This window comes from Myotis yumanensis, unplaced genomic scaffold (assembly GCF_028538775.1).
Source record: "Myotis yumanensis isolate MYYU_CA2020_CCGP unplaced genomic scaffold, mMyoYum1.0.hap1 SCAF_2, whole genome shotgun sequence".
Classification (NCBI taxonomy): Eukaryota; Metazoa; Chordata; class Mammalia; order Chiroptera; family Vespertilionidae; genus Myotis; species Myotis yumanensis.
This window is the reverse complement of record NW_027223753.1, coordinates 64,817,855-64,962,033: the sequence shown is the minus strand read 5'-3', so window position 1 is coordinate 64,962,033 and position 144,179 is coordinate 64,817,855. Positions and strand designations below refer to the sequence as shown.

The following is a 144,179-nucleotide window of genomic DNA, read 5'->3' as shown; positions in this document are numbered from 1 at the left end:
TGTAGGAGACAAAAGGAGCTCTATCATGCAACTGCTGTAAGAATTTGAGTCCTCATGAGCAACTTGCGTATAATGGAACTACTGTATATTAAATAGCATTCCATACCCGCTTCTGTAGAACGCTGCCTCAGGGGCCAGTGGTGACCTTCCCATCTTAACCAATGTACAGCCTGCTAAACCCTGCTTTACTGGCAGTGGCCACGGAAAGTTTGTAAGGCAACTGGGATAGGAGTGTGAGATGGTGAGGAGGCCAAAACTGTGCTGGAATGAGACAGGAGGGTGGCCCTTGAGTCCCATCAGGAGGTAGGAAGGAGGAGGATTGGTTTGTGGACATAAGTATCCTGGAGATGGGTAGTAATCTCTAGGGAAGGGGAATCCTCCACTTCCTTATGCTCTGACAGGTGAGGTCTCGGAGTCATTGTATTTCAGGGTGTTAGAGTGAGGCATTTTTTGCTCATCTGTACTCCCAGGTTGATGAAAACTGCAATACAGCAGTTGCGTAACAATGAACCCTGAATCAGGGCAAGAGCTCTGGTCTGGTAAGTTAGCTCTGTTTTGGTGCTTGACATTGTCTTCAGTGTCTGCCCTAGTGAGTGGCCTTCTGCTGTTTGCAGGTTGATCATGCTTTGCTTCCTTCCTTACTTTGGCTGCTAGAGTCTGAGTCAGATTTGTCATTCATGCATGACAATTGAGCAAGATATATTGTGCATTTTTGACTATTTTTTTTCATTTTTCATTTGCATATTTACTTTCCCCTGTTATATGGTATATATTTTCTTAACCACCTACTTTTGTGTGTATGTGTGTTGAAACACAGTATACCTCCCCCCCCCCCCACCCCCCCCCAACACACATACACTGAGTGGCCAGATTATTATGACCGGCCTGATTATTATGACCACCCCATCAGTACTTTGTTGGGCCACCTTTTGCCTTCAATACTGAGGCGATTCTTCTTGGCATTGACTCCACGAGATGTTGAAAGGTGATGCGAGGAATCTGACACCATGCCTGATGAATAGCACTGTCTAGTTCTGTGAGATTTGATGGTTGTGGAACCAGCTGCATGATGGCTCTTTTAACTTCATCCCACAAATGCTCAATTAGATTGAGATCTGGTGATTGTGGGGGCCACCTAAGCAAGGTAAAGTCTCCCTCATGTTCTTGAAACCACTCCTGCACAATACGAGCACCGTGGCATGGCGCATTATCTTGTTGGAAGAAGCCATATCCATTGGGATACACCATCAATATGATAGGATGAACTTGATCAGCAACGATACTTAGGTATGTTGTGCTATTCAGATGTTTATAATGATCTGGCCCTCTAGCAACTTCAGCAGGAAATTACAGCTACTTTGCCTACAAACGTCAGGTGGTCATAATAATCTGGCCACTCAGTATGTATATTTGTGTGTGTTGAAACAGTGGTTTTAAATATAAGTGATTGTCTAAAGTCTTACATATGTCTCCTTTTTCCCCAATTGACCACCCCCCCAAGCCAGTCCCACCCCAGGCAAGCCCCCACCACCCCAGTGTGTGTGTCCATTGGTTATGCTAATATGCATGCATACAAGTCCTTTGGTTGCTCTCTAACCCCTGCCTCCCCCACCATTTGTCTCTAGTTCGATCTATTCTTGTTCATCAAACTATGTTGATCATTATATCCCACTTATGGGTGAATTCATGTGATATTTATCTTTCACCGACTGGCTTATTTCGCTTAGCATAATGTTCTCCAGTTCCATCTATGTTGTTGCAAATGTTAAAGGTTTCTTCTTTTCTATAGCGGCGTAGTATTCCATTGTATAGATGTACCACAGTTTTTTAATCCACTCATCTGCTGATGGGCACTTAGGCTGTTTCTAAATCTTAGCTATTGTAAATTGTGCTGCTGTGAACATAGGGGTGCATATATCCTTCCTGATTGGTGTTTCTGGTTTCTTGGGATATAGACCTAGGAATGGGATTACTGGGGCAAATGCGAGTTCCATTTTTAACTTTTTGAGGAAACTCCATACTGTCTTCCACAGTGGCTGTAGAAGATTGTGTTCCTACCATTTCAGCAAAATTGCATGCAAAAGGCAAGCAGGCATCAAGGTAGGTGGATGTTGGGGACTACCTACTACAGCTCAAGTTTCATTAGAACATGGGGGTAGGTAGAAACGTGCCCTAAACCGTAGTCATCACACTTCCAGAAAAGTTGCTTGTATAATAGCCATCTTCTTTTACCTCATAGTCAGCCACTTAATTTTGTTTTAGTCTCATAGACCTGAAGCCTTCCTTGTTTTCACCCCTTTGAAGTTCTCTTACTAACTCACTTTTTATTGGCTGAGTAGTTCAAGTTATAATCAACAAACCAGTGCTAATATAAAGTTACAGGCATTCATCGCAATGTGAAAATGGGTTGATACTTGGGGCTTTTGTCTGCTATGATTACTTAGCTGTTAACCTTTTAGAAGTTTTGCTGAGCAAATTTTAGAGTTCAGATACTTCTCTAAACAAACTTCTTTCATAATGGACTAATCCTTTCTGTTCTCCTGTTCTGGAGATGCCACTGGGACTTGGCTAATTACCATCACCTTGATTGAGCTGAGCCGTGTGTCAGGTTCTCACAGGTGGAGGACAAGCCCTCCAAAGCACAAAGAGCAGCTGTGGGCTAAGGTGGGGCAGTCTCAATGAAAAGGCATGGCTGCCATGCGAGCTCACCATTTTAGAATGATTATCACTTTGATACACCACTATAAAAGCACAGGAGTTGAAATTTTCCATTAGACACCTTGTTGGGGAGTTTTATCTGGTTAGGTTACTTGAATACTGGAGTGTGGAAAAATCTTTAAGAACTAGATTTTGTAGGTACAGGATGTATGAGGCAATGTCCACTTACTGTGACAGCTTTTAAGGCAGTCATTTTTTTGGCAATGGCAGTGGTGTTTACCCCACAGAGGCTGGTAGTAGCAACGGATCTAACATACTCAGCTGGAAACCCTAATAAATTATTATCTACTAAGTGCTAGGCACTTTGTCTATAATATGGCAACTCCTTTCAACCTTACAGAGGCTTATATTTCTAGAGATAAGCAAACAAGCTCAAAGAGGTTGACTGACACAAAGCCAGGAAACCAAGTGGGAGAGCCAGTGTCTGTCTGCCCTTCAAAGTTTCGCCTTTCTCTATTATGGCCATGCTCCCCCAAACCAACAGTAAGTCTGCATCAAATTTACAAGATTCCAGTCTACTTAAGATTGTGCTCCTACCATTTCAGCAAAAGTCAGAAAGGGGATAGTGGTTCCAGAAGATCGAATAAAAGTAAGAGGCAAGCTAATACTACAAACATTCCCAAAGAATGACAAAATACATAATAGAAGGTAGACTAGTAAACTATGTAATGTTAGAATAATTTAAGATTGATCTTGGTTTCAATTTTGCAGCGTCCTTATTTTTTTTTAAATTCACTGGAGGATATTTTTTCCATTGCTTTTCAGAGACAGAGTAGGGTGGGGGTTGGGGGGAGAAACATTGATGTGAGAGAGACACATCGACTGGTTGCCTCCTACAGGCGCCCTGACTTGAGACCAGGTCAAACCTGCAACTGAGGTATGTGCCCATGACTGGGAATCAAACCTGCCAGCCTATGGTGTGTGGGCTCATGCTCTAACCACTGAACACACAGGCTATGGCTGCAGAGTCCTTTTATCGTCCTCTTACCCTTTATTTTTAAACAGAAGGCTATAAGAACATTCAGTTGGAAGCCCTCCAAAAAGAAACAATTCCATACACTGCTAATAAAAATGTATAAATTGATTAAGTTTTCTAGGGGTCAAAGTGGCAGTAACAAAAGCTTTTAAAAATTGGCATCTTCTTTCCACTAGCAATTCCACTTCCATGTACTCATCTTAAGGAATATTAAGAACACATAAAAGATTAGTAACACGATGTTCTTTAAAGCAGTTTATTAGTGAAAAATTAGAAACAACTTAGAAATTGACAGTCGTTTAGTAAAATGTGGCACATATGATGGAATACCATGCAGCTATTAAAAAAGATGCAGCAATACATTTGACACAGCAGGATGGTCATGGTGTTGTCAAGTGAAAAAGTTACAAAACAGTATGTACAAGTTGATCCCACTTAAAAATATCTACAAAAGCACGGAAGAGTCTGGAAGGCTATACACTTAAGTAACAGTTCTCCCTGGATGGTGGTATTATAGGTTATTTTTATCTTTTAAGCTATATTTTCACATTTTTTTCCTTTACCACCACATCTGACTTTTATTAAGAAAGCATTAACAATTCTTAAACAAACCTCCTTTGAAGTGGGAATGAGAGCAGAGCTTAGCAACCTGAGTCAGAGATGTACGTTAGTCTGATACCACTATAATGGTTTGTTGGGGTGCTCTGATGTCAAACTGCCACTGCACTGAGTGGAAATAGGGGTTGTTGGGCTTACCTTTCTCAGACTATCCCACGAACTCCCACAGCAACCAAGTACTGGCATTCTATACTCTACCTTCACATCCACTTTATAATATAGCCCAACAAGATTCCTCTACCCTGAAGACAGCACTGTTGTTGGCACAGGTGCAGAAGGCAGGAATTTCTCAAGTGATTTCAGATAATAGGCCTGAAGATGACAGGGAAGTTTTCCTTGTTCTACTGAAGTGGTTCTCTACCTTAACAGAACAATCACAATGTGGTTTGTAAAAACAGATTGCTAGGTCCTACCTCAGAGTTTGATTCAGTAGATCTTGGATATGGCTTAGAAATAGTTTTTTTCCCCCCACACACAACAAATATTTATTGAGTACACACTATGTGCTAGCCTTAAGCTAACAACTGTGATCAAAAGAATTATGGTCTGCATCTCAGAAAGCCTGCATTCTTAAGTGATCAATATATATTAAACAAATAAATTATAAAAGTAACTATAATTTTGATTAATGCTAGAAGACAATTTTTGTCTTAAAATGTTACATGAAGAACTAAGACTGGTTCTACAGCTCATTGAAGAAAAAAATCAGTACAACTTAATGTAGGAAGTACTTGGAAATATGAATTAGCATTTTTGACAGTTCCTAGGTATGCTGTTATTGTCCATCTTGGGGTCTCACACTGAGAACCACTGCCCTACTGAGTAGGCTTCCTAATTAGGACAATGTGGGGAAAGGGGCTGGTGTGCTCTTAAATACCCTTCCTCCCCTTTTGAGTCTCAAGAAGTGGAGAAGGGGTTGAGACCAAGCTGGCTGTAGGTCAAACTGCAAAGCCATCTATTTATTATGGCTCCTCACCAGGCTTGAAGTGCTACACACTACGACAACATATTTCAAAAGTTCAGGCATTTGGGAGGTACAGTAGAGATTTTTGAGGACTCCTATCAACAGAGCTGAGCCTAAATAAACAATGCTGTAGCTTCTTGTCCAGCATTCCATCACCCTCCCCCCAATTTATCTCAGAAAATGTCCTCCCAACACCAGCTCCTACATTCACATTCTGTTCGCTTGTGCTGGTGGAAGGTAACAGCATCCTAGGAGGATGGACTCTAACCCACCGGATTCAGGTTTATTTTTCACGTTACCCAGAGTGAGGCACATTCCTATTTCCCTAATCTTCTATAATATGAATTCTTCTAATTAGCACCATAAAAAAACAGATTTAACACCATGGACTTTTAGGTTAGATTACTTTGAGGACAAATGTAGAGACAACCCAACCACTTATTTTTATTTGTAAAAGAGCCTATCGTTATCTCCAAGTTTATGTTTTATTCATGTGTATCCTTCACATGTTACTATACCTAAGCTCTGGGGCACAAAGTTTATTTAAATAATTCTGAATTGCACCGTGAATTAATAGGCTTCCCAAGCTTTTCTTCTATGCCTAGAGAACCTTTATGGGCCTTTACCTGAGTAAAAATTAAATCTATGACTTTACAAAATAAGCCAAAACCAAAATAAAACTAACTCCCATCCCCAACAAGCACACAAAAATCCATTAAAATAAAAAGCAATAAACAGAAGAATAAGCCCACATGTTGTGGTAGATTTGTGGTAAACAAAGGCACAAGAAGCCTTAGAACCATAATATTATTGAAGGCTAATGTACATCACTGGGTTACTATAGTCAATACTCATTTAGTGGAAGGCAGAAGGGTCTAATAAAATTTTACACTGACTGTGGTGAGGTTAAACCTAGATTTGAGTCTGATTTAAAGAGGGTGGAGGATAGGACAAGAGTAGAACAGATCATATCATATTATATATATAAAAGAGGTATCTCTGGTTCAGTCATAAACGAGGCCTACAGTCTTGGTACGTCAGGAAGCTACAAGGGCTAAAAAGTGAAAACTGGTAGAGAATTTCCTATGTGTCAAAACTTTCCCTAAAAATTGCCTAACATACAAGATAATAATAACCTTAAGGTGGCATAATTATCCCCATTTTACTAATAAGGAAACAGCAGTTCATGCATTATCTCTGTTGAAGTTCAAAGAGCACAGTATTCGAGGAAGACTGGATTTGAATCCAGGGACCATTCCATTCCAGTGGTCATACTCTCCCCTTCATTACTCTACTTCCTATAAACTGGATTTATAGTTGCTGTTTTAAAAGTTGACCTGAATTTTTTTTTTTAATGATCTTTAAAGCCTAAATCTTGACTTTATAAAACATAATAGGTAGTACTCTACACTGTCTGTAGAACTTCTTTTCTAGGGGGGTGAGGGGGGAGCTTTGCTCACTTGGTTCTATAGCTAACCAGCCTGAGCAGCTTTTGGCTTGAGTATGACAATTCACAGTGTGAATCAAAGTGTCTTGTACAACTATAAAATCTCAGAGTAATTTGTCTCATAGCACCGAAATAAAAGGGTAACAACTACTGTTAAAAGTTTAGACTGAGCTAAATTATCAACATGTTTACCAAGTTATTAGGAACTCTTAAACACCATTTTGAAATATCCTTTTGTGGTAAGTATTTATCATTTTTTAAAGTACCAAAAAAAATAATAATAATTTTGATACACTAACATCCCCTGAAGTGAGCGACATCTCTGCAATTCTCGTGTAAGTTAGCCTGAATGACTTTCTGTTGTCAGAATGTGCTATACTCTTTTGGCTCCAGGCCTGGCACATCTTTTCCTCTTTGAAGCACTTCCTCTTCAAACCACCTCCCACTCACCAAATCTCAACCAGGTGACGCCCAAAGCACCGAAACACAGTACCTTATCCTATCATGACAGTGACACTTATTCTGCATCTTGTTGTCATCAACACAGTACCTGGACCTCAACAAATGCTTAATAAATGATAGAATAAGAATGACAGAAGTTCTAACATGGACACAATCTGTTGATTCACAGCAATGGTCCAAATAACTATTTTCTGACTCAAAGTGTGTCACTAATAATTTCAGTAAGTGTGTGTTTCATTACTACAGATCCTGATCAAGATAAACTAAGTTTATCAATATTTTATAAGTTAATAAGTTTTCAAAATTTTATTAGTAAGCTCAGAGTAACCAAAAGTGGATTGTTTGTATACACTTTATGATGAATGTAGTTTCACTAGTTTGTATATTTATAAAGATTTGTTGTTCAGTAAGAATTCTCTGTATTGTATTGCAGTATGTTCTTAATGAGTCTAATTCTGATCATGCTTAAACTGTGCCAACTGAACAATCTTAAAACTTCTTCAATTGCTTAGTGAACGGAACTTGCCTCAGATGTTTTAGAACCTTTACTGCAAAAATACCAGAGAAATATGGTAGTGCTTTTCAAAGACTAGTTGTTCTTAAATTTAAATCATTCAGTAGTGTTTAATAAAATAAACAACCCCCCCCTCAAAATAACCCATTAAAATACGGTATTGAAATCATTCAACTTCTGTTGGAAAACAAGGTAAACATGGTATAATTGCATTTCTGTTCAAGGAAACATTCAGAAACATATTCTTCACAAAAGAGGTTTATATCCTAGGTCTCTTCTGAAACCAAAAGTTAAAAACAAATTTTAATTTTATTCTTTGGCTATACCTAATAAATGAGTCACTGATATCAATTCACAATAAATTTATTTTACAGAAAAGAAAAAGCTTGCCATTAATGAAAAATTCAGTAGAAAACAGTTCTTCTGTTTTAAGTTGGGGCTCAAAAGTAGAAGCTGCTTATTAGTGAAACCTCAGTAGAAAGAGAATTTTGTAAGAAAACATTCTTGGTATGAAAGCTCTAACATAAATTCTGTAATGAAATAGTTACCAAGCAATTTTATTGGCAGAAAGCCCGTTTCTGACGGCTGGTATTTTCTTTTCAGTCTCTTTAAGACATTAACATAGAAGATACTAAACCTGCTTTATTTAGAGTTAGTTGTATATAAATAGGGTGTCATGATGGATAATCTTTCCATAGTCCACCTATTTAATTGAGCAGTTCTAAGTAGGTAATTGGCACCCTACCCTTCTGATTTCCCCTTTCCCCCATTAGCCAGTCTGAATCCATTCCAACGACACTGAACACAGTGATCACCTACAAAATAAAAATATTTCCAGTTACTATGTTAAAAAATAAACACATAGGAAACTAATCAGATTTGTATTTAACTATTCACTATCAAGGGACTTTAAACATTATTGCCAATTTTTCTAAAAGTTAAAGGATATTTTTAGAGGAAGTTTTAGAAATCTTCCAGTTATTTAGCAGTTAAAAGCTTTAAATATTTATGTGATGTTATATTTTGTTAAAGAATAGTAGTTAAAATTCTATAAAATTGAAATCTATGAAAGCATTCATGATAAACTATTTCCAAATAAGTAATGAGGAATTTGCATTTTGTTATACTAGAAGATATGTCAATCTACAATAGTTTTCTTCTTATACCCACATTACTCACCTCATCTGCAAGAAGTGATAATTCACTACTGTTTGCAGCATCATAATCGTATAGAACCCTGGCCTTTCTGCTGCCACTGCCCTCCTTAAGGTCAATAAGGTTGGAAGGAGAGGTCATTACTAGGCCACTTGAAGTCATGGCAGAAGAACCAATCACATTTGATGAAGCAGATGGTACAGGTACCACGGAAGTCTGATTGTTGTTAGAATGATAACTGGATGGAAAACTGTTGAAAAGAAAATGGCTAATTAACTATTTTCAAGCAACCAAAGCTCCTGAATACCACCACTTGATGGCAGTGTTTACTTTCTACCAACTTTCACTGTGAATAGAGATTTATGGATGTTGATATTTTAATGACAAAGTGTGCTGACCAGTTTATTATGCCTCTTGCAGTATCTTGACTCCTCTAAGCCTCATGCACATGAAGTCTGTCAACAAATTCTACTGCCTCTACTTTTAAAATTCACAACCAGAGTTTGACCACTTCCCCCACATCTACCACAATGACCCTGACCCAAGCCACCATCATCTCCTGAGTGACTAAATCATTCCAACAGGTTCCAAACAGGTCTGTCAACTTCCATCCCATGCCCTCTAACAACTATCCTCAACAGAGCAGCAAGAATGATTCTCTAAAAGGCTAAAATCAAATCATGTCACTCAATCATGTCACTCTTCAGATCAAAATCTCTAAAGGGTCCTCATATCTGAATAAAGGCCTAAGTCCAAACAGTGGCTTCCAGAGCCCTGTGTGTTCCAGCTCCGTCTCCTCAATTCATCTCCAACCAAGCCCTCCTTGCTGTTGCTTGAATGTAACAGCCATGTCCCTGCTTCAGGGCTTTTTGTTCCTGCTATACCCTTCTTGGAGCATCGTCTTTCAGAAGCTGCATATTTTGCTTCCTTACGTCTTCTAAGTCTCTGTCTCCCCTGACAAACAGCTACCCTAACCAAGGTACTAGCTTGCTGTATTTTTCTCTATAGCATTTATCACCTTCTAATATATGATGTAATTCACATATACACTGATTTTTCTACTTCCCTCTACCCCCAAATAGAATGTAGGTTCCATTTCTAATTCAAGTTTCCCTCTAAAGATAAGAATACATTTCCTAGCATTCCTTCCTGAGTGAACTCAAGTCCTCAGCAGTGATTAAATATACACATTTCTGAAGATAGAAATAAAGCCCTCTCTCTCTACCTATGAGGTTTTAAAAGTCTCTAACCATGGAATTTTACTTTCAAATTTACTAGTATGTTTGGCCTGTTTAGCCACTAAGGTCTACCTATGTCAATTTTGGGGAATTTATGGAAAAAACAAAACAAAACACTAACCAACCAAAAAACCTGAAAGGCCCTTTTCACCTTTTAAGAACTTTAATGACACACTAAAAAAAATTAGACTTCCTGATGTAACCTGATATGTTAAAACCTCCCAGTTATTTAAGAATACATTTACTAATCTTGTGAGAAGTGCTTCTGTTTTCTTGTCTATAAAATGTGGATGTATTAATACCCACTTCGCTGGTGTGAGGATTATAACATTATTACATATGAGGTGTCTAAAAGAGTGTCTGGGGACACTGGAGCCCTTCCTAAGTGATTGCTGCTTTTCAGTTACTATTACTAACAACACTGCTATTTTAGCCATTAGCATTACAACCTGGTTTTACTATTCAGAAATAGCTCTTGAATTTGTTACTGTGGATTTGGATGACTTTCAAGTTCTACATTTAAAGACCTACAAGTTTTCCCACTCTCAATCACTGGTCATTACCAGTAATATAATTCATCGAGGGCAGAGAGACAGGCTAGACATTCTTTCTCCGAATTATAGCACTATCTTCACTTTGTAATGTTTGAGGTTATCCTAAAGTGTAGCAAGGAAACTAGATTTTGTTTGAATGGCTGAATTCCAAGCATTTGTGTGGTTTTAAGCAGAAAGCAAGTATGAATGGTAACAATAGCAACCCCTCTGCAGCAATCCCAGAGTATTAGGACAAAGTGAATAGGAAGTACTAAAGCTTCTTGGTCTTAAAATAGTTATAGTGATGTGGGGAAGAAAATGGTATTCGGCTTTCAGATATTAATACCACTAACAAAACTTTAAATATAAAAGAAGTGTAAATCTTTCTATAAATCCTATTAGAATAACTAATGGTATTAGGCTACAATTCATTTTTAAGATCTAAAATTGTTTTGTAAATGTGCTTAATTTTGTTCTAAGTCTAGTTTTGAAAGATTAATATGCAGAAAGGAACATCAAAGTGTTGAGGACATTTTTTGCCTTATTCCTTGAAAAGTAAACTTCAAACACTCTTGAAGCTATTTTTATATAGTGCTAAAAAGGTATTCACTTAAATTATCTTCTCATCCCTGTTAACATTCTTCTGTGTTAGAAGAGCTCAAAATGTTTTCTATAACCTTAGAGGTCTGATAATAGGTTTCTTTTTTTAAAAAACTGATTTTGCCCTAGCCATGTTGGCTCAGTGGATAGAGTGTCGGCCTGTGGACCCAAGAGTCCTGGGTTCAATTCTGGTCAAGGGCATGTACATTGGTTGCAGGCTCCTTCCAGGTCCGGGTCCTGGTTGAGGCTCATGCAGGAGGCAACTAATCGAGGTGCTTCTCTCACACCGATACTTCTGTTTTTCCCTCTCTCTAAAAATCAATAGAAAAATATCCTTGGGTGAAGATTAAAAAAATAAAAAAAATAAAAAACCTGACTTAAAGCAAGCTAATAAAAGCCTTTAATTTTTCTAATCTTCACCTCTAATACTACTTTATAAGCCAAGGCCTGAATTTCTTTTCTTATCAGGAATTTCATGAGAAAAGAAAATTACCACCTTCCCAGTTGTTTCTGAAGGTCTAACATGTACTGGTAACATTGTGCATAGTAAGTCATCTGGGCTTCTACAAAGTCATTCAGACAGCGGAGGTGATGGGCCTGTGAAGGAAAGTTACAGTCACTTCTTAGCTCTATAATCTATCATAAGGGGAAACAGAATACAACACTGTACTCAGGGAGAATCACTAGTATCTAGCACTTTACTACAAGGCTTATTAAGACTGACCATGGCCAACTGTGTAATAACAAACTGTTTAGCCAACAAAAACCAACAAATGGTTGATTATGGTGGGAGAAGTAGGTGATAGGGTGTAAATAAAAATTTAAAATATTTCTTCATATGTCTTAAAAAGTGTCACAGTTTAAATTTCCCTGATAAATAACTAAAAAGGAAGTTCAGGTTTTCTTCCGCAAATTGCCTGAGGACTATCAAAGTCCTTTGTTCCAAACCAATTTCCAATAAATGAATACTCACGTGTGTACTGCTAATTCCTTCTAGCAGAAGTCTGGTAATCTCTGCCTGACGATCGAATTCACTTTGAGTTATTCTTAATTCCTGTTCAGACTTAAATTGGAACACAGTTTTAGAACCTCATTGAGAGGACTTAGTCCATTTTACATACATTTATGTAGACTGTCAAAGAAAATCCCCAAACAAATCCTAAATGATAATCTGGCAATTCTCTGATTCTGCTTTTGTATCTAAACTGGTCCCTGGTTTCTAGACATTAGTTTTTCTATATTACTCAATCTAGACAGAACTGATTCCTTACAAGTACTTGACTCAAAAGAATTGATTAATGCCAAAGCTTAATGGCATACACATAAAAATCTAGAAAACTACTGGGACAACCAATATATTTCCAAGTATCAACTTTGCCATTTTACAAAATCTTAAAATCACTAGTTTACATGTATAAAATATTTCAAAAAATCCTCAACTACTACTATAGTTACTTTACTTTGAACTTATAGATAGTCTTTAATATTAAATGAACAACTTCAGAACAAAACCACAGGATTTTAACCATTCAGGTGTTACCAAACATATACTTGTTTCTAGAACATAGTGTTTAGGTTTCTTCTAAGGATTCTTTATCCTACATAAATGTCTTTAAGTTTTCTTTCCAAACTTTGCATGAAATAATGTTTTAAGCAGAAATATTACCCAAAAGATATGCTAGGGTTTTTCTGCAAGTAATGGGTGCCCTTTAATCAGTGGTGTGCTGGGGTAAACTGATTTTCTATGAAATACAAAAGCACTAATGTATTTATTTTCATGGTGTAAATACGCCTACACAGTTGATTTCAAGCTACCAAGCTCAAGTCCCTGAACTTGGAGTTTGAAAGAGGTGTGTGTATAATAGTATACTACTCTTAGCTTCAATCATTGATATAGGTTTAGTGCTGGGACAAAACAGTTCACTAAAAAATCAACATAATATAAAAACAGTAAATACTGGCAAAACCATCTTCTCAAACTTTTAGCAAGAGTTGGTTGGTAGTAAGTGAGTAGGTCACTCAAAATAGCTCTCTCACTGGGGATCATCATTATTAATGACATTATAATGATATTTTCCACCTCTCCAGAACAAATAGCTTCCCACCCCCAGCCAAATAATTGCAATATTTCCAGGACTATGTAAAACTATTTTAAGTATAAAAAGTCTGAACTTTTTCCTTTCATACCCCATCTCCCTCTCTTTCATCCCTGGTGGCAACAGTTAGCCTATTGAACCAATCAACCAGGAAGTGGCAGCAAAATAGATAATCAGTTGCTTAAGTATTCTAATTTCACTGGCGACAGGCCTGGCAGAGGGAACTAAGAACTGACCAGTAGATTGGATTTATAGAAGTAAGCTTACATTACTCAATAAATCGTGTTAAAATTAAATTTACTTGACTAAAACCACCATGAAGACATGCTGCTTTGATACAGGGCTGAAGTAACCTTCATCTGGAAGCTAGTAAGAAGTGGAAAAAAGTCCCAGGAGAAGAATCAATGTTCTTCTTAAGGAAAATGTTAAGGAAAACCAATCACTTCAGTGTTACATTTGCACTATTTACTATTCTGCTTGCTTGAATGCAAAAAGTTTGATTAATAGAAATAACCATAACAAACCAAAAATAAATAAATGAGGCTAGTTCCATGTACAACTTGAATTAATAACCTTAGTAGGCTTTAATGGCAGAAAAGCCTATTAAGTGACAATATTTTTGTACAAGGTATAAACAAGTATGCTAAGTAGATTAAAAGTGACATGGAAGTTTGAGTCTGAAGTAGAAATAATGTTTTGTTTTGTTTTTCTTTCAAATCATTTTAATAACCTGGCAGTGAGTCAAAATAAGAAAAGAGGGTTCAAATTTATTTCCTTTAAGAGGGATGCTACCATGATTGCCTTACACAAGCATAACCAAAGTTAATGATGACAATGGATTCCAAAGAGTGAGGATGTTAAGAAGGCTTCAAGGCTTCAAGGTGATTTGGTGTGGAGATGTGGAACTAGTATTTTAAAGCTAAGACACTGAATAAAAAAATAAAATAATCTCAAGGACAAGGGATCAGACTTCCAGGTTTGAGCAACCTAGACTTTATATTTAGAAAAGGTAAATGATAGGAAGAAAAAAAAAATCTCATTAAAAAACAAACAAACAAGTTTCAGTATGTACTGGGGTAGTTGCAAGCGATGGAAGTCCCAAATAATTTCTACTTCTACACATATAATTGAATCTGAGAGGCAGAGGTTAACTGAAATTAGGTTCAGCATAATCAATTTACTTAGGAAGAAAATGATCCATACTAGACAGGTAAAAAGGGTTTAAAGAAAGACAATAAATTTAAAGAGTTTTTATTCTGTCCTCCAGAAGATCTCATTCCCTGACTTAATTTTACAATTAAAAGGTAGAGTTCTAGAGAAAAGAATTACTGCTTAGATTACTGTTACTGGGCTAACTGATCTAGAGCAGTGGTCCCCAACCTTTTTTTGGCCATGCCCCACCTAAGCATCTCTAAAATCCCAATGTCCCTTCTGTGACCTATAATTCTTATTCAAAAAGTGAAGTCCTATTCACGTGGAGGAAGCCTAAGAGGCCATTAACTTGGTCTAAACAAGCTTCCAAAGAATATAGCATCTATGAAAGAGAAAAATAAAAGAACAAAAGGACAGCTGAAATACTGAGGAAGAAATAACTAAGAAATTATTTAAAATATAGTAATATGAAGTGATATGAAAAAATAGCAAATAAAGTTTCAAAACACATATAGAGAACTGAAATGCATAAATATAACACAAAATATATTTATATACTATATATGAGGCCCCTAGAACCATAAGAAATGCAAAAAATTCACTGTTAATAACTCATTCTCGAATTGCCTTCCTTAAAAATCAAATTGCCTCCCTGTGGGGCATGTGCTCCACGTTGGGAACCACTGATCTAGAGTATATGATAGCATAACTTGGATCAGAAAAGCAAGAAAAGTTCTTTTAAGATGTAACTTGGGAAAAGGGCAAGAATTTGTTGGTCTGTGATATCAGCTAGAAATTTAAATCATGTATTTTCTGTGACAAACTTTGTCAGTGTTACTTACTTTATCCTATAGGCTTAAATCTTTAAAATAGTCCAGAAACATAAATTAAACATTTTTAAATTATGACAAAAGTGAGATTTACAGAAGAATTTTTGATATATTTTTTAAGTTCCTCTCATATATACATAATATAAATATTTGTTTCATGAATTGTTTCCCATTATATCAAATATTTCCCAAGTTGTAGAGATTGAATCAAATAAATTTTTTAACTATACTTGCATGCTAACCAAAGTGGAAGAGAAGACCCTGGTTTTCTTGCGTAATCTATATTCTCTTCTATATTACTCTGCCATCTTTTCATGCTAGAAGTTCTAAAAGACATCAGAGGCCAGGGTGAAACTACAGCTAAATTGATGAATCGATTCCACAAAGGGGGATGAGAATATAAGTTAAGAATTTCACATTGGATTGCCAAGTCATAGAATCAACAGCTCCATAACCTACGCACAGAACAGACCGTACAGTCAGCAATCCTACTGTCAAAAAATAAATAAATGAAAAACGCTTCTGAAGATTTCCAATAGCATTTAAAACAAATCTGCACTAAAGTCATGATTTTATTTATTAAATTCTTGCTTAGTTATTTGATTTCTCAGCCCAGAAAGATTAGAAATGTTAACAACAGGCTAGTCGCAGACACATGGACAACTTCTAAAAGTGACAGTTTGACAAGAAGACAACACACTTCAAAAACAAAAGATCTAATTGTTACACAGTATAATAATGAATATTCATAATAAAGACCCTAACTTTAAGTAAAATTCTGTATATGTTTTCCTGTTTAATGCAGCATCAAAATACTTTTTTTTTTACAAATGTTTTTAACTAAAGTGACAGAAAAACAAGCTTTGGTGCTGGAGAGAACAAGCTTCAGTTACCTAGAAAATTTACTTGTGTGACACGAACACAGAGAATATGATGTTAACTATATTTTATATAATTGCCATATGAATAAACCAAGTATTTAAACTATCTCTGGCAAGGCACTATAAAGATTACCACTTAATCTATCAGGTATCAATAGTGTGTGCAAACAATATCTCTGCAGCACTGTTCTATTGCTCTGTGGACCTGAGTGTTCCATAATCATTTTCACATTTTATAAGATACAGTAACGAAGACTGTGACTAGCCCCACGGTTATCGTCCAATATTCTCTGAGTGAATGACAATTAAATTTGTTTCATAATTCTGTAGTTTAATAATTTACTTACTTTTGTCACTTCCTCTGCCCAAATCTAGCCAGCATTAAAAATTAGAGAAAAATATACAGCATGAAAGTTGGAATTTAACATTTTCTACAACTTAGTATAGAGAAATGTAAATATTTTAGTTCAAATGGCATACTCCTTTTCTCAGGATCACATTATCAGGTGAAATATAGTAGTAACTAAATTAGTACAGCTTAATATACTGTGAAAGTATGCCTTCATATGTATAAATACTATTGATTTTTGAATCTTATACTGATTCTATAAATTAATAAGAATAACATTTTCCTAAAATTGAATATTTAACCCCTCTTAGTTCTAGTTTTCTTATTTATAAAAGTTTGGACCAAATGATTTCTAACTCCTCATTAGGCCTAAACTCTACAACTTTAGGAAATTAAAATAAAGCAAAGGTAAATGTACACTGAACACGGATGTAGTCACTAGGATGGGGGGGGGGGGGGAGACAATAAACTAGAGATACTAGTATAATGAATTTAAAATTACCAGAGTTAAATACATCTTATTATAAGTAGATGATATCAGTAGTAAGACAAGTGCCTAATAAATGAAACAGTCTTGCTAATTGGTTAGGATATTTTTACAAAAGAAAACCTACAATTTATATACTAACTTACCAATGACAGAAAGAAATAGTCTCACACTTTTCATTTTCCTACAGATAGGACAATGGAAATAAATAAATGCATTCTCTTGCTATCTCAGGAAAACCCTCATTTAGTCAGTGATTCATGGATTGCTCCCCCCGCCCCTTTTAGTTCAATGCTAATATTGGGAATAAAAGCAGCTAACTTAACTGCCAATTTATTATCAACTTTACTACAATTTCCATGTCACTTCTGTGGAAGTACTTTATGTAGGAGTATAATATACCAAATACTCATAAATCTTTACTAGCTAACACTTTTAAGATTTGGGCAGTGTTCAGATTTTTCATATTTCTATCATGTTAAAAAATCAAAAATTCCCAGCCGGCCAGGTGTGGCTCAGCAGTTGACCAAGGAACCAAGAGGTCACCAGTTCGATTCCCAGTCAAGGTATATGCCTGGGTTGCCCCCAGTAGGGCTAGTGCAGAAGGCAGCCAATCAATGATTCTCACTCATCATTGATGTTTCTCTCTCTCTTTCCCTCTCCCTTCCTCTCTGAAATCAATACAAATATATTTTTAAAAAATTCGTAGCATCTCCTAAATTTCCTCCAATCAAGCTCAATATATACTTTGGATACTATATATAACAATTCTCACTTTCAATTCTTGTCCACTATTGTCTCTATTCTGCAATTTTCTTAAGTGAATTAGCATATGGAGGAATGGCCTTCCCACTACATAAATACCAAAACTATTGAGGTTTGTTTTGGCCTGGAATTGCAAAAGAAATTCATTCTATGTTGAGTTTGGGTGAAAATTAAGGGGACGTTGAAGATACTGAGAAACAAAGTAAATATGTATACCTTATCCCTTTCTCTAAGTTAAGTAAGTTTTGTTAATTTTCTTTGCCAAAAGTGAACATATAAAGTGCCAGCTAAATTAACATCTTTTATAGGGCATAAAAGGCACAATAAATTTATGTGTAACTTCAGACTGTAAAATCTGAATTTGGCATAGCTAATATATTTGGCAATTAGAACACATTCTTTCTTTTTAGTTCCAATATTATTTAAGCTATTATTCCACATATATTTTGTTAAACTAATGAATGCATGTCTTTGAATATTTTAGACCATTAAATGCAGATGATAGCAGGAGAAGGCACTTTATTCAAGATGTAGAAAACACAGTAGGCCAACAAACCTTTAGCCATTTTACATGCAGGAAGTTGAGCATGTAAGAGAAATTTACCATAATGTTATCTCCTTCAAGGTGAGCTGAGTTTAGTTGCTTAAATACATAGGTAAGAGACAAAGAACACATTATACCAATGAACAAAGTGAAATACGTTTTCTCTGCACAATAAAAAACACACAAACAGGTATTATTACTTTTAAAAACCCCTCTATTTGTTCTATGGAATTTCATGGTGGTACCTATTTTATTTTTCCAAAAGATTCAAATTTTCAAAGACAAAAAATATGGTTGATGCCTGATTTAAAATTAAAATCATTTAGGGAAAATGCATCACTTTAAAAACTGCTGCCATTATCTATAATTTTTATTAAAATTTTCACTATGAAAGCCCTTTTGCCTACCTACAGCTTTCCCATTCAAAGGAATAAACTAGTCATAAAACAATCCATGGAAATTTATAAATAAGCAAAATCAAAGAAAGTTCGAGGTTACAGTAACCTCTTCAGCTGCCACTTAAAACTAGGAAATGTGTCAAAGAAGAAAAGAATAAAGCAAACCCAAACTTCTGGTGGTTTCTATTTTTCTGTATTCTCTAAGTAAACGGAAGTAAATGCAAAAAGCCTATTTAAGGAAGTTAGGCTGTTCCTGAAGATGATATCAGGATAATTCTGAGGTAAAATTGACAGTGAGTTTGGAATTACTGTCCTGTCAAAGATAGCACGTTTCCTGCAGTAACTAATACAGAATCTCCAAAAGAGAAACAGTATAGAAGAAAATAATTTATTTTGCACATACAAGGTACTGGGGTAATCTCATAAGACATCACTGTCCAATACCAAGTTATCAGTTTTAAATTTCATTCAAAATCAAGTCTTAGTCTTTTCTTTCCCAAAATGACAGGCACAAGAGACTTTTACCAATACTGTGGTAACATGCTCCTTAAGGCAATGATTTTTGATGGTGGTAGTGGTAGTGAATTGTGAACAGAAGGCAGGGGGAATGTAATAAGGCTTTTAACAAAACATATCTCTTAGCTCAAATTAAGAATTAACTTATTAGCGTCCTCTGATAAATCCAGACTTGTTTATATTTGTACTATCACAAAGTTGTTCCAATTCAAATCTGATTCATCTCTTCAAACTTTGGAATAAAGATTTAAACAATATAAATGTTAGATTAAATAAGAAGCTTATAAATAAAACCTTTACACAAAGTTTTATATACATATCATTGAATTACTACATTTAATATATACCCACTCAGTTTTATCTGAGATTGTTTTTATGGAAAGTATACAAGTTGTTTATCCAAATAGGTTTCCTTCCCTGCAAAGCAGTCACCTGTCAGTCCCTGTTGCCACTGTTTGAATGTTTTTGGAGCTATTCTTGGTGACAACTCCTTTAGTCAGTTTGAGTCACATGTGGAACGAGTTACATCTACCTTTTAAGCCACACACAAGCATTCTCTAGTGTGATTCATTCTCATCTGAATTACTATTTGTTTTTCTATTTCAAATATAATAAAGCTATCTCCAAAAAATCTATTTGCAATCACTGGTGACTGAGGATATTTAAACAACATGACACAGCTTGAGGAGCTCATAATTCTCATAATTTTTGTTTTTTAGCAACAGGGGTATCACTGAAATAAGAATATTGCCTGCTGATATAACTACTTTGCACTGATTTGGATGTATTAAGTTCTGATAACAAAAACAACACTCTAAAGTCATATTCTAGTCTTATTGACAAATTGTAGCTTGCACTGTATATGAGTAAAATATTTTACAAGTCTGAAAATTATTAACCTAAAATGTTTTTTAAATTAAAGAACACTACTTACTGAAGCTCTAGTTTCTGCAGCTTTTGCCTTTTTTAGTCTGGTTTTTGCAGCATCCAAATCCAGTCTCTTATTTTGTAGTAGCTTTCTTTCTTTCTATAAGAAAAATATAAAGGCTAATAATATTAAAATCCAGTAAGAGCATACTTTTAAAATATTATTTTACATTAGTATTTAAAGTATTATTTTCCATAAAATATAAGAATCATCTAATAAACTGAGATCTATAATTACAAAACTGGCTATACAGTATTTGACTCCTTTTTCCTACTGTTCTCAATTTTAAAACAATAGAGACATTCTGGATATCTGGGTAAGATGGTAGGTGACAGTGAAAACAGAAATATTATTTTTAATACTTTGCGATTTTGCTCCCCAGGAAACATTTGGCAATATCTTCTTGGTTATCATAACTGGGGGAGGAATATTACTAGCATCTAATGGTAGAAGCCAAGAATGCTGCTAAACATCCCACAATGCAGTATAGCTCCCACAACAAAGAATTATTCAGCCTAAAATGTCAGTAGTGCCCAGGATGAAAAACTTAAAAAAAATTTAAGTATTTTTACTGATTTCAGAGAGAAGAGAGAAACATCGATTGGCTGCCTCCTGCACACCCCACACTGTGGATCAAGCCTGCAACCCGGGCATGTGCCTTGACCGGGTATCGAACCACAACCTCTTGGTACATGGGTCGATGCTTAACCACTGAGTCACACCGGCCAGACTGGAATGAAAAACTTTTACAGCATTACAGTTTATCTAGAAAGTGCCTATGATGAAGGAAGTATAGGCCTGGTGTAAAGCTGCTTGATACGCTATGTGATCACATGTACCATAGCATAGAGAGCAACTCTACTACTCCAACTTACAGAATAGATAATGAATAATTATCAAATTTCTCATGGGAACTTCAAGCTTCTATAAAATAGTCACTGTTTTTGTTTTATTAATTTTTAGACAGATTTCATATATCAAATTTCATCCCATTGACAATCTAATATCTTTTAAATTGTATTTCAACTTGCTGATTTTTCCTTTGTCTCAGCCAAATACTTTTACCTAGAGATAAATTCATTGTAAATATGTTTTCTGTAATATTTTATAACACGAAACCTGCAATATTTAAAATAGAGCAGTCTTGCAATAATCTTAGAAAAAATAGCCACCTAAATCTCCATCCTCCATCACTTAATAATAGACTAATAGATTGGGTTTGGGAAAGTGATATTTCTTACACATCAGCAAATAACACAGCTATGTGAAAAGAAAACAGACTTCTAGGGATGCAAAAAGACAGGAAGTCTAATAGCCAGAAATATAGCTTCTAATAATTAAGTTTCTGGCTCCCAGTTTAATGGCTATACTATGGTGATATTTTGTGCCATATTTTAATAATCATTACAGGAACCTCTCTCTATAGATTTTAATGCTGGTAATAAGTAAGAATGATGTAAGAGTATCTCAATAACAGGGACACAAAAAAGGAGTCCGATTCATCAATAGTCCTTTATTTTAATTAGCTTTGTGTTCTGTTAAATGCATACCTAGCTAGGTTATTTAAAATTTCTAATCTGTGACATCTACATAGTTAAGATGGCAAATTATTCACTAAAAACTGTAAATATATATCTAAATATTTTAATAAAAATTAAAGCACTTTCAACTCACAGCAATTGTTTTATAATCTCCTTCTATAAAGTTTCTTAAAGGAGTGAGAAAATTTAAAGCTGCTGTTTGAATCAGCTCTCTGTCTGCAGTTCCAATTCGCTTTTGTGTTTCTCCACACTTAATAAGAGCATTACCTGAAAAGGAAAAAAAAAGTTTTTTTTTAAACCATTGTCTGATAATGTTGGAAAACAGAATCATGTCAACATAAATCAGCAATTTGATCTGCTTCATAGTTGTCACTTGTTTACTTAAGTAAAAATCAAATAGAAATAACTTTTATTTTAAATAAAATAACTGTAAAATAAGGCAGTTTTATTTTAAAAGTTATTAGGATTATAAACATCTAAATAAAAATGACAAAGATAAACTCATGTCAGAGTTAATTGTACTAATTGTATCAATGGGACAAAAGAGGATGGATACAATGAAAAGTATGTACCATCACAGCTCAAATAGTGTAGATTTGTTCATAAAAGTATAGTGCTTAAAATATTTTACTAAGTAGATCAAGTCAAAATTTGACTTCTGTTTCTATATTTATGTACTTATCTCAAATATCTATAAATAACAGTATGCCCTATATTTGTATTTTAAGTTAAAGAAAAAATCCATGTTTTGAAAGAAAAGTACTGTGGAAAATAGTGAAAGAAAAGGGAACCACAGGATTAAGATTATACTCCCAGTTCTATCTCTAATAAGTTTTAGTTCTGTGGAACTTAATTCCTTCACGTTAGAATGAGATTAGATCTGATTGGTAAGGAAGTAATAATATAACATAGCAGTTAAGAGCTCAATTTCTGGATACAGATCTACATTTGAATTACTAGGTATACAATCATGGATGAATTATGTAACCTTTCTTAGACTCAGTTTCCTTTTTTTAAAATGGAGATAGAATTTATAAGTAGGATATAAAGTGGGGATTTATTGAAATAATACTTATATACAGTATTCCAATGCTTGGAATACTCAATTGTTAGCTATTATCAATTAATAATATATATTCTCAAAGCCCAATTCCAATAATCAGGGTATATTCAATGGAATTATTAGAGATAAAAACAGATTAAGTAAATTATAAAAGAAAAAAATTTAGAAGCCTTTCAAATGATCATGTTCCACCAGGCCTTCATTTTGGTGAAGGAAAGACCTGGGTCTCCTTAAACTTTTATAACTCCGTAAAACTGTGCCTGGCATAAGCAGATAATAAAAAAATCTGCTTAATGTATATAGTTTTTCTAAAATTAATAGTTAAACTTTAGAAATAAAACTGTAAAGATTTAAAGTATCTCCCTACTTCTGAAAAAAATTATATTTTGAAGAACACAATGTAAAAATTTTAAAGTTGTACATCTAAATGGGTTAAATGGCACTGATTAGTATTTAGGTTATTTCCTCTGACATAAAGAAGAGATCTACTAAAGTTTAAGTTCCAGAATTTATGAACTATTTTATAAATCAGGACTATATATAAAAAATCATTTATTTTACCTATCATTTCATATCCATTTTTAGAACCAATTTCTTGCAGAAGTCTTAAAAAGACAAACAATAGGAAAAAAGCTATAGAAATCCAAAATTGCTGTATATTCTGAGAAAATTAGATTTGAAGGATAATAGTATATAACTTTGAACTCCAGAGTTATACATTAAAAGAGTCAGTATAACAACTAACAAAGCTGGAGAAACTGTAAAACATGATCATAAAAAAATGAAACTATATGAAGAAAATAGAAATGAAATGTAATCCAAACATCCACAGATAACCATTGTTAACATTTTTATATTAATGACATTATGTGTAATGAAAGTAACAGTGATTCCCACTTATAAAATAAGCCCTCAAGAAGCTTGAAAAAAAGAGACATATGTAAACAAAAACTACAATGTATCTTAAGTACCACAACAGAGATATTGCAAGAGTACAAGTGAAGAATCCATTTAACATTTTAAACCTAAAAAGATCATATGAAATCTCAGAACAACATATGCTTAAATAAATTAAATTAAATTGAAATGAACATACTTATTTGTTACTGATAATTCTCACTTCATTGAAAATTTTAACATAAAAATTTTGAAGTTAAAAGTGATTCCACTGATATTAGGTAAATGTTAATGATGTCTTTAAGTAGAAAAAATCTACAAGATATTTGTTAATAGACCTTTTGCCTCTCACTTACCATAAGCTGTTCCAGGGCCAAACTCAGTCCCTGCATCAATCATATATTGTCCCAAAAGTTCTGGGTTGTTTACACGACTTGGAGCTTTTCTATCCAGTTTCTCATAAACAAATTCTTCTATTCTGGCATCTACAAGAACAGTTTAAAATTACCAATTTCAAAATAGCAAAACTATTTAAAAGACTCTTTTGTTCCACTACCAGACATTTATCACCCTGGAAAATTAATATGAAATTAGCATGCTTTCAAGTACTTATATTAATATACTGGAGGCCCAGCATACAACGTTCGTGTACTCTAGGGGTAGGGGGGGTCCCTCACCCTTTTGCAGTCCGGGAGCCCTCAGGGGATGTCTGACTCACAGCTTAGGCCCGCTCCCCACGGGGAGCGGGCCTAAGCTGCAGTGGGACATTGGAGAGCGGGCCTAAGCTGCAGTGGGACATCCTTAGCGCTGCTGCGGAGGCGGGAGAGGTTCCCGTCACCACCACTGTGCTTGCCAGGCATCAATCCAGCTTGTGGCTGAGTGGCACTCCCCCTGTGGTAGAGCACTGACCACCACGGGGCAGCTTCTGCATTGAGTGTCTGCCCCCTGGTGGTCAGTGCACATCACAGCCACTGGTTATTCCGTTGTTCGGTCGATTTGCATATTACCCTTTTATTATATAGGATAATTTTTTAATTTATATATTGAGTATTATATAGCTCTAAGAAACTTACTATTTTAGAAATATGAAAAATATTTTGGAACAAAATATTTTAAAGTAAAGTAAAACCATTATATGAGTATTTTATGGGATTTTAAGTTCCAAAAAAGGGCTGGTATTCACTTTATATCTAGTAAAATTGCATTTGCCCCATTCATATAATGTCTAACTTTTATCTCTGAATATATGTTTTCAATTTCAAAAGCAGGATTTTTCAACTATGAAAATATGGATATAAGGTACCTTTAAGAACCAAAGAGTCATATACTTCTGACATCTTTTTTGGGCTTTTGCTTGCTCAAAGCTGTCTCTCCCTCCTAGAGTCTAAATATAGGCATAGGGGTTTAAGAATAGAGTAATCCAGGCTTGGAATAGTCTTCAGAAAGAAATCAGCAATATGATGCCTTGGCTTAATTGTATTTAATTATATTTAAAGTATATAGATACATAGATACCTCTGAGCATGTAGTCACTCAAGATTTCACCATTACAAATAAGATTAAATTACAAGACAAAAGGTTAAAAGCAATTATAGAACATTAGTATAAATGGAAAGGAAAAATATGAATAAACATTTTAGTGTAATAGTCAAGAAACTCACATTCACATTGCTGCCTAATAGTTAGGTATTTCAGAGACAAATGAGAAAAAGTCCAAATTTCCAGAAACAATGATTAAATATAAATTAAAATTATAATCCAAAAAGAAGTTAAATATGTTCCTTTTAATTATCTCACATAATTCCTCCACAAGTTTAAGTTTTACATAGTGCACTGAAATTTCAAAAATAAGCTAAACCAATACAGAAACACTTCAGGAATTGGCAAAAGTGTTCATTATAAAAACATATCTGAAGAGTTTTTAAGCAGGAATTTAAAAGCCATTAAATTAGTTAAAACCAAAATGAGTCAGTTTAAAATGAATCATTTAGATGATGTTACCTAAGTTTCAGAATCTCATTTTCTGACCACCACAGTACTTCTTAGCTTTGCTGCTTTCTACCTATTTGGTCAAAAGTATAAATCCCATGTTGATTTCATTCAGTTAATAAAACATTTGGTATATTTTAAATAAATGTTTCATTTCACTAAGTCTTAAAAAACATTTATGCAACTCTGCTATAATTCAATATATATTTCTGAAAAACCCTAGGTTCTAAAAAATCATACACTAAAAATAACAGGGCTTACAGAAAAAGAGCTGGGTTTAGCCACACAAAACCTAAGTAACTCTATAACCAGAGCACAAACAAAAAAATAAAAAGAATTCTGTTACTACTTTTGAATTAAAACACTAATATAAAATAATATTTATGAGCCATTATAACTTCTTTATAAGAACACCATTCCTGTTTACCAGTCATGCATAACTTTGCCATTCTGGAAAACATCTTTTAGAACAGACTATGTGTGCTAGGAATTCTGGATAGAGGAAGGAATAAGAGGAAAACCTTCTACTTTTTTTTTTTAGGTGCCATGGTATATAATTTAAGTAGCCTTAAGTGAATAACAAATACCACATAGTATCCAAAGACTAGGCCTCAAAGTGTAAAAGGCTTAGTTTAAAAAGTCACTGCAATTTAAATAAAACTGCACAGAATTACTAATAGTTTGTACAGTGCTTGAGTTTTTATGCAATAGCAACAAAGTTGGAATTTTAAGTACTTAAAAATAAGTTTATGGCACTCACAACATGGTCACAATAACATTGGGGGAAAGGAGGAAGGAAAGCATGCATTGTTGCCTTTGTCCTTCAATTTTGATATATAAGCTCCCAGTGAAGAATATCAATGTGCTTGGTTCTAGTTCAAGTTCCCCTTCTAATTAGCTATACTAAATTAGACAAAAATGCTAACTTGTGAGTTTCAATTAATAAACAATTATGGTGCATCTTATTTGCAAGGTTATTTGGTTATTTAGTGATCTGCTTAGGGTTGTCAGAAAATCAAATGGAGTAATTTCTGTAAAAACATAAAACTTAACATAAACAAGTGGTAACGAATTAACTTTCCCCTTAATTATTTAGGAATAATTCTTCCTTGGATGAAGCAGGAAGAGTAATTTATTTTCATAGACCTTTATATCTCTTAAACTTCAAAGTCATTGCCTGAAATTGAATTTTCAAGAGGATTTTACAAAAGCCTGAAAAATGTTGTCAGTTTGTTAAGTGATGCACAAAGAAATGTTTATCACCCTCTTCTTAACTAAGGCACACAAAAAATAACCATAATCTCAAAGCTATAAACAAAAAATTCTGTTTTCCAATAGAAATTAAAACTTTTTTTAATATTAAAAATCCTACTAACAGAACTTTTTAATAGGAATAGTCAATAAGGTAGGCAAAAGGTAAAAAGTTTCTTACTTGGATTTGGTTGCAATAACACTTCAGTTTGTTTCATTATTTTTTCTGTCCATATTTTGGTACATTCAGCTTTGCTAAGAAGGTTCTCTAAGTGAGCATCCAATTCTGTCTTCTCTGCCTGGCCAAGCTTTTCTTCTGTGAACTGTTAGTGATTATTTTAAAAACAATATTAAATATATTGCAAATACATTTTAGCAACCTATATTAATAATTAAAAACAAAACTCAAATCCAAAGAATCCCAAACATACAACTATTTGTAAACCACTGCATGTAAATGTTACTGTTTTTGCTTCTACGATAATTTTACCCTTATCTATACCTCTTTTGTAGCATTCATTATGATCCTATCTTATAGTTAACACATATCCTCAGTTCTGCTAAAATGTATGATGTGAATTCTACAGAAAATTGAACACACTGTCTGGTATATAAATATTTCTGGTATATAAATATTATAAAGGTAGCACAGTGGTAAGGAGTAAGAGCTTTGAGTCAGCTGGATATGATTTCATACCCTGACTGCAATGCTGTGTGATCTGAGCAAGCTTTTGAATATTTTTTCCTTAGGTATCCTCTATCATAAAGAAGAGTCAATATATATCTTACAGTACTTTGAAAGTTAATTAAGAGTATGAATGTAAATCACATTGTTCAGTATCTGGTCATTGTTATTGAATTTAAAAAGGGCTGTTTATGTTTAATGTGGTATTATATTATTGGCACTTTAATCACACCTAGTTAGATAGGGTTTTATGAGATGTTCTGAAAAACTATCATTCAAGTTGTTTCTTCAGGATATGTTCCAGCAATCGATGTATAGACTAATTTTTGGAATATATCCTATCCATACTATGGAGGCATCTTTTAAAGATCACAAAATGTAGTTAAATATACTCAATGTACATTATCTTGTGTTGGTTTTCCAGGAAAAGCAGCACTGCACACACAGTAACAAAGAAGCAAAAATATTTCCTTCCTTTTAGATTTTATGAAGACTTCTGGATATTTTTCATTAAATACTAGAAGTGATGACTCAGCCTGCTTATCATGCATATTTTTTTTTTCTAGAATATGTGGCTTTTCCCATCATAACACAGGCATACTACTAGCATTAATTCTATGCTCATTAATCATGACTCATTTCTGGGTTACAAAATATAATGTTCACCTTGCTTTTTCTGCCCCCTCTCATTTCTTAAAATATCTTCTGCTCCACTTGTCTGAGTTTTATTATGTTTCTTCCAGCATCTTTGTTTTTGGTCTAATACTTTCAGTTGATTATAATTTAGCACTTTTAGCTGAAAGGTCCTCTAGAATGTTTAGACTTTATAACCCCCACCAAGGTCTTATTCAGGTGCTAGAAATAACAGCTTTAATAGTTTTTGTAAAGTCTTAGGCCTTAGCCAAGCCCTGACCCAATGGGTGGGACTGAGAAAAGCAGTTCCAAAGGTATTGCCGCCCTAAGCCCATAAACTTGAGTGTTTTGTAACTGAGGATAGGAGAGGCATTAGGCAAAAATCAAAACCCTTCTCCCAAGGTCAGCTGGGTAACTATGCAATCTCGATCTTAAGAGAGAACTCTAGTCTTCTTTCAGGTCCCTAAGATTCTAAGCAACAGACCTACTGTAGAGATATAGATTAGAATTTTACATGTTAATACACACAGGTTAACATTATCTACAAAGGATAATCTACCAGTAGATCATCTAGACGATAAACAAGTAATACTCTGATAAGGATACAAAGATAAAAAGGTGGACAGAGGACCAACATAGGTGGTCCTATTATTTCTTGAGTTACTAAATGAATAACTGCTTGGATTAATGAATTCAAGTGTAGAGAACTGAAGAATTCATTCTGCAGGGAGAAGGAGGGCAGGAGAATCAGGTTTAAAAGGCAGAGGGATATGCAAGCTGGGCCTGGAAGAGGGAGCAGGAGTTTGAGGATTGCCAGATGTGAATGGTAAGAAAAATAGCCTCTCTGAACTGGTAACAACTGAGATGGGATGATAAAAAATGAGCTCTGTAAAGACACAAGGGAAGAGTATAGAGTCCTCTGATGATTTATCTTCCAGTTGCATTTCTGGAGGATCATTAGTGGCTCTAAATATTATTATTATTTTTTGGTAGAAGCCTTAATTTATACTTAAAAACCAAGACTAGATTAATACAACAATCAACAGATCCATAATTAAGAACCAGTATTTATTAAGTCAGTCTTTTGCAAAGCACTCTGCTAAGAACTATTATAAGAGAGCTAAATGAAAAATATTACCCAAACATTATAAACCTGCAGGCCTATTTTTTTCAGTACATAAAATCATGGTGAACTTTATTGAGTTTTTTTTTTTAATATGCATCCAAGGATATTTTCCTATTGATTTTTAGAGAGAGTGGAAGAGAGAGGAAAAGACACGAGAGAAATATTGATGTGAGAGAAACACATCTATTGGTTCCCTCACACACGCTGGGACGGGGAGGAGCCTGCCACCAAGCAAGGTATGTGCCCTTGACCAGAACCGAATTCGGGACCCTTCTGTCCGCAGGCTAATGCTCTATCCACGGAACCAAACCAGCTAGGGCCATGTTGATGTTTTTTACAAACACAATGAAATTAAACAAATGGGCTAGACATTACTAAAAAATGTTTATAAATAGTGATTTAAGAAAGTCATTTAGTTTACCTGATACAGGTTAGGTTTCAGGGCAAGTTTTCCCCAATATTTCAGACAACCAGCACTTAAAAAGTTAATTATTTGAAAAACAAACATTTCAATCTTCAGGTCAAAAGGCTTGTTTGCTTAATTATTTAATATTTTCTTTGGGATTCTCATAACACTACCTTACAGGTATCTCTAATTAAATATACTTTTTTTTTTTTAAGTGTGAAAGTGTACTAGAGCAAAGATGAGTATTTGCAACAAATCATGTATTTGTATGAATATGAAACCTTGGGCAAACTATTAAATAGTCTGATCCTCAACTTCTTCATTACTGAAATTATGATACTTACCTATATAATGATTTTTGGACAGTTTGATATAAAATGTACAGCTTAGTAAATGGCATTTTCTAACATATATCAAAACCCTGACACTGTTAAAAATACAGAAGTATAAAAAGGGTCTAGTAAAGGATTTTATTGAGAAATAAAATCAACTGTAGTTTCTAATTACAACTATTATTAAAATTCTACAAAGTTAATAATTTTGGGTTGAAAGATATTGAAAACTAAAATTCTTAAGGGTAAAATTCAAATTTTTAGGTAATTAGGAAAGGAATCTTTTTTTTTTTTTAAATGGTTTTTTTTTGTCCTTATGAAAAAGGTACGTTATAATTTTATGTTTACCTTTAGGCAATGCTGTTAAGATCATGAAAGCCTTGAGGGCAAGAACCATGTATTATGTTGATTATACATCTCACATAGAGAAGAAAATATATACTATATTCTACATACATATTTTCATTAATAATCTAAACCTCTTTAATTTATTTGATATAACTCATTTTCTGCAGTAGATGCATTCTTAAAAATGTTTTAGACAAAAATGTATCTATTAAATATTGTACTATTTTGTTATTTTAATATGTCATACCTTCTGATTAACAATGGGAAAAATCCTTATGCCCCCATGATAAAATCATGGGAATGATCAAGCCTTCTATAATTGCACATTTAAGTAATAATAATTTAAATTTATAATTTCAACTTAAATATGTAACATTAGCAATATGGTTATGTCTCCACTCTCTTTTTGTTTGTTCTATGTAGGATTAAGGTTACCTTTAATTTGATTATTGACTATCATGTAGGGAGCAGAGGGAGACTGTAGGATAGGAGTGCTGTGAACAAAGACACAGGGACAAGGAACCACAGAATATGTTTGGATAATGGTAATAGAAAGTATTAATTTAAAGTATTAATTTTTTTGACAGCAAGTATTTACTGTAAAGGATTGTCTTTGAGTCAGTCATATTTTGCCAGGCCCTGTAATCCTCCCTTCACTACGGGACAGGAATGTAGCCTACAGTATGACATAAAGAACCTGGATTCCCTACTCTGCTTTATTAGAAAGAAAAAAGAACCACAAGTAAAAAGGCTGTGTGATCCAAGACATCTATTCATATAAAGTCTAACCATCAATTCTCTGGGTAAAGTAATATTTTAAAAGTAACAAAGTTCTTGAGGGGGGGAATGTATAACATTCTGAATATAATGTATTAGTAAACTATAAAGGAGATTCTTCTCAACTGGTACTCAATTTTGGCTGCTCTTTGGAATTACTTGGGGGAATTTTCAAAAGCACTGATGCTGAATCAAACCCCAAAGATTCTAATTGAATATGGACTAGGGTGTGGCTTGTAAAGATCCCTCAGTTAATTTTAAGTGCAGCTAAGACTGAGAACCACTGTTCTAAACTCATACATAATTATTTTAACATTAGGTTAAGAAACCATCTTCTACTTAGTAGTCTGTTAATGCCAATAGTACCAAAGGATGTGAACACAGTTTCGGGTGGCACTAAATACACAGTTTTTATATAATGAGTAAATGTATGGACTTTGAATGTCACATGTATTATATATTAGAATTTGAGAGACATGGTGAAGTTATTTGCAGTTTAAATTCTATGAAGGAAATGGAATTTCAGAAGGGCTTGAAAGTATTTGGCCAAGATGGAATTCCATCCAAATAACACCTGATAGGAGCTAGTTGAGGGCTGCATCATACTCATCTTTTTATCACCAGCTTAGACCCACCATTAATGCTTGGTAAATTAAGTGGGAGAATATCTGGCAGTCATGAAGTTCATAATGTAACTTCAGTAGTCAGTTCAAAGGAAATTAATATAAACCCCCTTCCTATGTAATTTAGTTTGAGAAAATTTTTTAGAAAGTATACACTCTCCTTTTAAAGGTGAGCACAGTTTTGCTTCAATATCAATTCTGGATTTAAAATATGCACACTTGAAATAATTATTAAACCAAGTAAGAGAACAGTAATTCATAAAATAGATATTTACTAAAAAGAGTAAAATATTTAATTATGACAAATTAGGACTAGGCTATGAAGTCCTTTGAGGGCAGCAACTTGGTCTTATTCAGCTTTGAATTCTTCAATGCCAAACATACTAAGAGGTACTCAATAAATATAAGGTGAGTTGAAATTTAATATTTTAGAATTAATCAACTTCAAGGTCAGCAGATATAATATTAGAAAAATACTAATGAAAATAACAAAATTATTTAACGTGCTAAATGATTCAAAGAGTAAACTTTATTTATGGTTACTGCCTTGCTTGGAGAAAATGATATAAAAAATTAAAAACCATGTTGGATGTTGTGAGAAGGGAATAAGAAAGAAAGAATTCTTTGAGACATACAATCTTATTAAAGGAGAGCTGGCCTTTAATAAGATTGAAGGCCACCATCCCCCCCTTGTGAAGGGCACCCAGCCCAGGGTCCGGCTGATCAGATTTAGGGAGTTAATTGGAAGCAGGAGTGCCAGACACATCTCTGTCAAATGGTAGTTTTCCCCCTTACCATATTGACCTTCATAAAGGTCACTGGTTGGATCCCAGCAGAATAACAGAATTTTAGAGCTCCAAGGGACCTTACATAACAGTGCATTAGGAGAAAATTGCCACATACAGAATTGATAAATGACACAGGATTTCATACTAAGTACCTGTGGTCTGAGATGGACTTGAAGTTGTATCTTGAGAGCAAGAAAGATTACAAAGAGGCAAAGAGAGCATTCAAGAATTAGAAAAGTACAAGATATTTTTGAAATTAGAAAATAATTTGATAGGAATAATGTTTATATATGAGTAAGAGGAAATATAAAGCTGGGAGGGAGTATTTAATGCTCAACAAAGGAGTTTGGACTGAAGAGAGATTCCATGAATTAATAAATGGTTTTTAAGACACTAATAAAGTAACAACTGATGGAAGATAAATAACTTGATGCTCTTGTATTCTATTGTTTTGAGGCCATTCTCTGGTTAGCAACTGCCATACATATTTTATGCACTTTGGCACTATACTGATGTCAATTCAATTTAAAGTAGGAACTCAGTTACTGACTAAATACTGATAAGCAGTGTTTTGTTGAAAATTACCAGACAGCATCCCAAATTTCACAACAAATCCACCCAAATGGACTATTAAGGAATGGATATTCCTATTCATTTATACACCGAGTGGCCAGATTATTATGACTGGCCAGATTATTATAACCACCCCATCAGTACAATGAAGTGAATTAATTATGCAAATAATAATAATAAAACCTTGAGAGTATTTGCTTAGGAAGTTTTCAATATTCAGCATTTTTCAAAGTGTCAATGAAGTACTGATGGGGTGATCATAATAACCTAGCCGCTCAGTGTATATTTTACCTTAACATACTTTTTTTAAAGTACTAAGGCACATACATTTTAGAAGGGTGAGAATGGAGTGATGAGACCCATTTATATGCTTTAATAGTTTGATTTTACTTTTAAAAAAATAGGGGCCAATTCTATTTTTAATTAAAATTTTTTTTAAGTAAAATGAAAATATGTATGGCAGTTGCTAACCAGAGAATGGCCTATTCCTTAAGGTATAAATGTGAACTTGAATTCCATTCCTATTGTTCTTATTACTTATAACGAGTAATTGGCATACATAACTCTTACTCTATTCTTAGCATGAAACTTGGCACTTTGGCACTATACTGATGTCAATTCAATTTAAAGTAGGAACTCAGTTACTGACTAAATACTGATAAGCAGTGTTTTGTTGAAAATTACCAGACAGCATCCCAAATTTCACGTTACATTTTGGAACCATCTTTTTTCCCTTATATATTTTATTTTTAAAAAGTATTATAGAAATGTCAAACATATACAAAAGCATAATAGTATAATGAAACCTCATGAACCCACAACCCAGCTTCAAACTATCAACATTCTGCCAATGTTGTTTTAACTGTTCCCATTTTTTCTTCTGAAATATTTTAAAGTAATTCTCAGACATGGTACAATTTATACAAATTTCAGAATATACCTCTAAAAGATACAGACTCAACATAAGGAGCCTGCTCCTCCTGAAATATTTCCTTTCTTAGTAAATGGTTCAAGTGTCAATGAGTCATCCTTGACTCATTTTTCTCTCATAGCACAAAGCCAATCTAACAAGCAATACTGGATAGATTGTGAACTTCCCTGCTATCACTCTTATGTCACATCACCTTTTACTTTTTGCCTGCCCTATGTCCATAGCTCCCTAACTGGTCTCCCTAGTACCCCCTGAAACTTCAGTCTTTATACTTGTTCCCTATGACTGAAATGTTTTTCATTCAAAAAACTGAACTGTCACTTCTTGAGGCCTCTTTGAATTTGATCCTATTAGAAAGGCTTGCTTTAACCACCATGTCTACACAACAGGGCAACAACCATCACTTCTACCATTAACCTATCCCCACCGGCCTATTTCTCCATCACCACCTGATGTATTTATTTACTAGTTTGTCCTCTTCTGCTAGATTGTAAGCTCCAGGAGGGCAGAGAGTTTCTTCATTTTATTCATTACTGTATCACCAGTGTTGAAAATAGTAGCGAGAGGCAGTCACGGAGTACGCAGTTAAGTATTAAGTACTGAAAATTATTTGATAGCTAACAGAGTAGAACAGAATTGGAAAATTCTTTCCTAAAGAATTTGAAACAACCAGTAATTTAAAATTCATTTGGAAAATAATACATCTTTTGAAGGCTTTGACAGATTTTTAAAATCTAGTCTATTGACAATTTATGTATCCTATATTTAAGCAGTGTGGATTATGTACCTGAAATATATCTAACTGTATTTAAAAGAGTGGCATTATATGGTGTCATAGCTGCATCCAGCATCTTCATAGGGAATCAGCACTGAAACAATACCAAAGTCTCGGCCTCTTTTGCCGTCAACATGAAGTCTTATGAATCAAAATTCAATTCAGACCTTCACTCACTACATTCTTCTTGCACCTAGTCTTTGAACTATGAGTACTAGGCTAATTTAAATTTAAAAAATTACTTTAACTATAAGGTTCAGTGTCTTTTCAATATGCCTTATATTTTAGCGGAGGAAGGCGAGAAAGAGGGCTAAGGCAGCTTGCACCTTACCGAGCATGCAGAGTCTGTAGCTTGGGAATCAAGACCTAGAAGGCATTTCCCGTCTCTTAAGTGTGACTTGCCTAAGCGTTATTGAAATGCTCAGCGTGTACGAGCTGATGTGTGAGCCCTTTCTGGGCGGTAACACTCTGTGTGTCCTAAACCTGCAATGCGCATCCAAGAAGAGAGAGGAGGCAGCTTGCAGTAAGCAGCAGGTCAGACAGCACTTGCTATTTACTAGCCCTGCCAGTTAAGCAAGTCACCTCTCTGAGGCCGCTTCCTCAGATATAAAGGGGGTTCATCACACCTACCTGGCAGAGTTACAGAAAGGACTGGAGACAATCTGTCAAATGTCAAATGAAATGTCTGACATTGTTGTTGTTGTTTTCTTTCACAATATAAGGCAGCTATTACCTCTAGTTCTACCATTCTTTTGCCAAGCACGGTGCAACGTAAGAGCGACTGTGCCCGTAGAACTGGGATCCAGCAGCAAAGACAGACCAACCGCTTTACCTCTCGGTATCAATGCGGCATGCGCCCCGGAGAGCTGTTTCTGTGTCCTCTTCCCAAAAGAGCACTGTTGTTACCGTGACGATGGCATCAGCTTAAACACCAGACTGTTGACAACCCGTGTTGTGGTACAATCTACATCTGTTCGCAGACGGAACCGCGTGGCCATCGTGTGGGTGACGCCGGCGGAAAGCCGCCCAAGTTCCCGAGGACCGACCCTCCCCTGGCTGCGGAGGACCCGACGCTGGTCGCCTTTCCCCCCCGAAAGTGGCTGCAGGCCCCACGGGAGCCTCCCCCCTCCCGCCACGCCCCGGGCCCGAGGCGGTGCGGGAACCCCCGGGCTCCATCCAGCCTCCCCGGGGCCTCGGCCAAGTCCGGACGCCAACTGGCGACCTCCATTTCTCAGCCCAGGGCCGTCCTTCCCGGGAGGGAGAGGCGCTGCGGGGAACCGTGCCGGCGGCTCTCCGGGCAGAGGGGCAGGAAAAGGACACTTCCTTCTCCGACTCGGCGGGGAGGGTGCGAGGAAGGGACAGAAAGGGCGGCGGTGGCGTCAGCTGAGTCCGTCTCTCGGCTCACCCCGCGGGACTCGCCAGGCCTCCGCCCGGGGCCCCAGGAGCGAGGTCACACAGCACCCGCGTCGTGGGGGCCAGCCAGGCGGGCGGTGCTGTCGGGGCCGCCTCGGCTCGGGGCCGAACTCAAGGTGTCCTCCAGGGGGCCCGTCTCCACCCGCCTCCCTTCCCCCCGGGGGCGGCGGCTGGGCAGGAGGGGGGCACGGGAGACGACGGCCAGGCCCGCAGGGGCGCCAGGCCGCGCCCATCTCCGGGCCTCGGGCCGCCGCCGGCAGGCCCTGTGGTCGGCGAGGCCGGGAGCGAGGGCCCCGGCGACCGGGCTGGACTCTCCCGCATCCCCCTCACCGGGTCCTCCGGGAGACGCCACCCCTTCCCCCACCGCCTACCTGCACCGCACGGCTGAGGAAAGTGCCCGCGTCGGCCGCGAACTTCTTGACGTTGAAGTCCATCATGTTCATCCTGCGCCGCAGCCGGGCGGAGCTGCCGGCTGACCTAGCGGGGAGGCGGAGGCGCCGCGGCCGGGCTGGGGCGCCGGGCGGGAGTGGCGCGGGCAGACGTGGGGAGCGGAGGGAGGCGGCGCCAGCCCCGCGGCCGCAGCTGTCGTTTCCGCCAAGGGGCGGGGGTGAGGGGGGGTGGGTGGGGCGAGGGGAGAGGACGAGCGCCTCCCAGCGGCCCCCGCGTCCGGGCGCCGCAGCCGGGACGCCGGGCCTGTCCCTTCCGGAGCGCGGCCGCTAACGTCGGCGCTGGCCGCGGTGGGCGAGCCGGAAACGGGTCGGCGTTCTGGCCTCCGGGTCAGGCTCCCCAGCGTAGGAAGCGGGCGGCGCCGCGGGGCGGAGCCTTTGTGGCGAGGTGATCGCGGGAACAGCGACCCCTTCAGGACCGTCGCGGCGCTGCCGCGGGGCGCGCCGGGAACTTGGCTCGCTCCGCCCGTGGGAAGGTCCGCGTCGCTGGGAGGAGCGCGCCGCGGAGTCGCAGCGGGGCTGCGCTGTTGTGGTTAGTCCCAGAGAACCAAGAGCAGACGACTCCGGCCCCGCTTTTTATTTGGAGGAAAAATATGGATGTTGGAACATAGAATTGCAGTAGCTGTGTCATTAGAACCAGCAGCTCCCTGTCATCTTGTACCCGCGCCCGCAGGTCTCGGAAGTGGCACAAGAGGGTTGAGTTAGGGTCCCGCCGAGCCGGTTTTCATTCATTCAGCATTATCGAATGTCTACCGTGTACCAGAGCTGAATCGGGTGCTGGAGATACCGTGCTTCCAAACACTGTCCTTGCCTTCAGGATGCTCTTGGTTCTTTAACTTGACACCTTAAGGGACTTCACCCCCAGCAGAAGCTCTGTAACTATTTGCTGCCGCAAGGACTTTGTGACTGCCTTACAGGGTCAACCCTAGGTGGCCACTGTGTGCGAAGTATGATGCCCAGGACACAGAGTGCCAAGCGGAGGTCACAAAGAAGTAGAAAATGGTGAGTGAGATAGAATAATCCTTAAAGATTCAACGCGGCGAATTTTGATAACAAATGAGAATATGATGGTGAAATCTGTTAACACACGCGCACACACACACACACACACACACCATGATTCTGATTAATTTCTTAAGCAGTCTTTGTGATATAGCCTATGTTTGAACTAAGTTAAGACAGGTGCAAGCAAGGAGAGAGAGGGAGACCTTAGTATTTCAAGAAAACAGTGTGTGTTTTTTGTGTGGGCTGTGCCCTTTTGTGACATTAGGGCTGGGAAAATGCGGCCCTGCAGGCAATGGAATGAGCTCACATAACTCATTCAGTGTTTTACTATAACAGCAGTAAACAGAAGCAGTGGCTGTTGTTAAAGTCTGAAAGGTTAGCTCTAAAGGCATTTTAGGGAACAGCAGGTAACATAAAGATTTGTTTGTGTTCGGTTATTCTTGGTGGTGGTGACAGACACAACCACTTTTTTTCTAAGATAACTCCAGTAGAATGAATCTCCTAGACCCCAAATACTAAACATATCTTTAATTTTTCCAGAAATATAGAAAAGGAAATATATAATTAGGAATGTTGTTTTTCATTTATTGTCCATATTTAGATTTTTAAGCACTTACTATCTTTGCAGATGTCTATCTTCACAATAAGTGTATTTGCTACAATCTACGTCTATTTCTACAGAAGGCTCACCACACCACATCCACTGTTACAGAAAAAAACTCTAGATCCCCTTCTTCAAAGGTGTAGATCAACCTAACTTGAAAAAAATCTTCACTTCTTCCTGTTGAGCCTTCTATAGCTATAATATTTGCTTCTGCATATGATCACATAATACAGTGTGACTAAGTGTATTTGTAGATTATATTATCTACCTAGTTTTAACTAAATAAATCTTCACAAAAATGGACAAGTTGCCTAAAGAGTTATCACCACAGAAACACAGTGATTGAACCTCGAGGTCATGGTTTGATTCCTGGTCAGGGCACATGCCCAGGTTGCAGGCTCATGCAGATGGTGCAGGAGGCAGTCAATCAATGATTCTCTCTCATCATTGATGTTTCTATCTCCCTCTCCCTTCCTCTCTGAAATCAATATATACACATATATATGTAAAAAAGGTAATAACACAAGCACAAGCAAACCAGAAATGCCAGAGCTGATACTTCTAAATGTTGAATTTATCAGGAAGACATTGAAATATGAATTTTAAAGTGATTAAAACTCGGTTCCAGCTTTTAAGGAACTCAGAATCTAATGTGGGAAATAGACTTGTAAAGTAAAACATAGTATGAGAACTATAACTAGAAAAGCTTGTATAAGATTGGGCTGGAGTGATTTGTAGAGGAATTGGGTGTTAACCAGCAGGGTAGGGGAGGTGATAATTAAGACTTTTTGAATTGGCTTCTGACTGAATTCATCTGTCAGTGGGGAGAGATGATTAGACTTTAGAAAGATCACATTTTAGGCAGTGTGGATAATGGACTGTAGAGGGGCAAAGACAGGTAGAAAGACTGATTAGGAGTCTGTTGCTATTACTCACCATGTACTCTGCTATCTTGATATCTTAAAATTGAAAGTACCCGGTGTGGTAGGGACAACCCCGGTGAGGTTGAAACGGCCCTGGTGAGGTCGGGACGGCCCCGGTGAGGTTGAAACGGCCCCCGTGAGGTAGGAACGACCCCGGTGAGGTTGAAACAGCCCCCGTGAGGTAGGGACCACCCCGGTGTGGTAGGGACAACCCCGGTCAGGTCGAAACGGCCCCGGTGTGGTAGGGACAACCCCGGTCAGGTTGAAACGGCCCCTGTGTGGTAGGGACGACCCCGGTGAAGTTGAAACGGCCCCCGTGAGGTAGGGACGACCCCGGTGAGGTTGAAACGGCCCTGGTGAGGCTCAGACGGCCCTGGTGAGGTTGAGACTACTCCAGTGAGGTTGGGACAAATAAAGGGGACCAGTATGGACTGATGAACAGGGGTAGATACAGAAGCAGAGCAACATTGAACAGAATGTTAAACTACAGTGGGAAGCCTGGGGAGGGTTGGGGGGGGGATTAAGAGACCAACTGAAGGACTTATATGCATGCATATAAGATTAACCAATGGACACAAGACACGGGGCGGGGGGGGGGGGCGGGGGGTAGGGGCCGGGGGAATGTCAAGGGGGGGGAAAAAAGGAGACATATGTAATACTCTTTCTAATACTTTAAGAAATAAAAATTATTAAAATATTAAAAAAATAAAATAAAATAAAATTGAAAGTATTTTTTTTGACCGAAATTCCCTCTCATTGGACATCTGTTTCTCTTTTACGCACTTAGTATGTTCTTATCATCATCAAGGCCTGTAATCTCATGCCTCATTACTCTCCCTCCACTCCCCACCTCCTTTTTTTTTTTTTTTTAACTCTCACCAGCACTCTCAGTTGCCTCTGTCCTTCTGACCCATCAATCTACATTCCCAGATGAATGTTTTCTCTGTTTCTGCTCTCAAACTCCCAGCATTGTTAGGGAAAATTGCACAACCTTGTAGATGGATGCTACTTACCTACTAATGAATGATTGCCTACTCACACTAAACCTTTATAACTACCTAGAAAAGCTTTTACTTCTTTCTAATCAAATTCTTTTTATACTCTCTGCAGTGCTTTCTACAAAACTTTGACCCTTTCCTTAACATGCCTAGCTTATTCTCATATACTATTATTCTTAGCCATTGATACTTTTTCTTTACAAAGGAATGATAAATCATCAAGCTATTATTAGCCAAGAGCTCCTTTACCAAACTCTTTTATTTCCACCTCTTGTCCTTCTCCACACTATTGCCAAATGTTTCAGAGGAAAGGTGTCCCAGGTGTTTTCTTCTGAGTTGAGCAAGATACTGCTCTTTTAATCTTGGCTGCATGTGGGCATCACCTGGAGAGTTTAAGCAACCACTTATGCCTGGATTCCACTTTCAGAGTGTGGACTGGGTATTGGGATGTTTAGAAGTTCCCCCAGGTGATGCTAAAGTGTGGCCAAGATTGGTAATGAACCCATCATCCTCTGAGTACATACTTGTTCCACCAGTCTCTACCCTTTGCCTACAGATAGATTCCTTTTCTCTTACTGGATTGAGTTGCTCAAGGGCAGTGACCATTTCTTATTCATTTTTATAATTTAATGGTCTACTGGCAACTTTAGAGAACTCTCAGTTAATTTTTTCAATGAATAAAATAATCAAATCAAGATGTATACTGTTAATTTGTAACCCCTCCTCCCCAACCCAACTTTCCAAATATAGATTCAGTATTTCCAGTACTGAGCCTCTTGTAGTTTGTTTTTACTGAAAGTTATTTTTTTTCCAGTTTCCTATAATGGCAAATTGAATTATATACACCAAGTCTCTTAAGCTAGAAATCTGAGTCTCCTTTGACGATTTGCTCTTATTTCCCATGTCTGATTGATCAAGTCTTTGGAATTTTTTTCTCTGAACTCTTTCTCCTCTTCTCCTCTTTTTTACTTTTAAATTGAGGAATAATTGACATGTAACATTATATTAGTTTCAAATGTACAAGATAATGAGTCAACTTCCAGATATGCAATATAGTATTATTTACTATGGTCACAATGATATACATTATATTCCTATGACTTTTTAAAAAAATACATGGATGGAGAGAAACCCAGAACTTCCAAAAGAAGGCCCAAGGCCCCACAGCAGCTTGCATTGCTTCACAGCTGGGCTCCTGCTAGGTAGCCTCAGGCAGAGGCTAAATTAGCACCTCCTTAGAGATCCAAGAGCCAGTGTACCCAGTGGTCAGAGTGGGACCATGCAGATTACAACTCCTCAGATCCATAAGGGACACACTCAGGGGGCAGACTCAGTGAGCACCAAAGCCCCACTGAAGCAAGTCTTGCCCCAGAAGGGTGTCTCCAGCACAGAAGTTCTCCCACTGCAGACACAGCTGATTCTCACAGCCAATTGGCCTGGAGTTCAATTCCTCCCAGTGATACCTATAACAATCAAGGCTTAACTACAACAAGACTGTGCATAAAGCCCACAAAGGGGTGCTCCAAGAGTGTCCACCTCAGGAATTTGGGGAGGCTGAGCCACTGGGCACCTAGCACAGAAAACCACTCTATCAACACAGGAAAGCATAAAAAATGCGGAGACAAAGAAACAGGTCACAAATGACAGAAATGGAGGAAAGCAAACTACTGGATATAGAGTTCAAAACCACACTTTTAAGGTTTCTCAAGAATTTTCTAGAAACTGCCGATAAACTTAGTGAGACCCTCAAGAAATCTAGTGAGACCCTAGAGGTTATGAAAAAGGACCAACTAGAAATTAAGCATACACTGACTGAAATAAAGAATATTATACAGAGTTCCAACAGCAGACTAGAAGATCGCAAGAATCAAGTCAAATATTTGAAATACGAAGAAGCAAAAAACACCTAACCGGAAAAACAAAAAGAAAAAAGAATCCAAAAATATGAAGATAGTGTAAGGAGCCTCTGGGACAACTTCAAACGTACCTACATCTGAATTATGGGGGTGCCAAAAGAAGAGAGAGAGCAAGATATTGAAAACCTATTTGAAGAAATAATAACAGAAAACTTCCCCTACCTGGTGAAAGAAATAGACTTACAAGTCCAGGAAGCGCAGAGAACCCCAAACAAAAGGAATCCAAAGAGGACCACACCAAGACACATCATAATTAAAATGCCAAGAACAAAAGACAAGAGAGAATCTTAAAAGCAGCAAGAGAAAGACAGTTAGTTACCTACAAGGGAGTACCCATAGGACTGTCAGCTGATTTCTCAACAGAAACTATGCAGGCCAGAAGGGAGTGGCAAGAAATATTCAAAGTGGTGAATACCAAGAACCTACAACCAAGATTACTTTACCCAGCAAAGCTATCATTCAGAATTGAAGGTCAGATAAAGAGCTTCACAGATAAGGAAAAGCTAAAGGAGTTCATCACCACCAAACCAGTATTATGTGAAATGCTGAAAGGTATCCTTTAAGAAGAGGAAGAAAGGTAAAGATACAAATTATGAACAACAAATACACATCTATCAACAAGTGAATCTAAAAATCAAGTGAATAAAATCTGATGAACAGAATAAACTGGTGAATATAATAGAATCAGGGGCATAGAAAGGGAGTGAACTGACTATTCTTGGGGGGGAAAGGAGTGTGGGGGATGCGGGAAGAGACTGGACAAAAATCGTACACCTATGGATGAGGACAGTGGGGGGGGGGGGGTAAGGGCAGAGGGTGGGGTGGGAACTGGGTGGAGGGGAGCTATGGGGAGAAAAAAGAGGAACAAAAAAAAATACATGGATGTTTGTACTTTTTGACCCCCTTCACCCATTTCTTCTGTCCTACATCCCACTCCCACCTCTGGCAACCACCAATCAGCTCTCTGTATCTATGAACTTCGCTTTTTTGTTTTTCATTTTTATTTATTTATTTAAAAAATATATATACATATATATATATACACACACACACACACACACACACACATATATATATATATATATATATATATATATATATATTTAATTTCAGAGAGGAAGGGGGAGGGAGAGAAATAGAAACATCAATGAAGAGAGAGAATCATTGATCTGCTGCCTCCTGCACGCCCCACACTGGGGATTGAGCCCAGAACTCGGGCATGTGTCTTTGACTGGAATTGAATCTGGGACCCTTCAGTCCGCAGACTGATGTGCCATCCACTGAGCCAAACCAGCTAGGACTTGTTTTGTTTTTAGATTCTACATATAAATGATATCATACAGTGTTTGTCGCTCTCTGCTGATTTGTTTCATTTAGGATAATGCCCTCAAGGTCCCTGTTGTCTCAAATGACAAGAATTCATTCTTTTTATGGCTGAATAATATTCGTGTGTGTGTGTGTGTGTGTGTGTGTGTGTGTTTATGTGTGTGTGTGTGTGTCTCACATTTTCTTTATTCATCCATCAATGAATTCTTTGGTTGTTTCCATATCATGATTGTTACAAACAATGCACAATCAACATGGGGGTGTATATATCTTTTTTAATTAATGTTTTAGTTTCCTTGGGTAAGGATCCACAATGGAATTACTGGATCATATGGTAGTTCCATTTTGAATTTTTTTTTTAATCTTAGAGAGAGGAAGGGAGGGAAAGAGAGAGAAACATTGGTTGTCTCCCATACACACCCTGACTGAGATAGAATCTGCAACCTGGGTATGTGCCCTTACCTGCAATTGAACCTGCCACCTTTCGGTGCACGAGACGATGCTCCAACCAACTAAGCCACACTGACAATGGTTCCATTTTGAATTTTTAAAGGAACCTTTATACTGTTTTCTATAGTGGCTATACCAGTTTATAGTGCCACCAGCAATGTACAAAGTTTCCTTCCCTTTTCTCCACATCATAGCCACCACTTGTTAATTTTTGTCTTTTTAATAACAGCCATTCTAATAGGTGTGAAGGATATCTCACTGTGGTTTTGATTTTTATTTCCCTCATTATTAGTGATATTGGACATCTTTTCCTCTACATTTGGCCATCTGTATGTCTTCTTTGGAAAAAATGTCTATTTAGATTTTTGCCCAATTTTAAAAATCAGATTTTGTTTTTTTTGCTGCTGAGTTGTACAAGTTCTTTATATATTTTTGATATTTATCCCTTATCAGGTACATGACTTGCATATATTTTCTCACATTCAGTAGGTTATCTTCTCATTTTGTTGATGATTACTTTGTGGTGCAGAAGTTTTTTAGTTTGATGTAGTCCCACTTGTTTATTTTTGTTTTTTGCTTTTCGATTAAAAAAACATGGCCAAGATTTATGCCAAGGATTTACCACCTATGTTTTCTTCTAGGAATTTTATGGTTTGAGGTCTTATATTTAAGTTTTTAATTCATTTTGAGCTAATGTTTGTTTATGGTGTAAGATGGTAGTTCAGGTTCATTATTTTGCATGTGGCTGTCCAGTTGTCTCAGGGCCATTTATTGAAGAAACTTTCCTTTCCCCATTATATATTCTTCACTCCTTTGTCATAAGTAAATTGACCATATATACGTGGATTTCTTTCTTGACTTTCAATTATGTTCCATTGATCTATGTATTGGTTTTTATGCCTAAACCATGCTGTATTACAATGTATTACAATAGCTTTATAATGTAGTTTGAAATCAGGGAGTGTCATGCCTCCAGCTTTGTTCTTCCTTCTCAAGATTGCTTTGGTTATTCAGATAAATTTTAGGGTTATTTGTTGTATTTCTGTGAAAAATGCCATTGGAATTTTGATAGGGATTACATTGAATCTGTGCATTGATTTTGGTAGTATAGACATTTTAACAATATTGATTCTTTTAATCCATGAGTATGGGATATCCTTCTATTTATTTGTGTCTTCTTCAGCTTCTTTCATTAATATTTTATAGTTTTCTTTATACAGGTCTTTCTCCTTGGTTAAATTTATTCCTATATATTTTATTCCTTTGGGGATAATTATAAATTGGATTGTTTTCTTCATTTCTCTTTCTGATAGTTTGCTATCAGTGTATAGACACCTAGCAGATTTTTAAAATATTAATTTTGTATCCTGCAACTTTGATGAATTTTTAAATTGGTTCTAGCCTTCTTTTCAGTGGAGTCTTTAAGGTATTTTATATATGGTATCATGACTTCTGCAAATAATAACAGTTTCATGTTTTCCTTTCCAATTTGGATTTTTAAAATTTATTCTTCTTGCCTAATTGCTGTGACTAGGACTTTCAATATCATGTCAAATAAAAGTGGCAAGAGTGAACATCCGTGCTCTGTTCCTGATCTTGGAGGAAAATCTTTCAGGTTTTCACCATTGAGGATGATGTCATTTTTGAGCTTGTCATATATAGTCTTTATTATATTGAAGTATATTCCCTCCATACCTTTTTTTAATCAAAATACTACTTTATTAAATGAGTTATTTTACACAATATGAACATCAATATAATTACAATTGTAAATTTTTTTTTATAACAAGGATGGACTGATTTTCAGATTTCCAAATTAGAGTCAACTGTACATTTACACAGAATTGTCTTTGCATGAAGACCAAAAGGGAACAGCATAAAAATGAGTGTTTCTGTAGCCCCTTTATTTTTGCTGATCAACAGTTTGTTAGAAAAGCAGCTGCAGGTTTGTTACCTAAGTTCTGAGACAGTAGAAGAGTCAAAGGTGTCATGAATTCACCTGTAAACAACTTTATGCCTGGACATCAGCTACTTCTGGAGGAAGTGGAGTCTTAGGATGCTTGCTCTCAAAGTGCTGCTTGAAGGTCTTAGGGTCTGGCATTTGTGTCCTACAGACAGTGCAGGTATATATTAAGGCAGCTTTGGCAGCAGCCTTTTGGTCATGTCCTCGTTTCTTCTTTTGTCCGGCTTGCTTTTTGGCATTTTTCTCCTGAGACTGAATCTTCTGCTGTCCACGAGCTATATCTTCTAGCAGCGGGCTTCTTCCCGCCCAGCACGCGCACGCCTGCGCCTCTTCAGGTTGCGCCGGCCCCCTCCATACCTTTTTTATTGAAAGTTTTTTTTAATCATAAATGAGTGTTGAATTTTAGCAATTTTTCTGCATATATTGAGATGATCATATGATTTTTATATTTTGTTTTATTAATATGATGTATTCTGTTGATTGATTTGTGTTGTTGAACCTTTCTTCCATCTCTGTAATAAACCTCCTGGTTCATGGGTTAATGCCCCATTTTGTTTTTGATGTTACATTTTATGTCTATTTATCTTGTGTATCTTTTAACTATTAATTATTATAGTTATTTTTTACTACCTTTGTCTTTTAACTTTCATATTGGCTTTATATATGATTAATTCACTACCTTTATACATTTGCTTTTGCAGTCAAATTTATTCTCTCATACATTTTCTTGTTACTAATTGGCACCCTTTATTTTCAGCTTAAAGAAGTCTCTTTAACATTTCATGTAAGGCTGGTTTACTGATGATAATCTCCTTTAACTATTGCTTGTCTGAAAAACAATTGATCTCTTTAATTTTGAATGACAATTTTGCCTAGTATAGAATTCTTAGTTGGAAATACTTATTTTCCAGCACTTTGATATATCATTTCACGCCCTTCTAGCCTGTAAAGCTTCTGCTGAAAAATTTGTTGCTAAGCTCATTGGGGTTTTCTGTATATAACAAGTTATATTTCTCTTGCTGTTTTTAAGATTCTTTCCTTGTCTTTAACTTTTGATATTTTGATTGTATGTGCCTTGGTGTGGATCTCTTTGGTTTCTTCATTTTGGAACTCTCTGGGCTTTTTGAATTTGGATGTCTGTTTCCTTCTCCAAATTAGGAAAGTTTTTAGCCATTATTTTTTTGAGGTTTGTCTTATTCTTTTGTTTGGAACATATTCCTTTGTTTCTTCATTTTGTTTGATTCTGTGTTGGTTTATATGCTTTAGATGAAACAATCACTTCTTCCACTCTTAAAGGGTTGCCCTTGTGTAGCAGATGCATCTCATTGTTCAGTCCTGCCTTAACTCTTTGTTGTCTCTCAAACCTTTGTAATTTTCCAAGCAACCTTTTTAAAAAATATATATATTTTATTGATTTTTACAGAGAGGAAGAGAGAGAGATAGAGAGTTAGAAACATCGATGAGAGAGAAACATTAATGAGCTGCCTCCTGCACACTCCCTACTGGAGATGTGCCCGCAACCAAGGTACATGCCCTTGACCGGAATCGAACCTGGGACCTTTCAGTCCGCAGGCCGACGCTCTAAACACTGAGCCAAACCGGTTATGGCCAAGCAACCTTTTTTATTTAGTAGTTGAGGGTATGTCAAGACTTTTTAGTGTTCCAAAGGGGAATATCTCAGTCAGCAGATTGAAGCTGATTGGAAACCAGACACTCAGGCAGTATATCTTTATCTTTGTCTTTATCTTTATCTTTATCTTTATCTTTATCTCTATCTCTATCTCTATCTCTATCTCTATCTCTATCTTTATCTTTATCATCTTTATCTTTATAGTCCCATGGGACTGTAAGCATAAGTCCTACTGGCCACCAGAGCCAGGTGATATGGAGGTGTCCCCTGGGTGGTAGTCATAGAAATAAGGGCTTCAGACAAGTGTATAAGCTCTTTTCTTGGAGATACCAGTGAACTGTACTGAGGCAGAGGGAAAGTGCAAAGGTGGTGTCCATTGGCCTGTTCTCTGAGAGTAGCTCTTTTTTTTTTTTTTTTTTTGAGTTTCTGGAAGTTTTATTTTGTCTGTAACATAACTATGTTTAAGTTCCAAGCTTGCCCAAACTTAATTCTTTTTTTTTTATTTTTATTTTTCGCTTAAAGTATTACAAAGGGTATTACATAAGTGTCCTTTTTCCCCCCCACCCTTGACAAACCCCTACCCTCCCTTATGTCCATTAGTTATGCTTATATGCATGCATACAAGTCCTTCGGTTGATCTCTTACTCCCCTCCCTCCTGCCCCCCAACTCTCTCTGGCCTTCCCACTGCAGTTTGACAATCAGTTTGAGGCAGCTCTGCCTCTGTATCTATTATTGTTCAAAAGTTTGTAATGGTCTTTATTATCCATGAATGAGTGAGATCATGTGGTATTTTTCCTTCATTGACTGGCTTGTTTCACTTAGCATAATGCTCTCCAGTTCCATCCATGATGTTGCAAATGGTAGGAGTTCCTTCTTTTTAACAGCAGCATAGTATTCCATCGTGTAGATGTACCACAGTTTTCTAATCCATTCATCTACTGATGGGCACTTAGGCTGTTTCCAGATCTTAGCTATGGTGAATTGTGCTGCTATGAACATCTGGGTGCATATATCCTTTCTGATTGGTGTTTCTGGTTTCTTGGGATATATTCCTAGAAGTGGGATCACAGGGTCAAATGGGAGTTCCATTTCCAATTTTTTGAGGAACCTCCATACTGCCTTCCATAGTGGCTGCACCAGTCTGCATTCCCACCAGCAGTGCACAAGTGTTCCTTTTTCTCCACATCCTCTCCAGCACTTGTCGTTTGTTGATTTGCTGATGATGGCCATTCTGACAGGTGTGAGATGGTACCTCATTGTTGTTTTGATTTGCATCTGAGAGTAGCTCTTAAGGCCTCAGTGTGTGCCAATCCTGAAGCCTTCCCCTCAGACTGAAGCTCCAGGACAAGCAAGTAGACCTGTCTCATAGAAATATTGGGGATGTGTTTCAGTCTCTTGTCTTTGCAGTGCCCTGGGGGTAGAAGCCTGCCCAGAACCTTCTCTCTGATTATTATAGTCCCATGGAATTCAGGAATACAAGGCCCATTGGCCACCAGAACCAGGTTGTCAAGGGGTGTCCCCTAGGTGGTAGTGTAGAAACTAGAGCACCAGACATAAAACTCACAGCACCAGACACGCCTAAGTGTTCCCCTCCAGGAGATACTGGTGCTCTAAAGCATGACAGAGGGAGAGTACAGAGATAGTATTTGCTCTCTGAGGTCTATGGAAAGGATTACAGTCAGTCCTCAGATTTGTGTTTCGTTGTAAGCCTATCTCTCAGGGTGCATCAATGATGATTAGCTAATAGGCTCTTTCATAGAGATTTTGGGTCTGTTACCTCTTGCTATGGCCTGAGGGTGATAGCTGATTAAGAACTCTTTTTCCATTGGTTACAGTCCTATGGAATCTATGAGCATAAGCCCTACTGGCCACCAGGACTAGACCATGTAGAAGTGTCTCCTGATAGCAATAGCAAAAATCAGAACATCAGATAAAGGTATAAGCTTTTACTCCACGATGCTGGCAAGCTGTAGTGAGACAGAAGGAGAGCACAAAGATGGCACCCCTTGGCCTCTGTTCCCTAAGAGCACTTCCTTAAGGCTTTACATATGTGTCAAACCAGAAGCCTGACCCTCAAGTCAAAGCTCCTGCACCAGCAAATAGTCCTATTTCATAGAATGAATGGGGGTGGGGGTGGTGTTTCAGTGTGTTGTCTGTGCAATATCCCGGAGTGGTAGCTTGTCAGGAATGGTCTCTCTGATTAGTTATAGTCCAATGGGACCCAGGAATGCAAGCCCCCCCTTGGTCTTCAGAGCTAGGAAATAAAGGGGCATTATGGGTGATAGCTACACAAATCAGGGTACCAGAGATGTTTAAAAACCCTCTTCTGGAAAGTACTGTCATCTGGATACAGCAGAGGGACAGCACAAAGAAGGTGCCAACTAGTTGGCTGCAGTAAGGTGAAGGGGCAGTGTAAAGATGGCACTTGCTGGAAAAAGAAAAAAAAAGGTTGTACATGTTGGCTAGAGCAAGGCAGAGCGAGAGCCCAAAGATGGCAACCACTGGCTAGAATGAGGCAGAGGAAGCACATAAGATGGGACCCATAGGAAAAAAAGAAAGATGGAGCCCTCAGCCTAAACAAGGCAGAGCAAGAACACAAAGATAGTGCCCACCAGTCTCTGTCCCTGGAGAGTGTTCCAGCAGTCTCTTAGATGTGTATGTGTTCAATTAGATGCCGATCCCTCAGGCCAATACTTTAATATAAGCAGTGAGCCTCTATCATTTAAAGTCAGAGCACTGTTGGCTGCCAATGGGCTGGGTCCTGGAATGGGTGAGTCCTAGCAAACAAGCCCTTTACGAGCCATTTCTCTGACCACTATAGACTTGTGAATATCATGGATGTGAGCCCTATTGATTTTCAAAGCTAGATGTTTTGGAGGCTTACTTCTCAGGTATGATTATTAAAAGCTGAGGTGGCCTGGCTGGTGTGGCTTAATGACTGAGCGTCAACTTATGAACCAGGAGGTCATGGTTTCATCCCAGTCAGGGCACATGCCTGGGTTGTGGGTTCGATCCCCGGTGTGGGGTGTGTAGGAGGCAGCTGATCAATAATTCTCCGTCATCATTGATGTTTCTATCTCTCATTCCTTCTCCCTTCCTCTCTGAAATAATAATAATTTTAAAAAAGCTGAGGTGCCCAATGTGGAGTTCAACTCTTTGTTTCTCAGGATTTGAGTTCCCTCTAGATTGTGAGTTGCCATGCTGGAGGTGGGGTTTATGATGATATTGTGGCCCAGCTCCTCCTACCCATTTCTATGTGGTTTTCTTTTTATTTGCTTGATCTGTAGTCATTGTTCAGCCAGCAGTGTTTTTCTTTTTTTCAAGAGGAAGTTGTTCCATATGTAGCTGTAAACTTGGTGTTTTTATGGGAGGAGGTGAGTTAAGAATCTTCCTAAGTCGCCATCTTAAATAGGAACCCATCCTCTTCTTGTTAAAAACAATTTTTATGTTGATACAATTTTAAACTAACAAAACTTTTGCAGGAATAGTACAAAATTTATGTACATGTTTGCCCAGAAACCTCATTCAAGTTTTGCTGATTATTCTAATAATGTCTTTATAGCAAAAGCATGCAAGCCAAGATCAGGTATTAAATCCAGTTCTTATGATGCTCAATTTTCCTTAAATCAAATCAGTTCTTCATTCTTTTTATTTTTAATTGATAATTAGAGAGAAAGGGAGATGGAGAGAGAGAAACATGAATATGCCAGTGAAACATCCATTGGCTGCCTCCTATACACCCCCTACCTGGGATATATTCCTGCAACTCAGATATGTTCCCTGACTGGAAATCAACCAGCAACCTTCCAGTGCATGCAATGATACCCAACCAACTGAGCCACAATGGCTGGGGCAGTCCTTCACTCTGTTTTTGAAACTTGATCTCTCTCTCTCTCTTTCTCTCTCTCTCTCTCTTTTTTTCTGATAGTTAACTGCTATTCTTAAATTAATATGAACAGTTTCTATTACGTTTTTATACTTTTACCCATTATATATATCTATAAATGATACTATTTTATATTTTTAAACTATATAAGTGGTATCATATAGATGTATCCTTTTCCAATCAGGACCAATGTCTAATTCTTTTGTTTGTTTTGTCTCTTGATCCCCATTGTTTTTGGATTGTTTCCATTTTGGTCTTGTAGCTTTTTAAAAAAAATCAACTCACTTTTAATGACTTTTAAAAAATGTTTTTGACAGAGATCCTAAAATTATCACTGGTGAGTGACCAGTTTTTATATGAATTTATTTCTGGGCTTAGAAGTCCCAATGTAATTCAGACATTGTAAATTGAAACCTTAATCAGCAGGAGCACAAGTCACGAATACAAATTCTCTTGGAGACCTTTTTTTTCTTCTCTTTTCAAGCTCATGCCATGATAGAAAAGCTTCCTAGTCATTTTGCTGTGCTAGGGAGTGAATTTTATCTAGTTTACCCTTTCACTGAGGTTACAGATCTCAGATTTTCAATTTATATATGTGAGGAAGGGCATGAATGAGGAGGAACTCATAATTTTTAATTTCTGCTTGCACTAAGGGCCCAAAGTCTTATCTCTGGTTACCACATGAGTTTAAAAATTGAAGCACATTCTTCATCCAAACCCCTCCTCACTCAAGACGGGGTCATATTATATACTTTCGGCTCAGAGGTTCAGTTCCTTCTTAATTTCTGCCACCTAAGTATTTCTCTGCCTTTTTTAAAAAGCTCAAGTATATATTAAAAATATATATTTTTTGCACCCAGCATTACTAGGTGTCTGTAGTGGAAGAGTTTTCATGTTATCTAGTCTGCCTGTATTAGTTAGGGATTGATTGTGTTCAGTTCATATAACAGAAACCTGATTATAGTGACTTACCCAAATTGGGATTTATTTTCTCATCTACTAAAAAGTTCAGAGGCAATCAGATTTCTGTGTTTCTATCTTCCTTTTCGTAGCCTGTAGCTTTCATTCTCATATCTCAAGATGTCTCCTGTACTTCTAGACATCACATATATTTTCACAGCAGAAGAAGGCTGAAAGGTAAAGGCAAAAGATATTTGCCACCTGAGACAGACTCCCTCCCCTCCCCTCCCCTCCCCTCTCCTCCCCCCTCCCTTCCCTTCCCTTTCCTTCCTTCCTTCCTTCCTTCCTTCCTTCCTTCCTTCCTTCCTTCCTTCCTTCCTTCCTTCCTTCCTTCCTAAATGGCTCTTTCATAAGCCCCAAAGAACAATTATTGTTTTCATCTCATTGTCCAGACCTTGGTCATTTGTTTCCTTGTAAATGCAATAGATTTTGATAAATGCTTGTGCCATGTTAAAAAACACTCATTTTTCAACAAGACACATTGTCATCCTGAACAAAACGAGGGTACTGTTAGCAAAGAAGGGAAGAATCCTATATAATAAAAGCCTAATATGCAAATAGACCAAAAGGTGGAGCTACAGGTCAGTGGGGGGCAGGGCCAGTGAGCGGGAGGTGCCAGGCCAGCCAAGGTGGGTGCCAACAGGCAGAAGGAGGGGCCAGTGATGAGAGGGGGGGGGCTGTGGTGACCGGGGGCGGCTGAGGGGCAATTAGGGGGGTTGCCTCGCCTCCCGCAGAGGGAGGCCAGACTGCAGTTTAGGCCTGCTCCCCAAGGGCTCTGGACTGCGAGAGGGCACAGGGTAAGCTGAAGGACCCCCCTGAGTGCACGAATTTTCATGCACTGGGCCTCTAGTAGTTGTAGAATAAGTAATTCTTAATATCTGCCAGGCAGGAACTGAAAGTCTACTGTACTGTAACTTCCTTTCAGTTTTTAGACTGATAAACAGGGCTGACAACATAACTTGCAGGGCTCAGTGCAAAATGAAAGTATGGAGCCCCTTATTGAAGAAGCAGGAGAAAAGTGCCATGAAAAGATACTAAAGAAACTCCAAAACTTTTTCCTTACTTTTATATTCTCTCAACTTTTATAGTATTTTTATTTGCTATTTAATGCCATTCAAAGCACAGAAAAATTAAAAATTTAAGTTATTAGCCTGAATTTTACCATACATCTTCATATTTTACAATGCCAGTTTTAAAATGCAAATATAAGAGCATTTAACATGCATGGATAGTCATTGAAATGACACAATTTATATTTCATAGTGTGCACATGTCTGCATTTTATTCTTACCAAAATAGTGCAAATGCTACACAAGTCTAACTCAATTTTTAAAACTTCATTTTTTAGTTTATGTACATTCTACCAATATTTTCTACCCTTGGCCTACTGATGAGTAAGGAAGACCGAAAGGAAGAGGAATTATGGTTTGCCCTTTCCTTCCGTCATCACTTTAAGTATAAGTGGTTGGTAGCATCTACACCACTTACTGTACCCTCATTGGTTTGCTGGTCTCCTTATTCACAGGGTACTGTGAACACGGTGAGTGGGGCAGCAAGGACTAGCAGTGAGCACACATATTGGAAAGTGCTAAAATATTATTTTTAACATTTAAAATGGAAATATTTTCAGTAGGGAGTTAAACAGAGTCAGCATTAATGTCCAATGTTATTGACATTATTGACCTATTATTTTACTCTTCCTTTTAGTCTTCATCCCAAGGAAAACAAGCACTCACATACACTGTTGGGGGAAATACACATTGATAAATACATTTGGAGTAGTAATTTGCATAGTTATAGAAATTTAAAATGTTTTTCAACCCTTTCTATGTGTACAAAGATAATTATACAAAGATATTTTTTGTAACACTAATTTTAATACTAAAAAGCTGGAAATAAATGTTAATTAGTAAGGAAATGGTTTTATGACTTATTGTGCATTCATAATTTAGAACACTATACAATTATTAAAACAATTATGGAGATAAATATGCACTAAAATGGAAAAAATTCTAAATTATATTAAGAGAAAAAAGCAACTAATATAATATAACCTTAGTATGATTCCATTTATTTATTTAAAAAGAATATACAATATATGTGTGTGTATATATATATATATATATATATATTTATTCATACACCCACGTTGGTTCAGAATGGTACATATAGAGGAGACAGAGAGAGGAAGGGGACTAGGAGGATGAAGAGGAATTTACACATGTACACTTAAAAACTGCTTTCCTATTTTACAAAAGGAATTATGTACATTGTATAAAAGAGGGAGGAAAAAAAAACTTCATTGTCTTCTCAAATGTTTATTATGCAAGAGTAAGGAATCTAATTTTGTCTAGTCTACACTAATAAAAGAGAAACATGGTAATTGGTGTACGACCGCTACCCTTTTCATTGGCTAATCAGTGAGTATATGCAAATTAACTGTCAGTCAAGATGGCGGCCGGCAGCCAGGCAGCTGGAAGAGAACATGAGGCTTGCTTGCTTCAGTGACTGCGGACTCCAACGTTCCCCGCCTCACTTGCCGGCCTCTCAGCTGCAACTCTAAGCAACTATTACTATGTTGCAAATAAGAAGCTAAACAAAACACCAGAAACCGGCTTTCATTCAGCCGGGCTTTAGCAACATTGTATCGATGTTTTCAGCAGCGAGGCCTCAGAGCTAAAGCTGGCCCAGAATAAAAAAAAAAAAAAAAAAAGAAAACAAGGAGCGGTTGGAAGCTTCAGTCACTCGCTTCCGGAAAACAGCCCTCAGCCCCTCACCCAGACTGGCCAGGCACCCCAGTGGGGACCCCCACCCTGATCCAGGACACCTTTCAGGGCAAACCAGCCAGCCCCCACCCATGCACCAGGCCACTATCCTATATAGTAAAAGGGTAATATGCCTCCCGGCACCGGGATCAGCGGAGCAGCGAGGCTCCCGGCACCGGGATCAGCGTGACAGGGGGCAGCGCCCAAACCCCCTGATCATCCTGCGACTCTGTGTGTGACAGGGGGCGGCGCCCCAACCCCCTGATCAGCCCTGCTCTGTGCCTGATAGGGGGGAGCTCCCCAATCCCCTGATCGCCCTGCGGCTCTGTGTGTGACAGGGTGCAGCGCACCAACCCCTCCCCCCCCAAGGGTCCTGCTCTGTGTGTGACAGGGTAGAGCCATAACCTCCCCATTAGCCCTGCCCTGAGTGTGACAGGGTGCAGGGCCCCAACACCCTGATCCGCCCTGCTCTGTGTGTGACAGGGGGTGGTGCCCCAACTCCCCTATTGGCCCTACTCTGTGAGTGACAGCGGGGAGCTCCTCAACCCTCTGATCAGCCCTGCTCTGTGCATGACAGGGTACGGAGCCCCAACACCCCTGATGGGCCCTGCTCTGTACGTGACAGGGGGCAGCGCCCCTACCCCCTGATCGGCCCTGCTCTGTGCATGACAGGGGGTGGCGCCGCAACCTCCCCATCGACCCTGCCTTGAGTGTGACGGGGGCGGTGCCCTAACCCCCCAATCGGCCCTACCCTGAGCGTGACTGAGGATGGCATCGCAACCTCCCAATCCGCCCTGCTCTGTGCATGACGGGGCGGTGCCCCAACTCCCCAATCGGCCCTGCTGTGAGCCTGACCAGGGGCTGCACCTAGGGATTGGGCATGCCCTCTGCCACCCGGGAGCAGGCCTAAGCCAGCAAGTCGTTATCTCCCGAGGGATCCCAGACTGTGAGAGGGCACAGGCCTGGCTGGGTGACCCTCCTAACCCCCTCAGAGTGCACAAATTTTTGTGCACTGGGCTTCTAGTCTATAATAATAAAAGTGTAATATGCTAATTAGACCAGACGTCCTTTTGGACGACCTTCCAGATGAAGCCAGGGCTGCGAGGGAAGCCTGGGTCTGAAGAGAAGCCCAGGTCCCGGGTGCCTGCCTGCCCGGTGGCCGGAGGGAAGCCTGGGTCCCGGGTGCCAGAGGGAAGCCGGTGCCAGCAGCCGGGGGAAGGAAGGCCTACTCTTGCACAAATTTCGTGCATTGGGTCTCTAGTTTTAAATAAAAAAAACTAAACAAACCAGCTTTTGACACAATCCACCTTACTTGCCATAGATACTGCCCAGTAAGCTGAAACTTTCCCTCACCTCAAGAAGATATAATTTCTTTCTTATTATGCTTAAAATCTTGGAATAATTTAGTTCACCATAACCTTTGATCTTGGGTAAAAGTCCTAGGTTACTGGCAATAGTATTCTCGTTTCCAAGTTTCTAAAGTTATCTTGCCTTTTATGCCCATGTTTTCACTGGGAGTACTGAATCCATTGTAAAATAAAGCTTAATTATAATTTTACTTTATATTTTAGATAGTCATATTACTTTGTGACTTGGGATGAAGACTAAAAGGAAGAATAAAATAATAGGTTAGCCTATATTGTTGTAATTTAGGTTAATATAACTTACACTAGATATAAGCTTTCTACATTGAAAGGTACATATCAGTTATTCACTGATGGTTTGAGGTATAGGAGTTTTATAAATTTAAACTCTTAAATTCCCAAGGAAATTTCAAAAGGTCCCACTTATGTGTTATTTACCAATTACACCAACAATCGAATACATATTATGAACAATCCCTATGGTAAATTTGATGGAGGACATCAACCAATGTAAGATTGTTCTTTCTGTTAAAGGACAGGTACATGTAAGGTATGGGAAGTCAAATCTAAGAAAGTCTAGCTTTGAAGGCATCCAAATGGTTGTGATAGAGTTAAGGATATTCAAAGTCTTGCTAAGAAGCACAAAACATGATCCTTATTCTCTGAGGGCATATAATCTAGTTTTATTCATATGTAAAGAACACCAACTGTGAGGCTGTATATTGCTAACTATAATTGAGTAGAACAAATAAGGGCTATAGAAAAATCACAGGAAGGGCACATTATTACTCCACTACTCATGGAGTACTCAGGTAAAATTGATAGCATAAGACATGAAACATTTGGTAGCGTCTAGAAGGTAATTGGAATATGTAATTAAACCTTGGGAGAGAATACTGGGTTAAAGATAGACTTTGGAGTCATTTGCATAGATATGATAGATAAGATTTCCATTAGGAGAGTGAGAAGGAAAGGAAGATTAAAATCTAAAGAAAATAGTAAGACACTGTGAAAATAAGAACACATATTAAAAAAAATTAAAATACAGTCATTAAAATAAAATCTTATGGCCTGGTTAATAGTTTATTAGATACAGATGAAAAGATATTAGTAAATAGTAGATAGTTCTGAGAGAATTATACAGTAGGCAGCATGGAGAAATAGGAAATGAAAACCCCACATGAATTAAGAAAAATGAAGAGAAAGTTCAGAATATTATTCAACAAGATTTTCAGAAAGCAAGATAAGAAAGAAAAGGGAAAAATTTGATGATACAATAGTTGATAATTTTCCAGAATTGATAAAATAATGTCTCAAAGTCAATAATCAGGAGTCTCAAGGAGAATAAATGAAAAGAAGTACATGCTAGGCAGTGAAATTGTACTACTGCAAAGACAAAGGTAAAATCTAGAAATGAATCCTATATAATATAAGCCTAATATGCTAAGTGTCTGGTCATCCATTCAACCAATCAAAGTGTAATATGCTAATGATATGCTAAGGCTGCTCAACCACTTGCTATGATGTGCACTGACCACCAGGGGGCAGACGCTCCAACCAGTAGATTAGCTTGCTGCTGGGGTCCGGCTAATTAGGACTGAATGAGACGGGCTGGACATCCCTGGAGCCCTCCCATTTCCCTCCCCAGCTGGCCAACCTCCCGCATCCCTCCCTGGCCCCAAGCGTGCATCAGTAGGGTCTCTCAGTCTGGCGTGCACCCTCTCGAAATCCAGAACCCTTCTGGGGATGTTGGAGAGCTGGTTTTGGCCTGATCCCACAGGCATAAAAGGCAAATATGCAAATTGACCGAACAATGGAACAACCGATCATGATGATGCACACTGACCACCAAGGGGCAAATGCTCAACACAGGAGCTGCCCCCTGGTGGTCAATGCACTCCCACAGGGGCGAGCGCTGCTCAGCCAGAAGCCAGGCTCATGGCTGGCGAGTGCAGCGGCGGTGGCAGTTGTCTCTCCCACCTCCGCGGCAGCACTAAGGATGTCCAATTGCCGGCTTAGGCCTGCTCCCCATGGGCCTAAGCCATCAGTTGGACATACCCCAAGGGCTCCCAAACTGCGAGAGGGTGCAGGCTGGGCTGAGAGACCCCCCGAGTGCACCAATTTTTGCAATGAGCTTCTAGTAAAATATAAAAGACAAATTACCTACAAATAAATAACTTGAATAGAGCAGCAGCAGAGTTCTCAAGAACAATAGTGGAAGCCAGAAGTTAATTAAACAGTATTTTCAAAGAGCTGAGGGGGAAAAGAAATCAATAAATTTAGAATTTAATATGCAACTAAACTATCCCTTAGGAGTTCCCAAATTGATACTTTTGGACAGACTAAAAAAATTTATCACAAATTGTCATTGAAAGACTAAAATATTCACATCAGTAGTATATATTGTTTAAACATGTATTCATACATATTATACATATATTCATATGATACCTGTACAATATACATAAGTGGTAAAATGATAAAAGAAAGCATAAAAAAAGAGAAACACCTAATTAAAAATAGTGATGATCTCTGGGATAAGGGAAGAGAATGCATTTGGAGTTTTATTTGGATTACTTAAGCTAGTGTGTATGGGCATTCATTATATTATTTTTTAGACTTTTTTTGTCTACTTTTAAAAGGGACTAGAGAGTTTTAAAGAAAGTAATGATCTACAGCAGTGATGGCGAACCTATGACACGCGTGTCGGAGGTGACACGCGAACTCATTTTTTTGGTTGATTTTTCTTTGTTAAATGGCATTTAAATATATAAAATAAATATCAAAAATATACATCTTTGTTTTACTATGGTTGCAAATATCAAAAAATTTCTATATGTGACACGGCACCAGAGTTAAGTTAGGGTTTTTCAAAATGCTGACACGCCAAGCTAAAAAGGTTCACCATCATTGATCTACAGTATTAAATATTGCACCAGAAAATGAGAACAGAAAATTCTGCAGATTTAGATACTGAAAGACCACTAAATATACTCCAGAGAACTGTTTTCCTGGAGAAGGTAGAATGGAAACATCCTTTCCAGCCTGCCTACATCTGCTTCTGTCATTTTATTTTTTTCTATCACCATTTATCCCCTCTAAGCCCTCTTCTACCCCTACCCCTCTCCCCCCAGCAAACACCACACTGCTGTCCTCGTCCATGAGTTTCTCTCTCTTTTATTTCTCTTTTGCTTAATCCCTCCACCTGCCCTCCCCCACCCTACCAAAGCTGTCTGCCTGCCATCTATGAGTCTGTCTCTATTTTTCTTGGTAGTTCACTTTGTTCATTAAATTCCACATGTGAGGGGAATCATATGGTACTTGTCTTTGACTGCGAGCCTCAGTTTTTTAATCTGTAGAACCAATATATTAACAATGCTTACTTCATATGGTCACTGTGAGGATTAAATGAGGTAATGCATGTAAATGCCTAGCACACACTCAAAAGTGCCAATTATTAGTATAAAAATACAGGGTGGGGCAAAAGTAGGTTTACAATTGTTTGTATGGAAAATAATACAATAAGCAATAATAATAATAGAAGAATAAACTGTAAACATACTTTTGCCATACTCTGTATATAACTTGACAGCAACCACGATAGTCTGAGCTCTAACCATCTATTGTTTTAACTATTGAAATATTTTCCCAATTGGTCCCAATCGTTCTTATATTCACATTCACCTCCTTTCTATTCATTTCACCATAGGAGCCAGTGTTCTTTTAAAACCATATATTTCATCATATATCTCTCTCTGTTTAAATGCTTTAAATGGCTTCCATTTATACCTATGATAAAGTGATAAATCCTGAGTTCTTAACATTGACCTATCTTAAAAAAAAATAATCCTTACCCAAGGATATTTTTTACTGATTTTAGAGAGAGCAAGGGAATGAGGGAGAGGGAGAGGAAGAAGAAGAGGGAGAAGAAAAGTGGGGGGAGAGAGAGAGAAAAAGGGCTATATGAAAGAGAAACATTGCTTGGTTGCCTCCCATAAGCACCCCAGCTGGGAAATCAAATCTGTGTGTGCCCTGACCTGGAATGGAACTGGCAACCTCTCAGTGCATGGGACAATGCTTCAACCAACTGAGCCACCGGGCCAGGGCCATTGACCTGCTTAAACAGAGAAAAGTCCCTGCTTATACCTCTCTAAGCTCATCTGGTACTGCTGTCTCCCTTGCAAATATAGCCCTACTGTCCTTTTAATCATTTGCTCAACAAACCTTTTTCCACCCTAGGAACATCATATATATTATTCCCTCTGTCTTAAATACCCATTCCTATTTATTCTTTAGACATTGGTTCACACATCACTTCTTCAGAGAGGTCCTTCCTAAAATGAACTCCCTACTAAATTTAGGATTCTCTACTAAAGTGCTTCATAGATTCAAACACAATTTATAATTTTATTAATTCATATAATGATTAGTGTAATAACTTATTCCCCACTAGTCTATGACTCCAAAAGAACAGGGATCATAACTGCTTTTTAAAAATTCTAAGTGCCTAGCACATAGCAGGTACTAAATACTGATTTTGAACAAATAAATGAGTGAGATAATATATATGGAAGCATTTAGTACAGTGCCTGACATAAGAAATACGTTGATTTTACTTTTTAATTAATTAATTTAAAATATATTTTATTGATTTTAGAGATGAAGGGAGAAGGAGAGACAGATAGAAACATCAATAATGAGAGAGAATCATTGATTGGCTGCCTCCTGCATGCCCCCTACTGGGGATTGAGCCCGCAACCCAGGCATGTGCCCATGGCCAGAATCGAACCTGGGACCCTTCAGTCCAAAGGCTGACGCTCTATCCATTGAGCCAAACCAGCTAGGGCTTATTTTTTATTTTAAACACTTTACATAAGATACTGCCCTTTCATTTAATGCAATGTCTTAGGTTTTTAAAAAAGTATTTTAAATGTTTTGGATGGCTATAGTCATTCCACTAGATGTCAGGCTAACCTAAAAAATTAACTGCTATAAAATTGAAGCACTCTAATTCCAGTGTTCAGTGGAGCTCATTTTTAATTTAATGAAGAAAGATACTTTTTTTGATACCTTTGAAATTAAGATTGTGGGTGCTACATGATTGTATATTGAGAACCAAGGATATAATTCTCTTGTGCTGTAGAAGGTAATGGAGATTTTGGGTTCTTGGTCAAAGAATTGGACTATCAGTCATAAGATATTTATGAAATATAATAATCTATAATAATAAAAGCGTAATATGCTAATTAGACTAGACATCCTTTCAGACGAAGCTGGGGCTGCAAGGGAAGCCCAGGTCTCAGGTGCCAGAGGGGGAAGGGAGGCCTACTCTTGCACAAATTTTGTGCACCTGGCCTCTAGTGTGATAATAAAGCTGCTGATATTTACTTTGCACTAAATACGTGCTAGATAACTTGTCAAATGCTTAAATGTTTGATCTGATTTAATCTCAATAAGTTAGTACAGTACTAAAAGTATCTCAGTAAAATAATCTAATAAAAGAGAAACATGCAAAATGACTGCAACTCTGCTACGCCCCAAGACACGCCCACCAGCCAATCAGAGTACTAAAAGTATCTCAGTAAAATAATCTAATAAAAGAGAAACATGCAAAATGACTGCAACTCTGCTACGCCCCAAGACACGCCCACCAGCCAATCAGAGTGACTATATGCAAATTAACCCAACCAAGATGGAGGCTGGCAGCCCCAGAGCTGGAGTGAGCAGGAGGCTTGGTTGCCCTGGTGATGGAGGAAGCCAAGCTTCCCACCTGCCCTGGCCGATTGTGGCCTCCGCTCAAGGCAACAAAGTTTCAATTATAGAAGATAAATAAATCCCAGATACCTGCTTCAAGCCAGCCTCCAATGGGAGCTTGGGTGGCTGGGGGCCGTGGCCAGCCTGCAAACAACCATCAGCTGCTCACCCAGGCTGGCCACACCCTCATGTGGTGAGGGTTCCTGCTGGGGGGCTTGGCCAGCCTGCAAACAGCCATCAGACCTTCACTCAGGCTGGCCAGCACCCCAGCAGGAACCCCACCCTGAAGGGTGTGTAGCCAACCTGAAAACGGCCCTCAGCCCCTCACCCAGGCTGTCCACACCCTTATGGGGTGAGGGTTTCCTCTGGGGGGCTTGGTCAGCCTGCAAACAGCCATCAGCCTATCATCCAGACTGGCCAGGCACCCTAGCAGAATCTCCCACCCTGAAGAGGGTGTGGCCAGCCTGAAAACAGCCCTCAGCCCCTCACCCAGGCTGGCCAGGCATCCCAGTGGGGACCCCCAAACTGAGAGGGCTGTGGGGAGCCTGAAAACATCCATCAGACCCTCACTCAGACTGGCTAGGCACCCCAGCAGGGACCCCCAACCTGAAGGGGCTGTGGCCAGCCTGAAAACAGCCATCAGCCCCTCACCCAGGCTGGCCACACCTCATGGGGTGAGGGTCCCCGTTGGGGGGCTTGGTCAGCCTGCAAATAGCCATCAGCCCCTCACCTAGGCTGGCCAGGCACTCCAGCAGGGACCCCTACCCTGAAGAGGCTGTGACCAGCCTTCAAACAGTCATTAGCCACTCACCCAGGCTGGCCAGGCACCCCAGCAGGACCCCCCACCCTGAAGGGGGTGTGAACAGCCTGAAAATGGACCTCATCCCTACACCCAGGCTGGCCAGGCACCCAAGTGGGACCCCCACCCTGATCTGGAACACCCTTCAGGGTAAACCAGCTGGCCCCCACCCATACACCAGGCCTCTATCCTATATATAAAAGGGTAATATGCAAATTGACCCTAACAGCAGAATGACTAGGAATGACTGGTCACTATGACACACACTGACCACCAGGGGGCAGAAGCACAATGCAGGAGCTGCCCCCTGGTGGTCTGTGCTCTCCCATAGGGGGAGCTCTGCTCAGCCACAAGCCAGGCTGATGGCTGCCAGTACAGCGGTGGTGGTTGGAGCCTCTCCCACTTTCTCAGCAGCGCTAAGTATGTCCGACTGCAGCTTAGGCCTGCTCCCCGCTGGCAAGTGGACATCCCCCAAGGGCTCCCAGGCTGCCAGAGGAATGTCTGACTGCCAGCTTAGTCCCAATCCCCCGGGGAGCTGGCCTAAGCCAGCAGGTGGACATCCCCCCAGGGGTCCCAGACTGCAAGAGGGCACAGGTTGGGCTGAGAAACCCCGTCAAGTGCACACATTTTTGTGCACCGGGCCTCTAGTCTCTCTATATAAAAGCCTAATATGCAAAGTGTCCTTTCAGAAGTTTGACAGACCAGGAGTTCGATTGCTCGCTATGATGTGTGCTGACCACCATGGGGCGGCGTGGAACGAAGGGTCGCCCTGACCCGCAGCTGGCAGCGATTGAAGGGAGGTCCCAGCTGGCAGCTGGCAGCTTCTAGGGATCCTATCCATGCACGAATTTTGTGCACTGGGCCTCTAGTCCTGTGAGATAAATAGTATTACTAACCTCAAGTTTACTAAAAAGTCAAGTTTAAAGAGTTGAAATAGCTGTTTTAAAAACTCTAAAAGAAATAGCATAGCATATCACAATTATCCTATATAATAAAAGCCTAATATGCAAATTGACTGAACAGCAGAATGAGTGGGGAATGACCTGTCGCTATGACGTGCACTGACTACCAGGGAGCAGACGCTCAATGGGGGAGCTACCCCCAGCCTGCAGGCTCCAGGCCAACCAAAGTGGGTGCCGGCAAGGACCCCCTGATCACCCTGCTGGTCACCCCACAGATTAGCCCTGATCGTTGACCAGGCCTAGGGACCCTACCTGTGCATGAATTTCATGCACTGGGCCTCTATTTATAAAAATAAATTAAAAGTATTTTAATAATGGGGGACTTGTCAATTCACTGCCACTTGGAACTCAGGGTTTTATTTATGTGACAGTTGAATTAATGATGTTGTTTAGTAGAAGGGATTAGGATGGTGGTGGAAAGAGCATAGACTTGGAATTGGGTACACATGGGCTTGCAGCTCAGTATCACCATTTACTAGCTTTAGTCTGATTAGGGGCAAGTTATTACATACCTTTGAGCCTTAATTCTCTATTAAGTGGAGATGTAATAAAATTCCTGCCTCACAGTGCTGAAGTAAAGGTTAAATGGGAAAATATATGGAAAGTGCCTACTATAGTGCCTGGCATATAATAAATTATAGTTCCATAAATCATAGATTTTTAAAAATTACTTCTGTTATAAATGTCTCAGTCTAAGAGAAACATTAATTTTGTGAATACTATGGGTAAAAAACCTCATATTTTGATCATGGTAGATGAATATGCAAAATAGCAATGTCAAGTTCATACTTTAATGACTTAAAATTTCTCTATAGACTGTTTACATACAAAGATTAATTAACTTTCAAAATTTGAGAGAAGATTTCCATTGAGGAGCTAAGAATTAAGAACTAAGACTATATATACTTAGTCAACATTTTTCAATTACCTTTGGTACTTGGTTATGATAATAAAGGAAGTAGAGAGAGAAGAGTTTCACTCTTTTTTCCATATTTATTAGTACTTACTATTTATTAATAGTAATACATCACTTTTTACATAGATCTTTTTAATAGCCTTCAAAATCATCTCTCTGTTTCAGTCTCCTTTACACAAGTTTGAAAGATGAATACTTCTCAGAACACAGCTCAAACTGTATCATGACTTGCTCAAGCTTCTGCAGCCTCCATATGTTTCTCCCCTTTTTAATATGGTATGCTCTTGCATATATCCAGAGCGGGATCAAGATATGTGGGCACACAAACTAATGTCCCTAATATAATTTAATATTTCAAAATTATTTATAAACTTATTTAATGAGTTTGGAGAAAATATATTTTTCTTTTACACTTTAAGATTTTTTTCTGGAGTTTAACCTGCTTTATTCTTTTAAAAAAAAGATTTAAATTCTTTATTGTTTAAAGTATTAATGAGTCTCCTTTTCCTCCCATTGACCTCTCCTCAGCCACATCTACCACCCAGCACATGCTCTCAACCCCCCCCCCCCTACTGTCTGTATCTATTGGTTATGCTCATATACATGCATACAAGTCCTTTGGTTGATCAAGTCTTACTCCCTCTCCCCCCATCTTCCTCCTAGGTTGTACAGTCTATTCGATGCTTCTATGACTCTGGTTCTATTTTTGTTCATCAGTTTATGTTGTTCATTATATTCCACAAATGAGTGAGATCATGTGATATTTATCTTTCTCTGACTGGCTTATTTCACTTACCATAATGTTCTCCAGTTCCTTCCATGCTGTTGCAAATGGTAAGAATTCCTTTTTTTTTTTTTTTTTTTTTTTACAGCAGTGTAGTATTCCATAGTGTAGATGTACCACAATTTTTTAATGCACTCATCTGTTGATGGGCACTTAGGCTGTTTCCAAATCTTAGCTATTGTAAATCATGCTGCTATGAATATAGGGGTGCACATATCCTTTCTGATTCGTGTTTTTGTTTTCTTGGGATATATTCCTAGAAGTGGGATCACTGGGTCAAATGGGAGTTCCATTTTTAATATTTTGAGGAAACTCTATACTGTTTTCCACAGTGGCTACACCAGTCTTCATTCCCACCAGCAGTGCATGAGGGTTCCTTTTTGTCTACATCCTCTCCAGCACCTGTTGTTTGTTGATTTGTTGATGATAGCCACTCTGACAGGTGTGAGATGGTATCTCATTATTGTTTTGATTTGCATCTCTTGGATGATTAATGACTTTGAGCATGTTTTTATATGTCTCTTGGACTTCTATATGTCCTCTTTCCAAAAGTATCTATTTAGGTCCTTTGCCCATTTTTTGATTGGATTGTTTATCTTCCATTTGTTAAGTTGTATGAGTTCTCTATAAATTTTGGAGATTAAACCCTTATTAGAGATAACATTGGCAAATATGTTCTTCCATGCAGTGGAATTTCTTGTTGTTTTGTTGATGGTTTCTTTTGCTGTGCCTAAGCTTTTTATTCTGATGTAGTGCCATTTGTTTATTTTCTCCTTAGTTTCCATTGCCCTAGGAGCAGTATTGGTAAAGATATTACTATGACAAATGTTCTGCTATTTTGCTGCCTATGGATTCTTCTAAGATTTTTATGGTTTCCTGTCTTATGTTTAAGTCCTTTATCCATTTTGAGTTTATTTTTGTGAATGGTGTAAGTTTGTGATCTAGCTTCATTTTTTTGCATGTATCTGTCTAATTTTCCCCATTTATTGTATAGGTTGTCTTGATTCCATTGTATGCTGTTGCCTCCTTTGTCAAATATTAATTGAGCATCATGGCTTGGGTTGAGTTTTGGGTTCTCTGTTCTGTTCCATTGGTCTGTATGTCTGTTCTTTTGCCAGTACCAGGCAGTTTTGAGAACAGTGGGTTTGTAGTATAGCTTGATATCTGGTATTGTGATCCCTCCAACTTTGTTCTTGATCTTAGCCAAAAGGCCGAGAAGCGATCCAACTTTGTTCTTAAGATTGCTGGAGCTACTCGGGGTCTTTTTTTTATTCCAGATTAATTTTTGGAGAGTTTGTGGTCTTTGAAGTATGTCGTTGGTATTTTAATGGGGGTTGCATTCAATCTATAGATTGCTTTGGGTAGTATGGACGTTTTAATGATGTTGATTCTACCAATTAATGAACACAGTACATTCTTCCATTTGTTTATGTCTTCCTCTATCTCTTTTTTCAGTGTCCTATAATTTTCTGTGTACAGGTTCTTTACTTCCATGGTTAATTATTAGTGTATAAAAAAGCCATAGATTTCTGGATGTTAATTTTGTATCCTGCTACATTGCCGAATTCATTTATTAATTCTAGTAGTTTTTTAATGGAGTCTTTAGGGTTTTCTATGTACAATATCATGTCATCTGTGAATAATGACAATTTTATGTCTTCTTTTCCAATTTGGATGCGTTTATTTCTTCTCCTTCTCTGATCTCTATGGCTAGCACTGCCAGTACTATGTTGAACAGGAGCAGGGAAAGTGGGCATCTCTGTCTTGTTCCTGTTCTTAGGGGAAATGGTTTTAGTTTTGCCCATTATGTATGATGTTGGCTGTAGGTTTGTCATATAAGGCTTTTATTATGTTGAGTTATGATCTCTGTAGTTCCATTTCGCTGAGAGTTTTATCAGGAAAGGGTGTTGGATTTTGTCAAATGTCTTTTCTGCATTAATTGATAGGATATGATTATGTGATTTTTGTCTCTCCATTTGTTTATGTGATGTATCACATTTATTGATTTGTGGATATTGTACCAGCTTTGCATCCCTGGAATAAATCCTACTTGGGCATGGTGTGTAATTTTCTAATGTAATGCTGGATACAATTTGATAGAATTTTGTTGAAGATTTTAGCATCTATGTTCATCAGGGATATTGGCCTGTAGTTCTCTTTCTTTGTAGTGTCTTTATCTGGTTTTGGGATTAGGGTAATGCTGGCTTCATAGAAAGAGCTTGGAAGTGTTCCTTCCTCTTGAATTTTTTTGGAATAGTTTGAGAATGACAGGGTTTAGTTCTTTGAATGTTTGGTAAAACTCCTCTGTTGAGCCATATGGCCCGGGCTTTTGTTTGCTGAAAGTTTTTTTGGTGTTGCTTCAATTTCTGTCTTAGTTATCGGGCTGTTGAGATTTTTTGATTCTTCTTGATTGAGTTTTGGGAGGTCATATTTTTCTAGAAATATGTCCATTTCCTGTAGGTTTAGTTTGTTGTAATAGAGTTTTCATAGTATTTTTTTTTTACATTCCTTTGTATTTCTGTGGGATATGTTGTTATTTTGCCTCTTTCATTTCTGATTTTGTTTATTTGGGTATTCTCTCTTTGTTTCTTGGTGAGCCTGGCTAGATGTTCATCAATCTTGTTTATCCTTTCAAAGAACTAGCTCTTGGTTTCATTGATCTTTTGTATTTTGTTTGTTTGTTTTTGTCTCTATGTCATTAATTTTTGCTCTTATCATTTTTATCTCCTTCCTTCTGCTCACTCTGGGCTTTTCTTGTTGCTCTCTTTCTAATTCTTTAAGTTGTAGAGTTAGATAATTTATTACCAGTCTTTCTTTCTTTCTTTCTTTCTTTCTTTCTTTCCTTCCTTCCCTCCCTCCCTCCCTCCCTCCCTCCCTCCCTTCCTTCCTTCCTTCCTTCCTTCCTTCCTTCCTTCCTTCTTTCTTTTCTTTTTTCTTTCTTTCTTTCTTTCTTTCTTTCTTTCTTTCTTTCTTTCTTTCTTTCTTTCTGTCTTTCTTTCTGTCTTTCTTTCTTTCTTTCTTTCTTCTTTCTTCACTCTCTTTCTCTCTTCTTCTTTCTTTCTTTCTTTCTTTCTTTCTTTCTTTCTTTCTTTCTTTCTTTCTTTCTTTCTTTCTTTTTTCTTTCTTCCCTTCCCTTCCCTTCCCTTCCCTTTCCTTTCCTTTCCTTTTCTTTCTTCTTCCTTTTTTTTTTCAGGTAAGCCTGTAATGCTATGAACTTTTCTCTCAGGGCTGCTTTCACTGTGTCCCATAGATTTTGGATTGTTGTGTTTTTGTTGTCATTTGTTTCCAGGATGTTTTTAATTTCTTCTTTGATCTCTTTGGTAACTCATGCAATTTAATAGCATGCTATTCAGCCTCCAAGTGTCTGAATTTTTTTTATTGTTTTTATTGTAGTTGATTTCTAATATCATGCCATTGTTGTCTGAGAAGATGCTTGACATGATTTCTGTCTTCTTGAATTCAGAGAGACTTTGCCTGTGGCCCAGTATGTGGTCTATCTTTGAAAATGTCTCATGTACACTTGAGGAGAATGTATATTCTGTAGCTTTGGGGTGAAATGTTCTGAAGATATCAATTAAGTCAATCTGATCTAGTGAGTCATTAAGGGTTGCTGTTTCTTTGCTTATTTTTTTGTCTAGAGGATTTATCCAGTGATGTCAGTGGGGTATTAAAGTCCCCTACTATGATTGTATTGCTATAGATATCTTCCTTGATATCTTCCAAAAGTTTTTTTTTAGCATTTGGGTGCTCCTGCATTGATTGCATATATGCTTACCACAGTTATATCCTCTTGTTGTATTGATCCCTATAGCATTATGAAGTGACCTTCCTTATCTCTTGTTATGGCCTTCATTTTGAGGTCTATTGTATCAGATATAAGTATCACTACCTCAGCTTTTTTGTTTATCATTTCCATTTGCCCGAAAGATATTTTTCCATCCCTTCATTTTCAGTCTGTGTGAGTCTCTTGTTCTGAGGTGGGTCTCTTGTAGATAGCATATATGTGGGTCATGTTTTCTTATCCATTCAACCACTTGATGTCTTTTGATTGTAGCATTTAGTCCATTTACATTTAAAGTTATTATTGATAGGTACTTCTTTGTAGCCATTTACATTTTATTTTTTGTGCCTATGTTCCTTCTTCCCCTTTTTTTCTTCTTTTTACAACATTCCCTTTTGCATTTCTTGCATTACTGGATTGTTCATGATAAACTCCCTTAGCCGTTTTTATATTATCTGTGAAGCTCCTGATTTCCCCTTCAATTTTGAGTGATAGCCTTGCTGGGTAGAGTATTCTTGGATTCAGTCCCTTGCTTTGCATCACTTAGTATACTTCCTTCCATTCCTTTCTGTCCTGATGTGTTTATGTTGAGAAATCATTTGATAAGCTAATGGGAGGTCCAATGTAGGTAACTTTCTGTCTCTTTCTTGCAGCCTTTAAGATTCTCTCTTTGTCATTAATGTTTGCCATTGTAATTATGATGTGTCTTGGTGTGGGTCTTTTCAGGTTCATCTTGTTTGAGATAATCCATGCTTGTGTGACTTTTCTTCCTCAAATCAGGGAAGTTTTCTGACATTATTTCTTCAAATAGGTTTTCTAACCCTGTTCCTCTTTTTGTCGTTTTGGCACCCCTATTATATGTATGTTGCTTCGTTTCATGTTGTCCCAAAGCTCCCCAAGGCTATCTTCCTGTCTTTTGGTTTTTTTTTCCAGTTGCAGTTCAGATTGGGTGTGTTTTGCTTCCCTGTCTTCTAATTCGCTAATTTGGTCCTCTGTTTCTCCCAGTCTACTGTTGAAAGCTTCCATAGTGTTTTTTATTGTAGCTATATCAGCCTTTATTTCCTTTAGATTCTTGCAAAGGTTGTTGATTTTCTCATCCATCCCGTTTATGAACTGTATGACCCTTATTCTGAATTTTTTTGACATATTGCACACCTCCATTTCATTTAGTTAATTTTCTGGTAATTTCTCATTTTCTTTCCTTTGGGGGTTGTTCTTCTATCTCCCCATTTTTGCTCTCACCGAAGGACCTAGGTGTCTATTCATGTAGGGCCTCTGGTTACTTTTAAGATTAAGAATCTTTTCCCAATGTGATTGGCCCTTTAATTTTTCTTGGCTGTTTATCTTCTTTGCCCATTTTTTTGTGTCTATTCATGTAGGGCCTGTGGGCTTGGTGATGGGTCACACAGTTGTGATGGCAGCTGCTCCTCGGGCAGTCCTGACTGCTGCTGCTTGTGCGGCTTTTTGTACAGTCTCTGGCCATGGCTGCTCCTTGGGCTTTTGCAGGTGGTGCTTGCTCCTTGGGCGGTCATGGTGGCTCAAGAAATTTTTAAAATTCAGGAAAATACAAAGAATAGTATAACAGTAGTGTAACAATACTGTTATTCCTCTGATATATGTTAATTTATATCATATCTTGGAGGAAACATGACTGTTTAAGTTTAAGCCCTAAGGAACTAAACCAACATCTCATTCACCTTTCTACCCACTCTGAAGCATCCTCTAGGAAGAGTTTAATGTGTTTCCTATTCAAATGATTTTAAAAATAGTTTTACTTATCTGTGCTTACAAAATAATTTGTATTTTTTTTGTGGTTTTAATTTACACATGTTATCATACTGTAACTGGCACTGGCAGTTTTGGTTAATATTATATATTCAAAATCTGTTTATTATAAATATAGTTAGATATAATCTGTTTCTTTTAGCTGTTGTATAGCCCATCTCATGAATACACCACATTTTATTTGTCAAGTCTCCTACAGCTGGACAGTTAGGATTATTTCCTGTTTCCACTCTTAAAAACTATGCTGAATGTTTTCATATATCCCAGAACACAAATATAAGTTTCTCTAAGGCAGAGTTCCTTAAATTTTTTAAACAGGGGGCCAGTTCACTGTCCCTCAGACATTCCACACATGCGCACTGCGGGCCTGGGATGAGTCCGCTGCTAAGCAGGACAGGCAGCGGCGACAAAAACACCTTGTGGGCCGGATAAATGTTTTCAGCGGGCTGCATGTGGCCCGCGGGCCGTAGTTTGAGGACCCCTGCTCTAAGGGATCTACTTTAAATGCATGAATTTTTATTTTATTTTACTAAATACAACCAAATGCTTTTGCAGGAAGTCCTTGTTTTCTTTCATTTTCATCACAACTTGGTAGATATTATCTTTTTATTTTTTTAATCTGCTTTTCTCTGGTTACTTTTAAGATTAAGAATCTTTTCCCAATGTGATTGGCCCTTTAATTTTTCTTGGCTGTTTATCTTCTTTGCCCATTTTTTTTGTGTGAATTGTTAATATTCCCTCCCCTTTTTTTTGAGTCTGAAAAGATCTGCTTCCTATTTGTCATGAATTTTTAGTCTTCAATTTTTTTTCATTAAGCTATCTTGAATTTATATGTAATCAAAATGTAAAGAATTGAAATCATAATATTGAGTATTTAAAAACATGAATGTGATGAATTTCTTTTTGTTTGATCTTTTAAAATGTACTTCAGTAATATTTATAGTTTTCTGCATTTTTGTTTAGATTTTTTCCTTAGGTATTTTATAGTTTTATTCCTATTTTGAATGAGAATTTTCAAAATTACTATTTCTAATTTATTTGCTTATAAATAGGAACTTTATTGAATTTCATATTCATATTGTTTTGCTTACATCTCTCAAGATTTTCTATGAAGATGAAGAAAATAAAGACAGTTTTGTCAGTTTATATCACTCATACTTATTTAATATCTGGTCTTTTTACTTTGGTTAGTGCCTCCAGCATAATATTGGCTAGTCGCAATGCTTGCAGGTATCTTGGTGCATTCCTGACTGTAATGGAAATAATTCTAATGTTTCCTATAAATTATGATGCTTGGTACAGAATTGTCTAGGTAGTCCTTAAAGTTGTGTTTAAATCCCAGTTCTTCACATTTTTCTTTTTTAAAAAATTGTGAATAGTAACTTGAATATATCAAATGACTTTTCTGCATCTATTGAGATACTCATTTTTCTCCTTTAATTTGTTAATATGGTGAATTGTAATGACAGAGTTTCTTTCATTATTATTGTTTAGATTTTATTATTGCTAGTTATTCATTTCATTTGAAACTCAATGAACAATTCTCCTCAATAGATGGTACACTATCATCATTGGTCCATGGCTCCTGTATTGTACCATTTTACATATTTTTATTTTCACTATCCACAGCCCAATTCCATTTCTCCTGCCCTCAAAAGCTTTTACTTCAATGTGTTTGTTATGTATCTTGGTAAAATAAAGTATTATTTTGTGTGTGCATCTATGTATGGATTTATGTAAGTGTTGTTGTCTTACAGCTCTTACTTTGTTTCAATCTTTTTCACTCAACACTACATGTTTAAGATAGCTTTATATGTATAGTAGAGGCCCAGTGCATGAACTCGTGCATGGGTGAGGTCCAGCCAGCCTGGCCCCAGTCGGCAGATTGATCAGGGCCAGGCCGATCAGGGCTGGACCTGCTGGGGGGAGAGGCCTCGGGTGATTGGCTGGTGGGCCCCACCCCTGATTGGGGTAGGGGGGCCGATTGGCGGTGGGACTGGCTGTAGGGAGGGGCTATGGGCCAGCCAGCCCTGCCTCCGAATGGGGTGAGGGAGGGCCGATCTGGGGTCAGTGGCCAGGGGAGGGGCTGTGGGAGGTTGGTTGGCCAGCCCCACCCCTGATTGGTGTGGGGGGGACCAATCGGGGGCAGAGCTGGCTGTGGGGAGGGGCCACGGGCTGATTGGGGTGTTGGGGGATGATCGGGGGTGAGGCCAGCCACAAGGAGGGGCTATGGGTGGTGGGCTGGCCAGCCCTGCCCCTGAATGGGGTGGGGGGCCAATCAGGGGCCAGCAACTGGGGGGAGGAGCCACAGGTTGTTGGCCAGCTAGCCCTGCCCCTGATTGGGATGGGGGGCCAATCTTGGGTGGGGCCGGGTGGGGGGAGGGGCTGCGGGCTGATTGGCGTGGTAGGGGCCCATCACATGCATGGCCAGTTGGGAGGTTGGCTGGCTGCCCCACCTTTGATGGGGTGGGAGAGGCCAATCAGGGGCAGGGCCAGCTGCGGGGAGGGGCCGTGGGAGGTTGGCTGGCTAGCCTCACCCTAGGATCAGTCCAGTTGGCTGGCTGAAGTGGGCATCATAGCAACTGGTTGTTATGGTCATTACAGCCACTGGCTTTTTATATAGATAGACTAGAGGCCCGGTGCACAAAAATTTGTGCACTCGGGGTGGGGCGGGGACGGGGGTCCCTCAGCCCGGCCTGTGCCCTCTCGCAGTCTGGGACCCCTCGGGAGATAATGACCTGCTGGCTTAGGCCTGCTCCCGGGTGGCAGAGGGCATGCCCAATCCCTAGGTGCAGCCCCTGGTCAGGCTCAGAGCAGGGCCGATTGGGGAGTTGGGGCACCGCCCCGTCATGCACAGAGCAGGGCGGATTGGGAGGTTGCGATGCCACCCTCAGTCACGCTCAGGGTAGGGCCGATTAGGGGGTTGGGGCACCGCCCCCTGTCACACACAGAGCAGGGCGGATCAGGGGGTTGGGGCGCTGCACCCTGTCACACTCAGGGCAGAGCCAATGGGGAGGTTATGGCTCTACCCTGTCACACACAGAGCAAGGCCCGTGGAGAGGGGTTGGGGCGCCACCCTCTATCACCCACAGAGCAGGGCCAATCAGGGGGTTGGGGCGCCGCCACTGTCACACTCAGGGCAGGGCCCATGGAGAGGTTATGGCTCTACCCTGTCACACTCAGAGCAGGGCCCGAGGGGCTGGGGGTGGGGTTGGGGCGCCGCACCCTGTCACACACAGAGCAGGGCCGATCAGGGGGTTGGTGCGCCGCACCCTGTCAAACACAGAGCCACAGGGAAATCAGGGGATTGGGGAGCTCCCCCCTATCCGGCACAGAGCAGGGCTGATCAGGGGGTTTGGGCGCTGCCCCCTGTCATGAACAGAGCAGGGCAGATAGGGAGGTTGTGGCCCTGCCCCCTGTCACACACAGAGCCACAGGGCGATCAGGGGATTGGGAAGCTCCCCCCTATCAGGCACAGAGCAGGGCTGATCAGGGGGTTGGGGCGCCGCCCCCTGTCACACACAGGGTCGCAGGGTGATCAGGGGGTTTGGGCGCTGCCCCCTGTCACGCTGATCCCGGTGCCGGGAGCCTCACTGCTCCGCTGATCCCGGTGCCAGGAGGCATATTACCCTTTTACTATGTAGAATGGAGGCCTGGTGCATGGGTGGGGGCTGGCTGGTTTGCCCTGAAGGGTGTCCTGGATCAGGGTGGGGGTCCCCACTGGGGTGCCTGGCCAGTCTGGGTGAGGGGCTGAGGGCTGTTTTCCGGAAGCGGGTGACTGAAGCTCCCAACCGCTCCTTTTTTTCTTTCTTTTCTTTTTTTATTCTGGGCCAGCTTTAGCTCTGAGGGCTTGCTGCTGAAAACATCGATACAATGTTGCGGTCAGGCTGGCTGAACCTAGCTGAATGAAAGCTGGTTTCTGGGGTTTTGTTTAGCTTCTTATTTGCAGCATAGTACATAGTTGCTTAGAGTTGCAGCTGAGAGGCCGGCAAGTGAGTCAGGAAACGTTGGAGTCCGCAGTAACTGAAGCAAGCAAGCCTCCCTGCTCGGTTCAGTGCATGGCTGCCAGCCACCATCTTGGCTGACAGTTAATTTGCATAAGGATATGCTGATTAGCCAATGGGAAGGGTAGCGGTTGTACGCTAATTACCATGTTTCTCTTTTTTTAGTGTAGATTCTATATTGCTTCTAAGTGTAGTATAGTATTTTAGATTATATAACTACTAGAGGCCCGGTGCATGGATCCATGCACATGGAAAGGAAATTAATTAGAAGGTGACCAGTGGGGTGGGACTGGGTGAGATAGGCCGGACACACCCTGGAGTCAACCTCCCTCGGTCCCTCCCTGGCTGGCCTCCCAAGCCCTGGGGCAGTGCCAGAACTTGAAAGATGTCTGTGTAGTGAACGGGGTCCCTCCAGCAGGTTGGGTCCCTCGGCCTGGCCTGTGGGGGATCAGGCCAAAACCAGCAGTCTGACATCCCCTGAGGGGTCCCAGAGAGTGAGAGAGCACTCTGCAAAGTTGCTGTTGAGCAGCAACTTCTGCATTGAGTGTTGCCCCTGGTCGTCAGTGCACGTCATATCTACCAGCTGGTCAGCCGGTCACTTAGCCTTTTATATATATAGATTGTATTTGCTTATCTATTTCTCTTTTTTCTCATTTTTGTATACAAGTTCTCAGATTACTGTTCAGCTCTACAGAGGATTACCAACTAGTTATGAAGAAACCAATAGAATTGGTGCTTAAAATCCCCATTAATATGCTCTCTCTCTGAAGTGGCAAGAAAACATTGTGCCACGGTGGAAGAATTTCCTCACAGCACATATACGGTGTTCATGATCAGTCTGAGTTTTTGTTGAATTGTACTGTATTCCAAATATATTAATATTTTTTATTGAATCTATCAGGGTTATATTGATAATAAAATTATGTAGGTTTCAGGTACACAGTTCTACAGTACATCAACTGTATATTGTATGATTTGTTTAATACTCCAAGTCAAGTCTCCTTCCATTACCATTTATCCCTCTTTTTCTTATCTATTTTTATAGCTATGGAAACCTAAAGTAAATTTCAGCTTCCTACAACTACAAATAACACTGTATTAAAAAGCCTCATTCAAGTTGCTTTTTTTATTTATGTGCTAGTTTCTTCGATGTATATCCCTAGGTGTGTGATTGTTGGAGGATGGGACAATATGTATATTGAATTAATAAAATAACATCAAATTATTTTTCATAATACTGCTTCAGTTATACTCCTGCCAGTAGAGGATGCAAAATATTTTTTTCTCTACTTTCTTATTTACAATTTATGTTATCTGATGTCTAAATGTTATTAATCTGTGTATCTCAATGTTGTGGCAATTGGCATTTCTCTGATTCGGTGTATATCTCTAATTTCTACACTTATTTGCCAGTGGGCTTCCCTTTACATGATTTGCCTACTTATATCCTTTGCCTGTTTTCCTGTTGTTTCCTTTGTCTTATCCATTTGCAGCCATTCTTTATACATGCCATATATTAATTCCTTACCAGGTTTTGAACATTGTAAATCTCTTCTCTGGTCTGTCAACTGTTAATTTTTCCTATAATTTTCTATGTGGACAGAAGTTCTCAATTTCAATGTATATAAACCCAGAGGAATTGGTGGTTTTTCTTTCGGCATTTTAAATATGTCACTCCACCTTCTTCTTGTTTATATGGTTTCTGAAGAAAAGTTTTCTATAATTCTTATTTTTGTTCCTGGAGTTTTTAATTCTCAAGCTCAGCCACATGGAGCCTCTAGCAAATCATCATTTGTAGCTTGAATTCCTATTGGCACTGGCTTCATTGGCAGACTTCTGATCATGGTAAGCTGTGATTCTCTGTATTTGCCTGATCCTCTAATTTGGGGGGCAGCAGGTTGTGGTGTGACCTTAATTCTCTGATAGATCTAAAAAGAATTGTTGATTTTCAGTTTTCAGAGTTTTCCCTTGTTGTGAGGATGGGAGTGATGATTTTGAGGGTGTTTACATTTCAGATTGGCTCTATTGATTTTTATAAATTGATCTGTGTCTGGTAACTTTGCCAGAACTTTTCTTTAGTTTTCATTATTTGTTAATTTTATTTCATTTTCTATGTCACCTGCAAATAGTTAGTTTTGTATCATTCTTCCTTATTATTGTATCTTCTATTTTTTTCCCTTACTGCATAGGAATTTCAGTTTCCTCAGTGACTGCTAAAGCTCTAGAAATCATTTCTTAGTATAGTGGCCATGTAGATGAGAGTAGATTATCTTCTGAACTTGTGAGACTTTCATAATCAACAGTATTTTAAAAAATGATTTACAGACTCTTAGTGATTTATTTTCCTAGAAATTTAGAATTCTCCTTCTTTGGTATCTGATTTCTCATCCCTACTTGAAGATTTAATGCCCTTTTTTCATTTTTAAATGATAGAGTTTGGACATTAAGGTTCATAATATCAAATTAATGAAGTTTTCAAAGGTTTCATTTTTAATGAAGAATGGTGGTTGAATTGTAATATACTTTTACACATGTATTGAGATGATAATATAATCCTTTTTAATCTATGAATGTGGTGAATTACATCAACTTTCTAACATTAAATAATTTTTGAATTCCTGCGATAAATCCAACTTGTCAAAATATATTATTTTTTGTAACATATTCTTCTGGATTTAATTTATCAATGTTTTATGATTTTTTCTGACTTTAAAGATACATCATATATGTTCCTCCTTTCAGACGTTCAAAGAGTTTTTGAAATCTTCCTGCCTGTAAACAAACGATTTTCCTCTAATTAACTGTCACTGTTTGTTCCTCTGTCTCTGTCTCTCAGAAAAAAAAAATTACATTATTACTTTATTAATTGTTTAATTTTAATTTTATCAGATGGTTTACAAATTCTGAAGATATGTTCTGAGTTGATTCAGATCACTGTTATTAACTGGTTAGTTTTCATTATATCAGGTCCTCATAATGTACACATCATACTTTGTGGATATTTTTAATGTAATAGATCAAATTTGGAATTTGTTGATGGGATAAAAATGTTCATTACTTTGTTTAACAAATATTTATTGAATATTTACAATGCATTGAGTACTATTCTAGATACTGAGGATATAGCAGTGAAAACAAATTTCTACCCTGATGGAACATTTTGGTGATACTCTTAGGACCTAATAATATAAACAGGACTTCTTGTGATGTTACAAAATTTATACAAAAAAACATTCTTGCTATCAAATAGTCATTTCATGTCAGAGTCATAACTTTGAGATACCACTTTTAATCAATGACACAAAGCAAATTTGACCTACCTACTGCTTTAGACCATTTCTCATTGAAAAGTTATCTTTATAGTTCTTTTTGATTACAGTTTATGTAAACATGAAGTAATCATTCAGAATCAAGAATAAAACCTAAATAATTCTACCATAAAATTATTTCTATTGTGGGTACATAAATATTTTTGAAATAGCTCAGATAAATTCTGACTTTGTTAATATACCAAATGAATTTGTGGCACATCCAAAAAATGTTTCTTAAAACATCTACAAGTACAAATATGCATTTTCTTTTTTATATTTAGTTAATAAACTTATTTTACAAAGATAAGAAATAGCACACTCATTTTGTTATACATTTAGCAACTAATTAGTATTAATGAACTCAAGTAATTGGGAAATTTACTTTTGTACATTCACTTTTACCTTACAAAGAGTTTTGTAATAGACAAGTATAGCAAATTCTAAATAAGTGTGTACCAAATATGTATAACATTGAATTTAGTTCTAATGTAATTTCTATTTTAAAACATAGATAAAATCACAGCTAATCCCCAAATTGCCAAGCTGATTGTAGAAATCTTGGTACCCAGATCAGGGACACTGGGTTCCTGTGGAGGAATAAACTTGGTTGCTTGTGCAATGTTAGAAATTTTTGAGGTAAGATTGGCTTCATTGATGGTTTGAATTGCAATATAGAATCTGGTGCCATTTTCTGTTTTGAAAGGTTCTGGTCTAAATTCAAAATTTTCTATTGAGCCAGCCTCCTTAGGTATCAGACTAGAAGTAGTCACTAAAGTAGCAGTGTCAAAATCTTCTTGAAGCTTCTGGAGATAATTACTTATTCTTATAATGTAGTGTTTGGCTGGAAAGGAAATAAACATTTCTATTTTTAATGTATATTAAAATCACTAGGATGCCATATTGCCACCACACTGTCTTACATTTAGGGCCCTGTCAGAAATGCTCACTGGGTTTTGTTTATGGAAATCTCAGTTGTGGCTGTTGTCAGGTTATCCCATCTTCTTTATTTTAAGGACAAATACATGAACAGTTTCTATCTAGTTATCTAATTATAAGAAGTTTAATTCACAATTACATAAAAATCATATAACTAAAAAACCAGAATCTAGATTTATTTTTAGAAATAGAACAATAAAGAGCTGAATCCACTTTTAACTTAGAACTAGGAACATATGATGTTTAAATAAAGACATTCAGAACTGCATATCTGTTTTATTTCTCAATAAGTTGAGAGAGGGAGTAAAAGGAGGGGAAAATAAGAGAGCAGATAAATAGAATGGAAGACAGGGCTGAGGACAAAGAGCAAAAGGAGTCAGAGAGCCTGGAATGTTTACTAATTTTTATGTGCTTAAGTGCTGGGTAGACTTTGATTAACATCTTAATTCTACTACTTTCTAGTTGTATAACAAAACAATTTTATTTAATATTTTTTTACCTTTAATTTTCTTATCCATATAATAGAGATTCAGTCATTTATTCAATGCATATTTGTTGAATATTTACTGTTCTAGTGTTGAGAATTATATATGAAAATGTAGTAAAAGTGTTTAGCATAATGTCTAGGACTTAGTAAATGTTTGACATATTAGCTATTATAACTGTTATTTTATCAGTAAAGGAAAGAAAGATGCTGACATAAATGTTTCATTCCAAAATGCTTTTAGAAATCTATCAGCCATCAATGTAAAAATAAATTCTCACATTCTGAAATGCCATAAACAATAAAACAGCAAATGTCTTTTTCTGAAGTGAAGACTTTATTTTGTAATGAAATGTTTGTGTTATAAATGTGTGGTGAATAACTTCGATTAAGTGGCTTTAAAAAAATTCAAGCCCTCTGCCTTAACATTCTAGTTTTTCAATATGTAGGCCTTATCAATCCATTCTGCCTACTACTTTTCACACACAGCCTATACTCCATTTAGATGGGTCTGTTTATCTATCTATCTATCTATCTAGTCTCTCGGTCTATCTCTCTGTCCTTCTTTCCCTGTCATTTTATTTCAGATATTCCATTGTGAAATTTTGGTTTCTTGACCTTGATCATATTATTTTGTTCCTTCTCTCCCTGTCCCAACTCCCTGGAATGTACCTCTCTCCCTATCTATGCAAATGGTACTATTTTTTAAGGTCCAATAAGAGGCCCAACTTCTTCATGAAGTCGTGTTAATTATTCACCTTGATGACTCTCTCATGAACTCTTTTTTTATTTTTTTAAATCCTCACCTGAGGTTTTAAAAATTGATTTTGGAGAGAGAGAGAGAGAGAGAAACATCAATTGGCTGCATCCAAAAGTGCTCTGACCTGTATTGAACCTGCCACCTAGGTGTATGCCCTTACCAGAATCCAACTGGCAACCTATTGGTGCATGGGACAATGCTCCAACCACTTGGCCACACTGGCCTGGGCTCTTCCATGAACCTTATTGCACATAATGTTGTTTTCCAGATTATTTTATGGAGGTTCAGTTTATCTTTTCAATTAGGTCATATTATTCTTGAGGGCAAAAACTATGTTTTATACTGTTTTTTTTGGTACGTAGTACTGTTTTAGACACGTATTTGACCTACTTAATTACTTGTTGGTCAACAATACAGTTATTAAGTTGATGCACCAAATGATGGAACTAGAGAATCAAAAAATATTAGAATTACCTCTATTTGTTTTAGTAACCCACGTCATCTAGTCTAATTTGCATATTTAACAGGAATGGAAATTAGGTCACAGGGAATTTAAGTACTTGGTTTTGAGATTATATGTTCATTTCTTCTACCTACTTTTGTAATATCTGAAGGCAACATTTCGTAGCAAATACAATCTCTTCTAATTTGTCACAGAGGAAAGAAGGATATTAGATACCACCTATTTTAGGCATTTATACTGAAATACAGTGAAGTTCTTTCTGTCTCAGTGTCCATAAATAATCTATTCTTCCCATTTTTAGTTTCTATAATCAGCTTGAGGGACATTTACTATGAACCCAATCTTGAGCTGAAAGAGTTAGTCTTGACTGAATAGAATTTAGAACTAAACATTTGGTCAGGTAATTTCACTTAAGCCTTTTCCAGTAGAAGGTTTTTTTTTTTTTTTAATTCTGCCACATATTTGAGGGTAATAGCATAGAAAAATAATGTATTTCAGAAGTTGTCATGATGAGTTTTCCACATTGAAGTAGAAAAGAGCTCTTCATGGGTATTTTATGTTTTCTTTGGCTTTAGAATGATTTTTCCTTTGTATCATGATAAAAATTATATCTTTGAGAAATGCTATATAGGAAATGAAAGATTGAAAAGCATATTTTCTATTGAGGTATTTATTTTAACCCAGGAGAAAGAGCACTGAACATGCGGCTTTTCAGCACTGACAATGCCTGAGATATTGTCTGTATTGATAATGAATATTGTTTTCATTTTTCCACCTTTAAAGGAAAATTGCAAGATTGGCTTTATCTCATAAGAATCCGCTAGTCTAGCACAATACTGGGAAGTATGGTGGGGATTCAACACATACTAATGAAACTTAGATAAATTTAAAGTAAAGATAAAAGTGATTTAACCTTCTGGAATGAGAGCAATTTATTTTAAGAAACTTTGAATGAATGAGATATTTTTGCCTTGAACTTTATTCAAACTCAATGGTCAAATCTCTCAAACTAGTTGAGTTTCTCTTCCCATAATCCTCTCTCTTCATGGAATACCTTCAATTAACTTGGCTAACTTCTCTCATTCTTCAAGATTTAGGTCAGAGATAGACTTCCTTAGGAAGCCTTTTAAAATATATTCTGTGTTCTAACCCACAACCAGGAATTGTGGCCTTCTAATGTGCTTCCATATCACCTGTGCTTATAATAGCATTATCACTTACCACATTCTACAAAATTATCTATTTTCTTACATAAATTGTCTTCTATACTCAACTGAATGCTGAGTAGGGATTATTTTGTAGGAACCTACTATGTTTGAAAATTCAAAGAAAGTCAATGAATGAATACAATTGTACAAGTACAGAAATACGTAGAAAAAGTTTTCCTTGTTAGGGAGAAAAGAATGCAATAGAAAGCTATTAATCTTCTCAAAGTAATTTCTAAGATGTTTCATATTGTGAAAGGCAGTTTGGCCCAATAGAATCTGACAATTTGGGGCAGTTAACTATCTCTTAGAGCTTCAGTGTTTGCATCTGAAAAATAGGTAACTAATGGCCCATAGTAGACACTCCACACATGTTATTTATAAATAGGACATTAGAAAATTCTTAGCAAATGAAAGCCAATGGGGCTTCTTTCATTATGTTTTAAAATAATATCAAACTTACCTTTTCCTTTATCGAGAACATTGCCAGGGGCAGTCCATGAAAGTTGAATATGGTCTTCTTTAAACTTAGCCTCGAGGTCTGTAATTTTACTGGGTGGGAACACCTGAGTGAGATCTACAGAAGGAGGAACTCCTGATACAGTAATTGACCCTCCTGAGGTTAGTCTGCTGAAGTCGTCTACTTCAGCTTCTTCCCTGTCATCTTTGTCTTCAGGTCTGGGTGGGTTCAGTATAATTGTACCTAACAAAACAGTAATGTTGTGACTTGCAATATTGCTATATCTATTTTTATCTTGTCATCTCATCTTGCAGCTGTAGAGGGTTAATATTGATTGATAGCAGACACTGAAAATGGAATACCTTTTGGTGAAAAAAAGCTTATTTTATTGGTGTCATGTTAAAATTGGTGAGGAGTCATTATGCAATATTAGTACTATCTTTTAACCTATTTTTATTACTAGTCTGTAAATCCTTTGAAGACAAGGATAGTGTCTTATTTAATACTTTTGTAGCTTCAGCATCTAGCAATGCTTGCCACATAGGAAGTGCTCAGTAAATTTTTTTCAATGTACATGAAATGAACTGAGGGGGATATAAAAAACAAAACAAAACACGTTAGAAGCATAGCCCAATGCTAGGTCCATTACATAACTATGGTTTTGAAACATGCAGTTGATTTTATAACTATTACTTAGGTTTTCCATAGTACATTGTATTTTCAATGCTTGACACATGTAATTTACCTTAACAAAGGACACATTTCTATTTTAAGGCCACTTACCATTTTCTATGTAGCCTGGTATATACAGAGCTCGGTTCTGTCGTCTTAAATTTAGCCTAGCCTTGTTTTTTCTTGCCTGGGCATGTACTTTTAAACTGTATCTACCATTTCCATGGTAATCTGTAAAATATCTTGAGTAGATGCCATCATTTTTGACAGTATCAGCACCTTGATATTGAAATACAATAATTAGCCATCCAACAAAGTAAAAATGACTATCCTAACTGTTCATAAATACTAGTGATATCAACCATTTTGGCAAATAGTACTGAACAGTGTTTTAAGTACATGAACCCTAGAATCAGACTGCTTAGGTTCAAAGCCTGGCTAACTTGCTAACCCTTGACTTTGTAAAACAATAATTCATGGTAAGCATTCAAATAATATTAGCTGTTATTATTTCATAAAGGAATCTTAATCAGGAAAATATAAACTGGAGAAAGCATAGGCACACCAATGAAACTAGAGAAAACTTCTGTAAAATTCCATGAGAAACGTAAAATTGCTCATAAAATTTAAAGAAGATAAATGTGTTCATGTCTATGCCTAGTCAAGGTAATTGAGTAAAACATCTTTAAAGCATTAAAATTAAATTTAATTCTCTAAAAAATATGATTCATCACACAGGAAATATTAACTTTTAAGTGATGTGACTATAGTAGAATTTTAAATTCAGTGAAAGTTGATGCAGATTCTTATTACCTGCACCATTGTCCCAGAGTTCCAATATTGCTTGATGTCCATCTTCAGTTTCTATAGTGGCTGTTACATTGATTCCCAGAACAGGCAAAAACCCTTGACTGACTCGTGCATAAACAATCATTGGGCTAGGGTAATGTGCTGTATTTCCACTCATGTGAGCAGTTGCAATTACTGGGAGTGTGGTAGGACTTCTTGCTCTAGTAGTCATAGTGACAGTTAGCATTTCAGAGTCGACATGATTATTTAGAAGGCTGTAAGTCCAAGTACCTGTCTGAAAAAAAAATCTATTTGATAGATTTTGTAATATTTTCCTACTCTGTTTGGAACATAACAGAATTTAGGAATTTAGCAGAGTAATAGTAATGATTTTAATATGTGATGTTATAAGCTAGTAAATAGTATGGATATGAATTCTTAATTATTCTATTTGGCTTCCTTTTTTATGACAGATGATCTATCACTATTTTAATATTGACAATGTATAAGATGTTATCTGTATTTTTTTCTCCAAATTGATTGGTAAAGCATGGGAAAAAAAAGAATTTTCTTACCTTTGCAATACCTGGTATTCGAAGACGGGCAGATCGAATATTTAGTTTATCTTCTTTAAAATCTGAGGTTTTATATTTCTTTCCTTTTGGATCTTGGAGAATAATTTCTGGCTTTTGTATTGTCCAAGTGACAACAAAGAAAGTGTCATTTCCGATTGTACTGTCAACAGGCACTGTACCATTTACCCATTTCCTTCCTGTAATATTGAAGGCTTTACTTTCCAACTGTTATATAAAAACAAAAACACATAAAACTGATTTGTTATTATATTTAATAGAATTTCAAAGTTTGGTCAGTTTAGAGGAATTCTAAATTTATTTTTAAATTTCAATTAAAATAACTAAGAATTATTTTGAAAAATTTTGCAAATAAAAGGCATTTATAATTATAAAGAATAGAAGAATGAATAGAGGAAGCTGACTATAAGTGTCCCAGAAAAGCAAATTTAGTAAGGATGTTTTTTTTCTTCTGCCCCTGAAATATTTTCAGGCAAAGGTTAGTTGAGGAAGAAGTGACGATTTAGCACGAGAGAAATTTATTACAAACTAGAGATCCAGTTCACGAATTCGTGCACTAGTGGGGTCCCTCAGCCTGGCCTGCGGGATCGGGCCGAAACTGGCTCTCCAACTTCCCCCGAGGAGTCCTGGATTTGAAGAGGGCTCAGGTGCAGATCGGGGCAGGGGAGAGACATGGGAGGTTGGCCAGCCTGGGAGGGACTGCGGGAGGGCTCCAGGGTGTGTCTGGCCCATCTCACTCAGTCCCGATCAGCTGAACCCCAGCAGCAATTTAACCTACTGGTCGGAGCATCTGCCCCCCGGTGGTCAGTGCATGTCATAGCAACTGGTCAACTGGTTGTCTGCTCCCTGGTGGTCAGTGTACATCATAGTAAGTGGTTGAGTGGCCTTAGCATATCATTAGCATATTATACTTTGATTGGTTGAATGGCCGACTGGTCAATCGGACACTTAGCATATTAGGCTTTTATTATGTAAGATGTGCAAAGGCTAGAAATTTTTCCGAGATACCAACCTGAATAGCCTGCTTCGTGATGCTGCCACTTCTAGATGAAATTCTACTGAAAGCATCAATAAGGCCATTTATGTCTTTATTAGCAAAAAAACGATGTCCTCCTAAAATGAAATTTTATTTACTTTTAGAATATTAACTTAAAGTACAAAAATCATATTCTATTGTGCTGTTATCAATATACTTTAAAATATTTTAAAATTCCATTTTAAACTTATAAAAAATATATTTCCCAGAACCTTAGGAACTTTTAGCATATCAGTTTCCTAAATGTAATCTTATAACAACTAAAACCTTGTTCAAAATAAGTTAAGATGAAGAAACTATAAGGAACTGGCCAATTATTATTATTATTATTTTAGTATATTTTTTTCAGTTTTTTTATTTCAAGAAAAATGATTTTAAATATAATAATGTTACATGCAATAAACCTTAATGTTTCAAGAAAAATTATCTTAAATATAATGTAACATGCAATAACTATTAGTATCTCAAGAAAAACAATTTTAAATATAACGTTACATGCAATAAACACCAATTAAGAAAGATGATCTTACATATAATAATATTACATGCAATAAACATTAATATTTCAAAAATAAAAGGATTTTAAGTATAATAATATTACCCAAACTCTACTAACATAGTATGGTATCACAAAATTTGTAGGAGATATGAAAAATCTGCAAATAACAGGATTACTTCTATTATATTCTAGTGTATTTTTCCCCCCTCTGGCTCTATTTTTGTTCATTAGTTTATGTTGTTCATTATATTCTATAAATGAGTGAGATCATATGATATTTATCTTTCTCCAACGGGCTTATTTTGCTTAGCATGATGCTCTCCAGGTCCATCCATGCTGTTGCAAATGGTAAGAATCTCCCCCCCCCCTTTTTTTTACTGCAGTGTAGTATTCCTTTGTATAGATGTACCACAGTTTTTTAATCCACTCATCTGCTGATGGGCACTGAGGCTGTTTCCAAATATTAGCTATTGTAAATTGTGCTGCTATGAGCAGAGGGATGCATGTATCTTTTCTGATTGGCATTTCTAGTTTTTTGGGATATATTCCTAGAAGTGGGATTACTGGGTCAAATGGGAGTTCCATTTTTAATTTTTTGAGGAAACTCCAAATTTTTGTGAATGATCCATGTGCACTTGAGAAGAATGTATATTCTGCTGTGTTGGAGTGAAATGTTCTATAAATGTCTATTCCACCCCCAAAGGGGTTGTGACCCACAGGCTGAGAACCGCTGTAAACGAAAGAGTTTGCTCCTTTGTTTTGCTCTCTTGCTCGCATGTACTCTTGGGATTCTTGTTGCATGGGGTATGTTCTCCTGGCTCCCCTGCATTCACCCACATGGCCCACAGCCTAAGGCTGTACTGGACCTTTCTCCACCATGGAACAGAAACTGTGGACACTGGCTTTGCTTCTAGCTCTGCTGAATCCCCAGCTGCACCTCTTCCAGGACTGGACTTAGGGAAATGGGACTTTGAAAACAGAGACATAATTCCATGAAAATAAAGCTTTCTATCACATTTCATCCTCCTATGGGGGCCTCCAGAAATGCTTATTCCAGCAGCACTCCAAGATCCCCACTCCCACTAGCAACAGAAAAAGACCATCCACACATTTCTCTGATAACAAGGATTGAGCAGGACTGATACTGAGGAAGAATTTTGAAATTGCAGTTGAGTAAGTCCTTAGAAACCATTTAGAAAAAAGTTTCAATTTGGATGGGTAAAAAATGGTGAGAAATGAGTAAATGACAGCAAATGTTGACTCATTTTAGAAGAATTCAGTATAGGTAGAAATGGAGAGAAGTGAGGGTGTGAAAAGGAAAGCTATTAATTTGAAGAACAAGGACAAGAAAGCAACAAAGATTAATTTTTAGGATAGGAAATTTTTTAGCAGTTTTGTAGTTTAAGGAGAACGAGCCTCTGGAATGGGAGAGACTGAAAATGTATTATATTTTCTATTCAAACTGTGTTTTAAAGGTTTACCAGTCATATTTGACAGGGTCTCCAGTTCTTTGGCAGCAGAAGGTCCCAGAGCAATGGTGTGGATGATCGCCCCACTTTGCTTCACCTCTTCGAAGCATGAGCTTATTTCAGCATCTTCCCCATCTGTTAGTAATATGATTTCAGAACCAGAAGTGCTCTGGTTACTTTGGATTATTGCCTGATAGTGAAAAACCAAACTATTAATTACAGAATATCATATCTAAATAAATTCAAACTAAGAATAAACTTGTTATTTAGTCTTAGAAAAGTCTTCAGGCCTTTGCATCAGAGTCAGCCAAAGAAAATTGTTTTGCATTGCCACTCCAGGCTGAGTTGGCATGGAAAAAGAGTACAATGATCTTGTTTACTTTCAGAGATAAGGTATTAATAGTTCTATTCCTTTCCATTATAGTCAAACTACAGAAAAGAGGAAGAATAAAACACTTAGAACAATGCTTACCACATAGTAAGTACTCAGTGAATGTTAGCTGTTATTACCCCAGGAGATTTTTGGGTTGGAGGTATATGACCCAAGCAGTTTTAGAAGGCTGCTGACTAGACTAGATTGCACTTGCAAATTCATGGCTAAAGGCAGGTGAGCAAGGTTAAATGATATGACGTGTGCCTTTTAGGCATGTTAGTTGATCATTGAAGAATCCCATTTTTTCCTGGAAAAAAACATTGACTTGCCATGGGGAAGGAAGTTCATAAATACATCTAATATTGCTTTTTTTTTTTTAAAATCTTTTCCTGACTTCTACCAAGCATATTGGCTAAGATCTTTAGTCAGACATATTGAGAGTAAACTTCAGCTTGGCCTTTTGCTAAATAGAATAGCTAGTGTTAATCTCACTCTCTGTTTCTCTTTCTCGCTCTCTGCCTCTTTCTCTCTCTGACACATAATAGAGTTCTATAAATAGCTCTGTGTAGTGATTAACTTTTTGGACTTTGGTGTAAGGAAGACCAGGTTTTGAATCTTAGATTTGCCAATTACTGACTATATGATCTTGAAAAAGATATTTAATTACCCTGAACCTTAGTTTCCTTAGATACAAAATGGACATAATAATGGTAACCAACTAAAAAAGTAATGATGAGGTAAAATCAGATCATGTATGTAAAGCATTTAATATCTATATAATAAGAGCCTAAGCGACCAAGACTGGTCACTATGATGCACACTGACCACCAGGGGGCAGACGCTCAATGCCCCCTGGTGGTCAGTGCACTCCCATGGGAGAGTGCTGCTCAGCCAGAGCTGGGCTCACGGCTGGCGGTGAGCGCAGCGGTGGTGGCGGGAGCCTCTCCCACCTCTGCAGCAGTGCAAGGAAGCAGTCAGCGGAGCTCGGGCGGTAAGAAGCGAGGGCTCCTGGACTGAGAGGGGGCACAGGCCGGGCTGAGAGACACCCTCCCCCCCGACCCAGTGCACTAATTTTGTTCACCAGACCTCTAGTAGTTAATGTAGTATATTCTCTATAAATTTTAATTATTACTGTAATGATTCTGTAACTAAAATGCTTATATGTTGATATGGCTTCATTACATAAGTGATTAAAAGGTATTTATAGCTTTGAATGTGATTTGACAGATCTATTCAGCAATAGACTCTGTGGTCAAAATATATATTTCAAAATATATTAAGAAAAATATGTGTGAACCAATATGTGCAAACATTATGACACATTTCATATATAGTACTGTCATATTTTAGAAGTGAATAGACAGTTTATATGTAATAAGAATTATGGTTATTATAATAATAGCAATTCTTTCTTGAGCACTTATCTATCTTACATAATTCTCACAGTTAAATGGGATAGGTACTATTATTTTCCACATTTCCTTGGTTGAGAAAACAGAGTTTCTGAGTTGGGTAACTTCAAGGTTATTTAGCTAATAAATAGTAGAGCCAGAATTTCAGGTTTGCCTGAATCCAGAGCATGAGTGCCTTCTTAAACTAATATGCTTTACCACAAATAGACATCATGAAGAAAGCTAAGAAGTGGTATTAATTAGTGGTCTGGATAAGGGTAACAATCTCTACATTTTAGCCAAGGCAGTGAAAAGATCAGTGAAAGAAAGCATTTTACTATTTTTGTGACTTAAAGAATGACAATAAATAGGCTTAATTATAGACTAACTTTAGGTTGGAAGAAATGCAAATGAGTACCAGAGGCTCCACTCTAATTTCTGATTTCACAATTTTATTTCATCAAACTTCCACCTGTGTGTCTTGAGTTTGGTACTATATTGCTTAGTAACTACCTCTATATTTGTGATTGTCAGATATCAATTTAATTTGAAGAACTGGGTTTTCTTTATTCCATAATACAGAAATATTACTATTTTTTTCTTTCACAATTCCCTTTACAGCATTATTTTCTACTTATAAAAATTCACCCTGGCTTGTTTGGCTCACTGGATAGAGCGTCAGACTGGGGACTGGAGGGTCCCGGGTTCGATTCCAGTCAAGGGCATGTGCCTTGGTTGCGGGCACATCCCCGGTAGGGGGTGTGCAGGAGGCAGCTGATCGATGCTTCTCTCTCATCAATGATTCTGGCTCTCTTTCCCTCTCCCTTCCTCTCTGTGAAAGGTCAATACAATTTATTTTTTTAAAAATAATTCTGAGTGTGAGAGATGGGAGTGAGAAAGAAATGGAGAGCTCCTCAATAAAATCATGGTGATTATGTACACACTAAACTTTCCTTGCTTACTTAACTACTCCCAAAGCAACTCAGAGAGGCTCCAGCTTTAAACAACAGATTTAGGAGAGTCTTTTTAAAAAAAATCTTTAAATGAGTTCTTGACCCTTGTACAAAGATGGTTGGACAAAAATAAAAGCCATGGTAAATGACAGATGATGTTTAGAAAAGCATTTGAAAAATATGTTTTTTAAAAATTGATTTCAGAGAGGAAAGGAAAGCAAGAGAGAGAGAGAGAAACATCAATGATGACAGAGAATCATCAACTAGCTGCCTTCTGCATGCCCCCTACTGGGGATAGAGACTAGAACCCCCACCCCGCTTTCCCAGAATCCAACCATGACCTCCAGGTTCATGGGTTGTCACTCAACACCATTTGGGCTAGAAAAACATTTTTAAAAATTTACCTGGAATCCTTCTTTGAGTCCATTGCAAATTGAAGTCCCACCATTAGCTACTTGAGGCAGATTTGCAGTGATGTGTTGGTAAGCATTCTCATCAGTCATTTTTGTAAGATAATTTTGGATTGTAGCCGAACTGTCAAATGTGACCATCCCAACCAGTGATCCCATTTCAATAATTTGAATCAAGTATAGTTCTGCTGCTTGATTCATTCGAAAGAGACGGTTTTCCTATAAGAAAAAGATGTCTGAACAATTCCCGAGTCTCCTCAAATCCTGACATATTGGTGAAAGAAAGTTTATGGGTCAAAGATCATGATAATAATTGATTACTGTATTTTAGAATTTAATTTCTTCATTTTATTAAAAAAATATTAAAGAAAAAAATTTAAGAATCAGGCATTTTCTATTTAGAAAAGCCTTAAAATATATACTTTTCGTTTAACACTTTTATATTCAGGAATTTCTGCTAAGGAAATATTTTTAAAATGCCTGCAAAAATGTTCATTGCAACATGAATTTTAGTAATCATTTGAAAATCTCCATAATGTTCAACAATAAGAAGTTATTTAAATTACGATATGTGCATATGATACAACCATTAAAATTTATGTCATGGAATAATTTTTCCCCATGGGGAGTGTTTAAGGTATAGTAAGTAAAAAATTTTATATTATAAAGTGTAATCACATTTTGAAGATGAAAAACAAATACACAAACAGAAAAAAGATCGGAATGACATAGGCTCAATGGTGTAATTATGGATGATTTTTTTTTCTTTTTAGTTACATTATTTCTAATTTGTTAGAACTAAAAATTAAAAATAAACATTATCCATAACTCAGTAACCTTAATATAGCAATTTCTTTTAATATATCTCTTAGCACTTGTCCATGTACATTTCTATGCTAAAATTTATTATAATATTAAACATTTTAATTAGCTAAATCTAAGATTAAGTTATATTTCTATTAGCTTAAATCTTAATTTAAGATAGCTGACAAATAAATGTCTTACTGAATCCATGCTTCCAGATTTATCGAGTACTAAACAGACTACTCGGTGTTTGGACTTGAGCAAAGAAAATGTAGGATGAGGTGGTGGATTCGTTCCTGTCATGGGAAATGCATTCTGAAAATCTTCAGATTCGCTGATTATAGCCCATGTGCTTTTGTGATTGCACATTTTGTTTTGTAGGTTTGGAGCTTCTGTATTGTGTGTTTTTGCTGTACAAAATTCAGTCACCTGGAAAAAATCAATTAGAAGATGATATTACAGTAACTGGTGAGGCATTACATTCCTTTCCCATGATGCAGTTGGCTGCCATATATGTATTCTATAGAGTTTATCTCCTGACAATTAAGAGTAATTTTATGATCTAACATTCTGACATTAATTTCGCGTACCTGAGGGGAAAGGATGCAAAGTAAAACCATTAATATGCACTGGAAAATTTTTTGGTCATTCTTTAAGGTATAGGTCATTCTTTAAGTACAGCAGTGTGGTATGGTGGTGGCTGGTACAACTGCTTAAGTTAACTTTTTACTTTCCCTGCTAGACTCTTGGGGGGACTCAAGCCTTGAATTCAATTTAATGGAAGAAGGAACAGGGTTTGCAGTAATTTCTAGCTGCACCCTAAAAGTGTGAAAGCAATGGCATTCTTTAATTGCTTAAATATTTTCTATCTCTTTATAGTTGATCATGAAACTTGAGAACAGATACTCTAACAAAAGGGTTTGTTATTGTCTCTGGTGAATGCTGACATGAATAAAATAATCTATAATAATAAAAGCATAATATGCTAATTAGACCAGATGTCCTTCTGGACTAAGCTGGGGCTGCAGCCACGGGATCGAGGCAGCCGCCAGTGGCTGTGAGGGAGGGATCCAGACAGCTGCCGGAGGCTGCAAAGGCCCACTCTTGCATGAATTTCTTGCATTGGGCCTCTAGTATTCCTATAAAAGTAATGAAAATGTAGGAAAAAAAATGAGGAAATACAGTTGTTTCTCTTTCATTTTCTAATGGTGAGTTTTATCTAATTATTATCAAATATCTCATTACTATAGAATCTATGGAAATCCTACAAGTTTAAAAATCTTAGTAACTTGGAAAAATGCTCTCATAAACTAGTGCAGCATTGAGAAAGGAATTCATAGCTTATACGTAATGCTTTTAAAAGTGTCATTCATTTTTTAAAATGTCCTCCCAATATTAAGTCTTCAAAGGTAAGCTCACACTTAGAACTAAATTATTAAGTTTGGATACCTTTTCTTTAAGTTTTAACAGTTTGTTTTCCTGCCGATATGGTTCTGATTTACATTTTCCAGAAAGGGTTATATTGGATAAGGGAAAAATACAGTTTTCAAACAAAGCAGTGATTCATAATCAAGTCTTTCTGATATGAAATGCCTATCAAGTGTGGTCTCTTTTTCCTCTGCCACGGTCACTGCCTTTTTTTCAGGGTGTTCAGGTCTCTTATCTGCTTATTGACATGGCTTTCTGATTGGTCTCCCTACTTCCACCATTATCTCACTCCATTTCCTTCACAATTAGGATTGTCTTCCTGAAAGAATTAAGCTGAGTACATTAAAATCTGAACCCCTTAGTTCTGGTCCTAGTTTCTTGTTTCATTTCATTTCCTGCTTCTTGTTCACCATGTATCCTTTGCTTGTATCACACTGAACTTTTTCTTGTCCTTAGAGTGTGGGAGAAACTTTCATAAGGGTCTCTGCTAACCTGAATGGAAAAAGGAAAGGGCATTTTATGTAAATTAGAAAAAGGTGCTCCTCTCTCAAATTCTTTTACTACTATGTATTTGAAAATTGTTTAATAAATATTAAAATCTTTAGTGACCATGAAGTAAGTTATGTGGGCAGTAATGCACCTGTAGTAATGCATGGCATCCCTGTATTTTCTTTTTTTGCTTTTGAAAACTTATTTTCTGCTTTGGCAAATTCATACTCTTTTTTTTTTTTTTCCAAATCCCAGCTCAAAACTCATACCTTTTTCTCAATTGTAGCTTGAGATGTTTGCTTTATTCTCATAGCACTTGATTTATATCTCTTTCTACTTTGCATTCATGCATACTTTTATTTTATCTCTTCCTCTCTTACTAAACGGAATTCCTTAAAAACAGTTATCTTTAATTATTTCTATATTTCTGGCTCCTAACCCAGTGCTGGACATAAAGTGAGAATAATGAAGTTCAAGGGAAGGAAATGTTGAAATTGAACATTTAATATTTCAGATCATATCTCTCCTGAGTCTGACCTTATTCTATGGCTATAGATAATATGCAATAAATTTATGATAATTAGAAGTTAGTGTTATTCTGGACAAGATGTATGGTTTAAGTGCAGTACTTATTTCTGAGCCACATCCTATATAATTAGTTGCCTTCTCTATTTCAGCTATAGGATCTTCTTCATTGTTATTTTTTTATTTTTTTTTATTTTTCTCTAAAAGTATTACAAAGGGTATTACATAGTGTCCTTTCCCCCCCCCCCCCCCCCCCGCCCTTGACAAACCCCTGCCCTCCCTTACCCCCCAGTGTCTTATGTCCATTAGTTATGCTTATATGGATGCATACAAGTCCTTCGGTTGATCTCCCAGGTAGGCAGCACGAGTTATCGCCTAATAGTCAAATACTTTTGGGATTTATAGTTTGTCACAGACAGTACATATTCCAATTATCCTTTTATGTAACATGAGCTGATGTCTATTTGGATGCTGAATTCTTTGGCTAGCCTTTGCTGATCCAGATTCAGCAGGTTAAATTGAATTTTCTTAACTCATATTTCAGATATTTCCAGGAGGGGCTTCATTAGGCTGGGAACAGTTTCTACTTTAATATCTAACTGGGTTTACTTAAGGATTTTAGAAGAAAATGTCAAGTCTATATTTTACTCATACCCTCCATCATTATTACCCTATACTTCACAATGATTTTAACTTCATTGGAAAGAACAGATCTTTAAAAATCTTCACCTATGAAAGTATTTGTTGCTATGGATTTGGTATATGAAAATTTGCTTCTTTTAAATAAGTTAGTCTTACTATACAGGGATAGTATACTTTGATTTGTTTTTGATAACTTTCACCTATTTCATATTTTAAAATATTTTTTACATGTTTAGGAACTTTTATTTGGTAACTAATGTTTGCATTAATTTATATTGGATTTATTCAGTGAAAGAGACAATTGACTATTATCCAAATATTTTATAAATTAAAAAAGTAAAAATTTATTTTTACTCACTTTGTGTTAAGCACTATGATAATACTTTACTTATATTAGCTCTTGTAAACCTAACAACAACGACACTGTGAAGCCATTTAGAAGGTGAGATAACTAAATCTCAGATTTAGCAGTTTGATACAGCTTGAAAATGACAGACCCTGTTTTTATATCAAATTTATCTGATTCTGAGGCACCCTTTCTTTTGCACTGAGCTTTATACATTTAAACCAGATATTTAAGGTCAGCATTTGCTTTGGAACTTGAATTACTGTGTTGTTAATTTTCAATTGGTCAGGTGTGTAATTGTGAACTTTTCAAAGTCTGTTCTGTAGAGATAGAGCCATATGTTTTCACAATATCATTTACAATAGGTTGGTATGCTTTAATATGAAGATACCGGAAAGTCTAGAGTGTTCGTCTTTCTAAACTACAGAATAAATTACTTTGGAAAAGTAGTATGACTAACATTTAGAAGAGATAATTAAAAGTAAGATTGTAGTTTTAGACACAAGCCTACAGAATCAAGTGAAGGAAGGGATGTTATAAGAAAGTATGTGACACCAATGAGAAGGGTACAGTTCCACATCTGAAGAAAAGAAATAGGTTAACAAGGGTGGAATATTTTCCAGACACACCTGACACAGGCTGGAGAAAATGACTGTTAACTGAGTAATTTTCCTCGTTTCTATTGGTGTACATAATTTCATGGTAGAAAATCCAGCTTCCCCAATTAGTTTTTCTCAAAGAATTCTTTTGTGATACTTGAAAGAGAATGTACTTACAGAATCAAGACTTTGCATAAACATTATGGATTCTTTTGCAGTCTGGGATTTTTCTGGGATGAATGTACATTTTGCTTCATATAGCCCTGTCTGTGAGTCATGTTCACACTGCTTTATTTCGCAGCTGCTTCCTGGGCATTTATTGAAAACCATATTTTTTCCAGTAATCTGAGTTGAACATCTATGATGAAAGAATTAGATTATATTTACATATGAGGACCAGACAAATCATGAATAAAGACTAATGTCCTAAAATTTTCCCCTTAATAATTGCTATAGGTCATGTACCAAATATTTTGGCAGAAGTAGGCTCAATGTCCTACCCATATTTACCATCAATTTCAACAATAATAATGATGTCAGTTCATATTTATTAACATTAATTGCTTACTACTGTGATCAATAATCTATTTTTCTTGTTATATTAAGCTAAAGATGATAATTCCTAACTGAGAGGGATGTTGTGAAGATTAGATTAGTTAAGAGATACAGAGGAGTTGCTTCCTAGTTGGGAGGGAAGAATCAACATTATGATTAAAACCTTCTTAGATTTGTATGGATGGTACACACATTCAAATACACACACACACACACACACGCATATATATACTGATATATATGCATATACATACATATACATATATACATATATATACACACACATATATATGCATGTATACCATACATCCAAAGTCAAGTGTGGTTTAAGCATTTTTCAGTTTACAATTTGAAAAGTGCTGAGCTAGATTGAAGGAAGAAATAAAAATAAGCCTTGCATGGAAATGCTTGTGCATTCAGTCATTTGGTCTTCATGATAATTGTCAACTACCTGGCAGGGAATGGGGTGTAGTATGCATAAAATATTCTAAAGAGTTCCTGTTTCTGCAGAATTTACTTCTGTTCTGTGTTAATATTAAACTTCATAACATTGCCTGGCCAGCGTGGCTCAGTGGTTGAGCATCGACTTATGAACCAGGAGGTCATGGTTTGTTTCCCTATTGGGGCACATGCCTGGATTGCGGCTTGATCCCCAGTAGGGGGTGTGCATGAAGCAGCCAATCAATGATTCTTTGTCATCATTGGTGTTTCTCTGTCTCTCTCCCTCTCCCTTCTTCTCTGAAATCAATAAAAATATATTTTTAAAAAACCCACTTCATATCATTAATCCACTTTAATACATTTATTTGTATTGCAAGGATTAAAGAAGATGGTGAGTCATATTTTCCAGGAGGGTTAGCTCTAAAGTAAGCCTGAAAGTTAAACTTATACTACCTCAGACAGTGCCTGGCACACAGTAGGAGCTCAATAAATGTTATTTTAGCTACTTCTTTTTCATAACTTGTCTCTTTCTATGCCTGATAAAGAAACTCATTCATTTTTCATTGATTTATTAAAAATTTGTTGTTTGATACATTATTTGTTTAGCGTTTACTTACTTTATGCCAGGCCAAAGCCAGGAGATTAAAAAAAAAATCAGCCCTCAAGGATCTTAAAGTCAATTGGGGAAAATAAAATTCCTGCCCAGTGTGAGAGAAGCTCATACATATTCCTTTGGGAATATTCCCCAGGATATATAACCCCAAATGGAGAGTAATGACACATTTAAACTGAGTCTTGAAGACTGAACAATGTTGTTTGGATAAGGCAGATGGTGCTGGAAGAAGTTGTATGGGATGAAGTCAGAGGAATGAGTGTCCTGGATTGAGAGCCCAGTCCATATGAGACTCTAAGCAACTCAGCAGAGGTAAAGCAAACAAAACAAAGAAGATGGGGAGACATTTTTTTAAAAATCACAGTTCTTTCCTCTAATACGTTTTTTATCCCAAAGACTTATTTTCTATTACACTGATTTAATTGCTCTTTGATGTTCTTTAAATACTCCAGGTGCTTGATATTTTTAATTTAAATATCTCATCTATTTATAAATAGGACCTGTCTAAATCTACCCAGAATTACACTTCTTAAAAACAAATTTACTTACTTATCCTTTTGAGAAGTACCTTTTTCTCTTTAATCTCAAGATTAAATGAAAAATAACCTATCTTTAACATGAAGCTCTAGGAGTTCACTTGATTTTAATGGAACAGATTCATCTTGAACAGTTATGAATCAAATGGAATAAAAGATTGGGTAGGAACTTGAACTCCAATTCTTAGATATTTTAAGGTGTAGGCTACAGATTTTTCTTTCTCCTCTGACAATAACATATTTTGGGATAAACCCATGAATATTAAAATTATTCCCAATTCCTGACTGATCTTGATTCCAAGGTGGAATTCCCAGGAGTTGGACCTATACATAGTGGGGTATGTTGGATATTGCAATTGACTGTATGAACATTCAGCCACTGGAGATAGCCTTTCTTTGCCTAGTATAAAAATAAAAAGTCAGCCGAAACCGGTTTGGCTCAGTGGATAGAGCGTCGGTCTGCGGACTGAGGGGTCCCGGATTCGATTCCGGTCAAGGGCATGTACCTTGGTTGCGGGCACATCCCCAGTGGGAGATGTGCAGGAGGCAGCTGATCGATGTTTCTCTCTCATCGATGTTTCTAACTCTCTATCTCTCTCCCTTCCTCTCTGTAAAAAATCAATAAAATATATTTAAAAAAAAAATAAATAAAAATAAAAAGTCATAGGTGAAATTTTAAAAACAGATTTGCTCACTACAACAATACCTTGTTGCTTCAATAGTGTTCTTGCTGGAAATATAGAATGGCTGATCCACATTGTACTCATCAAATACTCCCCATCGGAGATGGGCCCACTCATGGACAAATACTCTGCCTATGAGAGAATATTTACACTTACAAATTTATATTTACAATGTTTTAATTCAACTTCTTATGTTTTAAGTTTCTCTTCCCTTTATCCCCAACCCAAATGAGTCAAGGAACTCTAGAAATGGACGACTTTCATTAAACCAAAAAAGTTAAAATGGGTTAGTATCAATAAGTGACTAATTTTATTATACACATGTTGAAAAAGAAATATTATTAGGTTGAAAATAACTAGTGTATTTCCAAACAAAGCTATTAATACGTATTTTTCTCTCTTAAAAATACCTTTAATCATAATGTTATATTTGTTTCCAGTAGAAATAACAATCTACACTAATAAAGAGAAACATGCAAATTGGTGTCACACCGCTACCCTTCCCATTGGCTAATCAGGGTGATATGCAAATTAACTGCCAGCCAAGATGGCGGCCGGCAGCCAGGCAGCTTGAAGCGAACATGAGGCTTGCTTGCTTCAGTGACAGAGGACTCCAACGTTCCCCGCCTGCCGCTGCCGGCCTCTGAGCTTGCAGTTTGAAACATTGTTACAAATATAGAAGCTAAACAAAACCTCAGAAACCTGCTTTCAGCCAGCTGGGATCTCAGAGCTGGAGTTGAAACAGTGTTTTGATTATAGAACCCAAACAAACCAGATACCTGCTTTCAGCAGCCAAGGCCTAAGAGCTGGAGCCAAGCCTCAGAGCTAAAGCTGGCCCAGAATAAAAAAAGAAAAAAGAAAAAAAAGGAGCGGTTGGGAGCTTCAGTCACCCGCCAGCCTGAAAACAGCCCTCAGCCCCTCACCCAGACTGGCCAGGCACCCCAGTGGGGACCCCCACCCTGATCCAGGACACCCTTCAGGGCAAACCAGCCATCCCCCACCCGTGCACCAGGCCTCTATCCTATATAGTAAAAGGGTAATATGCCTCCCTGCACCGGGATCAGTGGACAGAGGGCAGCGCCCAAACCCCCTCATCGCCCTGCGGCTCTGTGTGTGATAGGGGGTGGGGCCACAACCTCCCTATCCGCCCTGCTCTGTTCGTGACAGGGGAAGGCGCCCCAACCCCCTGATTAGCCCTGCTCTGTGCCTGATAGGGGGGAGCTCCCTAACCCCCTGATCGCCCTGCAACTCTGTGTGTGACAGGGTGTGGCACCCCAACCCCCTGATCGGCCCTGCTCTGTGTGTGACAGGGTGCAGCGCCCCAACCCCCCCACCCCCACGGGCCCTGCTCTGTGTGTGACGGGGTAGAGCCATAACCTCCCCATCAGCCCTGCCCTGAGTGTGACAGGGTGCGGTGCCCCAACCCCCTGATCGGCCCTGCTCTGTGGGTGATAGAGGGCTGCGCCCCAACCCCGCCCCCCCCCCCCGCCCCCCACGGGCCCTGCTCTGTGTGTGATGGGGTAGAGCCATAACCTCCCGATCCGCCCTGCTCTGTGCATGACAGGGCGCGGCGCCCCAACTCCCCAATCAGCCCTGCTCTGAGCCCGACCAGGGGCTGCACCTAGGGATTGGGCCTGCCCTCTGCCACCCGGGAGCAGGCCTAAGCCAGCAGGTTGTTATCTCCCGAGGGGTCCCAGACTGCGAGAGGGCACAGGCCGGGCTGAGGGACCCCCTTTCCCCCCGAGTGCACAAATTTTTGTGCACCGGTCCTCTAGTAGAAGTATAAAAAGGATATCCTTGCCTGGGGATCCATAGATATGCAAATTATTAGTCAATAAAAAGTTAGGAGTAAAATGTATGTATTGTCCTTTTTCTCCACATTGTCCATATTGAAGTGTATAGGGGTCATCTCCATATTTTAGGTAAGGATTAGCAACTATAACATCTGCCTAAAAAGCAGAACAAACAAACCAAAACAGATCTCAATAGCAATATAAACAAGGAATTCTTCATCCAAATTAAGAGAAGTAATAATATTAATTTAATTACTAAAGTAGTGATTAGTAATTGCTAAGGTATTATTAGTATTAAATTTTAAAAAGAACAGGAAGAAGAAAGAAACAGTTTAGGAGCTAGATAAAATACCTTACCTGTTCATATGATTCTTGTTTTGACATTAAGTACTCTGATTTTGACTTCCAGGTCACTGGAATTAAAATGCTTACATTCCTGAAATAAATTCTTCGTTTGGTTGCATGAAATAGGTAAGTAGAAGCTTCAGTTACCATTTCCTGACAAAATTTAAGATACCTTGTGGTAACAATTTCACAATGAAATGAGCATAAAAGTGTATATACATACAAGAAATAACAAATCCAAGCTCCCTTTCCCAACATATTTTGGCAAAGACTAATTGAAAAATAGGGTGAATTTTTACCATATCTCTCTAGTTTGCGAACTCATTTTCATACACTTAAAAACCAACTCTATTTTTTATTTTAATACAGATCCATATTGAAGTGTATATGGATCTCTGTTCTTGACCATCTCATAGGGATATTGGAAGGACCAAAGAAGATTGTATATATTAAAATGCTATATATAAAATTTAAAAAAACTATGCTAATAAAATGAGGAAGTAAATAAAATTAAAAAAGAATTAATATTTTCTTTAAAATCAAATACAAAAGAGTTTTGAGTATTTCATAGTTGAAAAAGTATAAGCAATTGAAAAATGTATAAGATACTTACCCCTAAGGCTTAAGAGTTAGTTATTGAAATATTATAAAAGTAGCTTAATAAAGATGAAATTTGAAAAGAATTTTTCACTAGCTCTAAGGTCTTTCTTTTAGTCAAACGAGTTGAAAAAACTATTAGTACTTCAGCCTTTAAAATAATTTATTAGGTAATGACTAATATTGTTAATATATGACAAATCATATTTAAATTAAGCATATATTAATTTTGACATATTCTATAATTGATATTTACTGTCAAAGCAATTTTGGAAAGTTATAACTCTGTGTGAGTGCGTGTATGTGACTAGACAACCAACATGAGTTGAAAATATTTATTGAAATAAAAATAAGTGGATAATAAAATTTATTTTCTTACCTTTATGTTTTGAATGAGTTTTTCATCTTCTGGTACACTGGGGTTAATTGCAATGACGATGCCATCATATCCATTATTATTCAAACTTACCATTGAACTTTTCACTCCAGGCAAGAAATGTAAAACTAGGAACAGAATAACGGTTAGATTGAGCACCATTTTTGCTCATGTTACGATAGACCTTTTTGAAATGTAAGGAGAGTATTTATATATCTGCTTAACTTGGGAATTTAAATCTAGATCAAAATATTTGCATAGATATAATACAATAAACTACTAAAATATTTTGATGAACTTCCTTATCTTACTCAATGGGGATTATGTTGAACACATTAGTCATACTAAGATTACTAAGGTGTTAAATACTCATTGAATTGAGCAGTTCTTTTAGATTTTTTATGTAATCATCATCCTCATTGCAGTGGCCAATCCTCCTCCCCTTCCTCCTCGATCTGTTTACAGAAAGCACTCTATGGAAGAAAGAAGAATTAAAATGAAAGCACCAGGAAAGATCAGATGAAAAAGGTCCATTTAAAAAAAAAAAAGAAAATGAATAAAAGAAATGGAGTCAGTGTGGCAGTAAATTGTATGGTTTAAATTCTTCCAGATGGAAGTAATAAAAACACAGTGTTCAGGGACAGCTATGATGCAAGGGAAAATGTTTTTGTTTTTGTTTTTGTTACCGTCTGTGATGACTACTGTGTATGTCATTTTTCAAATAGCATTGGAAGTTTTAAGTCCTTGCATAACTTGGGAAAATATGCTACAATTAAAAATTTTTTTTGATTGTTCTTAGATTGAAATAGAATTGTAACTGGCTTTGGAGTCAGATGAATGGAAACCTGACCCTTGCTTTGATCATTTAAGAGTTATGTGATTCTTACTAAGAGTTTGCGGATCTTTTTAGGTCTAGTTTTTCCTTTGTGATATTGGAAAAATTATGGATGTTTAAATGAAATAATCTATGGAAAGTACTTCTTACAAGACTCCTGGCACTTAATAAGCACTCACTAAATGTTATCAATCATCATTAAACGTTATGTATTATGAGTACAAAGTTTATTGTAAAAGTTTTCCTGTTATATCCTACATTTCAGTGGTTTCTTTTGTAAAACTTTAAATACAGTCTTTCAGCATTTAACTGGGGAATGAGGGGCCTGAGCCTGCCTGAAAAAGACTAGAGAAGGAAGTGAAACTATAATTTCTTTGACAGAGTCCGCCTCTTGCCAGTCCAGTTGAGGTGTGGCTCACTCATAATAATCTTCTCAAATCTCCATGTTAGAATTAATCTTTTCTTCTTTTGAACTCATTTGAACCACTTGTCACATACTACTTGTAGTACATTTATTATCACTAATACACACACTACAGCTTCCTACTAGATTATAAACATCTTGGAGGAAGAGATTATTTTTTCCGAGTTTAAATTCTTTCAACCTGAATTCCCTCAACTGTAAAATATAGACAGTAATACCTATCTTGGTGGAATGTTGTGGAGATTAAATGAAATAAGGTGCGTGGAAGCACTTACATAGTGCCTGGTACGTAGTGGGCCCTCAGGTGATGTTTATCCTTGTTTTTACTTATCCCTTTTAATTCATATGAAAAAGTATACAAGTGCTTCTATTTATGTGCCAGGTCCAGTGCTTTGCTCTTTGAAGAATAGAAATGAGTAAAACACAAACACTGCCTCCCAAGAACCTGCAGATTCATTGCATGAATTACATTGGACTAAAGAAGAGTGAAATACAAGGTAAAGTAAGAAAAGTTCTATAAGAGAGTTACAAATACAGTGCTAAGGAGCCAAAAGTTGAGGAATAGATTCTATATGATGGAGGGAATCAGCAAAGGTTTTAGAAAAAGACCATTCTTCGGGAAGCTGAGGAAAAGAAGATAATTAATTTGTCCTCAATCACACTTTCAGGAAGGGGCAATTTAGGATTTGAACTCATGCCATCCAGTTTCAGAATCTATGTATTTAAGTATATGTAACGTATACTACCTTTTAAAAAAAAAATCCTCACCCAAGGATATAATTTTTTTAAAATTTATTTTAGAGAGAAGATGGGAGAGAGAAAGAGAGAAACATAGACATTGAGAAACATCTATGTGAGATGAAATATTAATTGATTGCCTCTCGCTTATGACCTAACTGGGGATCACACATGTAACCTAGGCATGTGCCCTGACTGGGAATCAAACCTGCAACCTTTTGGTGTGCAGAATGGTACTCCAACCAACCAAGCCACCTGACCAGGCCATACTGCTTCTTAAAGAAAGTGAATCAGTGTCACCTTTGAAAATTATTGTGTAAGTAGTTTATTTTGTTTCTAATTTAGAGTAGTTGTTGGCAGAAGCTCCAAGAGAATGTGGGATTCCATAATCAGTTTTTATGAATCAATATAATTTCTTAAAATATTGTTTCAATTTTAGGTTGAATAATCACATTTTCTTTTGGCTATTTAGTCATGAAAACTTAGAGTTAAGTACAATGCAGGTCTTTCAGAGTTTAATAGCTATTTATTTTTGGATAATTTTGAGGACAGAAAACCTTTCACTAAATCATTCTTTTTTAAAAACATATTTATTTTATTTTTTAAAAAATATATTTCTTTATTGATTTCAGAGAGGAAGGGAGAGGGAGAGATAGAAACATCAATGATGAGAGAGAATCATTGATTGGCTGTCTCCTGCATGCCCCCTAGTGGGGATTGAGCTGCAAACCCAGGCATGTGCCCTTGACCGGAATCAAACCTGGGACCCCCCAGTCCATAGGCCAACACTCTATCCATTGGGCCAAACCAGCTATGGCTCAATAAATCATTCTTAAATTGTATCTAAAATTGAAGAGGATATCAGGAGTAAAAACTGTCATAAAATATCAGAAACTTAATCTCTAACCAACTTTCTTTAAATGAGCTGTATTAAATAAGATTTTTTTATGCTTTCCCTGATGCCGGAGAGATATTTTTCTGGAGAATGACCTCTGTATTTGTGCTCCTACATATTCCCAATGATCATACCACCCTGCCTAGCTGTTAAAAGCTTTGGTGGTTGCCCTAACCAGTTTGGCTCAGTGGATAGAGTGTCGGCCTGTGGACTGAAGGGTCCCAGGTTCGATTCCAGTCAAGGGCATGTACCTTGGTTGCTGGCACATCTCCAGTAGGGGGTGTGCAGGAGGCAGCTGATTGATGTTTCTCTCTCATCCGATGTTTCTAACTTTCTATCCCTCTCTCTTACTCTCTGTAAAAAAATCAATAAAATATATTAAAAAAAATAAACAAAAGCTCTGGTGGCTTCGCCTTACCTCAGCACAGTCCCTCTGCCTGAAACAGGTAGTGTTTCTCTCTGCAATTTAGTTCTTTTATACTTTTTGTACATACAACTTTCTAAATTCTAATATACTGTACATACATATCACCCCCATATGTTGTATATTTAAATGCTAAAATGTGTGATTCAGATAATATTCAAAGAAGGGAGAGAGATGAATTTAGACTCAGGGATAAGGTAAGAAGAGATGACTGAAATTGAGGCTTGAAAGACGGATACCTAATTTTGTGCTATGAAAATAGTACAAGGAGGGAAAAGAGCTAGATAAGATGGACATTTAGTGAGGAGTTTGAATTTTATCATATGGAAAGGGGAAGCTTGCTGATTTTCAGCAGAGATGTGACATGATAAAGATTATGTTTTAGCAAAGATATATGAGCTTCAATATAGACGTGGAGTATTAGGCAACAGAAACATCAGACATGAGTCTATTGTAATCAGTGAGGTGTAAATGAACTAGAGTAATAAGAAAGGAAAGCAAGAGGTAGATATGAGAGAATTTGAGGAAGAATCAACAGAAGTGATGAAAGAAACCATGATATTGTTAGACTTTGTTATAAAAAAATGAAATAATTGGATTTTCATGGTATATAATTTGTTTAGATATCTTGCAAGACTATAAAATTCTAGTGGGGCTAACCTCACTCGAGCAGTTTTTATTTTTACATTTAATAAACAGTTTCACAAACTTTTCAGTATTTCATATCTGTATCTAATTATTCATGTCAGATATGCAGTGATTACTGGAATTACTTGAAAAACAAACCACCACCAACAAAAAAACAACTAGCTGTAGAACCTGGTAGGTGACTCTTAATCATTGTGATCTGACGAGATTTATGTAATTTTCTTAGTCATAAAGTTGATGAACTTTTGCTTTAGAACTGTATGACTTGGCAAGTCTCCCATTAAGATATAATAATATTTAGACTGTTAAGTGTAAATAAAGGCCTATATGAAAGTAAATTTACCGTATTTACCTACACTATACAGACCCTCATTCACCATCTTTTGAATATGACAGTACGTAGGGAAAACAAATTTCATATAATTTGTTAGCATGATTTTAACTTTTAAATATTTAAACATATGGTATTTGTTCCATATTGTACCATTTATACATAAAAATGTTATGGATGTGCCTGTTAGGTTTATTTTCCACTGTCCTCTCTCCACTTTCTACCATAGTACTATATAGTTGCTTCCAGTTCCCCAGCATGCCCAGCTCTTTTTATATGCTGGTGCCTTCGACATTGTTCCCTCTTTTTGCAAAGCCCTTTCTCTTTTGCTGCCTGGTTGAATCTCATGAATGTTTCAAAGCTCAACTCGAATGTTTCAATGCTCAACTCAAATGTTTCTTCTCTGGGAAGGCTACCAAATCAGTTGATCTTTCCCATTTCTGTGTCACCACAGACACTTTTAATTATATGTTAAACCACCTAGTGAGCTTTTGAAAACAAGTTATGATTGTACCACTTTGTGATAAAGTTCAGAATCCTTAGTGAGGCTTGCAAGGTCCCCACCCCACTAAAACCCACATACTAATTCTTTAGCCTTGTCTTCCACTCTGATCGGACTAGTCTTTTTGTTTCTCAATGGCCTTAAGCTTTTCTCCCAATTTTTTTGCACATACTATTTCCTTTGCCTGGGAGACTACTTCTAACCTCTTGGTGATTTTCTACTCATCCCTTAAGTTTTAGATAACATTTTACATTCTCAGAGAGACTGTCTATGACCTTAGATTGGGTTACTTCTGCCTGATATAAGCACACAAAACACTGTGTACAATAAAGTGGTGTATTCAATGCTCTTTTCCATCAACCTTCATGAGCATGTCTGCCGTTTCCAGTTATATCTCCATTAATTATGTGGTTAAGTCTTTAACCCATTTTCAGTTTATTCTTATATAAGAAGGTAAGAAGGTGGTATAATTTTTTTTACATGTATTTGTCAAGTTTTCCCAGTACTGTTTATTGACTAGACTGTCTTTATTCCATTGTATGTTCCTGTTTACTTTGTCAAATGTTAATTGACTATATAAGCTTGGATTTATTCTGGGCGTAAAATGTCTGTACACTGGCCCTATTTCTGGGCCTGATGAAGACAAGGATGAACTTTTTCCGTGGTGGGACAGAGATGAGACACTGGGAACCCAGGGGTAGTCCTTTGGTTTAGCTTCTACAATGAATCTTAGCGTGAAACCTCAACCTCCCATGAGTGAGTCTCCTGAAATGCTCTTTTAGCAACCCCATAAAAGGATCCCATTTCCACCGGCAGCATTGTGAAAGAAATTTAACCTGGTCAGAGGGGGACTGGAGGAGTTAAGTAAGCTTCCCAGAAGAGTGACACCTCTTCTAAGAACTGAAGGATGAACAGGTATCATCCATGTGGCTGTAGAAATTAGAAGTGTAGGGTGGTGGCAAGGGGTTTTCCTGGAATTGAAATGTACATCACATCCTAGCAATGAGAGATCCTTTGCTATAGTGAGAGAGGGGGGCTTAGTGGGCATGATCCATGCATTTGTGCAGAATCCTGTGCTTAGAATGTACCTGTACTGGGTTTAATACTTTGCTGTTGCTGTCTTAAAAGTCTTACTGGTTTTTGAACGTGGAGTCTTAGTTGAATAGGGGCTATGACAATGATAGTCATTGTGATTTTTCTGAATCTTTACTAATTCACAATTAGCTACTGGATGCAGTCCTGGAAATAGATCTAAACCAACGTCTGACCTGGAAGGGGAGAGCCCACTACTGAGAGTCATCAGAGCATAGTTATTGCACCAGATCATATGGGAGGGCAATAATAACCAGGCTGGAAGGCTTTGCTAGAGCTGTGGGATAGGTGGGTGGGAAGGACACAAGGAAAGTCTAGCTGTTGTGTATTATTTCTGTTTCCAACACAAAATTTCAGGCTTTTAGTCCCCTCTCGGTAAAGGTCCAGGTGTCCTACGCTTACTCGTTTTCTACATTTTCTTCAGGTTCACCTGTACATTCATAACCATTAGCACTGGCTGAGTAGGTGCCAGCCCACTAAAGGAACTTAAGTGCTAATAGACCTTCTGCTTCATCAGCACTGTGTCCCAGTGCCCTACTGCACAGCTTCTTTTCCAAAGATTGCTTTGAGAGTAATTCAAACTGCCCAGTAATTAGAGGTCTCCCACTTATTTCCTCTTCCTTTGCTTTACTACCTTCAATTTAAACCACAAGGCCCTTTTTGTCAGCCCTGCTAATTATACCAAATTAATTACGTCAGGTCAAAAAGTTTGTTCTATGTTTAAAGATTGTTAAAAGTGACCCCAGCTCTCAGTTTACATGGCTTTCATTTTGCTTTACTTCCAAACCTATAAATAATTCCTGCCAAGGCTACAGTAGACAAGGATACAAGTGATGATGCTGATCTTCGTGCCTGTTCTGGTGGCAAAACTCTTTGCAAAGTGAAAAAACCATCATTTGGAGGAACAAGGTAACCATATGCTTGTAAACTTGGACTCATAAGTCCACCTACTCCCTGGATGAAAATTCTTTCAGTACCATGATAGGCCCATGGTTATATGGTCTATGTTTCATTTTGTTAGCATCTTTAGGATCTCTGGCAGGGTTGGCCATGGCCTACCATGTGAACCTGCTCATCCCAACCTACTTTCTCTCTTTAGTTGATCTTATTCATTACTATGGTTGTGAATCTTAGGCTATGATGCAGTGATAATTAGATATTTTTTAAAATTTAGTTTTCTTTATTTGAAGTATGTATGATTATATTGAACTAAAATAAGGGAGACTATGGTTTGACACGTGGTAACTGATTTTTTTGCTAGTATCCTTCATGTCAGTGAATGGCAGTAAACACGACCTTACTTATATTATATATAGTAGAATATAATTGGAAACTTTGGGCAATTACAATAACATCAATTTACACTTAAAACTTCCAAGACTAAATTCATTTTTACTCAAATATAGTTTATTTGCTTTCTTACACTTGTATTTGACAATTCACATAGACAATTTTAACTTTTACAAAATATATTTTATTGATTTTTTACAGAGAGGAAGGGAAAGGGATAAAGAGTTTGAAATATCGATGAGAGAGAAACATCGATCAGCTGCCTCCTGCACACTCCCCACTGGGATGTGCCTGAAACCAAGGTACATGCCCTTGACTGGAATTGAACCCGGGACCTCTCAGTCCGCAGGCTGAGGCTCTATCCACTGTGCCAAACTGGTCAGGGTGACAATTTTAACTTTTTCATGAAGTTTGAGGTATTATTCTAGTCAGCTGTTGTATCAAATAACAAACAACCTGGCATGAATGTAAAAAATGTTATTATTCATCACTTTTTCTGATAAACAAAATAATGAGTAAACAAAGTTATTAACTTTAGCATTGGCTTACAATTTTTCAAATACTCCTGAGTGTTTATAGTTAAGTATCCCTTCTAGAACTTCTGAAGTTATTTTTAGGAGTTCATGATCACACAAGATGAATTTAAAAATTCAGAAATATCCTTCACTTTTGTTGTTGATGTGTTTTTAAAACGCTGTTCTAGGTCTGTTTGGATTTTTTTTCTTGTTTAAGATAAAAATAGTGACACTTAAAATAATACTAAGAAGGACCACACATCCAACCACTAACAGCACCAAAGAAGAAATGCTAATTCCAGGATTAGGATTTGGATGGATCCCATCAGGATTTGGATGGATTTCATCTGTATCTCCTTGAGGAATAAACAAAGCTACTTGTGCAATGTTGGATACTTTTGATGTCAAACTGCTATTATCCACACTTTGAATGGCAATGAATATGTGGGTTGCATTTTCTTCTGAGATATTTCCTGGTTTAAATGTAAAGGTTTCCTTGGAGTTGGCCTCATTTGGTAGCAGATCAGTAGTGTTTACTTGCAGAGCATCATCAAACTTGTCCCTTAGATCCAGGATACTTCCACTTATTCTTATGATATACTGTTTAACTAAAAAAAAAAAAAAAAAGTACATGTAGTTTAGAAACTAGATCATACCATGTTAAATTCCTTTTTATTCATTCTCCTCAAAATATTGTTTAGTTATTCCAAGTTTATACTCATATCCAAAGCTTTAATAATTTTTCAATATAAGCTGAATTCTTATTTTTAAACTGCCTTTACTACCTTTTTTCGTTTGAAAATGGAACCAGTTAAAATGTATTATATTTAATTGATTTAGAATATTTATACTAATAAAAAAGGTAATATGCTAATTAGACTGTGTCAACTGGACATCTTCCGGACATCCGACTTTCTTCCAGACAAAGCCATGGTGGCAGGGGCTTAGGCAGAGGCAGTTAGGGTTGATCAGGCCGGCAGGGGAGCAAGCAGTTAGGGGGTAATCAGGCCGGCAGGGGATGGCAGTTGGGGATGATCAGGCCAGCAGGGGAGGGCAGTTAGGGTCGATCAGGCCAGCATGGGAGCGGTTAAGGGGCAATCAGGCTGGCAGGCAGAGGTGGTTAGGAGCCAGCAGTCGTAGATTGTGAGAGGGATGTCCAACTACCTGTGGGATTGGGCCTAAACTGGCAGTTGGACATCCCCCAAGGGGTCCCAGATTGGAGAGGGTGCAGGCCAGGCTGAGGGACATCCATGCATGAATTTCATGCACGTGGCCTTTAGTCAGATTATAAAATTAATACTTTACCGAGTTATTAATTAAAAATTGTTCTCCCATCCACCCTTATACTTTTGTTTTTTGCATGAGCATATTTCACCTAATCAACACTGCATGACACTTCATCCTTACCTTTTCCAACATCAAAATTGTCTCCTGGTGCTGTCCATGTTAGATTGATCATATCCCCGTCAGGTGTGGCCTCAAGGTCTGTGATTTGACTTGGTGGGTACAGGTCAGGCAAGGGAAATGTTGAAATATTTGAAATCACAAATGCACTTCCAATTGCTGTTCGGGTAAAACTCTCCAAATTTGTCTGAGTATCTTTATTAATTTCAGGTTTTGGTGGATTCCCTTCAATTTTCCCTGCATTAAAAATTTCCTTGTTTATAATGAGCATAGCACTACTAGTATTTTCAATTGAATCCCCATCCTACTTATTTTCTCCTTTTATCTATATATATAAAAGCCTAAGCGACCATTCGACCAGTAGCTATGACGCGCACTAATCACCAGGGGACAGACACTCAATGCACAGGCATGGAAACATGGAACAGACTGATGAATCGCAGAGGGAAGGGGGGAGGGGAGAGGGCAGGAAGAGATTAACCAGAGATCTTTTATGCATACTAGAGGCCTGGTGCAGAGATTTGTGCACAGGTGGGGTCCCTCGGCCTCGCCTGCAGGGATTGGGCTGAAACTGGCTTTCTGACATTCCCTGAGGGCTCCCAGATTGCAAGAGGGTGCAGGCCAGGCTGAGGGACCCCACCAGTGCACGAATCCATGCACCAGGCCTCTGGTCCTATCTAATAATAGACAAACATGGTAATTAACCATACCTCCAACATGCTTCCCATTGGCTAATCAGGGTGATATGCAAATTAACTGCCAACCAAGATGGCGGCCGGCAGCCTTCGTTGTCCCGGCGATGGAGGAAGCCAAGGTTCCCCACCTGCTGCCGCTGGCTCTGAGCTCCTGAAGCAACAGCTCCAAAAGATACAATATTTCAATTATAGAAGCTAAAAGATGGCAGTTAATTTGCATATACCGGCTCTGAGCGAAGTCTGAAGACAACCTGAAAGCCAAGCGCTACCGAAGGGAGCAAAATAGAGGCCATGTGGACACAGTAAAGGATCCAAGGCTGCGGAGGTGGAAGGCGGCAGGCGGGAGGGGAAACCCAGCCACAGCGGCTGGGAATGGGAGGGGAAACCCAGGGGGAGCAGCTGGAGCAGGTTGGGAAAACCAAGCAACAGCGGCTGGGGGCGGGTTGGACAAACCCACCCAGCTGCAGCAGTTGTGGGCGGGTAGGACAAACCCACACAGCCACAGTGGCTGGGGGCAGGTTGGGCAAACCTAGCCACAGTGGCTTGGACCAATGGGCAAACTCAGCCGCAGCGGCTAGGGGTGGGAGCAAAGCTTGCCTCAGCGGGTTTTGCTCCCTTCTCTGCTTTGCTCCAGTTGCAGGAAGCCCTATTCTTGCAGCAATGTTCCTGCAATGGGCCTCTAGTATATATATAAAAGGGTTGGGCAAAAGTAATTTTACAGTATACGAAACAGAGTTCTTATAGTATTTATTATTGTCTTATTTTCCACATGAACAACTGTAAATCTACTTTTGCCCCACTATATATATATTTTTTTTACTAAGTGAAACAGAGTTTATTCTTATATTATTTATTATTGTTTTATTTTCCACATGAACAACTGTAAACCTACTTTTGCCCCACTATATGTATATTTTACTAAGTTTAGTGACAAAGTCATAAGCATCCAATTGGTGGGAGAACTTGTTTTCCTTAGTATCCTGACCAGAATATTGTAGGATAATGAATTGTAGGATATAATTGGATAATGAATTGCTAAGGAATTAAGGCTGCCCTGAATGGAAATAATATTATAAAATTCAACCTATGCTTTTAATGGGAATTCTTTGTTTCTCAATTTATCTTTAAGCTGGGAATAAACCTGGGGAAATTGGTTCTGGTTTCCCTCTAACCACTGTACCATGTTCTTCCCTTCTCCCTGTTGCAAGTGCTGAGGGGTAATATTTCAGGTTATATCCCAATTGTCAACAGAAAGCCCATGAAAAGCCACAAGATAAGAGACAAAACAAAGGGAAATTTATAAGGAATAAATTCTCAATCCTTATCATCACCTTTCTCAATACATTTTTCTTTTGACTTAATAAAAATATTCAAAATAAATGTTTACTCCCTGGCTTATGCTTAGGTACATAACATATTAGCCAGTTTCCTTCACCCTTAGTTGAAAATCTGGCATATTATTGTTGCTGTAGGTAAGGTGCTCCAAATTAATTTAATGGCTGACATTTATTGAATGCTTACTATATGCCAGACACTGTACCAAAGCATAGGTTAATTTAAAGGCAAATCTCAGTATGACTGAGAACTTCATTCCAGAAATGGGAAAAGCTATACTTTGAGTTGTAAAATGTTTGAAGCCTTAACCATATCATCTCACAAGTATTCCGGCCAGCATTGTGTTTCAGATATCATGAGTTACTCACCATCCACTACCCAGCCTGGTATATATGCAGCTCTGTTTGGTGGATGCCTTAAATTTCGTGCGGCAGTGTTTGCTCCTGCATGAGCTCGTACTTTTAAACTATATCTGCCGTTTTCTGAATAAGCTGTAAAATATCTGGAGTAGACCCCATCATCCTTGAAAGTGTCAGCACCTTGTTATAGAAATTAAGGAATGAATTATTATTGTAAAGAAAAAGAGAAATTTATGCATTTTCCAAGTCAAGCATATATCCTTTGTAAGCATATCCCTTAGAATGAGCTCCCTATTTTTCACCGGCCAGCTCTTGATGATAGGATTATAAATGGTCTGAATTAATTACATTGCATAAGATACTGATAGAAATCCATGGTAATCCAGATGTCTATCAAATTGGTGTTGTTGTTTTTTTCCTTGCTCACTGAACTCTCAAAAGAAGGTTCAGTTCCCAGAATAACTCAGAGAGTGTGAAAAAGATCTTTAAGCACTGCTCACCCATGCAGGGAAAGAGCATGGCCCATACTGTGTCTTGTTTCATGCTAGTCAAACCTGGTAACTGATGCTGTTGTAATGTCCCCTCTTGTCTTGTGGCAGCTCTGGCTGCCCTTGGGCCTCAGTTCCCAGAACTGTATTTGCAGTTTGGGAATTACTCTTGCCTGTCCCTCTTCCCTGCTGGGGGCTCAGGTTCTACCCCTTAACCCCTCATGGCTGCTGTGTTTCACTCTCTCTCGCCAGACATTCTTGATGATGTGCCCCCAAGAAATACTTGTTCAGAATTCTTGATGCTGTCCTCAGTTTGTTGAGTGAGACCTTTCTATTTGGTGATAGACATCGGTTGTCTAGATGACGAACAATAATGACAGTAAATAACATTTATTGAGTATTACTATGTGCAAGACACTTTCTAATCACTTTGTAGGTTTTACCTGAATAGAATTTCCTGTTGTCCCTGTTGTTCACAATCTGCCTCAATTTTCTTGGTGTTTCTCACTCCCCCATACTGTCACAGGACCCATAACATATCCTGAGTTATGAAAATATAGGCTTATTCTTTAAAAAAGGAAAACACTAAATTACCTGCACCATTATCAAAAAGTTCCAAAACTTCTGTTTTTCCTCTACTTGATTCAATGAATGCAGTCACATTGGCTCCAAGAATGGGTATATACCCTTGTAGAATTTCTGCGTAAACAATCATTGGGCTGGGGAAGCTGTTTGTGTCTTTATTCATTTTAGCATTCACTGTGATTGGGGCCACAGAAGAATTTGCTGCTCGAGAATTAACTGTTATAGTTAATGTTTCTGAGTCTGCTTTGGCTTGAAGACTGTAAGTCCAAACACCCACCTAAAAAGTCAATGGAAGCGGAGTATCAGATGAAGCTATTTTCTGTGTTTCCATTATCTAACTCTAAAATAAATTTTAGAAATATGTTGCAGAAGAAACAGGGTTTTGAAATTTTTGAGATTTTTTTTAAGGTAAATGGATGAAAATCAGAGCAATTTGGACAGGGCATCCTGGCTGTTGTCATGCATGGTGTCCAAACTTTGTGAAATCTCAACTGGGAAAAATAGGTTTTGGAAAGTTTGCCTTGGTCTTGGCCTTATGGAGTTCAGAGATTTTTAATTCTTTATTCTATGATCTGGTAATACTAATAAGCTGTACAGATTCCCTGCATTGCCTCCTTAAAGTTATTCTTAGCCTATCTAATTTTCCCCTTCTCTTTCTTCCTCCTAATGCATACATTCTTCTTTCCTTTTCCTGCCACCATAATTTTCAGGACCATGCAGGCATAGAAAGTACATTGTATTTTATCTAAATTTTGAAGATGATACAAGTATTGGTACTCATATTTATGATATTAAACAATGTGTTTTTAGCTATGAAACAGATTTATGTGGAAATAAAAAAGCTGATTGCTTACCTTTGCAGTTCCTGGAATACTGAAATAGGCCATTTTGGAAGTAGCATCCACTGTGGAAATGTTCATTGGTGTTCCATTAGGATCCAAGAGCGAAATAATGGGCTGCTGTGTTACCCATGTGATGAGAAAGAATGTGTCCTTCCCCACAGTGCTGTCAATTATTACAGTTCCATTCATCCAGTGATTATTATTGAGTGTTAATCCCTTACTTTCAATCTGTATAAATATATGTTATAAAATTAGTGACTGTAGAAAAGAGTAATTTTATTCTTTTTTCTTTTTTAAAACACATAGTTCTTAATTTCTGGCCTGAGAACAAGCTTATGTAGGGCATACCTCCGTAGCCTTGTGATCTCTCTGAAAGCTGATTGGGATGTGACAGTCGTTAGTCAGAAAGCATGGACATATAGGATCTGAGTTAAAACCACTAGAGCAGGAGAATGGGTTTTACAGTTGGAAACATGGCTATATTATTTTTTCCCAGTTGTTTTTGTATACACCCACCTGAGATTTTAGCATTAAAGGGTGTTACAATGTCAAAGAATTAGCTGTAGTGTGTGTGTGTGTGTGTGTGTGTGTGTGTGTGTGTGTGTGTGAGAGAGAGAGAGAGAGAGAGAGAGAGAGAGAGGTCTTCAGTTTATCCATCTTCATGATACAGTACTAGTATTTGAGTAGAGACATAGTTAGGTGAGGACCAGCAAGTAATGAGACAAGCCCTCATGGATATTTTCCTGATGTGAAAACTTCATGAACTTTTTCACACATCCTAGAGTTAGTAGCCCTGAACAATAAATATGTTCAGCAAGAGTGAAAATAGGGCAAAAGGATATTTATGAAGGTTGGAATATTGAGAAGTGCATGTTAGGATCTTTCTTTGAGAAGAGCCTCAAAGAAAGTTTTTCAAGTTTTTGAGGATGGCTCTTAGTAAAGTACAGCGAATTTTATCTACTGACAAAGAAAGTTCTTTTTTACAGATGTGTCATTCCAGGAAATGATGGGAAATTCAACTTCTATTCTAACCTAGTCCTTAGCCAAAAATACCTCCATATCAGTACTGAGATAAGAGAGTGAATTCTACCATTGAAACATCATTGCAGTGACAAAAATCTCAGTCCTATGTTAAGTGGACAAAGTATTATCATCAAGTTAATCTGAATGTGAGTGACTTTTTTAGGCTCCCCATCAAAAACGTGTAAGAAAGTTAGAAGGCTTTGACTACATAGCAGTACTAGGGGACAATAACTGAGTAAAGAGTGGGCGGCAACTTTTCCTCTGTATTCCAGCAGCCATTTTAAGTGAGGGAATCAAAACTTTTCTGCCTCTTCCATACAGTTTAAGAAGTCCACTGACCACTTCCTGTATGCAAATGACCTTTTATTCTAGCTGATTTTTCAGGTCCCACTCTTATATTTAAAATTTCTTTACGATATTCCATTTTAATGTCCCACCATCCACTAAAAATCACTAAGGTTTAAACAGAACACAAAACAATATCTTCAAGTTCAGTTCTCCCTCTTTACTTGTCAATGTTAGATAGTAGTATTATCATTTTCTAAGTCAACCAGGTTGAAACCCTCAGAAGTTAGTTTTATTCTCCTTCAACTTATTCTCCATACATTACCAAGCTAGATTCTAGATGAATTTTTAATCTGTTTGCAAGGTGAAGCTACAAACCAGATCTCAACATCAATTTGCACATACAATCCTAATCCGGCATCCTATAATTTATGTGCTCTTCATTGTTGGAGACCAGAGGAAAATAGGTTTGTTTAGATGATCATGTCAAGTTTTAATGTAGGCATAGACCTAATGAACTGGAAGATGGAAGACAAGTTTTCACATAAGGTGACATGATGTAGATTTGGTGGGAATGGATAGGGATAAAAACAGAATTTTGTAAAAAAAATACTTTCAAGGAAATAGTCTGTGTTGACATTTTATATTGGACATGATTGAAGAATCAAAGTTTAGTCAAAGTTTTTGAATCTAAGTAACAGAATATGAGGATGTTATTTAAACACAGGTGAAAAAATGAGTTGAGTTCAGAAGAGAGGTGAATAAAATAGAAAGCCAGTGAAAAGAGTGGTTGAAGACATAAAGGAAACCCTAATTTTTTTTAATCTGTAATGATTATTCATTCTCTTTCTTCAGATAAATTTCTTTCCAAGATACTTTCCTTCCATTTCTAATCCAGGTTCTTGAATTCATTCACCTAACCTAAATTTATTTCACAGCAGTGAAAGATGAGAGAAATCTTGAAAGTATGATATATTTTTATGTATTCTTAGAAAAATGGATGCTGTATTATTGGGCAAAGTCTATATTTTATGAAAAATTTAACATTTAAAAATATATATTTTTATTGATTTCAGAGAGGAAGGGAGAGGGAGAGAGAGAAAATCAATGATGAGAGAATCATTGAACAGCTGCATGTGCCCTTGACTGGAATCGAACCTGGGACCCTCCAGTCTGCAGGCTGAGGCTCTGTCCACTGAGCCAAACTGACGAGGGCAAAATTTAACATTTTGATGTTATTCCTTAACCAAACTTTATGTAAGAAAAAAAAAGAAAAAAATCTGCTATTTCACTACTATTTTACTACGTGTTTTGGCCATATCTGAAGAATGGCCATGAATTTTTATTACATACTTAGTTTTGATTTTAATTAATAACTTACTTTGAGAAAATATGGAACTCAAAACTTATAATAACCAAAGTATTTTTCTTGGTATGACTAAATACAGACACAAAAACCTGAGGAATTGGAACTCAGACCTGAATAGACTTCTGGGAAATATCAGCGTTTCCTGATGTAAGGGCCCCGAAAGCATCAATGAGGCCATTGTTCTGGACTTCATTTGAGACAGACAAATGCTTTCCTCCTAAAATGTAAATATATTTATTAGGTTACTTTCTAGAAAATAAGTACTTATCACAATTTAGTGATTTTTAAGGTAACAGTAAACCTGTTATGCGCACAGGTGAGGTCTGGAGCGGAGACGGAGACAGAGACAGGAGCCCGGAGTGGACACAGGCAGGGGGCCAGGGGTGCCTGGGGCTGGCCGAGCTGCCGGGGGGAGGGGGAGAGATTGGGCCAGGGTGTCCTGGGGCAGAAATCAGAAGCGGGTCCCGGCCACCCATGGCGCTAGTCAGGCATGGGTCCGGCTCCTCCTTGCGCGTGATTTCAGTCGCGCGCTGGGCTTCTTAGTATGGAATAAAAAAAGACCCCAATAGCTGCATTAATCCTGAGAAAGAAGAACAAAGTTGGAGGGATCACAATACCAGATATAAAACTATATTACAAAGCCACAGTGCTCAAAACTGCCTGGTACCAGCACAAGAACAGACATATAGACCAATGGAACAGAACAGAGAACTAAAAGTTCAACCCAAGACATTATGCTGAATTAATATTTGACAAAGGAGGCAAGAGCATACAATGGAGTCAAGACAGTCTCTTAAATAAATGGTGTTGGGAAAATTGGACAGATAAATGCAAAAAAATGAAACTAGACCACCAACTTACACCATAATGGATAAAGGACTTAAACATAAGACAGGAAACCATAAAAATCTTAAAAGAATCCATAGGCGGCAAAATAGCCAACATTTGTCATAGCAATATCTTTACCAATACTGCTCCTAGGGCAATGGAAACTAAGGAGGAAATAAACAAATGGTACTACATCAAAATAAAAAGCTTAGGCACAGCAACAAGAAATTCCACTGCATGGGAGAACATGTTTGCCAATGTTATTTCTGATAAGGGTTTAATCTCCAAAATTTATAGGGAACTCATATAACTTAACAAATGGAAGATAAACAATCCAATCAAAAAATGGGCAAAGAACCTAAATAAACACTTTGGGAAAGAGGACATACAGAAGGCCAAGAGACATATGAAAACATGCTTAAAGTCACTAATCATCTGAGAGATGCAAATCAAAACAACAATGAGGTACCATCTCACACCTGTCAGAATGGCTATCCTCAACAAATCAACAAACCACGAGTGCTGGCGAGGATGAGGAGAAAAGGTAAAAATCATGCACTGCTGGTGGGAATGCAGACTGGTGCAGCAACTGTGGAGAACAGTATGGAGTTTCCTCAAAAAATTAAAAATGGAACTCCATTTGACCCAGTAATCCTACTTCCAGGAATATATCCCAAGAAATCAGAAACACCAGTCAGAAAGGATATATGCACTCCTATGTTCATAGCAGCACAATTTACTGGTAAGTGCCCATCAGCAGATGAGTGGATTAAAAAACTGTGGTACATCTATACAATGGATTACTATGCTGCGGTAAAAAAGAAGGAACTTTTACTATTTGGAGCAGCATGGACGGACCTGGAAAGCATTATGCTAAGCGAAATAAAGGAGTAGGAGAAAGATAAGTATCACATGATCTCACTCATTTTTGGAATATAATGAGCAACATAAACTGATGAACAAAAAATTGATCCAGAGTCATAGAAGCATCGAACAGACCCTCAAACCTCAGAGAGAAGTCGGAGGAGGGAGTGGGCGGGGTTGGGTGGGGGCGGAGAGTAACCAAAGGACTTGTATGCATGCATATAAGCATAACCCATGGACACAGATAGTAGAGGGGTGAGAGCATGTGCTGGGTGTGGGAACAGCCGGGGAGAGGTTAATGGGGGAAAAAGGAAACATATGAAATACTTTAAACAATAAAGAATTTTTAAAAAATCAAGTGTGTATTTGGTAACAATAGAAGCCAACGCAATCTAATCTAATAATAGAGAAACATGCAAATTGACCGCACCTCAGCTACACACCAAGCCACGCCCACCAGACAATCAGAGCGACTATATGCAAATTAACCCAACCAAGATGGCGGCCTGCAGCCACGGAGCTGGAGCAAGCAGGAGGCTTGGTTGCCCTGGCGATGGAGGAAGACAAGCTTCCCGCCTGCCCTGGCCAGCTGTGGCCTCCGATCAAGGCAACAAAGTTTCAATTATAAGAAGATAAATAAATCCCAGATACCTGCCTCCAGCCGGCCTATACTGGGAGCCTGGGTGGCTGGGGGCCATGGCCAGCCTGCAAACAGCCATCAACCCCTAACCCAGGATGGCCACCCCTCATCGGGTGAGGTTCCCTCCTGGGGGGCATGGCCAGCCTGCAAACAGCCATCAGCCCCTCACCCAGACTGACCAGGCACCCCAGCAGGACACCCCCCAACCCTGAAGGGGGTGTGGCCACCCTGAAAACGGCCCTGAGCCCCTCACCCAGGCTGGCCAGGTACCCCAGTGGTGACCCCCACCCTGAAGGGGCTGTGGCCAGCCTTCAAGCAGCCATCAGCCTCTCACCCAGGCTGGCCACACTCTAATGGGGTGAGGGTTCCTGCTGGAGGAATGGCCAGCCTGCAAACAGCCATCAGTCCCTCACCTAGGCTGGCCAGGCACCCTAGCAGGACCCCACTCCCTGAAGGGGGTGTGGCCAGCCTGAAAATGGCCCTCAGCCCCTCACCCAGGCTGGCCAGGCACTCCAGCAGGACCCCACTCCCTGAAGAGGGTGTCGCCAGTCTGAAAACAGCCCTCAGCCCCTCACCTAGGCTGGCCAGGCATTCCAGCGGGACCCCAACCCTCATCTGGGACACCCTTCAGAGCAAACCAGCTGGCCCCATGCACCAGGCCTGCATCCTATATAATAAAAGGGTAATATGCAAATTGACCCTAACAGCAGAACAACTGGGAATGACTGGTCACTATGACACACACTGACCACCAGGGGGCAGATGCTCAATGCAGGAGATGCCCCTTGGTGGTCAGTGTGCTCCCACAGGGGTGGCTCTGCTTAGCCACAAGCCAGGCAGCCAGCTGCCAGTATAGTGGTGGTGGTGGGAGCCTCTCCCACCTCCTCAGCAGCGCTCAGGATGTCCAACTGCAGCTTAGGCCTGCTCCCCGCTGGCAAGTGGACATCCCCCAAGGGCTCCCAGGCTGCCAGAGGGATGTCTGACTGCCAGCTTAGGCTCAATCCCTCAGGGAGTGGGCCTAAGCCAGCAGGTGGTCATCCCCCTGGGGTCCCAGACTGCAAGAAGGCACAGGCTGGGCTGAGGGACCCCTCAGAGTGCACAAATTTTTGTGCACTGGGCCTATAGTATATAATAATTGATATCCATAAAGTTGTAAATTATGTGTTCTCTACTATATTTAAGAAGGCACATGTAGTCCATTCATCAGCTGTCTCTGTATCTAAGATCACAGCTACCAATGTAAATATTTATCTAAAAGCTTATTTGTTAGCATCTTTTCATTCTGAGCCTCTGTGAATCCCATTGCCCCCCTACACCTGCAGCCAAAGTAATCTCTCGTCTTATGGATTTCTTACTGTCCCTCCATGTGCCTTTCATTGTCATCCCAACATGATTTCTTTACTCATGACCTGATCATCTTTTCTAACCCCTTCTTCCTCCAGAGAAATTCAACATCTTGTTCAAGGCACAGCTCAGAAGTTACTTTGTCTCTCATACCTTCTTTCTCAGATTTTATACAACCCTGGGAGAATTAATGGCTTCTTCGGCTCACACAGTGCTTGACTTCTATAGAATCCCCCTGTTATGGAGGAATGTTATCTGAATATGTACCTGATTAGTAGTTTTATTTGTCTCTCTAGCCATCAGGACTCTGAGCATCTTGAACACAGAGATCAGGTCTGGTTTAATTCTGGTCCCTAGTTCCTGGCATAGTGCCTTCAGAACTCAAGAGAAGTTGAGTTGTCAGTCTCTACATTTACACATTGCTATTAAAGGACTAGAATATATAGGTCATATTTTACCTGTTACATCACTCATCTCTTTGACTGCGTAATCAGCAGATAGTCCCAAAGCAATGAAGTGAATAATGGCCCCGCTTTCTCTTACTTGATCAAGACAATTTTTTGCAGTGCTATCCTCCCCATCAGTCAGCAGCACTATTTCAGATCCATCTATTTGCGAGTATCTTTTTCTTATTGTCTGTAAACATAATCAGAGCATAATTACCACAGATTCCTAAATTAAGTAGACTTATGGGAGACTAGGAAAAGGTGTACAGAGAAAATAAGAAAGTATCCAGAAAAGAATAGAAAGCTTCTGTTTTAAAATTGTAGGATCTGCAGTCAGCAACCCCCAAGGTAACTTCAACATGACTCTATTTTCTGTCTGTCTGCTTTAGGGAATGTTTGCTCAAATGAAGTAATGAGGGAGCAGGGCTTAGGATCATCTTACTTGGGTTAAGAATCAATGATATCTCAGTCTTGGAAGTTAGGTCAACCAGATACCAAAAATATAATTGCAGAGAGTGGCATTAGATATTTCTCTTCTTTCTTTGACCAGACTTCCCTCTGACAAAGCTTCAGTGTACTATAAAATCTGTTGCATAGACAGCTAAATGCAATAAGAAACCACTTCAACATTAAAAAAGAAAGCATTATGATTGCAAATTAGGAAACCCTCAGTATATTATAGAAAAAGAGTATAGGAAGTTCTAAGCAGGTCAAGATTAGGGATCTTGTTATATAACTTTTATTTTACTTCTAAATCTAACAAGCACAAAACTAAGTATATTGATGGTGCTCCAAGATTACATGAATTATGTTTATTGAGATGGAATTCTATTGGTAGCTTGAACCCTTTTCCTATAGAGCAGTGGTTCTCAACTTTCCTAATGCTGCGACCCTTTAATACAGTTCCTCATTTTGTGGTGACCCCCAACCATAAAATTATTTTCGTTACTACTTCATAACTGTAATTATGCTACTGTTATGAATCGTAATGTAAATATCTGATATGCAGGGTGTATTTTCATTGTTACAAATTGAACATAAGTAAAGCATAGTGATTAATCACAAAACAATATGTAATTATATATGTGTTTTCCGATGGTCTTAGGCGACCCCTGTGAAAGGGTCGTTCAACCCCCAAAGGGGTCGCGACCCACAGGTTGAGAGCCGCTGCTATAGAGCCAATCAGTTTACACTCAGATTTCTGAATCTAGGCTCCTGTAGAAAAGGATAAAGAGAATTTGTCACAGGATAGCAACTACATTTCATCTTCTCTGACGCATTTAATTGGCAGTGGCTTCTTGGTGCACCATTTTGAGAAACTGAGTGCAGGCTAAGAGAAAAATATGACTGATTTATCTGTAGCTTTCATGAACTTCGAATGGAGATGTGAGTAGATTTGCAGAAGGGTTTGGAATATAGAAATCCCTAATAAACGTGGGGTCGGGGAACAATATGAACATCCTCATTTAAATTTTTTCATGTTTTAAGGCAAATAATCATACACACATAGACACACACACACACACACACACAGCATTTTTGGGGAAATATGCTCTGACATGCACTAAAACCAACTCAGAAATAGGAAATGTTTTTATACATCTACAATATTTATATAGCATCCTCATCACTTTCCACCTACACATTTCATTGAAAATGAATATCCAAAGATGAAGTAGATTTCTCTTGTTCACCTCTCCCTTTCTTGTATTAGTTATTCACTGAGCATTTAATATGTTAGTCACTGTCTTGCCTGCTGGAGATTCAACAGGAACTACATGGTTCCTGCATTCCTGGAAAGAATGGAATTAAATTAAAAAAATATGTATTGAGGTATAGGTGACTGACTAAGGAGACATAGAGATGATTGATGAAGACACAATTAATATATCCCATAGTTCAATAGAAAAAAACCACAATATTATTGTGCTACATTTTCTGAAACATTTGCTAAATGTTAAATGTATTTTATGTAATGTGTAATTTAATTCAAGTCCAAGCTTCCAATCTGTTGTTAGACCTACCGTACTATTGCCCTTACTCCCCACAGTTCATTTTATACAAGGCAACCAGAATAATTTTCCTAAATCATTATTGATGACCAATTAAAATTTTTTTATTGATTTAAGAGAGGGAGGAAGAGGGAGAGAGAAATAGAAACATCAATGATGAGAGAGAGTCAATTATCGGCTACCTCCTGCAGGCCCCCTACTGGGGGTCAAGCCTACAACCCAGGCATGTGCCTTTGACCAGAATCGAACCTGGGATCCTTCAGTCTGCAGGCCAACGCTCTATCCATTGAGTGAAACCAGCTAGGGCAGTGATCAATTTCTGATACTTAAAACCCTTTTGTGGTGCTTACAATAAAATAAAACTTCTTATTTTTTTAAGCTTTGGAAGATCTAGCCATTATCTACCTGCCAACTACATTTCATATGCCCTCATTTGTCAAACAACCAGTGCCACTAGCTCTATCAATTTTTAGAATAATCCAGTTATTTTCCACCTCTTTCTTAAGGGACTTTGCACTTTCCTTTCTGCCTGAAACAATGGCTTTCTCATCCTTGAAGTCATAGCTTAAATATTACTCTTCAGAGAAAGTCTCTGACCTCTTCACCTAAAGTAGGCACTGCCCCTCCTTTCCCAGTTAGTCTGTCACATCACCCTGTTTGGTTTCCTCACAATACTATCTTCACAATCTACAGTTATTTTTTTTGTTCATTTATCTACCTATGTACTATCAGTTCCCCACTGAAATTGCATGAGCCATAAGAACAGGGAAGTTTTGCTTGCTACATAAATATATGTTGAATAAATTATAATATATTATATGTTTGTCCTCTACTTAATATAATAAATATCCTACATAATAAAAGGCTAATATGCAAATCAACCAAATGGTGGAATGACTGGTCATTATGATGCACACTGACCACCAGGAGGTGGACACTCAATGCAGGAGTTGCCCCCTGGTGGAAGTGCTGCTCAGCCAGAAGCCAAGTTTATGGTTGGCGAGTACAGCGGTGGTGGTAGGAGCCTCTCCCACCTCCGTGGCAGCACTAAGGACCTCTTGGGGGATGTCTGACTGCCAGCTTAGGCCCACTCCCTGTGAGAGGGTGCAGACCAGGCTGAGGTGACCCCCCCCCCCCCAGTGCACAAATGTCATGCACCAGGCCGCTAGTATCTTAAATAAATTAAAATATGAACAAACATATATTTATTACTCTATTATAAACATATATTTATTACTAATGATGTAATTGACTATAGAGATGAAGAATTGTGCTTAGTGTTACAACTAGTAATGATAATTAGAGTTTTAAGTAGGACTTCATGTTAGAAAGCTACACTAAAATGCCATGCAAATTATAAATGAGAGAGATTTAATAGGGTTGGGAAAAGCTGGAAATGCTACATGAAGGAGCAAGGATTTTGAAGAATCAGGAGAGTCTTAACATGCAAAAATGCAAAGAAAGAAACATTTTAGGTAGAGGAATTGCCTGGGCAAAGGAACAAAGGCTGTTAGTACATGGTGGGCTTGGAGAACAATGTGTGCAGTAACTGGGTTAGAGCAGTGGTTCCCAACATGGGGCACATGCCCCACAGGGGAACAATTTGATTTTGAAGGGGGGCAATTCGAGAATGAGTTATTAACAGTGAATTCTTTGCATATGGTTCTGGGGGCCTAATATACAGTAATATATATTCTGACATATTTATGCATTTCAGTTCTCTATTATATGTTTTGAAACTTTATTTGCTATCTTTTCATATCACTTCATATTATTATTATTCTTTTTAACAATTTCTTAGTGATTTCTTCCTCAGTACTTCAACTGTCCTTTTGTTCTTTTATTTTTCTCTTTCCTGAATGCCATATTCTTTGGAAGCTTGTTTAGACCAAGTTAATGTCCCTTTAAGCTTCCTCCACGAGAATATGAGTTCACTTTTTGAATAATAATCATATGTCACAGGGTGGGAATTGGGATTTTTAGAGATGCTTAGGTGGGGCATGGTCAAAAAAAGGTTGGGAACCACTGGGTTAAAGCATAGAGCATCAGAAAGGAGAATTGAGAGTTATAGGCTGGAGAAAGAGATGAGAGCAGTTTTACTGAGGCGGTGATAGACATTTTGAATAGCATCAGACTGAGGAATTCAGATATAATTCTATAGACTGTGAGGGAAGCATGAAGATTTCTAAGCAGGAAAATGACACATTTGATATTAAGTATAAGCTCAAGATACAATTTGGAAGAAAATGAGGTTTATAATAATAGTTGTAAATTATATATTTACTATGTAATATAATTAATGTTGTTCTATGTATGTAAATATATCATTTCATTTAATTCTCATGATAATCCTATGAAGTAGACATTCTTATTTGCCTATATTTTATAGATAAGGCATTGAGAGTCCAAAGATACTGAAAATGTTGCCTAAGACCACAAAACTGGTAAATAGCAGTCAGTACTTTGATGTCAAAACTCATGTTCTCACCAGTATTCCTTCCCCTATGACTAACAGTCCCTGCTACATCTGCTTAGTAGGTAAACATCAGTTTATCTGAATGTCACAGAGACTGAAATGAGGATTGGCCCAAAGTGGAATCACACCATTTAACTTGTTTCATTGCCTTAAAAGTTGATAACTTTTGATGCTCAATCACTCATTTATTTAACTAACATTTATTGAGCACTGACTATTGCAAGGTAAAAGAACATGTAAACAAACCATAAAGTTTCTGACTTTATTGGACTTATATTCTAGTGGCTTTCTTATCCTATCTAATAAAAGACAAAAAAGGTAATTGACCATACCTTCGCTACACTTCCCATTGGCTAATCAGCACCTTTACTGCAGGCAGGGCTGGCCAGTGCCAGATGCCATCCGGCCCCATGTGCGGCCCTGGGCAGCCGGGCTTAGGTGGCGTGATCACGTCACCTAAGCCCCGCCCCAGCCAGGACCCCAGTGTGCCACCTAAGCCCCTGCAGCCTAAGCCCTGCCCCCAGCCGGGACCCCCCGTGTGCCACCTAAGCCCTGTGCGCCTAAGCCCCGCCCTCAGCCGGGACTCCTGTGTGCCACCTAAGCCCCACACCGCTTAAGCCCCGCCCCCAGCTGGGACCCCCGTGTGCACCTAAGCCCCGCTGCCAGCTGGGACCCCATGGCAATCCCAGAGCAGGCAAGTGCAGAGCGCGGGCGGCCCCCAGGTGGGCCTGCTCCTGGGATTGCCATGGCGATCCCAGAGCAGGCTAGTGTGGAGGGTGGGCGGCCCCCCGGTGGGCCTGGCCCCAGTCTCTGCAGTGATCCGGTGATCCATGAGCAGGAAAGCGCAGCCTGCAGACAGCACCCCACCCTGGCCACAGCTCAAGGGAGAGAAAAACATGCAGTGGAGGCCAGGAGCCTGAGAGATCAACACAGAAAGGCGCCTGCTCCAAGCCTCCATGGTGTGGCTGGGGGCAGGCCCCCAGCAGACACACACACTCACACACACACACACACAGCGCCTGCTCTGAGCCTCCAATGCTGCTGGGGGCAGGCCCCCAGCGGACAGACACACACACACACACACACACACACACACAGGATGGCTGCTCCGAGCCTCTGCTGTCAGACTGTGGCCGTCAGTAGGACATCCACTGAGGGCTCCCAGACTGTGAGAGGGGCAGGATGGGCTGAGGGAACCCCACCCCCCAGTGCACAAATTTCGTGCACCGGGCCTCTAGTATTAATATATTTATCCATCAGTTTATTCATTGATTCATTGACCCATTTAGAAAATCAAGTGAATTTTTAAAGTTCTTAGTTCTGTATTTCTTAGAATTAGTTATGTTAAAATTAGTAAGTATGTGCAGCAGCACTAATAGAAAAATGTTCTAATGATAAAAAACAAACAAACTATATATGCAGTATGATTTTCACCTGAAATGCTGCATTAATTCCAGTGCAGATGGAAGTTCCCCCACCAGCATTTGTAGGCAAGCTGTTCAAGAGCATATTTCTTTCGTTGGTGTTTATTATTTGGATTAGCTCATGTTTAATGTAGGCAGCACTATCAAAGTGCACCATCCCCACCCAGGTTCCATTTTCAATAGCTTGCAGCAGGAAATATTTTGCTGCTTGATTCATTCGAGTTAGGCGGACACCCTGAATGAAAAAGGACAAGAAAAACAATTGGTTTTGACTGAAAAATCATAGTAGATTACATACAATGAGTAAACAGAACTTATGAAGAATTTTCTAGTAATTGGTGTCATTAAAGAAAGCAATTTTTTAATTGATAACATTTAAAAACATAGTTATATGTATTATGGAACATATGGTAAGGAACACAGGCTTTTAACTAGAAGGGATTCTTGGCTGCTTAGCACCCAAATTACAGGTACAGGTTTGGGGTTTGGGTTGGAATTGAGGGGTGATGACTCACATCTTAGAGACTTCCTAATTACTCCTGGGATGTCAAGATGAATCCACTCCCTATGTCCCAGAATATAAAACCAGACTGTCAAGGACTCCAACTAGAGACTGAAATCTCCCTACCCACTGGAGACTAGACAACTGAAAAGTTAAAAGTTTCTTGAGTTGCAGCAAATTTCTGAGAGGCTCTGTTCCTACTTCTGCTCCTAACCTCTCCCCAACATTTCTCCAGCAATAGGTTAATTGGCATTGGTTCTGTGGTAACCCATTAAGACTCACATCCCTCTTACCTAGGTGAATGCCCAGGAAGTAAATCTCTTCATGCATTTGCCATTTCCAGTCCCTCAACACCAACTTATCTGTAGTACCTCCCCTTAACACATGCCCAAATTTCTTTCTAAACTCCCTAGATCCAAGTCACAGTGAGAGACTTCTTCAGCCCCATCTTTGAGGGCTCTCTTTGCCACTTTGCTTTACCTTCAAACCAGGCTCTGTCATCTCTTCCCAGCGACACCTCCTAGAACACTTCTATGTGCTGGTGTCTAGCACTGATGTTCTCTCTGAAACCCTGTGCTATTATGATTCTCTGCCCTTTCCGTAACCACGCAAACCCCCATTTGTTGAATACATTCTTTTTGGTCTTCAGTATGCTCAGTCCTGTCTCAAATATGCCATTCTTCTGGATGCCACATCACATAATGCCTGCTCTTTAATAGTCCATTCATTTCAATAATTATTTATTAAGCACCTATATGTGATAAGCCCTGTTCTAGACAAAAGGGAGATGAAAATGAATAAGAAATGGTTTCAAGTACGAGAGGACATGGTTTCTAGAGGATACGGTTCCAAGTCCTAGAGGAGCGCCTAGTCTAGTGGGAGAGAAATGTGTAATTTCAATATAATATGTAGAATAGAGGTTTGCACAGTTTATTGTGGGAAACCAGCAGAAGGGCCATTAGCTCAGCCTGGAAGACCAGTCCATCTCCTGCAGGAGGTGGGCGCCTGTACCAAATTTTAAAGGAGGAGTGTGAGTTAATGTGGTAATGGGGAAGGGAAAGTTTTCTCTGTGAACCCTTCAAGGATATGGGTCTCTATTCCTAGAGCCTAGCACAATGCCTACCGTTTACTAAGTGATAGAAGGCATAAGTGGCTGAATCTGACCATAGCTTCCTTATGATGGTGCTTTTTGCTTGTCTCTTTGATCATAAAGAGTCACTTATATAGATGATAAATAAGATTGACTCTGAATGGAGTTCAGCGATCCACTGTATCCTCAAGTCTGTCAAGTATTTCCAGTAGATAAAAGAGGCGGGTAAGAAAACATTTATGTATTTCAATCTCTCCTTCTGATCTTCTAACTAAATCTTTACTAATGGGCCTAAAAGTTCTCCTCAGTAAACCTTCCATTTTCTGGAAAAAATAGTCTTTCATGTTAAGTCTTTCCAACTGTATTGTCATCCTGCTTTTATTACAATATTTACTGCCCATCCTGAGGTCGTAATCATAGGACATGACGGGTCTTATCCCACCATGCAATTTAGAACAACCCAGGTGAAAGTAGTGTTCAGAGTGTTCTTAGGTATTCATTCATCCATTAGTCACTATATCTAGGAAAAATGGGCCCATGAACATACCGCCATGCTTCCAGATTTATCAAGAACCAAGCACACAATTCTATCTCTGATCCTCAGCAATGAGAAGACAGGTGAAGGGGGTGATTCCACCATAGGTGTGGTGTTTTTAAAATCCTCAGAGTTGCTGATCACCTCCCATGTGCTTCTGAATTCGCACTTCTTGTTTTGTAGGCTTGGAGCTTCTCCATTATGGTTTTCTTTATTACAGAATTTAACAACCTAAAAGGTTAGTAAGATGAAAAAAAAAGTGTTACATATGATGCATTTAAACATTCAACTCAAAATTTGATAAAAATAAAAAATCTATGCAAATAGGTGTTTTGTTTAATGAAATTTCATTCATTGAGGAATCATAGAATACTAAAGTGGATTTTCAATGGTAGTAATAATAAATAGCAATAGTTGAGTACTTATTATGTGCCAGTCAATGTTCAAAGAACTCTGTATTAATACATTTAATCCCTCAGGTCACCTGCACAGATATTTTATAAACGTGATAACATGCCCTTTGATTATAAATATACTATATGAAGAAATAATTGACATACTTACAGAAGTAATACCTTGCATAAACATTATGGATGTTGTTTCAGTTTGATCTTTGTCAGGGAAAAATTGACAATTTTTTTCATATAGTTTTGTCTTAGGATCAATTTTACATTTATTAAATACACAGCTATTTCCTTGACATTTATAAACTCTGTTCACACCAGTAATATCTGTGGAACACCTGAAAATAAGTGACAGTTAGTCTTTGAGGCAACCTAACCAGTAACAACTTTTTGAAAATCTTAAGTGTTTCTATTCACAATGATCCTTATATCAAGGTTTTTATTCTTATTTGACAGTAAAGTGTAAGGATTTCTACCAGAGCAGTTCTCCAAGAAATTTCAGAGGGAACTTTTAAGAGGTATTCCCAGTGTATGCAATGGCTGAGCTATCTGCTGAGATTAAAATGTTGCTGCTAACCTGTTAACACTGATGACTCTAGGCTCCCCTTTTCCAAACATCTCTCCTGCCATCCTTGTGGAAGTAAATGCATTGCAGGCATCTGGGCAAGATAACTTGTGAAACCATTTACTCTTGGTACCACCTTAGCTTAAAATTCTTTATAGATTTCTCTCCACCCCCCAAAGCTACCTCTAAAACAATGGGATGTGGCATAACTATAAGTATTTTGATTATTCAAGGAGCGTTTTTATCCAAATGAAATGTGGCCTGAAGGAAAGACTGAAGTATTGCCTAGGACAGTAAAGAATGGTGGAGGCATTTTAGACATAGGTTTTGTTACATGAAATTGGCCACAGGTGTCAGTGATTATAACAAACATGCTGGCGTGTGAATATATCCCACCTATTCATTGTGTTTCCAATTCATATTTAAGAAACAATGGGGGGGTGAGGGCAAGTGACCAGGGGTAGGGAAGGCCGGGGGGAGGTCAATGGGGAAAAGAAGGAGACCTATGTACTACTATTTGTAATACCTTAACTAATAATTTAATTAATTAAAAAAACAATGACTAACTTTCATTCAGTAATTTAGAGAGTCTCCTACAAATATGTATGCTACTATTGCCTCAAAACTCAGTGAATATAATGATGTTATCTCTACTAACAATCATGATGCATTTTGCACAGTATAAACTAGACATTTAGGGGGAATATAATGAAACAAATGTAATCAATGTAATATTCTCTAAAATATGTATCCTGAAAGTGGTGCTATGGCTAATAAAGGGCTTTCATTGAAAACATATATCTCAGAGTTTATACATTTTTGATAAGTCCCACGCCCCAGCAGGGCATTTAAGATTGAGTAAACTGATGGCAGACAATTTTAGATAGATTTCCTCCACCCAGTCTGCACTCTTAACCTCAGAACCAAGAGGATTATCTGTTATTAACTGTGATGTTAGATTGGTATTTTTAAAGTGAATTTTATAAATCTCAGGAAATTTCTGTTATGGTTCCTTGAAGCTGGTTGATTTTTTTACTCAGCCTGCAGTTACCACTATTTATTAACCATTTTTCCATTCTTGTTTTGATCTTCCAGCATATAGTACAACCTTTTACACAGAGACCAACTTTAATGTAAATGAGTTCTGGCAGCCATGGTGGAGAGGTATAAAAATATGTCAACTTGGCTTCCAAATGTTCTTGAAGTTATGTGTATTTTAAATGGGAAACTAGCCACTTTTAGATACATTTTCTTTTTTTAAAAGGACACTGTTTTTATGTTATAGCATCTATTATCTGCATTGGGACAAAGAAATGATTGGCATTTCAAATAAATATAAATCAACCTAAGGAAGTGATAGCCTGAAGTAACTGAAGAAAATGTACATGATCATGCCTTGTTGCTTCAATTCTTTTAGACGAAGCACTGTAGAAAGGTTCATCGTCATTGTACTCATCAAAAACTCCCCAGCGGAGATGGGCCCATTCATGGACAAGTAGTCTGCCTGTGGGAAAATATTTCAAATATATGATCATAATTCAAGTGACAAAATTTGCCCTTCAAATATTTTAAGCAATGGGTTTTTAAATAAAAAATAATTATACTTAGGTTTTAAATAACTGCCAATATTTATATTTTGTTTGTAAAAAAGCATATAACATTATATTGAATTATAATATGGTATATAGTATATTATCTTTTTTATTCTACAACGTTAAATCATTGAAACTTTTTTTTGTGTATGTATGTATATGCCAGTGATGGCGAGCCTTTTGAGCTCAACGTGTCAGCATTTTGAAAAACCCTAACTTAACTCTGGTGCTGTGTCACATATAGAAATATTTTTATATTTGCAACCATAGTAAAACAAAGATTTATATTTTTGGTATTTATTTTATATATTTAAATGCCATTTAACAAAGAAAAATCAACCAAAAAAATGAGTTCGAGTGTCATCTCTGACACGAGTGTCATAGGTTCGCCATCACTGGTATATGCTATGAACAGAATAGACTGGGCTTTAGGTTTTGGTTAATGGGGGTGGGAACAAAAAGTCTTACATATTACAATGGTTTTTTGGTTCTACAAAGTTCACTCCTACTAACAACATAAACATATAGGTAAAATTTGTGGTACTAAAATTTCATGGGAGCACAATTAAATTTTTAAAAATGTCTACAAATGTTCCTTAGGGATTTGATAATGAAAAAATAAAGATTGAAAACACAGCTATAGATTATATATAATGTTGGGGCTATCTAAATGAAGTGGTTAGTTTATTATATGAAATTAAGTTTTATTAATTATATTTTCAACACTATACTAGGTAATAGAAAATATAAAGATGAGTAGGATGTATTCCTTTTCTAGATTAGACTTAGACGGAGTCAGAATAAAAAAATTTTTTCTAATAATTTCAGGGTAAATGGAAGAATAAAGGTACACCCATAACTTGAAATGCAGAAAGAAAAAACAAGTAGACTTTTTGCTTTATCAATATTAGGAAAAACTTCAAATGAAATAGAAATGGAGAAGGAGAAGATGGAAATATAGTCTGTTCTGTTACCATGTGTTTCTCTAACTCAAATGAACTCATGAGATCCAAAAATTAGAGGAAAATGTCAGTATTATGCAAAAGTCATTTTTCTTCTTTAAGTCCTTGCTACTCAAAATGTGTTCCTTGACCCACCAGTATCAGCATCATGGGGGAGCTAACAAGAAATGCAGAATCTTGGGTCTACTCTAGATCTACTGAATCAGAAACTGGTCCCTAAGTTATTCCTCTTAATTTTTAAAATTTAAAAGCACTGGTGTAAGATTTTCTAAGCAACTGGAGTCTGATTAGTGATTTTGGAATTATATATAACCTTCAGTATAGGAGGGAAAAAACCCTCATATCACTTAAATTCCTCAGATCATAGAAATTTGGTGAATTTTAAGAAAACATAAAATTGCCTGCACCTGTGGCTTCCTTTTTACAGTGGTCTACTCTTACACTTGCTTTCTTCACAGCTCATGGCAGGTTGCCCTGCTTCCCAAGCCCACCTTAATTTGCTAAGAAAGTAGAGTTCGGATCTCACCACACACACACACACACACACACACACACACACACACACACAGGTAGCTATGTGAGGAGATGTTATGCTATTTAGCTTGACTCTAGTAATAATTTCACCATTCAATAAGTATATGTATATCAAATCAGCATGTTGTACGCCTTAAGTGTATACAATTTTTATTGAAAGAAAAGCAGCTCCTCTAACTTAGAATTTCATTCACATCTATATCATTGTCTCAGTTTCTACTAGCCCTGTTCTCATTTCTAATAGCATTTCACTCTATGTGTGTGCTTGCATCTGTACTTTTAATATCTACTATGATGGCAACTTCCAGCCAAACAGCTATGGCCAAGATTGTTTAAATGTTCTTTCCAGGAACCTATTGTTATTATTGTTACTATATTTATTATAAGTTGCATATATTTTGAGGACTCTCTTCTTAATCTTGTTGTTCAAGAGCCATGTTGTTTTTAGAACATTGTTTTTCAGCATGTGAGTTTTTCACAAACACATGTATCACATTATAGGAAAAGCTCCTGTCTAAGAATAAGGAGGAAAGCTACCAGTTATAGAACAGGGCTAAGGTGGGGGTATTTTAAAAGAGCAAGAGCTCAAGTGGGGATGTTAGCTTTAAAATTAGAGAAAATCCTTCTTGTCTAATATAGGTGCAGGTAGACATGAATTTGGAAGTAGAGAAAAAGGTAGGGGTTCTATTTCTCAATCAAGGCATCTGTTGATTGATGGGATTGAAAAAAAGTGGCTACAGATCTTGAGAAAAATGGTACAAGTTTTAGAACAGCTGCTTAGGAATGAGAAAGGGAGTTAAGAAGGTGCAAGTAAAACATTATTGAGTAACTGTGAGGACTTCCCTAAGTTTGAAAAATGTATTTTTGTAATGATACCGATTAGCTTTGTAATTTTCTTTCACAATCTTGAAAACATTAACAGGAGCAAAAGGAAACTAGCTGGACATTTAGTAGAGAGGATTTGGCAAATTGAATGAAACATAAGGATAAGAGTGGTGAGGGAATTGAGCTATTTCCACTTTGCTGGACCTGCCATGTAAAGAAAAAATTATCGTTAGAAGGGAGCAAAGATTAGAGGTGCCAAGAGGAAGAAATGTGATTGGACTAAAGTATGGGGAGAGTTAAGATTCAGATGGCATGAGATGGGATGGAGCTTTCAAGACTGGTTGGGAAACAGGTAATGAGAACCAGGGTTGAGTGTTTGACAAAAACAAGGGACTTAATGAATGCTCATTGAAGGGACAGTGGAAGAGAGGTGATCTTGGGCTATGTGGGTTCAGGAATGTTTTCCTGTGTAGTGATATGTGAAATGATGTGCTTTAAGTTCATTTGACCAATGACCTTAACTTTTAGACTGAACTAGATGAAATTACCATTTTTTATAGGTAAAAATGATCACTAACAGACAAGTACATCTAGTTCAACCAAATAAGTTGAATAATAGTATCAGCAATTACAGCCTCAGAGTGTTTTCTCTTGGCCAGGAACTGTAATCTTGTCTCTTTTCAGCTTTTCACACATCTGCCTTCCATTAAGGTGGCATGTGATTAATATACAGCTGTGGAGAACTGGAACATTAAGATTTGAAAAGTATGCTTAAGAAAAATATTTATTATTATTGCTGTGTTCAAATTTCTGTAGACACTACTGAGAACAGTTGCATGGATTACCTAATTTAATATTCACAACAATTCTATACAGTAGTAGCTTCTCTATTCACCATTTTACAGGAAATAAGCACAGAGAGCCTAGCTCACTTGTCCAAGGGGAGCTAGGATTTGAGCCTATAGACTCTGGCTCTAAGGTTTGTACATTTAACTTGGGTACACATCTGCTTATTGGAATCATTGCAAAATATATATTAATCTAATTCTTACCTGCTGGTCCATATTCTTTTTGTTTTTTCCCAAGTACAAAGTCAGGGGTGAAATGAATGTATTCTCCTTCTTCTTCACAGGGTTTAAAATGCTTGGTGTATGGTTCATCTCTATCAGGTAGGGTAGGTGGTGCAACTAAAACATCAGCCTGAGAATGTTTAAAAAGATTTTTAAAACATCAGAAATAGAAATGATAACATTTAGTCAGAAAAACTCTAAAACAATCAATTTTCAGTTCAATGGAGGAGCACCAGAAAATATAATATTTTAAGAGACTTTTTTTTACTCTTACATGTGTGTAGCTTTCATGTTTTGGTCTTCTGTATTGAGGGTTTTCCTTCCAAGTATCAGGAATTAATATTGATACATTTTTGAAAAAAAATCTTCTTTCTGTGGCTTCAAATAGGTAAGTAGAAGCTGCAGTCACCATGTCCTGTTATAAAAGAATATATGGCAGTGAACTGAATGAGCAGAGGTTCATTACAGGCGTTTCTCAGATCAAGAGTGGATTGAAAAAGCCACTGACTAGTGAACAGAGTCTCTGCCTCAGAATTCTAACCATGCTACCTGTCTGCCAAAAATTATAGCTTAATCCTGCACATTTAAAGGTTTTGGGTATAATTCTGCATTGAAAGGCAAATGCTTCTATTTGGTGTTAAGAGAAATTGCATACTATGATAGATTTTAGAGTCATCTACTTGGCTCCAGTGCTGGCATTAGCACTTTCTGGGTGATAGATTTTGGCCCACTTATATAATGCTCTGAACCTTAGTTTCCTTATCTCTTAAATAGACTATTACTACCTATCTTTAAGGTTGGCATAAGCATGAAACAAGTGCTCTACACATAGTCATAAAACTATTGATATCATTACTATTTATAAATCTAGTAGAGAATAGCCTTATTAGATACACGTTTAGAACAGTGTGTAGGCATGAGTCATAGGAGAGGTTTTTTATTACACATCCATTCCCCTAATAGAAGAAGCTTGGTTGAGTTGGAGCCTGGGGGTGGGGTGATGGAAAAATTTATAGGTAGAGCTTTTTGATCATAGACATAACTTTTCCTCTGTTATCAAGGTGAAAATAATATCATCCCATATTGTTCAGTATCCTGAACCCCAAAATGCAATGATTAATAATAGAAATAGTCCCACCCTAGAGTTTACTATGTAGTGGGGGAAATAGATGAATAAAAGGGATTTATAGTAATTTAACATGATCAAACCCACTGAATAATTAAGAAATCCTGGGTGCTAGATGATGATATCAACCTCATCATCTTGATGGCAACATCCCAGTCTATACTGGTATTTTCTTCAAGGAAGGATCTTGTCCTCTGTGATACTCCTGACCTAGCATAAGCCCAGAGAACTGCCACTGCCGAGTCACTGCAGCTCCGTAGCTCTTGCATTGAGCATCTTTCCAAGTGTATAGGCCAAAACCCTCGAAGTCTTGTTTGACTCCTATCTCTCCTTCCTACCTTTCCCTACTCCACATACATCTAAATCATCAACAAATTTGTCTATGACACCATCATAATATGTTCAGAATCACACCACTTTATAGATCTCTACCAGAATATCCTTGTTCCTAATCACCATCACTTCTCCCCTACAACAGCTTCCCACCTGATGTCCCTCTATACCTCCATGCTGTGCAGAGCTTATACAGGATTAGTGACAAGTGGAAGCTTTCTACCCAGTTTCCTCAACACTATAGTCAGTGTGATTTTAGAACATGTATGAGGGAGCACGCCTCTCTTCTGTTCAGAATCCTTCTGTCCACGCAGAGTAAAAGCCCAATTTTTTCCATGGGCCTGGTCCCTGCTACCTCTCCAACTTCAGCTCTCCCACCCTTCCTCCTGCTCATTTACAGTTGTTTCCTTGGTACAAATAAGCATGTTATCACCTCCATGCTGCTGCTCCCTCTATTCCCTTCCCAAGATTTTCAATGGGCTTCCTCCCCCACTCATTTCAGGTCTCTGCTTGGAGGTCACATCAACATTGAGGCTTTCCCTGTCTTCCCTACATTCTCCTCCTATCTCCCCCTGACCAACAGTGCCTTCCCCACTTTGCTTGTTTATTTTTATTCCATAGCAACTCACCACCAACTGTTCTGCTATACATTTACATGTTTAATTATCTGTATCTGAAAAGAATGTACACTGCATAAGGGAAGGGGCTCTTTCATTCACTGTTGCCTTGCTATAAGCACTCAATAATTGTTTAAAGAACAGACAAGTCCAAGCCCTGGCTGGGTAGCTTAATTTGTTAGAACATTGTCAAGATACACCAATGTTGCTGATTCAATCCCTGGTCAGGGCACATACAAGAATCAACCAATGCATGAATAAATAAGTGGAACAGCAAATATGTGAATATTTCTCTCTCCCTCCCCCTCCTCTCTCTCAAATCAATACATCAAAAAAACAAAAACAAAGAACAGACAAGTCCAACTGCTCATCTACACATGAAGAAACAGGATCAGGTAGGTCCTGTGCCTTGTCTTTGGTCTTATGTTGAGACAGCGGAGAACCCCGTGTATAGCCTCCCAATACCCACTGCCCTCACTGCACATACTGTTTTTAAACTTTCTGGAGCATTCAGAAGTTTCCATAATATTTATTAACAACTAACTTTTTTTCCTTTTCTAGAAAACAAACACAAGAAGATTCCATTTCTTTCTTACCTTTATTTTTTCAATTAGTGCTTCATTTTCTGGCACACCAGGGTTTATAGCAATGATGACGCCTTCATAGCCATTGTTATTCAGCCGAACAAGGGAAGTATCAGACGCCTGCAGCAGGTGTAGGACTAAGAGGAAGATAAAACTTCTGAATAACACCATTGCTCCTCTCCAGTTGATCCTGGCCCAAGGGGCTTTGCTAGCTCCTTCTCTCTCTGTATATATACTCCTAATCCTTATAGGCGTGGCTGATTATGGGTTGCAGACTGCACAAAGGTCAGTTTTACATTTGAAAGTACGTAATAATTTTAAAAGAGGAAAGCTTCTTTTTGAATTGCAAAGCAGTTACTCATCCTTATATAATTTTCTGAAGGCATCACTGAATTCTATTATGAGTTATTAACTAGTTTTTAAAATTTATCTTTATTGTTAAAGTATTACAGATGTCCCCCTTTCCCCTCCACTCCTGTCCTCTCCCCAGGCCTTCACCCCACTATTATCTGTGTCCATGGGTTATACATATATGCATGTAAGTTCTTTGGTTGATCTCTCCCCTCCTCCCCCATTTCCTCTGAGGATCCTTAGTCTGTTGCATGCTTTCATGTCTCTGGATCTATTTTGTTTGTCAATTTATTTTGTTCATTCGATTCCACATATAAGTGAGATCACGTGATACTTGTCTTTCTCTGACTGACTTATTTCACCATTAACACAGAACCTGGGGTATAAATAGGTTGGGATTCATTGGGTGAGACTTCATTTCCTCCTCCTTCTCGTTTGGATATCCCTGACCATGTGTTTAATCTACCCTAGCTTCCTGTCCTGCCTTGTAGAGGTAGATCTGGAAACCAGTTTCTCTTTCCTTACTACTAGTGACTTGTATCCATCATTTGTCCACTCTCTTTTCTGTATCCCCCTCTCTACTGCCTTCTTACTGCAATCCTTTTTCATTTTAAAAAAGAGAATCTAGTAACTTAGATACAGTGTTTCATGCAGTGACCAGTTTGGAGTATTTCATCTTACTTGACCTTTTTGTAATATTTGATGTTGATCATTCCCTCTTCTTTGAAACTGCCTTTTTTCTTGGTTTACAAGACAGATTCCCAAATATCTTTGTAAATCTCTGGCTGTTCCTTCTCAGTCTAGTTCACAATGCCTCCTTTTTTTTTTAAAATTAAATCTTTATTGTTCAGATTATTACATTTGTTCCTCTTTTTCCCCCCATAACTCCCCTCCTCCCAGTTCCCACCCCACCCTCCGCCTTCACTCCCCACCCACTGTCCTCATCCATAGGTGCACAATTTTTGTCCAATCTCTTCCCGAATCTCCCACACCCCTTTCCCCCCAAGAATAGTTGGTCCATTCCCTTTCTATGTCCCTGATTCTATTATAATCACCAGTTCATTCTATTCATCAGATTATTTATTCACTTGATTCTTAGATTCACTTGTTGATAGATGCATATTTGTTGTTCATAATTTGTATCTTTACCTTTTTCTTCTTCTTCCTCTTCTTAAAGGGTACCTTTCAGCATTTCATATAATACTGGTTTGGTGGTGGTGAACTCCTTTAGCTTTTCCTTATCTGTGAAGCTCTTTATCTGACCTTCAATTCTGAATGATAGCTTTGCTGGGTAAAGTAATCTTGGTTGTAGGTTCTTGCTATTCATCACTTTGAATATTTCTTGCCACTCCCTTCTGGCTTGCAAAGTTTCTGTTGAGAAATCAGCTGACAGTCATATGAGTATTCCCTTTTAGGTAACTGAGTTTCTTTCTCTTGCTGCTTTTAAGATTCTCTCTTTGTCTTTTGCTCTTGGCATTTTAATTATGATGTGTCTTGGTGTGGTCCTCTTTGGATTCCTTTTGTGTGGGGTTCTCTGCACATCCTGGACTTGTAAGTCTATTTCTTTCACCAGGTAGGGGAAGTTTTCTGTTATTATTTCTTCAAATAGGTTTTCAATATCTTGCTCTCTCTCATCTTCTGGCACCCCTATAATTCGAATGTTGGTATGCTTGAAGCTGTCCCAGAGGCTCCTTACACTATCTTCGTATTTTCGGATTCTTCTTTCATTTTGCTTTTCCGGTTGGGTGTTTTTTGCTTCTTTGCATTTCAAACCTTTGACTTGATTCTTGCGCTCCTCTGGTCTGCTGTTGGGAGTCTGTATAATATTCTTTATTTCAGTCAGTGTATGCTTAATTTCTAGTTGGTTCTTTATCACAACATCGAGGGTCTCATTAGATTTCTTGAGGATCTCACTATATTTATCGACGTTCTCACCAGTCTTTTCGAGGGCCTTACTAAGTTTATCGGTGGCTTCTAGACAGTTCTTGAGAGACCTTAAAAGTGTGGTTTTGAACTCTATACCCTACATTTCTGTCAGTTGTGTCCTGTTTCTTTGTCTCCTCATTTTTTCATGCTTTCTTGGTGCACCCCCTTGTTGTCTTTGTGCATAGTCTTGTTGTAGTTGAGCCTTGATTGTTGTAGATAACACTACGGGGTATTTGACCTCCAGGCCAACTGGCTGTGAGAATCAGCTGTGTCTGCAGTGGGAGAACTTCTGTCCTCTAAGGAGGTGCTAATCTAGCCTTTGCCTAAGGCTATCCCGCAAATGCCTCTGTGCAAGCCTTGGGCAGGGCGGGTCCCAGGGGATCAACAGGGCGGGCGGAGTGAGCAGTTATGGCTGCTCTCAGTCCCATCCCCAGAGGCTCTGCCTCTCAGAGTCCCAGAAACCACAGCAAACCTTGGATAGAAAGCTGCCCTTGAGTTCCGACTGATGCCAGACAGTCCCGCTTCTCCCGTTTGAGTCTGGGTCCCCAGAGACTAGCCCGGAACTGGAGCTCAGAGCCTGAGACTCCCTCCCGATTGAAAACAACAACCGCGCCCTCAGCCGCCAGCCCACTCTGCATGCACTCAGCACATTAGTATTTTACTTCTGTACTGCACCTCCTCTGAGTCTCGGTATGCTTTTCTCTTTCCTTCTAGTTGTAGAATTTCCCCTCAGCCAGCCTTCCTGTGATTCTGGGTGATGTCCGTTCCGTCTTTTAGTTGTATTTTTGAAGTGGTTGTGCGAGGCAGCAATCTCTGTGTTTACCTATGCCGCCATCTTGGTTTCCTCTCCATGCCTTCTTCTTTATCCCCCATTTGAGTGTTGACTCTTCTCAAGAGTTCATTTTTGGCTCCCTTCTCTTTTTTCTCTCTATGTTCCATATGGGGATCTCACTCTTACACATGGTTTTACTTATCCTCTGTACACTGATGATGACCAAGTACACATCCAGCCCAGACTCCTCACCAACCACCCTATGTGAAAGAAGAAATGGAATAATATTTTCAAAGTGTTGAAAGAAAAAAGTTAAACTTAATATTTCAGGTTAGCCTCAGGCCATCTAATACACACTCTGAAAACACTCTTGAAGGAAATTGTCTAGCAAGAAGCAAAATAAGCCAGAACCGGTTTGGCTCAGTGGATAGAGCGTTGGCCTGCGGACTCAAGGGTCCCGGGTTCGATTCCGGTCAAGGGCATATACCTTGGTTGCGGGCACATCCCCAGTGGGGGGCGTGCAGGAGGCAGCTGATCAATGTTTCTCTCTCATTGATGTTTCTGGCTCTCTATTTAAAAAAAATTAAAAAAAGAAGCAAAATAAATAAAAAATAATAAGATATGAGAAATAAATAATTTAGTAAAATTTATTATCTAAATAAGCAATAAATAAAACAACAAACATTTATTAATTCACAATTTAAACTAGAAAATGCCAACATGAGGGAGGTTGGTGTTACAATCCAGTTAGAGATGAGAGCTTGCTAAGGCATTTCTATTGGAAGTGAAGGGTATAAGGGGAATATAGATAAGTGTTTGAATTCTATTACTATGGGAAATAAAAAAATAAAAAAAATAAATAATACATATAAGAATGGATCTTAATAAGTTGAGATGATGATCAGAAGACAAAAATCATGTGTCATTTTAAACCAGCAGTGTCAAATTTGATCTATTCGATGGAAGTTAGGAAAGAAGGGGAACAGAAGACACAAAAAGAAATATGTGAAATGGAAAAAGATGGCAAATAATTTCTAAAAAATCATTAAACCTGTGTGAATTGGTTAAACTCTTTTGGTAAGACAGAATCTCAGCTTAGATTTTAAAAAGATGAAATATGCTGTCCTTAGAGACATATGTAAAATGGTAATGTTATAACAATTCTTGCATTATATATGTGTAAAGAAATGTAAGAAAGATAGGGTACTTGTAACAGCAAGTAATAAAAAAGAAAAAAATCAGTTGACCCTAATTTTATTTTACTTCATTATAGCTTTACACAATAACTGATTAACTCAAAGACTGCAATCTCTGTTTTTACAGAACTCCTTATTTCTATTCTGATAGATCCCAATATATTCTACAGCATGAAATTGTACTGCTGTAGCTTTTTTACTATCATCCCCCCACAGGGTAAAGTCCTAAATCTTTTATTCAGGACCTTCCTTGATTTGTAGCTTAGGTACTTCCCCATTGCCTCCCAGTACAGCCACCTGCCCTCTACAATTCCTGCCTTAGGCAAACAGAAGGTTCACATTTTCCCAAACGGGACATTATGCCTTCGTCTATTGGCAATTTTTGACTAGAACTTCCTTCTTTCTTTTCTACTTGTCCTTCAAGACTTATATAAGTTGTAATCTCTTCCATAGTGCTTTCCCCCTTAGTCTCCTATAATTATGTATATGATATCACATCACATTAAATTACTTTGTCTGTTTCCCTGACTAAACTGTATGTCACTGGAAGAGCAGGGACTATGTGGTCCCAGTCTTCAGCATGATGCCTGTCATACAATAAAATACAATGACTAAAGGCATCCATGTCAGCAAATATTATGTTCCAGGCTCTAGATGATACTAGATTCAGACCAATAGGCAAGAAACAAAAATTTAGAAAATAGATTCTGTGTATAAAATCTACAATGAATGTGGTTGGTTTTTTTCCAGTTCCAAAAAAAGGGAATAAAATGAAACAAGTTATTTTTTAAAATCTTAATTGTATTGTCTGAGTATTTTAATCAGCACTCTGGTTGCATATGACAGAAAACCAAGTCAAATAAGTTATTTACATATTTATTTACTTATTTTTTGGAAGGCTATTAGGAAAAACTCACATAACACTGCAAAGGCGAAGTTGGCCCTAGAGCTGGGGATGCTAAGGATGTGAATATGCTCATTTCTTGGCCTGTTGGCCTCATCATCTCATACCAGCTTCCCTCTTTCAGCAGGAAAAAGATGGACAGAGACCAGTCCTGAGCCTCACAACAGATAGTTTGCTGCCATGGAGACATTAATCATCCTCCCTACTTCGGGTTCAAAAGTCCTGGAGAAGAGCTCTGATGAGCTTGTTCTGAGTCAA

At 38.1% G+C, this 144,179-nt stretch overlaps 3 protein-coding genes and 1 pseudogene across 7 annotated transcripts; all 4 read right to left on the bottom strand.

Moving 5' to 3' along the window:
- Positions 1–5,256: 5,256 nt before the first annotated feature.
- Positions 5,257–36,873, bottom strand: SH3GLB1 (SH3 domain containing GRB2 like, endophilin B1). 4 transcript variants are annotated; one of them, XM_070405511.1, is made up of 11 exons: positions 36,694–36,873; positions 27,094–27,235; positions 24,029–24,157; positions 21,846–21,979; positions 20,178–20,270; positions 18,342–18,428; positions 16,532–16,555; positions 12,199–12,288; positions 11,722–11,822; positions 8,879–9,104; positions 5,257–8,514 (listed from the first exon to the last, which is right to left on the bottom strand). In XM_070405511.1, exons 1-11 carry the CDS (start codon positions 36,763–36,765, stop codon positions 8,407–8,409), a joined length of 1,206 nt encoding a protein of 401 aa, XP_070261612.1. In that variant the 5' UTR covers positions 36,766–36,873; the 3' UTR covers positions 5,257–8,406. The 4 variants fall into 4 exon arrangements, with proteins under 4 accessions (XP_070261612.1, XP_070261613.1, XP_070261615.1 ...); XM_070405512.1 differs by having other exon boundaries at positions 18,390–18,428; positions 36,694–36,872; XM_070405514.1 differs by lacking the exon at positions 27,094–27,235 and having other exon boundaries at positions 36,694–36,775.
- Positions 36,874–45,785: 8,912 nt separating this feature from the next.
- On the bottom strand, positions 45,786–47,807 carry LOC139004391 (zinc finger protein 706 pseudogene; annotated as a pseudogene).
- A 30,494-nt stretch (positions 47,808–78,301) lies between these two features.
- On the bottom strand, positions 78,302–102,083 carry LOC139003522 (calcium-activated chloride channel regulator 1-like). The gene is made up of 14 exons (XM_070405510.1): positions 101,924–102,083; positions 100,960–101,100; positions 100,611–100,758; positions 98,833–98,941; positions 96,159–96,339; positions 92,154–92,381; positions 91,143–91,367; positions 88,034–88,211; positions 86,030–86,130; positions 85,000–85,224; positions 84,449–84,719; positions 83,747–83,914; positions 82,967–83,206; positions 78,302–79,496 (listed from the first exon to the last, which is right to left on the bottom strand). The coding sequence occupies exons 1-14, from the start codon at positions 102,080–102,082 to the stop codon at positions 79,156–79,158; spliced, it is 2,715 nt and encodes a 904-aa protein (XP_070261611.1). The 5' UTR covers position 102,083; the 3' UTR covers positions 78,302–79,155.
- A 7,111-nt stretch (positions 102,084–109,194) lies between these two features.
- On the bottom strand, positions 109,195–138,957 carry LOC139003520 (calcium-activated chloride channel regulator 4-like). Of its 2 annotated transcripts, XM_070405506.1 has the most exons (14): positions 138,785–138,957; positions 136,387–136,527; positions 136,095–136,242; positions 132,525–132,633; positions 130,725–130,902; positions 130,173–130,391; positions 128,044–128,268; positions 122,134–122,311; positions 118,110–118,216; positions 115,335–115,550; positions 114,490–114,757; positions 113,417–113,587; positions 111,022–111,255; positions 109,195–110,222 (listed from the first exon to the last, which is right to left on the bottom strand). In XM_070405506.1, the coding sequence occupies exons 1-14, from the start codon at positions 138,941–138,943 to the stop codon at positions 109,786–109,788; spliced, it is 2,790 nt and encodes a 929-aa protein (XP_070261607.1). In that variant the 5' UTR covers positions 138,944–138,957; the 3' UTR covers positions 109,195–109,785. The 2 variants fall into 2 exon arrangements, with proteins under 2 accessions (XP_070261607.1, XP_070261608.1); XM_070405507.1 differs by lacking the exon at positions 138,785–138,957 and having other exon boundaries at positions 132,515–132,633; positions 136,387–136,472.
- Positions 138,958–144,179: the final 5,222 nt, after the last annotated feature.

Excerpts from the sequence above, each read along its gene's own strand:
- SH3GLB1 (XM_070405511.1), bottom strand. The coding sequence starts at position 36,765 with ATGAACATGATGGACTTCAACGTCAAGAAGTTCGCGGCCGACGCGGGC. Across the intron at positions 16,556-18,341 it reads TGCATGTAAAATGGCTAAAG|ATTTGGGCAGAGGAAGTGAC; the intron begins GTTTGTTGGCCT and ends AATGCTGGCTAG. Across the intron at positions 12,289-16,531 it reads GGGCAGAGGAAGTGACAAAA|TCTGAACAGGAATTAAGAAT; the intron begins GTAAGTAAATTA and ends TTCCAATTTAAG.
- LOC139003522 (XM_070405510.1), bottom strand. The coding sequence starts at position 102,082 with ATGGTGCTCAATCTAACCGTTATTCTGTTCCTAGTTTTACATTTCTTG. Across the intron at positions 100,759-100,959 it reads AACAAGAATCATATGAACAG|GCAGATGTTATAGTTGCTAA; the intron begins GTAAGGTATTTT and ends TCTGCTTTTTAG. Across the intron at positions 91,368-92,153 it reads AATCTGGAAGCATGGATTCA|GAAAACCGTCTCTTTCGAAT; the intron begins GTAAGACATTTA and ends TTTTTCTTATAG.
- LOC139003520 (XM_070405506.1), bottom strand. The coding sequence starts at position 138,943 with ATGGTGTTATTCAGAAGTTTTATCTTCCTCTTAGTCCTACACCTGCTG. Across the intron at positions 122,312-128,043 it reads GAATTAATGCAGCATTTCAG|ACAATAAGAAAAAGATACTC; the intron begins GTGAAAATCATA and ends TTATGTTTACAG. Across the intron at positions 115,551-118,109 it reads TTTCCCAGAAGTCTATTCAG|ATTGAAAGTAAGGGATTAAC; the intron begins GTCTGAGTTCCA and ends ATATTTATACAG.